Below are 131,857 nucleotides of genomic sequence, written 5' to 3'. Positions count from 1 at the left end.
GGGTTCGTGAAAGCTGACTTCTTCACTCCCCTCTCCCACTTTGGGGACTCCGTCGCACCTGCTGCCCGGCCCCCTCCTGGGCCTTGTCTTTGTGCGCCCCCTCCCCCCGACCGCTGGACCCTGCCCTGAGCTCTGGATTCTGTCCGCCTGCTTGGCATTGTTTCCATCAGGTGTCCTCCATCCTCCATGCTCTCAGGGGATGTGAAGGCCACCCCTGCGAGGGGACCCTGGGGTCAGCTGTGCCTGCAACTCCTGCTGACTCGCCCTGTCCGACCCTTTTCTCATCCCCGCAGGAAGATGGCCAGGGCAGGTGGCACAGCCCTCAGTTCCAGGCCAGACACTGTCCCTGGCAAAGCACCCTAGGAATGGGGAGGCAATGGTTCTTGCACCAAATCCCAGCTTCCCCGGCTCCCTCCCCCTCCCCCAGATGTGAACCTGGCCCAGCAGCCCACATCCAGCCTCAACTCTTGTTGGGCTGAACAGGAGCGTGGGGGTGGGGGAAGGAGTTGCCAGCTTTCTGAGAATAACTCGCCTTCCTCTGCTGATTTGGGCTCCCATCAGGTCTCCCCCCCCACCTCAACATCCTAGATTGGATCTTGGACAACCAAGCAGTCTTGGGGACAAGACAGACAGGTCTGGCAGGCAGGAAGCCAGCAACCAGGGAAGGAGCAAGTGGCAGGGGGTGGAGGGGAGCTTGGTGTGGACAAGGGCAGGAGGGACAGGCTGCAGCCCAGTCCCAATATAATCATTTATTGCTTACATTGTTGCAGATGTAGCTTCCTCCCATTCCTGCACAGGCAGCCCAGTCATCTGAGTAGATCTTGGCACATCCTCTCAATTTCTTTCTCTCTTTCTTTCTCTTTCTTTCTTTCTTTCTTTCTTTCTTTCTTTCTTTCTTTCTTTCTTTCTTTCTTTCTTTCTTTCTTTCTTTCTTTTTCTTTCTTTCTCTTTCTTTCCTTTCCTTTCTTTCCTTCCTTCCTTTCTCTCTTTCTCGTTCTTTTTTCCTCCCTCCCTTCCTTCCCTTTCTCCCTTCCTTCCTTTCTCTCTCTCTTTCTCCTTCTTTTTTCTCCCTCCCTCCCTTCCTTCCCTTTCTCCTTCTTTCCCTTCCTCTCCTTTCTTTCCTTCTTTCTTCTTGTCTGGTTGAGCAGGGCTCTGGCTCCATGCCTGGCAGAAGTGTCGGGAGTGGCCATCCGTGCCCTGCTTCGCAGCCTCCAGGGAAGAATTCACTGCTCTCCAGGGACGCCATTGGCTAGTACCCGTGTGTCACAGGTGTCCTCTGTGTTAGTTTCTGAGTTGGAGGGCATCTGTGACTGAGTACCCAGACCAAGGGACAAAGCATGGTGGCTGGTGCTTTGGTCTAGCAGGTAAAGCCTCTGTATCCCATGCGGGTGCTAGTCTGAGTCCCTGCTGCTCACTGTGATCCAGCTCCCTGCTACTGCGCCTGGGAAAGCAGCAGTAGATGGACCATGAATTTGGGTCCCTGTATCCATGTGGGAGACCTGGCAGAAGCATCTGCCCCCAGCTTCAGCCTAGTCGTTATGGCCATTTGAGGTATAAACTAGTGGGTGGAAGCTTGCTGTCTTTCTGACACTCTCCCTCTCGCCTTCGTTCTCTCTGTAACTCTGCCTTTAAAATAAATAAATGAAATCTTTAAAAATTAAGGAGAGGAGCGTAGAGCATGACCAGGTCCACACAGGCCCTCGCTCCTCTGTCTGACCTTCCAGCCTCCTTCGGCTCTCAGACAGGAGGTGCAGTGGCTATGTCCCATGCAGGAGCAGCCGCAGGTGACAGGGAAAGCACAGCCCCTCCTGCCAGCGCTTTCATTTTACCATCAAACTCTCAGGAGTGACCGCAGCACTGGAGCACTGATGCTCAACTATCTCAGCGAATGGTGCTGCTTGGGGGAGCGCCCGTGTGACCAGCAGCTCGGGGCTTTTGTTACTAGAGGGGAAATACCCAGGGAAGCCTGAGTTTATAAAGAAGAGGTCTGTGTGCCTTTCTGGCGGTTCCCAGTCCAAGATCAAGCAGCTATTATTGGTTCAGCTCCCAGCCGTGGTGCTGTTGTTGGCACAGTCCGGAAATGGTGCAGGGCATGACCTGGCAGGAGGCAGGGAGCTCTGAGACTCAGGCACCTCTGTAAGACTCCCACTCAATCCCACACTTGGATTAACCTCCCAACCTCTTAGCACCACCAACATGAGACTCTGGAATTGGGGGTGGGGGGTGGGCAATTCCTGAGCCTGTTACAGGATTGAATCTCTCTACCTGCCACCTTCTAACTCAGCACCTGCCTGCTGCTGCAAGCTCAATCTACTCGGCCTGGGACTGCAAGGAGAGGAGCGTGTCCCTGCCCTGCAGGGGCCAGTGCCACAACTCAGCAGGCTAATTCTCCACCTCAAGAGCTGTCCATGGGCGCCAGTTTGTGTCCCACCTGTTCCACGTCCCATCCAGCTCCCTGCGTGGAGCCTGGGGAAGCAGCGGAGGATGGCCCAAAGCCTTGGGACTCTGCACCCACATGGAAGACTTGGAAGAAACTCCTCCTTCCTGGATTCAGATTGGCTCAGCTCTGGCTACTGTGGCCATTTGGGGAGTGAACCAGTGGGTGGAAGAACTTTCTCTCTCTCTGTAAATCTGCCTTCCAAATAAAAACTTACAAATATTTTTAAAATAAGAAGCCAGCCTGCAAATACGTATCACTCCCACAGTGGTTTGGCCTCACATGGTCCACGAGATACCGACGTTGGGAGTGTGGCAGGTAAACACTGACCTCACTGTAGCAGCTAGCAATGGGATTTAGCACCCATGTGAAGAGAGGCACAGGGCCCACAGAATGGGGTCCGCACACACAAGAGAAGCTTGAAGCTGGAATTGTAACTGGTGAAGCCGCCAGCTGTTCTACTTCTGCTCCAGCTCCCTGCTGATGCTCCTGGGAAAGCAGCAGAAGGTAGCTCAGGTGGTTGAGCCCCTCACCCACAAAGGGGACCCACAAGAAACGCCGGCTTCGGCTCAGCCCAGTTCTAGCATTTGGAGGCGTGAACCAGAGGATGGAAGATCTCTCTCTCTCTCTCTCTCTCTCTCTCTCTCTCTCTCTCTCTCTCTCTCTGTAACTCTGCCTTTCAAAGAATATAAGCCTTAAAAATAAATGAAATTTGTTTGGTAAAGTTAACACCTTGAGTTGACAAGAACTTTGAAGGAAAATATTTTAGTAAAACAAAAACAAGAGGGCTAAAAGAAAATATTGGTGAACATGAAGTGGAGACTTTCAAAATATACAGGCAAGAAGTTATGATGGAAAAACTGATGTATTTGCCTATGTGAAGGTAGCATGGAAACGGATGGGCACGTGGCACACCAGCTAAGCTGCTGCCCCGGTACCTGCACCCCACGGGGGCGCGCTGGGGGCCCAGTCCTACCTTGGAAGCAGAGCAGTGAGGAGTGTAAGCAGGCGCTCTGATAGGGAATCCGGTGTCCCAGGCAGCAGCCGAACCCTCAAGATACAGCACCACCCCAACCAAATGTTCTGCAATGGGTGGTCCTACAGAAAAGCCTCAGTGGCCACAATGGACCCTACAGGAGAGAATCATCAGGCCCTGTGACCACAAAGAATTGAAAACACTCCTCAAGCAAAGAGCGCCTGTGGGCGATCGCCCCAGGTGAACTTCATTATCAGCTAATTACAGCCTGTGGTGTCCGCACAAGGCTTCCTCCTGCACTCCCCTTCCTCACCCTATCAACCAACAGGTGTGGCTTTTGTGTGTGTTCCTAACAGGGGTCAATTCCAGTCTCCCCCACATGGGACATTTGCCACCATCACAGCAGGTGGGTAGAGTCTAGAGTTGCCACTGAAATTCAACAATGTCCACGTGCCCACTGATCCGAGAACCTCGGGAGCTCCGAGGCGGAGGACTCTGAGTCTGCCCTTCGCTCTGGGAGGGCCGTTCTCTCTCCTGGGGTAGTCAGCCTGGCCCCTGACCTGGATGCCTGCGTCCTTCTCACTGACCCTATGAGCTTATCACTGTCTGCAGTGCAAACACCACAGGTGCGGTTAGGCTGAGAAATTGAAAAGCCCTTCTCTGGGTGGGTCCCGTCTCATCCAGGCACACTTAAGACAAGAGTAGCTTCTCTGGCCAGAGTGAGAGGTGGAGCTGTCGGAGGGGTCAGCTGTGAGCCAGGGGAGGACCCCTGGCAGTGAAGAGGTGAGGTGGGAGAGGGCCAGTGTGCCTTGCATCCGTGCTCCCAGCTGTCACTCCGCAAGAATCCCAGACCACTGGGAATCCCGACCACGGGAGGGAACACGGGGCAGACTCTCACCTTGGTCCTCCCAGCCAGAGCCTGAGTTGGCCCGAGTTGACACCCTGACTTTCACCTTGTGAGGCTAGGGTGGGAGAGCTCCAGTCTAAATTTAAAGTGCCGGCAGGGTTGGTTGGTGAGGTTCCTGCGGGTGAGGCTGCTCCCTGCCTGGCTGGGCTTGGGCAGGCTTGCAAGTGGCGCGTGGTGTCCCCGGTTATGCGGAGGCAAGCCCTGCCTTTTCAGCTTCCTTCCTCTGGGGTCCTCCCTGTGAGAGACTCTGCGGCCTCTTCTCATTAGCACAGCAGTAATACTGGAAAAATGCCCCCAGCTTGACAAGGGAAACCTGCTATGTCCCAGTTGGCAACAGCCCGGGGCACTGGGAATGAGGGTTTCAACAAAAGAACCCTGAAGTCTCCCATGACCTCAGGGTGCCACTGGCCTCACCCACCCCCCACCCCCATGTGTCTCTGCACACTTAGAAAATTAATTTTATAAAAAAAAAAGTGGGAATCGTCTCTTCCTGATTACGAATCCTCCTCCATCTCATCAGACACACCCTTTGATGTTTGGTGGGGGGTAGGTTTCCCATCTGCTGTTGCATAACATTTTATTTCCTTGGAAAAGATCATGCTGTCTCTGATGTTTGCTCTCCCAAGCAAAGCGGCCTTGCAGCCCTGTGGGTGCCCAGAGTGCCTGCCTGCTTCCTGCCTTGCTGTTTCTCACTGATTACTCCGAGCAGGTCAGCTGCATTTGTTTCAAACCTTTCAGGTGGAGAGGGTTCCTTCTATGACAGGGAGGGACACAGTGGAAATCAAGGTTTTGTAACTTACACATCCTGGAGGCCGCGCACAGGCAACCCAGGGAGGCACGGGGGCTGCTGGGCATGAAGTGTCCATGTCCATCATGGTGGTGACCTGGCATTTTAAATCAAGCAGGTGTGAGGTTTGAAACCAGTTGATGCAGATGTGGTGACACAGTAGGTTAAGCTACCACTTGAGACACCATGGAAGAGTGCTGGTTTGAGTCCTGGCTGCTCTGCAAGAGCACCTGGGAAGCAGAATAAGATGGCCTACACGCTTGGGCCCCTGCCACCCATTTGAAAGACCAAGTTGGGATTCAGCCCATCGTGGCCCCTTGTTGAGGTCATTTGGCGGAGTGAATCAGTGGATGGAAGATTTATCTGTTTCTTCCTCCTTCTGTGTTGCTCCTTCAAATAAATGAAACACATCTTCTTAAAACAAACAAACAAGCAAACAAAAAATTGCTTCAAATCCCTTCCTGCAAAGAGGTGTTATCTAGAAAGGCTGACGGCGCTTGGCAGGTGAATGGGGTTGTGCTGAGAGCTATCTTGCCTTCCACAGAGAACCACAGATGGGAATCCAGTGTTCCAGTTCCATGCCAAGGAACAGGGCCCCGAAAAGGTGGGGGCCACCATAGACCATGGCAGCCTGCACCTGCTGTGTTCCAACAGCCCGCCCTGCAGCAAAGCTCTGGCTCTTAACAATCCCCCAAAAGCCCTTCCTCTGTGCCTGCTCCTCCCTCAGCCTTTCCCATTTCAGTGAGGCCAGCTCTTGTGCCCATGTGCCTTCTGCAAGCTGTGTCCTGCCTCTCAAGTCTCCAGACCGGCGGCTGCTTCTCCTACCTGTGTCCCAGTCGCTCACCTGGACCATCACAGCTCGAATTCCAGTTCTGTGAGCGCTTGCATTCTTGTTTCTGCTTCAGGTCCTAATCGCAGCTGCTTACTAATGTGCTCCCTGGAGGGCCACAGGTGGATGCTCACGTGGCTGAGTTCCCTGCCAGCCCTAGGGGACGCCCGGATTCCGGGACTTTGCTTCAGCCACGGTGGGTACATGAAATGGTATGGGCGCACCGTATAAAAGACCACTGAAGCCAAATTAGAATTTGGGGCATCTTTATCAGCCAGCTGATGACTGTCCCCACGCAGAACAGGTCTGAAAAATATTTAAAACAAAACAAACAAATAACAACAACAACCCCCCCCCCCGCATCCTGGTGGTCTTCACCTAGCAAGCAAGCAAGCAGGGGCATAGAAACTGAAGAAGCAGCTTAGCGCCAAGTGAACAATTCTATAGGTACAGTTTAACTCCTTGGAAGTTGGTTCCAAGTTTCGTGGGGCCCCGTGCCAGGACCTGGCTCCTGCTTATGCTCACTGGAGCCTGACTGGTGACCGCTGGAGGCACTCACCGAGTAATTTTTTGCCTGTCACAGGAAGAGTGAACCAGTGGATGAAAGATATCTGTTTGTTTCTGTCTCCCTGCCTTTCAAATAATTTTGTAAATGAATAAAGTAGATATTTCTTTAATTTTTTTCTTTTTAGTACTGTTCACAAAGCTGAGAGCAGTGCACGCCCGTGTGGGCCGGAGATTAGGGTGGGGAGGGTCAGGTAAGGGGGAGGGCAGGTGGGACATGCGCTTCAGTGTTTTTTCTCCTGGGTCCACAGGGAGGAGAGGGAGAAAACCACTGCTTGCCATCACACCACACTAGCACCGGGGGCAGGGGATGGCCATTTGTTGACACCTCAGAGACCCCGATCGGAGGAAGGGTGTTCTGAGAGTGTTGCTTGAGTGGTTTCTATAGTTCTAAGACTTTATTGATTTTGTTGTTCTAGGTTAGAGAAAATCTTTCCAAGATCGAGTGGTTGACAAAGTCCAGCTTAATGCACGCACAGACCCAGGAACATGCTGCAAAGCTTGGCCAGGAGAATGGTGCATCTGCTTTCTGATGTCCTCTGATGTGGCAGTTAGCATCCTCTGTTGGCCTCCACGAGCTGGCCATCATGTCCCCCATTGTGCATCTGGGCATGCTGGCCACTGCACAGGCATCAGCCATTGAGGAGGCCCAGTTCTGATGCATGCACTCCGAGGTCGGACCCCACATCCTGTGATTTTTTTTCCGTGTGGCCAGGCTCTGGGTTCAGTGGTCGAGTTGGGGAGCCCCCAAGGAACCTCACCTGAAGTGATGTCAGCCTTGACTCTTGTGTGCATGAGCCAGTGCAGGGTCAGGTTCAGTCTGGCACCTGCACCAGCCAATACACATGTTGGTGGATGTAGCTGCCTGGCCAGTTGTACCCCAGCTCCACATCTCATGTGAGCCAACAGGGTTTGCAGCCCAGCCCAGCCAACCCACTACAAATTCAGTCGTCACACACACCAGTGGGTTCTGTAGCCTAGCTGGGGTTACCCCCATTGTCCCCACCAGGCCTGCTCTCAGCCTGGTTTTTGCGTGTGACAGCCTCTGATGTGGTCTGGTCTGGCCCAGCCCACATGCCATTGGCTCTCATGCACACGTATGGTGCAGCAGCCTAGCTCACACCCACAGTGCAGCAGCCTAGCTCACACGCATGGGTGCAGCAGCCTAGCTCACACCCATGGGTGCAGCAGCCTAGCTCAGCCTGGCCGACCTGCAGCCCTGTTCTCATGCTCACCAACAGTAGGAACAGTTTAGCAGAGAACTATAGATCTTATTTTAGAAAATAAAGTTTTAGGGCCCAGCGGCGTGATAGCCTAGCGGCTAAAGCCCTTGCCTTGAATGCGCCAGGATCCCACGTGGGTGCAGGGCCCCAAAGCCTTGGGCCGTCCTCGACTGCTTTCCCAGGCCACAAGCAGGGAGCTGGGTGGGAAGTGGAGCTGATGGGTTAGAACCAGTGCCCATATGGGATCCTGGCACGTTCAAGGTGAGGACTTTAACCACTACGCTATCACAGGCCCTATCACACCAGGCCCGGGAGAATTCTTGAGAAGGTCCATTATCCTTTTTCTGAAGGAGAAGGACAGGGCGTACTTTTCCCTGGGCCCTGGGTGAGGCCCCATCTGAACCCTTGAGGAATCTGCCCAGCTGCCACTTCCTGTCCCGGAAGATTGGGCATCCACAGGCCAAGCAGACTGGACCAGTGGGCTCCAGCCCTGGCTCTGGTGGAGAAGCTGAGCACTGTGGTGGCTTTTTGCCCACCAGAGGCGCCTGTCCCAGTGGTCTTCACTTTGAGGGGAGCCTCTGGGGGCTGCCCTCATGGCATAGCCTGATGCCTTTCTTCTTCCAGAGCATCTTGGGGGTCTAGAAGATTTCCTGTGGACGGGGCTGCCAGATGTCACACACACATACACCCCACACAACTCTCACATATTGCACATACCTACACCATATTCCACACAGTTCTCACACACATTCCACATACGCAAAACACAACTCTCACACATCTTGCGCGCACACACACATCTCTTTCTCACACACACCGCATACTACACAACTCTCACATTACTGCACATACAGAAGTCTCACACCACACAACTCATCCACACACACACCACATCACACACAGCTCTCACATACACCACACAGCACACCACTCTTTCACACACTACACACACAGCATACAACCTCAGCACACACACACACACCGTTCTGTGTTAAACTTGAAGCAGAGGGGCAGTGACCACAGTATTGCTCTGTGGGCACCACAGGCCCTGGCCACCCCCCACCCCGGGCTCCCCCTAGCCACCCTCTTCCCAGTACTCACTTGGAACCCCAGGGTGCAAGGACCTGCTTCGAGCACTCGTCCCCAGCTCCCCAGATCGCCCTCTGCTCCGTGGCTTGGCCTGTGCAGGCTTCCACGGTCCACAGCCTGGGGCCACGTGCTTGCCCTTAGATGCATCTCTTGGGAAGCAGCTGTTTCCCATTGCAGTGGCTGGAGCTCCCAAGCGGCCTCCCCCATCCAGGTTTCTCCCAGGATGGCCCCTTCTCCACCTTTACTCTCCCTGAAGCTTGTCCAGCTCCCTGCAGACTCCCACATCCTCCGTCCACACGGTCACTTCCTCTCCATGCCCTTCTCCTGCCTCCCCGGAGACCATCCTTCCATCCAGAGCACCCCCTCGGGACTATCTAAAGGTGGGATTTGAAGACTTTCAGCCGCGGGTGCTTGGCATTGATGCTGTCTGCTCCATCTTGGGTGCTTGGCACTGATGTGGTCTGCTCCATCTTTTCAAGACCGAATGGCCCTAGCTGTGCCAGCCGCCAGCTCAGCCTGAGCTTGGATTGAGATTTCTCTTCCTATCTTTTCTGAAAGCTTCTCATCGAAGCCCGGGTGAAGAGGTCGGCAAATTCCAGCTCTTTATTCATGCTCCAATTTTAGTACTTTCAGTAATTGACTCTCTGGTCGAGTCCTCATTAAAGTCGATTGCAGGCAGTGTCATCTTCCGGGATTGTTTCCAAAAGCTGGGCACCTTTCCCCCGGCAGGGCAGGAATCCCAGCGTCTGCTTTGCACAAGCAGGCGACCAACAGAACTGCAGCTACAGTCACGAATACTGCTGTGTTACCTAACGGATGGTGAGGAGCTGACCCCTGCCTCGCTGCCACCGCCTGGCTTTGTGTCCCCAGGGCCAGTGTGACAGAGCATCATGGCCCTGAGGCTGCTGTGGGCTGTTTGGGTGACCCAGGCTTCCTTGATATGACAGGCTGACCTTGCAGAGCACAGGGCTATCAGCCCAGGACACTTGGCACGTAATCTTTCTTCCCATGAAGAAACATTCCCTTGTAGCACTCTGGACAGTTCCTCCTGTCCATGTCAAGTTAACTGGCACTCAGTTCCTCCAAGGTCCAGGGTCCATGTCCAACTGACCTTGACTGTGTGTAGAAAGAGGTGTGGCAGGGCTGATGAGGGCCCTGCCAAGGATTTTTATTTTTAAAGATTTATTTATTTTTATTTGAAAGGCAGAGTTACAGAGAGAAAAGCAGGGAGTGCCCATCTGCTGGTTCACTCCCCAAATGGCTACAACAACTTGAGCTAGACTTGTCCAAAGCCAGGAACCTGAGGTTTCTTCTCTGCCTTCAACATATATGCAGGGGCCCAAGACCTTGACCCATCCTCTGCTGCCTCCGCAGGCCATTAGGAGGGAGCTGGATCAGAAGTTAGAACTTGAACTGATACCCTATGGGATGTTAGCACTACAGGCAGAGGATTAGCCTCCTACGCCATGGTGCTGGCTTCTCAAGCCAAAGCCTTGACATAATTCACTAACTTTATCTTTAAACCTCCAGGGAGAAGTTAAAGGAATGTTCGATGCTACTATTTTGAGAATGTGCAGGCCACGGTGAGCAAAGAAAAGTTGAAATGCAGCTCTTCATGCAGGGGTGAAATGCTTGAGCATGCGGAGCCCGCAGCAGGTGCAAGAGGGCGTGGGGGAGGTGCTACAGCAGGAGGCACGGGCCGCTCGAACTGCTCTGCTGAATCCTGGGCCTCAGGGGACCGTGTCCAGCTCTATGAGCGGCCTGATGTTGGGAACGAGCCAGCAGATCAGCTGGGGTCATGGGCCTGGGTTGGAGTTGGTTGTACTCCTGTGTCTTAGGTGAGCTGCCGGTTGGGTGGCCGCTAGAATGCTCTGTCAGTCTTGGTCATGTGCTTGGCCGGCTACCTGAGCTTGGCAGGGGCTGGCTGATCTTGGCTGGGCTCACTCATGGGGCTTGGGGTGGGCTGGGTGTGTGCCGGTGCTCAGCTCTACGCAGTCGCACGTGTTCTCATGCCCCTCTGAGATGTCAGCAAGCGTCTGGGGGTAGGGCTGTGGCCAAATGTTGGGTGCATTCAGAGGAAGCTTGGAACAAGGCATTACTCCCCAGGACGTTGTGGGCCCATGGGGTAGTTCTGCTGGCTGGTCGGTACAGCCACGTGAAAGCCAGTGTGGCAGCTTCACTCACACGTCTTGGGCCCTAGTGCGGGCCGTCGGCTGGCACGCACCATTGCTCTTCTGTGTAAACTCCGTGGTGCCTCCGTGTTCTGCAGTCCAGGCCAAGATACCTTCATGGTATCTTGCTTCCAAGAGGGTGCGCAGGAATCTCGCATCTCCTGAAGCCCAGACCTAGAACCAGCCCCGGGTACCACTTCCGCCACATTCTGCTAGTCAAAGGCAAGACAAGAGAACGCAGATTTTAGGAGTGGGCCGTGCTACAGCAGCGGCTCAGCGCCCAGCAGGACCCCTCCAGAGGTGTGTGTGGGCTCTGAGTTCTGTAGGGAACGAAGCCAGCTTCTTCATGTCCGCCATCAATTATTGCCTTGTGTCTCAATAGATTAGTCTATAGGAAAAGGTGCAAGTTTTTAAAATACTGATATGTTTAGAAACTCTTTTTAAAAGGTTGATTTATTTATTTGAAAGGCAGAGAAAGAGACAGAGAGAGAGAGAGAGAACATCTTGTATGTGCTGGGTTCTTTCCCAGATGCCTGCAGTGGCCGGGGCCAGGATGAAGCCAGAGGCAGGCACTCCACCCAGGTCTCCGTGTCGGTGATGGGAGCCCGACTCTGAGCCCCACCTGCTGTCTCCCAGGGAGACATTAGGAGAAAGCTGGCATGGCAAGTGGCACGCACTGTGACGTGGGGTGCGGCACACGTTAGTTCATGCTTCAGCCGTTTGCTTGGTTCATCTTTCCCCGCCCTTTTTGCAGAACCTCTTCGTTCCTTTGAATGGAGGGTTTTTCTCCCACAGACAGAATCCAGCTGGGTCTGGCTTTCTGCCTTTGGATTTGGCTGTCTTGACCATTGGCGTTGATGGATGTGTCTGGAACTTCACTTGCCTTCTTTTTTTTTTTTTTTTTTAAAGGTTTATTTACTTTTATTGGAAAGGCAGATAGACAGAGAGGAAGAGCTTCCATCTGATGGTTCACTCCCCAAGCGGCCGCAATGGCTGGAGCTGAGCCAATCCGACTCTTCCGGGTCTCCCATGTGGGTGCAGGGTCCCAAGGCTTTGGGCCGTCCTTGACTGCTTTCCCAGGTCACAAGCAAGGAGCTGGATGGGAAGCGGGGCTGCCAGGATTAGAATCGGCATCCCTATGGGATCCTGGCACGTGTAAGGCGAGGACTTCAGCCCCTAGGCTATCATGGTGGGCCCTCTCTTCCCTTCTTGCTATGTATTTTCTAGCTTTCTCCTCTCCCCCACCCCATTTCTCATTACCGCTTTCTTTTATGTTAAAGGACTGTTTATAATGCATCATTTAGATTCCCCTCAGTGCTTGCTTTAGGTATTACATGCCTGATTTTACCACGATTGATACTGACTCAATTCTAGCAAAATACAGACATTTCCATGAGCACAGCGCAATTCAATTATTCCCTATTTTCTACTATTACTGCTGCAGGTGAATGGCATATATAAATCTATATGTCACAAATATAACACTACGGTGTTACACAAGCTCAAGTCTGAAAGAGAAGAAATGAGAGGACCGCGCGGCTTCCTGCTGTTTAAACGGATCTATTTCATCTTCGCAGTAGCGCTTCCTTCCTCCCGTGGCTCCAGCTTCACCTCTCGCCCTCCAGGACTTCCTCTGCTACAGCCAGGTGTGGCTTAACAATCGATTGCAAACATAGGGTTCACCTTCTACAGACCAAGGTGACCGTGGGGTCGCGGCTGACATCACCTTGGGGGCCACTGCTGCAGCTCGGGGCTGGCGCTGAGTGGCGCTGCCATGCAGCACAGGAAGAATCTTCTTTTAGGGGTGGGCCTTTTCTTAGTCTTCGTTTGTGTGGGAATGTCCGTTTCACCTGCAGAAGGACAATTTTCCTGGTTTAGAATTCATAATGGGCAGTTTTCTTCTGGAGCACTCTCAACCATTTTGACTTCCAGCGCTGCAAATGAGAGAAATAAATGATACGGCATTGTTGTTGCCGTGCCTCGTCTTGCTGCTTTCAAAACTTCTTCAGAGGTGAGGACCTACCACGTGGGCGCCTTTACATTCATCTTAGAACCTCTGGCCTTCCTCAGTGTGTGGGGTGATGCTCCCACAGAACCCTGCACCTGTCCCCCCTCCTTCCCTCTGGTGCAGCGTCCCCTGCGGATTCCTCCCAGAGCAGGACGAGCCTGGGGCTACAGCAGTCACTCCCTGTGTTCTCCGCCAGAGGCCAAGCCACCTCCTGAGCCATTGCCTTTCTGTTTTGTCCTTTGGCCTGACAGCTGGTGGGCACCCACTTGGTTTCAGCTTTGGGCCCTGGGCTCCAGCCGCACACCAATGCATGAGGGACCCTGCAGTCTCCTTCATTCACCACGCACTGCCCTGTCGCTGCTGGCGGACACTTCTGGCCAGGTGAAGGGCCCTTGTGCTTGGCTTCCAGTTTTCCCCATGGACCCCCGGTCTCCAAGGTCTGGTGGATGTCCCCCTGTCCCAGCTGAGATGCCGCAGCCCCTGCATGAGGAAGCATGCTCCTTCAGAGCAAATGGCCTTTGCCATCTGTGCACCTGCGGAAGCCTTGCAACTCTCAGGGATTCAGTCCATCCGGGTTCCTTCTGCCCACAGCTTCGCTGGCTTCCCGCTTTATTATTATCTTCACTTTCTTCTAGCACAACAAGGAAGACCTGGCTGGGGGCAGAGGTCAATTCCAGAGCTTCCTCCTAGCAGACGACCCTGAGAAGGGTCGCTCTTCACCAACTTGCTTTATTGTCCTGTCAGCTCTGACACACAGGCGTGCCCGGCCCCTTGCCCAGCGGCCGGTCAGTGCCAGCGGTCGTGGCTCCAACAGCAGCTACAGTGCTCAGGTTGGGGGAGGTGGCAGGATGCTGCCAGCACAGCCGATGGCAGGAGGTGCTTGGCTCTGCCCCAGGGTTGGGGGTAGTGGGTCAGGGTCATGGAAGACAGGGAGGGCAGCACTGAGGGTGCAACCCTGATGGCTTCTTCAAATGAGCGCTGCTTCTCCCCTCTGCACTGCATCCCAAGGAGACAGTGCTCCAAGAAGCAGGCTTGCAGGGCACACACCCCCTCGTGCCCCAGCTCTGCTCACGTCTACCTGCATGTGGTTCAGCGGGTGGGGGGACTGCAGCCCGTATTAGGACTGCGTGTGTCAGTCAGACCTCCAGCCAGGCACCTCAGAGGCAGCCCTGGAATGTTCTCCCAGCAGACCAGGTCAGCCCAGGTGGAAGTCTGGAGACTAGGAAGGTCCCTGCAGCCCTCACCGCTTGCAGTAAGGACTGCCGGTGGGAGGCATCTGCTAACCCAGTGCCCATAACCCAGTGGCTATGATCCCAGGTCCTGCACCCCCCCACACACACACGTCCTGCTGAGCTCCAGCTCCCAGGAAATGGCTGGAAGTGAAGATGCGTCAGGGCCACTCTGGTGAGTAGGGGTGAGGGGCATGAGTGTGGTGGGGAGCGGACACCACAGGCATGTGGGACTGACACCCTGGGGGGCCCAGCGGGCCCCACACCTTTTCTGGTTGGCTGCACAGGTCAGGGTCCCAGGCCTGCCTCAGTTGTCAGCTGAGCTGTGTCGGCCAAGGTCACGCCAGTACCCGGGCATGCTGAGACCTGGCAGCTAAGCCCATGTCCACGACCAGCCCTGGTCCTGGATGCCTCCTGCCCCTCTCCTCAGACCTGGGCATAGCCCAAGAGCTGAGCTGAGCTCTGCCCTCCAGTAGCGGCCAGGAGCTTGTGCCCCTGCCCACAGGGGGCATGGGCTGCTCACCCAGCAGGTGTAAGGGGGCACTGCTGGCAGCTGCTGGAGAATGGGGGTCTTCCAGCTTGGGACGTGGCTTCCTAAGACACCTGCCAGCAGCTTGAAATGAAATCTATATTGACTGTGTTGCAGAAACTTGAACTCCTGAGCCCATTCCCTAAGCCGGGGAAGGACCAGTTGCAGTCTTTGGGCAGCTGGCTGCATTACTGTTACAGGCTGAGGGCAGGGGCGGCCGTTGTGGCTTAGAGGTGTAATCTGCTGCCCGCGACCATGAAATCCCATGTCAGAGCACCTGGCTGCTTTGCTTCACGACCAGGTCAAGCTCGTGTAGCCGGGAAGGCAGCCGAGGATGGCCCACGTCCTTGGACCCTGGGGCCCCTCGTGGGAGAGGCACAAGCAGCTCCTGGCTTCAGCCCGGCCCAGCAATGGCTGTTGAGGCCATGTAGGTTCAACCCTGAGGGTGGACTCCTCTAGGTTCTGTGCTCGCCACGGTCAGGTGTCGCCGCTGCTGGGCACCCACGGCTGGGTCCCGAGACGCTGCCTCTGGTGCGGGTGTCTTCCGTAGTTCATCCAGTGACACGGTGACGCATACTGGACACGCTCCTCCCTGTGCCCTTCTGGATCACTTCATTCCCACCACTCCACTAACCCTAATCACTTCACTGAAAAGCCAGTTCCAGCACAGGTGACGGCGAGTGTTCTAATTCATACGATGAAGATGCCAATCGCCAAAGAACTGGCCGCGGCAGACGGGGGCAGCATGCCTGCTCCCTAACACAGTGCCGCCACTCCCTTCCTGGGATGCAGAGCTACATCGGGGACGCAGCAAGGAAGCCTGAGCTGCGTGGCTTCCGCCAGGTGCCCAGGCCAAGGTCACGGCCCTGCAGAGAGGGGGTCTTGAGGTGAGGCATGAAGACAGGCCTGGAGAAGGCATCAGACAGGTGGAGCCCAGCACCTCTCCAGACTGCCACCCAAACGAGTGAAACCTGGGGAACCCCCAGGGTGCTTTGCTCGACATGACGTGGTCCCCTGGGATAGAAAGGGGCCGAAGGGGAAAACGAAGGCCATTTCACTAGGGCCTGGGTTTTCCTTAACAGTAATGATGCGCCCGCGTGGGGTTATGAAGGGCCCCAAGTGCACTGTGCTAACCTAAGATGCTCATACAAGTGGTAACCTTTGCAACTTTTCCCGAAATTTATTGAGACAGAGAAGCAGAGCGAGCAAGGGCACCCCGATTTGCTGATTCACCCCCTAGTGGCTGCAACTGCCAGGGCCGGGCCAGCTTCTGCCAGGAGCCAGGAACTGCATCCGGGTCTCCCACGTGAGTGGCAGGGACCCAAGCACTTGAGCCATAAACTGCTGCGTCTCCAGGGCGTGTTAGGGAGCTGGACTGAGGAGGGGAGCTGGGATTCAAGCCCAGACAGGCAGACGCTGTGGCATGCAGCTATCCTAACAGGCACACTAGCCATTATGACAAACACCTACACCTGTCTATGAAAATGTAACTCTTCCAAATACTAGTTTATTGACAAACAAAACAACCAATACCCTCCTCTCCCTACCTCAATTCCATCGTTCACATTTTACTCTCACATCTGTCCCTCCCTCTGTAAGTCCCCTTGATGGTCTCCATGGTGCCTGGCCCCAGACTGGCGGTGACTCCTGTCAGGGATTCACCCTAGAGAACCCCCCCCCCCCCACCCCGTTTGCTCCCTTCTCTTACAGGCACAGCAGCTGCTCCAAACAGGGAGCACTGCCGCCACCCAGTGGACATTCTGGAAATAAGCACGTGCTGTGGGCAGGGACGGCGTCGGGGGTCATTGTTGTCGGCCTAGGGTTACCGTTCAGATTCACATCTCTACTTCGCCAGCTCATTTTAAAATGTTGGAACAGAGGGACAGAACACTTCCAGAGAGGGGTGGGCTGCACTGTGTTGCTTCCGTTGGCTTCTGCTTCTAAAACCCACAAACCCAGCTGGTCTTAGCTGCGTTTCTCCCTTGCCCCGGGCAGGGTGTCTGGGGATTTGATCCAAGAAGTCCTGCCATGCTGGGGGTAAGGAAGGACCACCAAGGACAGGTGTGTGTCAAGCTGGCTGACGCGGTGGGTGTGTGGGACACTGTGGGTGAAAGCCGTGGCCATGCCATCCACAGCAGGAATGCGTGTGTCAAGGGGGTAGTGGGATGCCCACAGGGTCCCCTAGTGCTTGGGGGCTCTGTCCTTCCCACCCCACCTCCAGGAGCAGGAGCCTTGCACCTGCAGGGCTAAGTACTCCACATGGGTTAGTGGTGGTGACTCAGGGTCTCCACACAGGTGAGGGGACGAATGGGGGCTGGGCGGCTCCCCTCACATCCCTCTCTCTACTGCAGCGCCTTCCCCAAGCCCTGCTTAACTCCACCTCCCAATACAGTGGAAACCCAGCCTCCTTGAAGTTGGAGTTTGGTGTGCCATGGCACACCCCGGACGTCCACAACCGAAGTGCTGCCTGGGGAGACGCACCCTCCTGCCAAGACACAGGATGGCCTCAAGGTGCGTTCCTGATTTAGGGGAGCGTGCCCCGCCTTCCAGCCAGGTGGGGGAGGGCACCTGCTGGCCACAGAGAACATCAGCAGTCCGTCACACAAAGGTTATTAAACTGTCTGTTCCGTGCCACCGCGTGGGCTTAACGAACCCTGCATTGCATACACAGGGCCTGGAGGAGCCATGCAGGTGGACGGATGTCCTGGTAGGTGGCAGCGGAAGGCCGTTCTTAGGGAGGTGCCCTCCACATGGCTCCTGGGCTGGTTTTCCAGTGGCCACAGGGCTGAACCTGACCTTGTCTGTCACACGTCTGGCCAGAAAGTGCCCAGACACAGCCAGAAGGGCACACTTGCCAAGCCAGGAGCTTTGGCCACGCCTGGAGGAATCGGGCTACAGCTATCCAGGTCAGGGTGATACTGTCACCGCAGCTTTGGGGGGTTTGTGACCTGCGGGGGCACCAAGGGGGTGAGCTGCCAGGAGAACTAGGGCTGCGGCAGGAGCATGGCCTTTGGGTGGCCATCCTCTCAAATGGCAACAGGACTCGCAAGGATCTGTCGCCTCTGGAGAAGCCCAACATACTAGCTGATGGGTCAGCTAGCAGAGGTGATGGGGTGCGCTGGCCAGGACTGCTCTTGGCTATCCCTGCAAAGGGCTGGGAGAAGCGGAAGTCTGAACACGCCCAGAGGACAAGGCGTATCTTGCCCCGGCTCTCATGTTTGCAGTAGTTTCATGATGGTAACAGGTGAACACTCCTCCCAGCAGGTCCCGCTCAACTCAGTCCTGGACTAAGGAGAAAGGAACCACTCTCCAAACGTTCTGGCTGGAACAGGGTCCTGGGCAGTGGGTTAAGCCCCCACATGCAAAGCTGGCCTCCCATTACTGGGGTGCGAATTCAAGGCCCATCACCCCACTGATGCACCCTGGCAAGCAGAAGACAGCCGAGATGCTGGGGCCCCACCACCTACATGGGAGGCCTGGATGCCATCTGTCTCTCCCTTTCAGGTGAACAACAGTGCTGACTGCAGGCAGAGCTAGGCTGCGCGCGCAGGCAGTGGGGAGGGAGATCTGTGATGCCCAGGGCGGCAGGCGGGCAGTGGGTGCTGGCCATCTCCACCTGGGAGGTGACAGCAGGTGTGGCTTTGTCTCCCCGGGGGGTCGGTGACGCAGCTACAACTGAGAGCAAACATGAAGACAGACGATTCTGTTTCTCCAAAACTTTATTTTAATTTAAATTACAGGGCCAGCCAGATATTCTCAAGAAATTGACTTTTCCTCAGGAGAAAGGAAATGTGTTCATGGCATTGCTCACAACTGCACACACCTCCACGTGTTCTCAGAGGGTTAAAATCACCTTAGGTAACTGCCATATGGAAAAGGAAATCTTTATAACGCAAAGAAACCACTTCTAGTTTCATAGTTTTGGTATATGAGTATCTTAAATGATCCTACCATCAAATGCAGCTGTTCAACTTGGATATTTCCACACTGTTTCGATAGAGCGTGGCCGCCCCGCTGCCTCCGCAGGAAAGGCCTGGTGCCGACACAGCCACTAGCACAGCAGCTGCTGTGCCACCTGATGTTCTAAGAGCCGGTTTGGTAAGGACCCTTCTGCCATCAGCCAGGGGGCACAGCACATGCCCATGCCAGCCTCGGCACCCCGGCAGAGCCACGTTGTCTTCCTAATAAACATTCCGGGGTCTCCTGACCAAGAAGATGATTTTGGGAAAACCAATGCTAGTAAGAACGCTGTGTGAGTGAGTTAAATATGCTGATATTTCGGGAGCTGTTTTCCTACCTGGTGTTTTTAGAGACTTAAAACCTGCTCAAACTTTGATTGGGAGGCCCCTTTGACTGGCTGATCAATCGTCCAATTAGTAAGAGAGGCGAGCAAAGAGTAATTATATAAATTTCTTAATCAGCTACAGCCATGCTGAGTTCCACCTGGTGAACTCGGACTGGTACGTTGTTAGATGTGCTCTCTGTAGCACTAAGATGAACAGACTCCACCGGGACAACTTCATAGATCAGAGTCTAGGAGACATTGTTCTGCCATGGTCACAGTAACAAAAGTGGTGCAAAATCAGTTACTTTATAAATACTGATCATTTGCAGCATTAAGGAACAGGACTTAAAAAAAATAACGTTCCCCGTAGGACACCTATAACTAGAACTCTTCTTTTCCTAAGAGAGGCCAAAGCTACGTTTAGTAAGTTTTCCAACCACTGCCCTGGGCCACTCGCTTGAGGAGAGCAGGTGCCCGGAGGCCTGGCCACGTGAGGCGTCAGCACCGGCAGAGGCCCCGACTCAGACCCGGCCAAGTCATGGCTCCTGTGGACGAATGAGGCCGGCAGGACGCAGGACGGGAACTGACCCAGTGCCCGGCCCAGAGCTCGGCCTCTTGATGGCACCCCATTACGGAACTAGATACAAAGGATTGGTTCATTAATTTTTTCCTTTTAATGCTGTGATATTTAAATGTTAAATCAGCATTTTCATGTGATCTGAAATATTTCAATTACATATGCGCATTCATTTTTTTTTTGCAAAAACTCAGTATTAGGTAATAGTTACATACTACAATAACATTCCTCTGCTGTACAAATTAAACCATTTAAAAGAAATGACCATTCTAAGAAGTATATACAAAAGAAACCTGTGAGCGGTGAGGAACTGAAATGCAAGGTGTCGTTGCTAGCTCTACTGTTTTAAAATCCCTTCAAAAAGTAAAATCAACAGGTACCCTTCAGCACAGTCAGGTTCACAAGTCTCAAGGAATCAAGCGCCGGGACCCCTAGAAAGCCGGATGAAGCTTATGTACACCCCCCCGGGCCTGGTGGGCTGTCCGCCCGCCCGCGCCCCTCCCCAACGCCCCCCGACGGGAAGGGAGGCCGCGCTGCCTGTGCTCCGGGGACATGGCGACAGGCAGGTCCAGGAGCCAGCGTGGTGCCCGCTCCCCTGCCCACACTGTGTCTGTGCTCGCCGTCAGGGCCCCGGCCGTGCTCATGCGCACTCCGACAGCGCGGGAGTCTGAATTCTGAAAGGACACGAAGATGAAGGCAAAGCCCCGAGTGCTTGAGCGTGCAAGCAGCAGCCTCGCTCTCCAACCTGGACTAAAAACAAAAGGCCAAATGAAAACCGTTCACTGAACAGCAGATTAGCAGTGGTGTTGCCTCAGGGGTCGGGAAGAGTGCCTGATGCGGAAGAGCTAACTGCACACGCTGACCTCGCATTCACTGCGGGGGACCGGAAGTTAGGCTTCTTGCTGGGCCGGTCTCTTCAAATCCCTGATCTGCTTGACTAAGTAGGTCTTCTCGTCGTTGAACTGCTCGTCCTCGGTCCTGTCGTTCTGGAACTTGCTGAGGAACTCGATGAGTTTGGTCTGGTTCTTGAGGAGGATGTCCAGGATGGGCTGCGTCTTGTTAGGATTGGCGACAAACACCTGCAGGGGAGAAGGCGGTGGACTCTGGGTAACTGGCCTTTGCGGTATGACCAGTCCCTGTCGCACAACTTGAATGCTAACTGTTTCAGCACGAAAAGGCCCGACAAGCCTGGCACAGTGGCTCAGCTAGCCAGTCCTCCCCCTTCAAGTGCCAGCATCCTATATAGGCACCGGCTGTGTCCTGGGTGCTCCACTTTCTAGCCAGCTCTCAGATTGTGGCTGGAGAAGGTAGAGGATGGCTCAAAGCCTTGGGTCCCTGCACCTGCACGGGAGGCTGGAAGAAGCTCCTGGCTTTGGATCGACTCAGCTCTGGCTGTTGTGACCAGCTGGGGAGTGAGCCAGTGGATGAAAGATCTTTCTGTCTCTCCTCGTCTCTGTAAATCCTCACAAAGGTCTGCCACATGCACCCTGCTAGGTGCCAACTACAGACCTGCCTGCAGGAGACACTGAGGAACAAGCTCTGGGCACAGGGGGCAGACTATAGCCTTCTTGCTCATTTCATTTGGAGCACAGAGGGAGGGAGAGAGACTGATCTTCCACCTATGGGTTCATTCCCCAAATGGCCACTCCAGCCAGGAGCCCACGACCCGGGCAGGGTCTCCCATGCAGGCGCAGGGCCCCAAGGACACAGGTCTCCCCAGGTACAGTAGCAGACACTCGATCCCTGGGCTAGCATCCCACTACAGGATGCTGGCCGTGTCGGCAGTGATGTCACCCACTGTGAAGACACTAACCCCAAGAGGCACATGTGTGTGTGTGTGTGTGGGGGGGGGGCAGGGGTTAAGATGCTCACCGGGGAGTGCTGACGGGGCTCCCTGGCATGTCAGTGGCCTTCGTATCTGCCTGGCTGAGGGGCAATGCTGAAATCAATCAGGAGACTCCTCCGCTGCATTGTGGAGTACCAGAACAAGGGCTGAGCCCACGAGTGCGTCCAGTACCAGCATGTGTTACATAGAAATCTCATATCTAGCCACCACTGAAGATGCCAGCCTAGCCAGTACTTCAAAAGCCGAATAATCTTCTAGTTGGCTATTGTGAAAAGAAACTGGATATAATTCATCTCCCACAAAATGGATACAGGGTCTCTGCTAATTCAACTATTCAGAGTGTGAATGAAACCCTATTGTAAAAATGGGAAGAAGGCTATTACATAACTGTTCTCAATGTAAATATTTACTTTCATAATTAAGCAGAACCCTAAAGAGATTGGCTCAGATGTTATCTTTCCTGAAACGGAAGAATGTTTGGATAACAGACACCGTGGGCATCTTCAAGGCCACATTTTTGTTTCACCTTAAGAAGTTTCAGCTGGGTGGTAGGGGGTCTGACTCTGCCCTTGCCAAATGGACATGCCACTGTGCCCTCCCCCTGCCAGTTTGTAAATGTCCTCCTCAGACTGTTCTTTTCAGGTTGCTTGTTCCAGGAAAAACAAAAAAAGATGCCAGTCAGGGTGTTGGTGTGTGGGCAGATGTGTTGCTGGAGCCCGGCTTTCTATTGGTGGGCACCACGGGAGGCAGCTGCGACAGCTCAGCCTCCTGCGGCCTGTCGGTCTGCCGAGCCCGTCCCTGGCTACCATGGGCATCTAGGGGAGTGGAACAGTGGACTGCACAGCTGTATGTTCCTCTACACGTCAACTAAATGCAAAGTTTCAATGAAAAGGAGTAGGGTCTAAACCTGTACCTCAGGACACGGGCATCGGGCTAACAGTGAAGGATCTGGATCCCGCAGCGTGCCTGCACGGGTAACTCCTGGCTCAGGGTCCAGCTTTTCCTTATCATGCAGAACAAGGAGGGAGCAATGATTGCCAGAGTAGCTGGGGCTCCCGCACCCATGGAAGACCTGGTCTGAGTCCTTGAGGCCCAGCCCCGGCTGCTGCAGGCCTCTAGGGAGTGAGCCAGGCACAGAAGGGAAAACACGAAGAAATGGCTTCACACGGGGCCAGTGTTGCGATACAGCAGTTAAAGCTGCTGCCAGAATGCAGGCATCCCATGTGACTGCTGGTTCAAGTCCTGGCTTCCAGTTACTGTCCCTGGGAAGGTAGCAGCAAGACCCTTGGCACCGACGCAGGAGACCTGGATGGAGCTCCTGGCTCCTGGCTTCGGCCTGGCCTAGCTGCAGCTGTTGCAGCCATTTGAGCAGGAACCAGTAGATGGAATTTCTTTCTTTCACTCCTCTCCATTGTTAAAAAAAGATACATTTATTTTTATTGGAAAGGCAGGTTTTATAGTTAAAAGGAAATACCAAAGGGAAAAGATCTTCCACCTTCTAGTTCACTCTCCAAATGGCTGGAGCCGAGTTGATCCTGAGCCAGGGGGCCTCTTCCGGGTCTCCCATATGGGTGCAGGGTCCCAAGTTTTTGGGCCATCCTTCATTGCTTTCCCAGGTCATAAGCAGAGATGGAAAGTGGAGCAGCCAGGACACAAACTGGCTCATAAATGGGATGCACATTGGCAGGCAGATTAGCAATGGCACCCCACTCCTCTGTGTAAATAAACATGTGAGGCAAATGAAACAATTCTTGAGAAAAAAAAAAGGTTTTACTTTGTGACAAACAATTCTCTAATGTGGAAGATGGACACTATAGTTTCTTGCTCCAAAATTCACACAGTATGCCCTATTTCCAGATTTTTCTGTCTAAATGCTGAATGCACCATATCAACAGCCTACACTGGACTCTAACCTGGCTGAGAGCGCCAGTCTGTGAGCTAGTGCCCCAAGCTGATGGGGGCACGCCGCACCGTCTTCGTACTCTACCTTAAACACGTGGAAGGCCTCAAACTGGATGTTGCGGCTCTTGTCTCGTAGGAGGTTCATCATTAGCTTGAGGTTCTCAGGTTTACTGATGTATTTTGTCATAATTGTAAAGTTGTGTCTATCTAACAGTAGTTCACCGAGAAGCTGAGAAGACATTTAAACATTTTTAGGATTCAGAGAAAGACATTTACAATCAGCTGATTTCATCACCGCCTCAGCAAGCATCAACAGGATCCGATGAACTGAACTGTGGGGCCTGCAACAGGCGCAGGTGCTGGACTGCGGGCTGTGGGGACAAAGGCCCAGGGGAACAGCCACGGGGAACCGGGCTCTGGCGCCCCCAGGCCTGGGTCCCAACTGGCTCCCTGCTGCCCATGAGTGCTGCCATCTGTACGGGGGCGGGGACAAAGGTTCCGGTATGTCACGACAGTGCAGTGAGGGACCCAAGTGTATGTGGGTGTGAGGTGCCCAGCTGGGATGAGGTGCAGAAGTGTGTGGGAGGCTGGGGGAAGGCTGCACACGGGGCTACTGTGCCCTGCTTTTGCTGCCCTGGCATGGCCTTTCCGCGACATGGGCTGGGGTTCAGATACATGAAATATATAGTGAAGTAAGCCAACAGCACACAGGGCTTCCAAAGGACTGAGAGGACAGCTGAGGGCTCAGGCTGTACCTTCTGCTGTTTCAGCTGAGTGGCAGCCACTAGGCCTGTCGTCATGTAGCTTCCAGGTAGGATGGGTTTGCAGCTTGGGGCATCTGCTGCTATCCCAGAGAGGCTGGCAGAGTGTTTACTCATGGAGCAACATGTACTGGAAGGACTGGCTGTCTCCATGCTCAGAGCCCTGATTCCAGCCACTGTGTCCACGTGGTGACCTGTCCCTGGGCCTGCCCGACTCCAGAGACTGCTCCCTTCATGGTGAGTACACCGAAAGGCTAAGTTTGAAGGACCGGGTGGGCCCGGGCCCCACCTGCTGCCATCATTGCGTGGTGGATGGGATTGGGGAGGGGGCGACCTTGGGTCTGGGGGTTAAAACTTCCAGCAGCCTGCTGGTGGGTGCCAGGCCGGGACTGTCTCCATGCTTGGAACCCCAATTCCAGCCACCATGTACAGGTGGTGAGCTGTCTCCAGCGGCCAGCTCTGGGGTTTTGGTTCTTTGAATTGCTGCTTAGGTAGCTCCATGTCAAGAAGTACAGCTCCACTGTACTTCTGGGATGTGAATCAATCTTAAAGACTCCCAACAACAGAGTAACTTTCCCTTTGAAGGTAAGTGAGGGTAATGAGACCTCATTGGTTGGTTGGAGGAGAGGGACCAGATGATCTTTATGGATAAGACTGATATACCAAACTCCTTTAAATCCTGTGTGTAGAACTTGTAATTACTGAACAATGCCGACCACCGAACACCAGTCCATGCAAAAGCTAAGGCTTGGGGCTTGTCCAGCAGGATCATTTCCTATTATTTGACATAATGTTGGATCAGGAGACAGGTCACATTAGGCAGGGCCATGACATTAACTAGCACATGAGAGAACCATATCCAGGGGTAGATTCTGTGGGCAATGTGTGGCCAAAACCCTGTGGAACTATTATCCCCACTGGTTAGCTCAAGAGTTGGGGTGGTTCTGGATTAAGCTAGGTGTGATCAAGGAGTCTGCCATCACTCATGGGTAAAGGAACCCACAACAGTCTGCACTGGTCAAGGCAGCAGCTCCCAAATGTGCATCCTGAATAGGGTGTGTGGTGGGCCGGGCTGCAGCATTCACCAGCTCATACAAGGCCAAATGGAAGGCCAGACTAGGCCAGACACTGGCCTGAAACCCACTGGCATGTATGAGAACTGGTGAGGAATGGGTCAAGTGGAAGAACTTGAGAAACTCCCCGGGTGGGTCATAGCTCCCGCTGGTGAACACATGGTTCCAGACCTGGGGGTCAGACAAGCTGGGCAAAATAGCTCCAATGGCTGGCTAATGTGTGGATTGGTAATGCAACAGGGTTGACTGGGCAGGACTGAGCAAACCTTAGCCCACAAGCAAAATTAGAAATCAGGATGGAGCACAGGTCATGCCGAGCTAGCCTCTTGCACCTACTGGTCTGCCAGGAACGCTAAGCCATAGCATCTAAAGCAGGGGCCGGGACAGGTGAGGGGCTCTGCCAAGCTGAGTCAGAGCAACTACTGGCATGAGTGCAATCTATGGCTGGGAACAGGCCCGGTTGGGGAGCTAAGGGGACACCCTAGCTGGGTTGAGGTTAACCACTAAGGAGCACGGAGGCTGGAATGGGGGCTGCGTTCTGATCAGGATATGGTTATAGTCTCTCTTGGCACAAGTGTGGACTGGGACTGGATGCACCAAGCTGGGCTAGACTCCAACACCATCTGGTGCTCTGGAGTTCAAGGGTAGATGTGGGATGGACCAGGCTAGGTCTCAACCCCTACTGAGCCACGTGTGAGCCATAAGTGGGTATGGATGAGCCGTGGCTGGGCTGAAACATCCAACAGCAAGAACCAGATTGGGTTGAAGGCCGGTCAGGAAAGGCCACTGTTCCTACTAGGACAGGAGGTGAACTGAGTAGGGCTGGCTCATGGACCCACTGGTATGTGGGAATTCTGGCACTGGGAGAGGTTCTGATGGAGGAGCCTGGGCAACTCTTCTGGCAGGACACAGTCCCTGTAGAGATAAGCACAAGAAGCATGACAGGAAACAGCCCAGAACATGCCATGGAAAGTTTCCCACTGGCATACATTTGGCATGCGTCAGGGGCAGACAAGGCTCAATCAGTTCCCATCATCTACTGGCGAATCTGAGCACCAGAATAGTGTGGGTTGAGCCGGGTTCGGTTGTGACTAAAAACCAGTGCACATTATGGAATGCCAAGGTGAGTTTGCCTGTACCGGATGTGACCGCAGCACCCAACAGCACACGTGAGAACCAGAATGGAAGGGGCAGAGCCGGCAGGGGAAATATTGGGGGGTGGGCTCCCCTGCTGGACAACTATTCCCACTGGAGAGCGTGAGCTGGGATGAGGGCAGACCAGACTAGGCAGGGTTACAACACCTGTGTGGCTCCTGTGGACTAGATCAGGTAAAAGCCAGGCTGTGCAAGCATAAAAGAGTGGGTGAGGATTGGTTGGGCTTTGCCGCAGCATCAGCTGGCAGAAGCTGGCACTGAGGGCTAATTCTGTCAAGTTAAACCTCAGAACCACCTGGAGTGTATAATCCAGGAGTGGGAGTGGCTTAGAAGGAAATAGTGGGCTCCTCCCTCTTGGGTTACCATTCCCACTGGAGGGCAAAAAAACCAGGACAGTGGCAGGGGTGGCTAGACAGAAAGGCACCCAACAACGGCAAGTGTGCGGGTTGGATAGTGGAGCTGGTTAGGTTGAATTAGGCTTCAATGCCCATTGACATGTATGAGAGCTGAATGGGATGTGCGACAGACTGGACTAGTCTGCTGCACATAATGGCAAGCATGGGGACCAGGGTAGGGGGTGGGGCCTGGTGGGTGTTATTGTGGTTTGCTCTGATTAGGCTGCAGCTCCCACTGATTTATGTGAGGGCTGAGTGTGCTGGGAAGAACCAGGCTGGACTGCAACACCCATTGGTTCCAGTGGAAGACAGGGCTGGAAACAGAACTGACCTAGCAATGGCAACCACCAGCTGATCAGGGCGATGGACTGTGCCGGGCCCTGTACTTGCTGGTACATACAAGAATCTGGTCTGGGTTCACCTCAAACAAAACTTCTTTAGGGATCCCCTCAATCCAACTGCTGGACTCAGATCCCTAACCATGAAAAGACAGAGGACAGAACAAATCAATCAACTACCCCAGCCATATGGTGGCAGTGAAAAACAGGGCAAACGGAGACTCTAAGATGGACTATGTCAATCAGTGTATTCTGCAGCGATTTCTTCATGCTTGGAGTGGTGAGACTGGTAGCAATTCATAACTGTTGATCTATCAAAACCATTTGAGAAGTACCCTTGGAGCATGCCCCACATTGGGGACCTGGATGGGTGGGAGGCTGGGCGGGGCTTCTCCCTTTGCCTCCCCCTTTACCCCGGATATAGAAAAAAAAAAAATCTGTGTGGAAATAATAGTTTTACCCACTTTCCTGTAGCCCTTGAACCATTTTACCCTAATTAACTATGTAAAGATTGTCAAAATACTAAAAAAAATTAAACAAACAAAAAAAACAATTTCTTTGAGCATTAAAATAAAGAACTTAGTCTCATGTGGGAAATATTACTCAGGAAAATCCACCGGTAACTAGCACTCGTCCTCATACGGTCATGCGCGTTCCCGAGGAACTCAGAGTGTCTTTGGCTCTGACACGGCAGGACAGAAGGATCAGCTTAGTGCCTAACCTAAGCCAAGGGTGAGTAGAAGAGGTCACCATCCTCCTTTTCATGTTGGTAATTCTGAAACTCTCCTGACCTAAAGAGTTGAACATCTGGTTAGTTTATTGATTTGCAGGACATAGCCACCCTTGCCACTAGGAGGTGCTGTGGCTCTCCCGGCAATCCCGACAGACTGCATTGCTGGACCCACTGGGGAGGGCTCTGTGTCCTGGTCCCTGAAGGTTGGCTCAGAAGAACAAGACATTGCAATGCCACTCCCTGGCACAAGTGTGCAGTGAGGGAGGCACCTCCAGCAGCTCCACAGGACACTGTGCATGTGTGTGGTGCTCTCTTCCACCTTCAGTATCACAGCTGACCTTTAGGACAAGAACCCAGAGGCTGGGTTCATGATCCCTCTCAGACCGTGAGGCAGTATGGGGCTGGCAGGGTGACTGCAGTGATGACAGCCAGATGGTATGTGCATGCCAAACAGCTCCCCTGCCAAAGGGCTCTGTGCAGAAAGATGCTCCTTGGTGCAGGATGGATGGGGCCTGCATCAACAGGAGCTCGACACTTTGGAGGGGAAGGTCTTACGGCAGAGTGGGAGACACAGTGAGGCTGGCAGACGGTCTCCACACAAGCACGAACCCCAGGAGCTCTGAGTGGCCCCTGGCAGCTCCTGGCGGCCCACGTGCTGACAGGACAGCGCAAAGCCCTTGTGAACTGTCCTGAGGGTTTTCTAGAGACTGACCAGCCAGTAAGCACCTGCTCACACACACTGTGGTCCCTGAAGCAGCCAGGGTCAACGGGGCAGTCTTGGCCTGATCGCTGGCAATCCCCGGTCTGGAGTTTCACTCTCCAGGCTGGCATTCCAAGCTCCTGATGGCCCTGGCACACAGCAGCCAGGGCTGTGCCCAGTCGGCAGTTTCATCACTAGACCTCAGTCTAGTTCATCAAGTTGAAGCTTCAGCCCCTTGGGGACCTGGCTTTCTGCAGGGCTGGGCCGCTGCCTTCTGCAGACCCTTGTCTCAGACAGGCGCACTTCAGGCCCCGCCTGCCGTCTCCCTTTTCCCAAGCCCAAACGCAAACTGTGCCAGGAGAAATCAACTACACGAAAATCTCTCATACCTTGAGTGACTGTCTCTTTGTCACATAATTTTCTGAATGAAGTAACTTCTCATATTCACTGAAAAACTAAGAGACGAGAAAAAATTATCAGGTTGTTAATAGACTGACAGATAACATGTTCAAATTCAGATATAAATGTTAAAACCATAAAGGCAATGGCTGCCCCAGCTCTTCCTTGCCATCTGATGCTCAGAGACCCCGGGATGATACTAACGACCACCTCTGTGGACAGGGTTATAAGACCATCCCCTGCCGGTGCCAGCTGAGCCTGAGACAGCACCCCACGACAGGACCTACTTCCCTCTCCTCTCCTGGTTTGAACCTCATTGCGTCAGCTCTCCTCCCTCCCTCCCTCCCTCCCTGCCTCCCTCCCTATTAACATATTTGAAAGGCAGACACAGACACAGACATGCACATTTTCCAGCTGCTGGTTCACCCCCAGACGCCCACACCAGCAGGGGTCAGGCCAGCCCCAGGCAGGAGCTCAGAAATGCTCCTGAGTAGGAGGGAATCGGCATATGGGCGCCTTCTTCCAGCCTCCACAACAACACAACCACAGGCTATGCGCACTCCCCTGAGGTTGGCAGGCCAAAGCTAGCCCTGCTGCCTGTTTTTAGGAATGATACAGCCTGACCCCAGCACAGCTTGTTGGTGTCTTTGGTACCACTGATGGTGATGCTTACAGAACCCCTGACTGATGGAAGATCCCTGTCTCCCCACAACCTCTGTAATTCTGTCTCTAAAATAAATGAATGAATGAATGAATGAATAGTTTTTTTAAAAAGGCGTGTGACTAAGTAGCCTGAGGAATGAATGCTGGTATGGCTTCAGGGTCACCTAGCCCGGCGAGGCCTCTCTGAAAACCCTCACCCTGCCCGTGGGCCGTATACTGACTGAGATCAAGGGTGGACCTTGCTGACGCTGACTCCAAGTTCTCAGCTACAGGTGCCTGGAGCCAGAGCAGTAAGGCGGTCAAGGCCTCAACCAGGTCCCTGCATGTCAGCAGCAGGGATGGGTCCTGCCCGCCACTTGGCGATGCCTCACCCTAGCACGGCTGCCCCCCACCCCACCTCTACGTGGCAACTGACAAGAAAGAAAGGAAAATAAGAAAAACCAGAGAACACATTCATGCTTTAGCCTAACTGTAGGATCATTCAACAGCAAGATGCTCTCTTTTCTTCTAAGGTAAGAAAAGATACAAAGTGGTGATGGCAAGGACAAAGCTTGGCTCCTCGGAAGCAGCACTGAGCCGCAGCATGCCGACACAGCCCAGAGCGAGAGGCGTTCTGGCAGGTGTCCGACTCGACTCACTCATTCCAGGTACGCAAAGTCTGAACTTGTTATTTCAACGTATCCACATACTTACTCTATCATAATGCTGTTCCAAAAATTCTGCACTGAGCAATTTATGTCTTGTTAGTAAATCCTAGAAAAAGAAAAGACAATACAATGTTAATAACAATAAAAAAAAAGAAAAAGAAAAGACTTTTTTTTACAGTAGTTCTCCATGTAAATTCTTTCAGAAAAGAGAATAATAAAACAACAATCCACACAATTTTAACCGATAAAAACATTAGAAATGACTATACTTAACACTGTAGCATGAACTGCACTGCAAACATTCTATACAAGAATTACTCAAATCATTAATAATTTGAAGTTACAATTTGACTGAGCACTATTTATGGACTACAGCTCTTAAAAGAAAACACAAACATGTAATACAACAGGAAAATGAAGAACAGTGCAACGGAAGTGAACACTCAGGTAAGACAGACTGTTTCTGGTGGACAAGGAAAGCCCCACAATGTACCCTGCACACACGCAGCCGCGCCCATGGCTCACTCCACGCCTTCATGGGGGCAAGAAGCATCTACCATGTGCCCGACCAAGCTGCAGATGCTGGGCCTCAGAGGCAAGGCCAGATCCTGGCTCCAAGGGCCGGGGAGGGAAGGGGGCTGGTCAAGCCCTGAGGAACAGGTGGGAGAACGGCAACACAGACTTGGTTCCTGTTTCTGTTCAAAAGTTGCCTAGGCTGCAATGAAAAGTGGGTCCTGAAACCTGCAGAGGCTGATGGCAGTGTTTCCCAAAGGCCTGCTCCCTGGTTACCTTGGTTCACCCTGCACATCTCCCCTTAGCCACCGCTCCTGCAGCGAAGCCTCCTGCTGCTCACCATCATGACAGAACTGGCCACAGCTGTGACTTCATCTGCGTGATTACTCCAGTGCCTCTGGTGTATAATCATTCAGTTCCACAGTATTAATAGTCACTGAATCCGTAGCACCTACATGCAGTCTCCCACACAGAGCAAGATCTGAGTAGAGATACCATCCACAAATAAACCATAAAACCAGGGCACACAGCTGCAAACATCACATTCTGTGATCTGCAAAGCTCCCACCCTGAGCTTTGTGGCTGTATACACTGTGGCTGAGGGCCTGGGCTGTATTTCCTCATTAGAACAGTGATGCCTGGGAAGGCCTTAGCCAATTTTATTCTAAATCCTCCTTGATTAGAAAGCTGGAAGTCTGAATGTACTCAAGATTCTAGCAAGGAGTGCTAGGTCCAGCCCCTCCCTGCCAGTGGGAAGCAGCAGCTGAAAGTAAGAAGGCAGTTTCTATTACTTGAGTGGCTGGTCCATGGGTCAGACACCTGGGAGAGAACACGTGGACCCTATGCACCAGGCATACGTGGCATCACTCACTCACTCACTCACACACCCACTCACTCACACACCCCACCCACCCACCTGGCAGCCCTTAACACGTAGCGCTGGCCTGCTTGTGGCTGCTGTCCCCCCATGTATGTGGCAAGGGCAGGGCTCAGCTGTACAGGTCACTGCTGGATCCCTAACCTTAAAGAATGGGCCTGGCACAAGACCAGCCCTGAGAGCTGGGTGCACCGATCATGCGGTTAAGTGCATTCAGGAATTCTTGTGTCGGGATCTGTGCCACACTGTCACTCCTGCTTTGGGGCTAACCTGTTTGGAGGCCAGTATGAAGAAGCATAGCCAGGGGAAGCCGCTGCTCACTGGGTTGACAGCATTTGGTGACACAGAACAACAGGGCAAGGAGAACTTAGAGACTGATTCTTAGCTGGGCTTGGATCACTCCAGGTGTAAACACGCTGTGCAATAGGTTTTCATGAACTCCAAACACTGCGCTATGGGACATGGGTATTGCACCTGTTGGGCTACTCACCCTCCCCTGAAAAGCACACTTTAAGCAGAAGCAAGAGCCTCACAGCTAGAGCACTCCAGCATTCAGTTATCATCTGGCACTCAGGAAGTGGTTACCAATCTTGGAGTCAAGGTCAATGGCTTTGAGGCAGACATGATTGCAAAGGGACACTCTAGGGTGGGGACTGCTTTGGACACTGGAATCCCACAACTTTCAGTCCAAGCAGGCAGCGGCTGAAGTCCTCGGGTCCCCACCATTCACACGGGAGACTCAGACGAGTTCCCGACTCTTGGCTACAGCCTGGCCCAGCCCTGACCACTGGAGGCACCTGAAGAGTGACTAGGAAATGCGAGATCTGTTTCTTTCCATCTATAAGAAAGGGGGGAGGGGCACCTTCCAATGCTGAAGTAGGTGGGTGTTAAGCCCAGCGCCATTTGTTCAGGGTACTTCAGGGCCTGGGGCTGAGTCATGTGTGGGGAAGGCACAACTGCTAAGAGCCAGCATGGAGAAGGCAGATCCTAAGCTGGGACAGGAGGTGGCAGGCACTTGCCCAGTGCCCCTATCTGTGTGAGAAGCACCTCAGCTTACAAGAATGCATTAAAAGCTTCAGAGAACAAAAGCAGGGAATGACCCAATGGAATAACAAATGAAGACAAAGGGGCCTGAAGTCAGCATCTGGTCAGTGGCCTGACCAGTCCACAGGCAACAGCCCAGGAGCAGACTTCCCACCTCCCTCCTCTCTGGACAACAGCCCTGGCACGGTACAAAGAAAGCAGCAGTCATCCTCCCGGGCTGGGCCCTAAATATCACATGACACAGTCCTGGCCTCCCTGAAGAAACACTGCCACCTTCAGTAAGTCATCTTCACAGCGCCCAGGAAGGGAGTGGGCAGTGTGTCCTACTCCCACACTGACCACGGCTGAGGACAAGGCAGTCAGTTCTAGACATGTGGTTCATCACCGGAGCTCTGACAGTTAGTCATTTCCAGAAACCGTAAGGACAGAAATGTGCCCAACTGTTGTCCATTTGGCGATGAACGAGCAGATGGAAGATTCTCCAACTCTGCCTTTCCAATACAGCTGCCTGCAATGCGCCCAGGAAAGCAACAGAGAATGGCCTAAATCTCTGGGCCCCTGCTGCTCGCAGAGACCTACAAGAAGCTCCTGGTTTTCGGCTTTAGCTTGGTCCAGCCCAATGCAGCCATTTTGGGGGTGAACTTGGAATGTGTTGAATCCATTTTGTAGGCCTCATTTCACATACAAACAGTGCTCGCACACCAAGTCCCTAGCAAGTGCTCTCCAGGCTGAAGACATGCAGTTCCTTCTACCACTCCTTCAAACGACAGGGTTCTGAGCACCTTCTCAAAGTCACCACTTGCCTCTGTACTGCTGCCTGCGAGGGCAGGGCCAAGTGAGACCATCAGGCAGCTCATGGCACCACCACCTCAGGGGCATGAGGCCCGAGTGGGGGCAGCACATCCTGTTTTACTGGGTGTGTTGGGAGCTTTCTTTGCTCCATAGTTAGGCTGCCTGGGGTCCAATTCTGGCTTTGCCATCTACTGCTGGACTGCGCTTGACACTCCAGGGCTTCAGCATCTCCACATAAAGGAGGGAATGACTGCCTCCTTCACAAGGCGGCCTCATGCGATACGAAGGGACCCTTCAAGCACTTACCACACTTAGTAATTACTTTGCTGAGAATTCATTAGCATTATGCTTTATTCTCATTTCATCATTTGTATAGTTGGATTCTCAAGTCAAGACCTTAGTCATTCAAGCTGTAGGCAATTGCCCAAGTTGCTTTGTGCCAAGGCAAGTGTTACACAGCTGGAAGAAAAGCAGCCAATTTTGGGCCAGACATTTTGGGCTTGGTTAATGCCAAATTTGTGTTAACTACATCGGTGTGCCAGCACAGTTTCCTATTCTTTTTCTTCTTCTTAATATGTGGGGAAGGCAGCACACTCTGGGTTGGTACCTGCCATCCCAACCCTCGGGTGGGGGTAGGCCAGTGCAGAGGGGCTGCAGATTGCCCAGGGAAGGGGATTCTAGGAACATATTATAGTGGGAGCAGCTGAGGGCATGTTTGACAAGTGAGGAAAGACTTTCTAGGGGCTTTCATGGACCAGGTCACTGCACCCACAGGGAGCTAAGATGGAGCCCATGCAAGAGCTGGGGTTGGGAGGCAAGGCTGGCTGGGCTAGGCCACAGTATCTGACTGTTGGAGCAGGAGGTGGGTCACATCAGGCTGGGCTGCGCCATTCACCAGAATATGAGATTGGGGGCAGACTTTGTAGACTTGTGGGCTTGTCTCTGTGAGATTGCAGCATATAGCTGGAGGTGGTAACAGGCTGGGCCAAACTGGACAGAGGAACTTATCTGACACTTGTGAGAGCAGGGCCTGGGAGGAAGCCAGGTTGGGCCAAGCTGCAGCACTTGCCAGCACACATAAAGGCCATGTCTGAGGGTAGATCATGCCAAGCAGAGCTGTGAAATCTGCTGTCATGTGTGAGACCCAGGGCTGGGTGTGAGCCTGGAAGGGGAACTTCATGAGTGTGAGAGCTGGGGCTGGGAGCAGGCCATGCCAGACTGGGCTGCAGCACCCATCAGCATGTGTGGGTTGGATCTGGACCATGGCCAGTCCACAACACACACTGGCAAGAGTAAGAGCCAGGCCAGGTTGGATTGCAACGCCCATCAGTTCACATGAGGACTGAGAGTGGGCCACAGCACCCCTTGCCATATACAAGACCTGAGGTTGGGAGAAGGCATGGTAGGGAAACTTTCTGGATTCCCTTGCACTCACTAGCACACATGAGTCAGAATGGGTGTGGGCCAACTGGGCTGGGCTGTAGCATCCACAGGGAAGTGCCAGGACTGGATATGAGTCATGTCAGGCTGGACCACAGAAGCCCCTGGCAGATGCAAGAGCTGGGGATGGGAGTGGGCCTGATAGGGGAACAATGGGCACTCTCCCACTGGTGAGCATGAGAGCAAGGACTGGAGGTGGGCCAGGCTGGTCAAGCACCCACTGGCATACATGTGGGCTGTGTTTGGCTGAGCAAAGCTGCAGTATCCATGGGTATGGGGCAGACTGGACTGGGCCACAAAACGTGTTGGCATATGCAAAAACTGAGGCTGTGGGTAAGCTGATGGGGGTTACTGTTTTGGGTGAGGCTATAGTACCCACCAGTTCAAGTGAGATGGGGCTAAGGGTAGAAATGCCCATGCAGCTGTATTAACCACAGTATGTACATTGGCTGGTGCAGCCAACACACTGACCTTGACTCTGCACTGGCTGGTGCAGACAGGAGTCAAGTCTGAGGTCACCTCGGTGAGGTTTCTTGGGGGATTCCCCAACTAGTTGGTTGAACTCAAAACCTGACCACAGGGAAAAGCACAACATATGTCGTCTCACCTTGGAATGCAAGGATTGGGGCTGGCCCTCCTCAGTCGCTGATGCCTGTGCAGTGGACAGCCTGTCCAGATGTGCCCAGGGGAACATGACAGCCAGCTCATCTAGGCCAGCAGAGGATGTTAAACGCCTTGTCAGAGGATGCAAAGTAGAACAGGTTGGACAACTGTCCTGGCCAAGTTTTGCAATATGTTCCTGGTCCTATGGATACACTAAAGTGGACTCTGTCAGCCAACCGACCTTGGAAAGATTTCTCAACTCTGGTGCAACACAGCTGATGACGTTTTTAAGCTATCAAAACCACTCGAGTATCACCCTTGGAACACTCTCCCTATTGAGCTTTGTAAGGTATCATTGAGTGACTGTTCCCCACCCCAGGTGCTAATGTAGTCTGAAAGCAAGGAGTGACTCTCTCTCCTTCCCTCGCTACAGATATAAAGCAAAACAAAAAAACCCAAACCCTGAGACATTTGTCTCACCCACCTTCTTCCATGCCTGGACCCTCCCCACCCTAATCAGAGACCCACATGAGTGTGCACCCTTTTCAACTATGTAAAAATGATTGATTGATTTTTTAAAAGGGTATCAGTCACATAGCTTAACTCCCTTCTGTTACATTCTGGCCTCTCTGTGTCTTGTCAGGCATGATTAACACAACAGTTCAGCCAGGCTGGGTGGGACAAAGCCCAGGTGGTGGCAATGCATATGTCAACAGCAGCTGACACCCGATGAACCGTGAACCACTATACTGAAACTCCATCTAGCTCACTTTAAAAACCCACGAACAAACAAACAAACAAATATAAGACTGTTTCTGTGAGAATAACTGTAGTCATTAGGTATCTAGCAAATGCTCCTTGTCCTGAAGGAGTCATGCCAGCAGCTCCCCACTGCTGCCCACCGACGGCGTGAAGGCACAGAGCTCGGACTTACAGAGGGACAGGTGGGGGGAGTCCCTTCAGCAGGAGATCAGGTCTGCAGCCAGCTGGCCACACCCTAAGCCATCTTGGCCTGCTTGTACCTGTTCGATTAGGATGACTTAACTCTTAGGGAATCCATGCTAGCTGTGGTACATGGTTCCCTTTCAAAATGCTCAGAAGCTACCTCTACAGAAGCACTTTCTAGAACCTTACACAGGTGTAACATTATCAAGCTTCAAGCTCCATTGGTCTCTAGGGAATCCAACATCTAACTTCTATTATTCTAGAAATTGGAAATACATTTGTTGGCCTTCTAAAGACCCACTCCATACTCAAGCTCTCCGAAATAATAAATAAATAATACATAAAGAAAAAGAAAACAAATTCTTGGCCATCTGGTTTACTATCTCAGTGTCCGTTCATTGAAGCTGTGACCTCCTCAGGCCCCAGCAGGCACTTTGCATCCACGGCTATGGACAAGTTGCGTTTGCATGAGGCTTTTCTTGTGCGGAGCTCACCCCACATTCAGCAGATGGCAGGAGGCACGGGGCAGCAGCTGGCATCTATCTGCTGAGGTGACAAGGGCAGGCTTTTGCCTCTCCATAGAACTGTCAAGGCTGCAGGCCTACACTTGTTTCCCAGAGGGCTCTCTCTTCAGGGGCCTCTTTAAGGAGTGCTCCCTTTCTGTGTGTGATGGGCACATGTGAGACACCGCATCTGAGCCGGCTCAATGTCTCTTCTGGCACTCATGCTTGGGACCCTACGTGGACTTTCAAAATGCGTCCAGGCCTTCCCTCTGATGACCACAAACAGGTTGCATCACCACACTTTTCCTCTTGGTGTGGATCAGTGGAAAGAAGCAATGAGCAAACCAATTGAGACTGTCAGATATTGCAAATCACGTGATGGGTGTGAGGTCAACACGCCTCCCCGAGGAGTCAGTCTGGCCACGTGTGCCAGGAGTATGCCGACATCCTCCACAGGGCAGGGAGCTTGCTCCTGCTACTGCTTCTCCAACCTCTTCTCTCAGCCTCCCGTACCTAGTGTTGTCACTTGTGGGTCCCGGCTGTCCTTCCATGCAGGCAATCTGTCCTTGACACATGGTGCCACTCCCTCCCCAGGGCATACTTCCATTCAGGGATTCTAATCATGAGCCCCAGAACACTAACTGCAGGAACATCTAAGACATTAGTGACCACTCTGCAGTGTAATCCCAAATTCAAGAAATTCTGTTTTGTGCATGGACATGAACGTCCGAGGGCCTCTGAAACCCTGCTGACCGGATCTGGACATCTCACACAGTAGGTGACTTGACTCTCATTCAGGTGAGGCCCAAGCGACCCAGCCCCAGCCCTCCTTCATCCTCCCCGGTCACGGGCGTTGCACTCCCGGACCACACGCCCGTTATCTCCTGTAAGACACTGCTCACTGCCCACGCCTCCTGAGCAGGCAGACTACTACACACACTTCGTTAAAATGGTTCTGAATATTCACTTACACATTTTATGGAAGGAAATGCAATATACAAAGGCTTGTCCTGTCAGAAAATAAAGATTATTGCTTATTTATATACCTTGAGCTACATGACACTCACGTAAGTCTTTGTGTTGTACAGTGGCATCAAATGACACATGAGGTGAGGCATAAGAGGGGGGGAAGTACATAATAATTTGAGCTGTATTTACTTTTATTCTTGCCCTTGCTCTGTACTGTTGTATTAACTTGTATTCCATCCTTGCACTGCATTTAACAGGCAGGTGCTGGTATGAGCAGGGATGGCAGGCAGGGATAGCAGAGCGGAGTCAAATCCACTGCTCCCACAGGTCTGTCCAGTATGGGTGGGTCTGTCTTTAGTGTGGTTCTAAGATTTGCTAATATGGGGCCCAGAGTGATAGTGTAGTGGTTAAGGTCCTCGCCTTGCACGCGCTGGGATCCCATATGATTGCCAGTTCTGATCCTGGAGGCCCACTTCCCATCCAACTCCCTGCTTGTTGCCTGGGAAAGCAGTCGAGGACGGCCTGCACCCACGTGGGAGACCTGGAAGAGCACCTGGCTCATGGCTTCAGACTGGCTCAGCTCCAGCTGTTGAGGTTACTTGGGGAGTAAACCACTGGACGGAAGATCTTCCTCTCTGTCTCTCCTCCTCTCTGTATATCCGCCATTTGAATAAAAATAAATCAATCTTTAAAAAAAAAAAAAGATTTGCTAACATGTACATCCCAAATTAATAAGGCCCCTGAAGAGAAGGCAGTTCTGGCTTCTGGTGTTTAACCAGAAAAGGTGATACAAAATGTTCCAACAGAGAACAAAGCCCAGGGTTTGGTGTTCTGTATGGCATACACCGTATCTTATATGCAGTGTAATAGAAAAATGTAATGTTGGCCATGTGAGACCATTGTCTTTTAGAAATACGTTAGAATCCAACTTTCCCGTTCTTTTTAAACTATGACCCTACTGCACAGACCTAAATAAATCACAATGAAAATACAGTATCTTCGGCCAGGTGCGATGGCCTAGCGGTTAAAGTCCTCGCCTTGAACGCACCAGGATCCCATATAGGTGCCGGTTCTAATTCCGGCAGCCCTGCTTCCCGTCCAGCTCCCTGCTTGTGGCCTGGGAAAGCAGTCGAGGACGGCCCAAAGCCTTGGGACCCTGCACCCGCATGGGAGACCTGGAAAGAAGTTCTTGGCTCCTGGCTTTCAATCGGCTCACCAACCATTGTGGTTACCTGGGGAGTGAATCACTGGATGGAAAATCTTCCTCTCTATCTCTCCTCCTCTCAGTATATCTGACTTTGTAATAAAAATAAATCTTACAAAAAAGAGAAAGAAAATACAGTATCTTCTCTTTCCCCACTAGAGGGCAGTGGTGCACAGACAAGGAGGTGGAAAAAGAAAAACTTGCACATCTGTTCATGTGACACAGCACATCTAGAGCTCTGCAGTTTTTGTTACCTTGAATGTGGCAAATGCATCCGAAGCTATGTCAAATGTTGACATTTCGACATATCTGAAGAAATCGTAAAACTGTTCAGACCACAAAATGATTTTTGCAAGCGGTTCGTGTCTGATGCATTCTCTTAGCATTATCCCACAGTTCAGAGCTATTTCTGGAGATTCATACCTGCAAAAACAAAAGAGAAAAACCCAAACATAATTTCTCCTTTAAAACCTCAACACGAGCAGCTCAAACTTTCCAAGTTGGAGGTATCAGACCACAGCAAGCTACAGGGCAGCTCCCCAGACTCTCAGTAGGCTTCCCCCGAGTGCACGCGTGGTGCGTGGAGCCACAGCTTCCAGCCCTGGGAAAGTCACAGGGCTGTCATGTGACTACAGGACTGTTACCAAAGCCAAAACTGGGGTGGAAAGCAGTACTTCAGGTCCCTTCACTTCACATAGGGGTTAGCTGCACATGGTGCCTTCAACACTGAGACAAATCGAAAGCTGAATCAAACAACAGAAAGCAATACTCAGAAATCCACGGTATTTAACTTAATTAGGTCTACCAAATATTCAGCACATATACTGCCACTTTAGGTACTTTAAGGTTTGAGGTATGACAAACTCCGGATTCGGTCCTCAGGCTGCACTAAGTGCCGCTGGCCAGCAGAGTCACCAAGCCCACAGCGAGTGGACCGGGGCTCTGCCACTTGCCTCGACCTGCTCCCTGCACTCAGCCTTCCCTGCCCAAGCTCAGCATTTCTCACCTCTTTCCTCCCCAGGCTTGGACAGCAAACCTCAGACCCCAGCAGGCAGGCTGCTCCTTTCAGAAATGCACCAAGTCCAGGCGACCCTGCTCAAAGCCCTGGCTGTCTTTACGCCCACTTCCTTTCAAGCCGCATACATTTTTCATGCAGTATTTTCCTTAAGTCTAAGGAAATACAGCAAACAGGCCTCTTGGCTAAAACAAGCACTCTTCTGCTAATATAAATTCTCTCCCGTGTCTGGACAGTGCCTATCTGCAGCTGTCTCTTAAAAAAAAAAAAAAAGAAAAAGAAAGGAAAACCTCAGCCCGTTCTCCTCCCTGTCTGACGGTCTGTGTCTCTGGCCTAGCTTAGTCTTTACTGTCACCTCCACCAGGCGGTGAGCACCCGTGAGGCGGTGAGCACCCGTGCAGTCCCTACACTCCCCTGTGCCACTGCCCCTCCACCCACAAACCTGCTCAGAGTCAGGCATTTGCTCTTTACAGGGCACAGAGCAAATCCCACTCTTCTCAACAAAATAACCTTCCAACTGCCCAGCTTCCTTGCTTATAGAATTTAGCACCATTTTTTTTTTTTTTGACACTCAGATCTTACCTGAGCAGAAATCTGTGGTGGTGGAAACAGCCTACACCTGCACTTCCCATTCCAGTAAGCACTAGCCAGCCATGTGAACTTAACTACTGAGACCTTGAAATGTGACCCTTGCTATTAAGAGACTGAATTTAAATATTATTTAACGTAAATTAATTTAAAACTAATTGCACATGATTAGTAGTTGTTTTATGAGCATGGTTTTAAACTCTTCCTTCTCATTGTCACGGCTTAATACCAGACCTTTGTAATGTTTCTTTGAAACATCTTGGTTTCACTTCCATGTATCCACTCCCAATGCCACAGTACCTTACTCCTGGAAATTTGCGAATGCATCCCAACCAACACCTTTGTTTGTTCAAGTTCTCTTTTAACAAACATACCAACTCCTAAGTATACCAACAGTATGCCCAGTTGAGAAGCTTAAAATTATTTCTTGCTAACCAAATAAGGACAAATATCTGGGCTTACTACCCGGTCCACCCCTTTGTGCTTCTGCCAGGACCACCAGGCTATGAAGCTCTCAGATAATCTCCTTGTGGTCACCTCCTGCCACGGCCACTGCCGCTCCTCTGCCTCTGCTCCTGAGGGCACGCTGGCAGGAAGCCTCTTCTCTTTCTTCTGTCTATACACACTCCCACCTTAGGGCCCGCTCCCTGGACCTGCCTGGGCTTTATTCACTCATCTACATTTAGCCTCTGACATCTTCGAGCAGTCATTTCGTATCTGGTTAGTTTTATCCTTCTGTTGCACTAAACTTCCATAGCTTTTTACCAGGATCACACAACACTCTTCTGTACGATGGTGGCATGGCAGCTGGCATGCTAACTTGCTCTGGCCAATCAGAACGCCTGTCCCCAAGCTGGCTGACTGCACACTTCATCCTTCTGATCTTCAAGAGGCAGGAGGGGAAGGACAAGGGTACAAGAGTTTGGTCTAACAAGTTGGGCAGGTATTGACGGAGGTTTGTCAGGCTTGTTGAAATGATTAAACCATAAACCAGTGAGTACAAAGCAAACAGTTCTGCTGTACAACCTGTTAGCACTACAGCGGAGAGTGTATTAACATGTAAACTGCCAGCAACAAGACCTGGTTGCAGAACAACACTGGCAGCCAGAGTCCAGACTGTGACGAGTGGTGTACTGCCCCAAAGTCCTGAGCATTAAGGTACCTTTGTTGGTCTCAGAAGATGATCACACTTGTATGGAGGTGGTCTAAAGTCATGAATCTACAAAAGTACAAACATCTTAAACAGGGCAAGGGTGCCTTGAAGAAATGGCTGTTTCCAGGTCTGGCAGGAGCTGTGCACATGCTTCCAGACTTGTGGGGCCTGCTGAAAAGCACACAGAGCAAACGGCAAGAGGCGCCAAGGGCCCGAGCCGGGGTAATCTGGACATAGGAAGTAAAGACTGCAAGGCACCGAGACTTGCCAGATACCTTAGTCCTCGGACAACAAAACCTGCATGTGCACCAACGCTTAAAAGACTTCAGTGTATATCTAAGGAAGTGGTCAGGATACCAAACGATGATACTAAAAACATAATACCTGTCTTGCAGATAGTATTTTGGGATAACTAGGCCATCAATAAGGAAATGCTTTTCCCTAGAAGAACACATTTAACTATATGGACAAGGAACAGATCAGGAAAATGCCACTTGAATCTAGGCAACAACCTTTAGAAGCCACGAAAGCCATGAGGCAAAAGGCTGATGGAGAACTTTAGGCTGGGCAGATTACAGATACCACCACCAGTATCTGCTGGGCAATCCCAATGGCACTAGCAGGACAAACAGTGCCACTCAACAGGAAGTACATGCATCACCCATAGAGAAGAACTCGTGTCACCAAAGGGATTGTGACTCTTACCAAACCATCAACTTACAGTGGGGCAAGTTAGCTAAAGCCACAGAAATATAAATCTAAACTATGTGATTTTTGTACAAAAGAAACGACTCGGTTAAGCAAATTAATGGCATCTTTTTAAAAAGGAATCATTATAAATTAAAAGAGAGCTAAAAGTTATGTCAACTAAATTCAGTTTATGGACCGTGTTTGGAACCTGATTTAAAACAAACTAACTGTAAAATGACATTTTTGTGAAAACCAGGGAATCAGGCATTAGGTGTGAGGTTTGTAAACAGTGCCGTGGCTATGTCGTGTGGCTATGTGATGTCGTGTTGGCACGCTACACCATGGCATGCGTGCAGTGCCACGCTATATGTGCTATGCTGTGCTGTGTGTTATGTGCTGGGTTGTTTACTAAGTGATACCGCATGTGAGCAGGAGGCAAGGAAGAGGAAGCCCGAATGGGGGCGCACTAGTACTATCTGGTTGCAGAGTGTGGGGGGCTAGCCTGTTAAGGTATTATTTCATCCAGCGGCACACGCAGTTCCCTCAGCAAAGGGTGGGATGGATTCTGGTGGATCCCAACACGAGTCCCTTTCTCTTGCTTCTCCTTTCCCTTGGCTAAGGTTTCCACTTTAACCAGTTTAGAGGAGAGCTTTAAATTTGAAATTGCACCTCTAAATCCCTTTTAAGTTACTCAATGTTTAACAACATTCATGACATACCCTTGGCTATTCTGAAATGAAAACACAGGGAGAGTTAACCAGTTATTTATGGATTTTAACAATCACTAGTTTCTATGGAAAAGGAAATAAAAAATACACAAAGGCATCTGGAAGCAGCTCTAACATCAAAATTTCAGGCTACTCACTACATGTTTACACTCTCAGCTCTAGATTGATAAAAACACAAAATCAGAAGCCAAAAGTTCTGTATGGCGACATCTGAAGAAGCAACAGGGATGGTCAGAAATAGAAAGAAGGAAACAGAATGCTGGCATGCAATACACACACTGACTCATGCTTTGTCTAAACAAGTTTGAACTTGGGGGAAGTGTTAAACCAGAGATATGAATCAGTGAGGCAAGCTAGAAAGCTGGGCTAGGATAGCAAGCTGCTTCACGCCACCAGTCATGTCAGTAACACGCCTGCCCGCCCAGTGAACAGACAGCACCAGACCCGGACAAACACATGTACTTCATCGGGGGGCTGGCAAGCATGCCCAGGGCCAAACAACGGGAGGGACCTTGCTAGGCAGAGCTGGAACCTCGGTACTCAAGGAGAAGGGAATTTGTGCTTTTTGCTTTTTAAAAAAGTTTCAGTTTTTAGGAATTTGGGGGTGTGTTTGCTTTCTGAAGCTGAGAGTCTAACTAAACACAAATGCCTGCTTAGTGCTGCAGTAATTCCCAGGAGATGCACTGTTACTCCCTAAAGCACACGGGTTAGTGAGAGGACACAGGCAAGAACTAAAGACACTACATCACAAACACGCCCTGTGGGAAGAGTGAAGCCCCACAGCACCCACGTCCCCCTGACAAGGCAGCTTCCCAGCCATGCCAGGTGCCCAGCACACCCAAGGGGAGGAGTGCTCAATGCCAACCTGTGTTTCAATGGAATCCAACTTTCTTCATCTCAGAAAGCAAAAAGACAACCACAGAAAGCTCATCTTTTACTTTGGACATGTCGGATTTATGAACTTGAAGTCTCACTAGTCACTGAATTTTATACTCCCATGTTTAGGGGGGGTATTGTCAAACTAGGTGTAGCACGCAGATTGACTTGTACAGAGGGAAATATGTCCAAGACCCGTGGAGAACGAGCTGACTAAACTGCAGAGAACATGCTTCCCACAGTCACCATCCTGCTTTCTCCCGAGGTGAAGCTTCCTTTTTTATTTTCAACTAAGAATATAAATTTTATTATGTTGTACATACCCTTTCAATAACATGAACAAAATATTCTGTTGGGTGCAGATGTATTCAACAGTAGGAGTTCTTGTGCCAATTTGTCTTCTGAGAATATTGTTGAAAATTTGAGCCACGTCTTTTTTGCCCTATTAGGAATACAATCATTAAAATATTTACCTGACTAAACATTAAAATGCCCATCCACCCTCCCAAATAAACTCAAATAGACACTATGTATTCATATGACTGAATATCTGAATTAAAATATATTAATATATCTTCTTATTTTATTGTTTCATTTTGAATCCCAGATTCCAAGTTTTCACGGTATACTGTTTTTAACATGAGCAATGTGTTGGCACTGAAACCTCACTACATTCCACATACCATTTCGATCATTTCTAACCCCCGGAATCAGGATGACTTAGAGATGAAGAGCCAAACTGCTTCCAACCTGCAGGGACCTAATCCCACCCAACTGGGCAGCAGCTGCAGAAGGAATGCCTGCGTTGTGCGCAGCTTACACATTTTCCTTTCACGGGGATGGAGGAGGGACACTTCTCTGTCAGTATACTCAAAATGAAATAATCGTGTAAGAAACATAACATCAAATAGACATATCCCCTGTTAAATAAGATCCACTTAGAAAAGACAGTACAGATTTAAAAAGCGTAGTAGTGCAGAGATCAAAACCTATAATTATGACACCATTGTACAAAACAAATAGATATTTATCATCATCTTGTGAACTTTACAATCAGAAAGCTACACCAGAAATTCACAAAAGGAGAACTGCAGCCCAAAAAGGGTTTCAGGACAGCCACTTGTTCCAAGGCCGACAAACCCATGGGTGAGTGTGTGAAACACTAGCTTTCCCAGGCCCTATCAAGTACACACAGGGAATATCCTGGGGTCTGTGCGAGCTAAGGGGCAGCAACAGCGATCTCTAGGAATCAACTGATGTCCCTAAAGTCCTAAATGAATATCCAATTCTGTGTCCAGGTTGAGGAGTGGGATAAGTGGAGACAAAGAAGGAACTAGATGTTCCAGTGCATCTCCAACAATAAAAATGATTGTTGCTGGAATTTGGTACATCATTAAAAATACACGAGATCAGCTAAACAAATGGAAATGCCTTAGCTCTTTGCTCTACTGTGAGAAAGACATTTTTATAGTTTTATTATCCATATTACATTCACATAATCTTAACACCAATACCTCTCATCCTCCTCCAGCATTTAATTTGACTTTGTCCCTGCAGATTCTCCCTTGGAACAAACCCATCTGCCTTGTAGGTGCCTGCACAGAAATCTCATCTCTTGGGACCAACCACACTTCGAAGAAAAAGTCAAAGTGGAGACTGCTCATGATCATGCCATGGTATTTCACTGCCATATATACTTCTCAGACTAGTTTGCTCAGGCTGGTATTAAGGACCATTGATTTGACTGTTCACAATCCAGCTGTACCAGCTTGGGCCACAACCTCAAATGCTAACCAGGGTCTGGTGGGAGATACAAACGGGTAAAACATGCTCCAAGACAGAAATGCCAGCCATATTATCCACAGCCAACCTGGAGGGGAACCCCATGTAGCTGTTCATTCTAGGGGAGGGACCTACTAAGACTATAGGTCCAACACTGCTAAACTTCCCACAAGTCAGAATTGCATATTAAATCCTCTGCTACTTCAGTTACGTGAATTAAGAGATTTAAAACCAGTACTGAACAAACACTTATGATCTCTGCTGTAATGAGTGTCTCAAAGAGAGACAAACGTAGTCTTTTCTAAAACCTTATCAATCTCTGGAATTCTAATATTCTATAGTCTTCTGGTTGCTCATTCTTTGAAAGGCAAGGATCACTGAGTTATATAATCCACTATGGTACTCTGAATAACAACTGTTTATTAGACACAACCTAAATGAAAGGGCACCATGATGAACACATAAGAATCTTGGCCCACAATGAGGCCAAGCAGAGAGAAGCTGGCCTGGGCCTTGGGTTCCTACTGTAATCTGCTAATGAGGTGGGTGCTTTGGCACACTTAGAGAGTCAGGAACCCTGGAGCCAAGAGCCCAGCAGGAGTCTTAAGATGCTCCAAAGGAGAGAACATACAGAAAAAGACTTTGAACAGGGTGCTGTTTCTGAAAAATAAGAACCGATTTCTTACCTCAAAGTCAATGAGCTGTAAATCAGCTACCAGGGTGCTAAGGAGTCCACTATTATATAGCTCTTGTGCCAGCTGTGCCACTGCTTCTGTCTGCGGTTCTTTTTCATTTGTGCCATACAGAATTTCTTTCATGGCAACCAGATTTTTGGAAACTTCTTCTGTAGCCTGATTTTGGGGGCAGGGATTGGAGAAGAGGAAAAAAAAAACATATCATTTAAACAAACATCTAATATACACTTGTTAAGTAACTTCTCTGAGCATGGGGGTGGGGGGTGGAGGGGACTTTTTCCCTGCCCTCTGGAGTGAACACTGTGCAAGTGCAGATCGACCCGCACGCTCCATGGGAACACCAGCGAAGCATGACATGTGCTCTGGGACACAGAAAACCCCATTCACATGGGGGGCTGAGAAAGGGGAGGAGAGGGCCAGGCCTTCTCAAGTGGCAAACAGGGAGGAGGTGCCTGAGTGGAGCATCAGAGAGAAGGACCAGCAAAAACCAAGGATAAAAGGATGAAGGAGTAGGGCAAGGTCAGGAGGGAGTGAGGAGGCCGCAGCTGAAAATGAAACTGACAAAGGCATTAGCAACAAGCAAAACGCCAGCAAAGAACCTCCACCTCAGGCCAAGATGGAGGAACAGGGACCAACTTTACTGACCTCCTTGACAAAGACTAGAAAGTTCTGCAAAACACTAGACTCCAGGGAGCACAGGCCAGCAATCCCCAAGAGAAGGCAAACAAATGAGGGAAACCTCAGCAAGGCCCCAAGTGACTGCGAGCCTCAGCAATGCAGGGGAGGTCAGCAGACAGGGCCGGCAAGCAGGAGGGCACCTCTGAGTGTCCGCTCAGCAGAGCCTCGCACAGAGAGCTGCTCAGGCTCGAGCCAGCCCCAGAGCACCCACACAGGCTGTGGGTGATGCTCATCTCATCACTGGAGTGGATGGAAAGCCTCCTAGTCAAGAAGCATCAGGCAGACAGGATCCAAAATGGAAAATACCACCAATAATGGGGAGAACTAATCAAAAGAAACAACCTTGGAAATGACAAGTGGAAGATTTACTAAAGAAGGACAGTTACAACAACCATCAATATGTTCAAGACACTCCGAGCACACTACAGAAGACGGCCAAATCCAACACTCAGGAATAATAACGCCAACGCCTGAGGTGAAAAGCAGCCTGAACAGGATTCATAGGAGCTCAGACGAGGCAGAAAGCAGGAAGTTAAGACAGAACAGTGAAAGCTACCCACAAAGCAACACAGAGGGAAACAGAGAGCACATGGCTGGGCGGCAGGGCGGCCTTGAGCAGCGTCAGCAGTGGAAGCGCAGGCCCTGCAGGCGAAGTGCACACTACACATCTGGAGGCACACTAGCCAGTGCTTCCAAGCTTGATACAACTAAAACTCCACAGAGTCAGAAAAAGAAGGTCAAATTATTTAAAATTCAATAAAAAAGAAAAAATTTAAGTAGCCATTACAGATTAAAACCACAAACTTCTCGGCAGAAAAGGTCAAAGTCAAAAGCACTTTGCCGGGGGGGGGGGGGGGGTTGACTAGCAGTCATTCTAGAATTTCATATGCAGCAAAAACATCTTTCAAAAATGATGAAATATAGAGACACAGAAACATTTTTATCCTCAATAGACTTTCAATATGATAAATGTTTGTCAAAGTTCTACTGGCCGGGCTCTGCACATGCCGGGATCCCATTTGGCCACCGGTTTTAATCCCGACAAGCCCCGTTTCCCATCCAGCTCCCTGCTTGTGGCCTGGGAAAGAGTGGAGGACAGCCCAAATCCTTGGGACCCTGGACCTATGTGGCAGATCCAGAAGAAGCTCCTGGCTTCAGATCAGCTCAGCTTCAGCTGTTGTAGCCACTTGAGCAGAGAATCATCAGATGGAAGATCTTTCTTTCTATCTCTCTTTCTCTCTGTAAATCTGATCTGCCTTTCCAATAAAAAAAGAACAAAGTTCTTCTGGCAGAAGGAAAAGAAAATGACTCAAGATGAAAATCTGCATGAAGTGCTCTGGAGTTAGTCATAAGTAGCATAACAAATTTATTTACTTATTTGAAAAGCATTTGATAGAGAGAGACAAAGACTGTTCATCTTCTGGTCTACTCCCCAGGTTGCAACATTGCAGTAGGGCTGGTTCGAAGCCACGGTCAGAACTTCCTCCAAGTCTCCCATGGAGGTGGCAAGTACCCAAGCACTTGGGCCATCTTCTGCTATTTTCCTAGACACATCAGCAGGGAGCTTGATAGGAAGTGGAGCAGCAGAGACCTAAACAGGTGCTCTTACGGGATGCCAGGGTTGCAGACTTACTTTATTTATGCCACAATGTCAACTCCATTAGGTTCTTTAAGAGAGAAATGGCTAAAATTAAAATAACAACATGTTCTAGGGCTATATAGCATGTGAATGGCAACAACAGCTCAAACGTCATTAAAGGGAGGTTCCGGAAAGTGAAGATGTACATTCTTGAAGTTAAGGGGCTATAAGCCCTAAAGCAATAATTGAAAAACCAACTAACTCAACAAACAAACAAAACCCTTCAACACCCATAAAATTATGAGTTTGTTATAACAAAGGAGACACATGATATGTTAGAGACATTTAAAAAATAAATGCTGGGCCCGGCGCGGTGGCGCAAGTGGTTAAAGGTCCTCGCCTTGCACGCCCGGGATCCCATATGGGCGCCGGTTCTAATCCCGGCAGCCCCGCTTCCCTTCCAGCTCCCTGCCTGTGGCCTGGGAAAGCAGTCGAGGACGGCCCAAAGCCTTGGGAACCTGCACCCGCGTGGGAGACCCGGAAGAGGCTCCTGGCTTCAGATCGGCATAGTATCGGCCCGTTGCGTTCACTTGGGGAGTGAATCATCGGACGGAAGATCTTCCTCTCTGTCTCTCCTCTCTGTATCTCTGCCTTTCCAATCAAAAAATAATATAATATTATATTATATATTATATTATATAATATAAATATATTTATTTATAATAATATAATAATATTATATTATATATTATATTATATTATATAAATATAATATATTTATTTATAATAATATAATATTATCTATAATATTTATAATATTATAAATATTTATTTATAATATAATATCTAATATAATATAATATTATTTTTTGATTGGAAAGGCAGATATACAGAGAGGAGAGACAGAAAAAAAAAAAAAATGCTGTGAAAAACTCACATACACATCTTTGGCCAGAAACGTATTTCTGTAAGATCATTTCGCACAGATTCCCAGAACATCAGCATTCCAACGGTAAACAATCCCCTTAACAGCCTTCTTCAAGGACCGCATTGCTCACCTTAAGTATGTCCACTGGCCAGTGAGGCAGAATTAGTGGATTTCAGAATCTGATGGCTGTCAGACAATTTTATAAGGAAGCCAATGTTGCCTCCCACAGTCTGCCAGTCCTAGACAGGCTCCGCAGATCGCAGTATTTCAACATCTCTTCCAGGTACAGGCTCCAGTAGAAGCAGTATGCCTGTCTCTTTGTCTTTTTTAAAAACCCTGTTTACTTCTAGAATTCTCCAAGTATGGCGGAGCTATGTTCTAACCCTACCCTGAACAGCTGTCAGCCCAAGTCCCAGTCTCACGGCACTTTCCCAAACTTCGGCAGTGGTGTCATAACTGACTCACAGAGCGCTTAGCATCAACTAAACCCCTCTGACTTTCAGAAGTATAGCTTGCTAAAGTCAGAGTTCTCCTAAATTGCTCCTAAACTGGAATGAAGGATACTAAAATGAAGACTTCAACTCTTCTCACTAGTTAAGCTTCCATCATTCAAGATTTGGAAGTATTTGTGAATTCTGAAGGGCATCCAGTGTAGCAACTACTGTACTTGGATTTGTGTTATCTGAAAATTTCATGTATATGCTTCCCAGAGCTTGCCTACCTACTTCCTGCAAGGATGGAAACACTGCCACAGAAGGAAATCGCCTGGTTTTGCACCCCCATGCCTCGCTTTTGGTGGATATCTACCAGCAATCTCAGCACATGGCTGCCTCATCAGACACATGCACCTTTCAAATCATATTCCAAAGGTTTCTTGTCAAATATCTTAATAAAAATAAAAACATACTAGTCTTCCACATTTCCCAGTTACAAGAAAATCAAATGAGCTGAGCCTGCCATAACCTTTTTACTGTGCTCATTTCCCCTACCCACCGTTCTTGCTGAAATGCTCACATCAGCTTGCAGTGACATCATCCAACCTTACTTGGGATCTACACGAGGCAGCCCTTTACACTCCCAACTGGCCAGTGTGGACTATTCTCTGTAGTTCCTTAAAGCTTTCTCATGGCCATTCATCATCTCACAGGCACATTTTAAGTAGTTCACATGGTCCTATTTTTCTGGCCCAGGAGAAAGTCATTTATTTATGAAGAATAAGTTGTTCTCTTATAATCTATTCTGTTGCATTTGCAGCCCTATTTCATTAATTTTTATCTCTCAGACAACTCCCTGTGACAGAGAAAATGTGACAACAGGTCTTTGAATGCGTTCTCTTTTGATTTTATACCATGAATTTCTATGTGCAAAGTCTCGGCCTCCTTTGCCTCTCGAGCCTGCAGTGACCTACCATACACGTCAGGTCATGCCCTTCTTTGGAATCATTATACAATTCTAAATTTAGATTCACATCTCTTCTGATAGAAAAATCAATGAAAAGAAGGGAGGTGAAAATTTAAAGGGAACAGATTTCTTCTTGAGATGATAAAATGTTCTAAAGGTGTAGCACTGATTGCATATACCTGCCAGCAAACTGAAACTCAGTGAATTTTACTCTTGAAACAGGTGAACTGTACACTCTGTGAGCTCCAGCTCAATAGACAGTAGCAGGATCACACCGATTCTTACTGTCCCGCACTGAATGGCCCCTGCACGCACTCAGGATGACCGTGAGTGAGCTCAGGGCAGCACCAACAGCCCAATATTCTCATCCACCTGCATACAGGAAGCCACCTGGCCACATCCTCTCCTCATAGCCAATTCCTTACCTGATTTTCCCTATCAGTTTTTTTTTTTTAAGATTTTATTTTGGGCCCGGCGCGGTGGCGCAAGTGGTTAAAGGTCCTCGCCTTGCACGCCCGGGATCCCATATGGGCGCCGGTTCTAATCCCGGCAGCCCCGCTTCCCTTCCAGCTCCCTGCCTGTGGCCTGGGAAAGCAGTCGAGGACGGCCCAAAGCTTTGGGAACCTGCACCCGCGTGGGAGACCCGGAAGAGGCTCCTGGCTTCAGATCGGCATAGTATCGGCCCGTTGCGTTCACTTGGGGAGTGAATCATCGGACGGAAGATCTTCCTCTCTGTCTCTCCTCTCTGTATATCTGCCTTTCCAATCAAAAAATAATAAAAATAAATCTTTAAAAAAAAAGATTTTATTTTTATTGGAAAGTCAGATACACAGAGAGGAGGAGAGACAGAGAAGATCTTCCGTCCGATGATTCACTCCCCAAATGACTGCAATGGCTGGAGCTGAGCCAATCCAAAGCCAGGAGCTTCTTCTGAGTCTCCCACATGGGTGCAGGGTCCCAAGGCTTTGGCCCATCTTCCATTGATTTCTCAAGCCACAAGCAGAGAGCTGGATGGGAAGTGGAGCTGCCAGGATTAGAACCGGCACCCATATGGAATCCCAGCACATTCAAGGTGAGGACTTTAACCGCTATGCTATCACGCCAGGACCTCCCTATCAGTTTTAAAATATGATCAAGACATCCCTTTACATCTGTTGACTCCACAGCTCCCTCCCACCTACCACCCAGGCCATAATTAAACCTCTCAAAGCATATGCCTAGGTGTACTATGGCCCACATCTCTTTTCTCACTTCCTACTGAGCCCAATTCCCCATGGCTTCTATGCCCAGTACTTACAGGTCTTTGGCTAATCATCAACTAATTCCGTGCCACCAAATGCAATGTTCTGTCTTCATTACACCCGAGCTCTTGGCTGCCTTTGGAATTATGAAATCACACCTTCCTTTCAGAACTGCTCCTTCTCCATCCTTGGTGACTCAACACCACCACAGTCGCCCCTCCTAGTTCGCCAGCTGCTCCTTCTGTGTCCTTCTTGGTCCACCTTCCTTGCCTAGGCCACTATAAATTTGGAGCATTACTCAGGGCAGTACTAGCCCTTTCCTTTGTTCTTCCATAGTTGGTGTGATCTCATCCAAACCCAATGCTTTAATTAAATGCAGATACCTCACAGATTCCTATCTCAAATCCAGTTCTCTCCCAGCTCTTGCCAGCACATTCAGCAGCCTGCTCAAGATGTCTCTACTCGGGATGTGCCAAAGCACTTCAAATCTAAATCACCTAAAACAAAACTCAAAATCTGGTCCAGGGCATGTATCTTTGCTTTGTTCTTCACTGCAGATAATGCTAACCCTGTCACTGCTATCACACAATTCAGAAACTTAGGTGGCATTTTCAACCTCTCCCTTTCCTCTTCCAGGCCTAGTAACTAACTTATCACTAACTCTCCCAACTCCAGTCATTTATCTCCATTACCATTACTACCCAAGCCCAAGTTCCCATAATTCTTGGCCAGACTATTAAATTGCCTCCAACTGATTTCCTTGCCATCTCTTGTTAAGTTCTCCATATCCCATTCTCCACATCATAATTAGAATGACCTTTCCTTAACATAAATATAATTAAGACATTACCTCTGTTTAAAATGTTCCAGTGATTACCTACTGTTTCTTAAGATAAAGAAAATTCCTTCTGACTTTGGCCTGTAAAACTCTGCCAGGTCTGGTCCTGCCTCTGTAACTGTACTCTATATACACAATCCTTCCCCCTCTGGTCGCCGATGCTCTTGCTACACTGGCCTTCTTCCACGGTTCATGCACATACGGCTTCCTGTACTCTTACTAGTCAATGGACTAGACTGCCCAGCTCAGAGACCACTTCCTCAGTGTTTTTTAAAGATTTTTTTAAAAAGATTTATTTATTTTTATTGGAAAGTCAGATATATACAGAGAGGAGGAGAGACAGAGAGGAAGATCTTCCAGCCGATGATTCACTCCCCAAGTGACCTCAATGGCTGGTACTGCGCCAATCCAAAGCCAGGAGCCAGGAATTTCCTCCAAGTCTGCCACGTGGGTGCAGGGTCCCAATGCTCTCGGTTGTCCTCAACTGCTTTCCCAGGCCACAAGCAGGGAGCTGGATGGGAAGTGGAGCTGCCGGGATTAGAACCTGGCGCCCATATGGGATCCTGGCACATTCAAGGCGAGGACTTTAGCTGCTAGGCTATTGTAACAGGCCAAGTAAAGTCTTTCTGGATAAATTCTAGCACTGCACTTTCTCACCACTGTCTATTTCTTCACAGTATTCCTCATAACTGTATATGATTCTGCTTTTCCTTGAGAATTAAAAATTACTGTTTCCTTGTGTTCCAGCAGGATCCTAGTATATGTAAGTGTTCCATTCACACATGGTGAACAGCTGAACATTAACTCAATTCACAATTCTGATGCAGAAATGAGGACCCGAAGGAACCACAGCTTTGCAACATCCTACCAAGAAAACTAAGGGACAAGACTTCGGGAAATCCAGAGACATTGCTATAGCAATGAAAAACTGTACAAATCATTAGTTCTAGCCAGAGGAAAAAACAGGAGGACAGGCCATTTGGTTTACTCCTTGGAATAAACAAATCAGCTTGAACTCCTACCTCTTAACTAGCCCCAGGTTGCTGGATCACCAGCAATGAAGGAAAAGGGGGAAACATTAGCATCAGAAATCAAAACCTCATGCAACACTGGATGGAACAGGCTTTCCTTCAAGAACATACAAAGGGTAAAGTGAAAAAAGTAACCTCATTTAAAGGGAAGAGGCGACTAATCAACTATAGCCAGGCCCATCTGAAAAAGACCCACAGCGGCGAGCAGAGGAATGGCTGAGGGACTCAGTAATGCTGCCTGAACAGTCAGCACATGCTTGAGCACTAGTGTGGACCTCAGCATAGCAGCTCCTGCACCTGTTCTCCCCTCCCCAACAGGCAGACTGTCCAGGTCGGAGGAAACACGACTGTCTGGGACAACTGAAGAGTTTTCAAGGCAAGCTGGGTTGTGATCTCACAGAGAAACCCGGAAACACACATGTCACAGAGTACTGCCTACTCTGGGGGAAGAAGGGCACTTGCATTTTTGACTCACTCTATTTCAGACTTGTTTGAATATTTATAAATCACATTTTACTTTTTAAAAAAATATACAGATGAAATAAAGATCAAAATGTTAACTACATTGTGCTAAGTGGTTTATTATTTTATTTCTTTTATTTGAAAGTTACAGAGAAGGAGAGAACCATCCTCTGGTTCACTCCCCAAATAGCTGCCACAGCGGGGGCTGGGCCAGGCTGAAGCCAGGAGCAAAGGTGTTTGGGCCACCTTCTGCTGCCCTCCCAGGTGCATTAACAGGGAGCTGGATGGAAGCAGAGCCAGCAGGGACACGAACTGGCACCCATGTGGGATGCTGGCATTGTAGGTGATGACTTAACATGCTGTGCTATAATGCCAGCCCATATTTCTTTTTCTTCTTCTTTTTTATTTCTTCTTATATTTCTCCTTCTCTCCCCACAAGACATTTCCTGCCCCAATTTTAGAAATTTACATCTAGGGCCCAGCGGCGTGGTCTAGTGGCTGAAGTCCTCGCCTTGAACGTGCTGGGATCCCATATGGGCGCCGGTTCTAATCCCGGCAGCTCCACTTCCCATCCAGCTCCCTGCTTGTGGCCTGGGAAAGCAGTTGAGGACAACCGAGAGCATTGGGACCCTGCACCCACGTGGGAGACCTGGAAAGAAGTTCCTGGCTCCTGGCTTCGGATTGGTGCAGCATCAGTCATTGCGGTCACTTGGGGAGTGAATCATCAGATGGAAGATCTTCCTCTCTGTATATCTGACTTTGTAATAAGAATAAATAAATCTTTAAAAAAAAAAATTTACATCTAACAAATAGGCCTGAAAATGTAAGTAAGCAGTATCAATCATACTAAAAAACAGTCCCACAACCAATGTCAATATAAACTTACACTGGAAAGGGATTTAACAGTTAGAGCTTAACTATTCACAGGTAGGTAATGTGCATAGAGAAGCAGTGATTGCCAAAGCTGGGCTCTTCCATCGTTGGTCACCATCCACACAGTTCATCAGTGGCACGATGACACACATGCACACAAAAAAATAACACAGAAACAAACCTAGTCACTCAAGTTGATAAAACAAAAAGCTTTGAAAATGGGGTGGAGGGAGGGAAGGGAGGAAATGGAAAAGAAAGGTGGAAGAGCCCCAGGGTGGGGGATCCGGCAGGACTCAGGTCCCCTGCCTGGGTCCTGCCTGTGAGGTGGGTGCTGGGTTCGTGAGCCCAAGTGGCAGGGCATCCGGTGAGGCTCTGGCCCAAGTCCTTGGACGCACCTGCAAGAACATGTTCTACTTAGTGAAAAAGGTGGAACAGTGGACACAGGCCCTGATGTAAAAGGAGCACATGGCAGCTCATTTGACATCAAAGCAGAAAGAGAACAGAACAAACTAGACTACTACCCCAGGCAAAAGATGACAGCAAAAAATCTTGGTGAATGGAGACTTGTGGCTTACTATATCAGCCACTGGGAGGGTGGCGTCATCCTTGGCTCGGTGAGATCGACAGCATTCCAGAACTTTCTAAACCCCCTGGGCAGAACCCTCGGAATATGTACACATTGAGACTCATGGTTGATATGAGGTGGCAGTTCCTTATCCCTGGGTACTGGGATGTTTGGAAAGTTTTGAATAGCTTTCCTCTTTGTCTCTCCCCTTCCCCCAGAAACAACAAGAAGAAAGAGCAAATTTGGAAACAACGAATTCACCCAATTTTCCCTAAACCTCAATCCTTCCCACCCTGATTAACCATGTAATATTTATAAAAAATTAATAAAAAGACAACCAGAAGTATTTCACAAGAAAAGGCAATTCAGCAAGTATTTATGCACTAAAGATGCCACATACAGAACAAACAAACTTGGTCATTCTCGTTCAGATTGGATCTGTTCCCTTCATTGATGTTCATGTGGCCCTGCCTGGTCCATCCTTTCTGAATTGTTTGGATGCTCTATTCCTCTCTGACCACATCCTGCTCATCAGCCACAACCCTTCTGCACCCTCACACCTACGGAGTGAGCCAGTCACACACACACACACACACACACACACACACACACACACACAGAGGATCTCTGAGCATTACCCTTTCTAAGCTGCTAAAACAGCATTGGTCACCTATGCCACTGTTTCTTTAATAGCCACATTCCCTGTCCTGGCTAAGACTGCATGTTTCAGTCCTGTTCATGCTGGAAGCTCAGTTTCTGGCTTCCCTACCAATCTTGGGTGTGCTTTACTGAAAATGTTCTACAGAAAGGTGATGTTTTGGGACAATGGTGTGGCACAGCAAGTTAAGCAACACTAGCATCCCATACAGGCACCATTTCCTGGCTGCTCTGTGCTATGATCTAGCTCTTGGCTAATGTACTTAGGAAAGCAGTAGAGCTTAGCTCAAGTGCTTGGACCCTTGTCCCTGTGTGCAAGATCTAATGAGGCTAGGCTCCAGTTTTAGACTGGCCCAACCGCAGCTATTGCATTTGGGGGTGGTGCTGGTGGGTGTGACTGTAAGGTAGAAGATCTTTCCTTCTAACAATGTCATTCAAATAATTATTTTTTGGGGGGGTGATGTTTTATTGTTCAACTGCCTTCAATCCAGCTGACAAACATTTCTTCAACTTGTATTGATTTCAACCAGGAATCCTAGTTCAACTTAAGAGATTCTAGTCTCAAATCCACATTGAACATTCAGCTTTACTGTTCTGATTGTTCTGATTAAACAAAACATTCTCAGCCTCCTCACTCCACCTTTATGTATTTCTGCTTCAAGTCTGGCAACACTAGAGGCTTTTGGAAAAGGCAACCAGCCCCCAGCTCACTACTGACAAAAGGAGGAAGAATGCTTTTATAGCGCAGACACCCGCTCCACCACACAACCCATGCAATAGCCTACTGGTGCCATGCGCCTTCTGACATGATGCCCTCAAAAGGACACGTCACTGCTGTGCTGTGGCATTATTTGTCCAAATTGCATAAACTACACTGAATCAGGACTCATCAGTCAATTGCAAATCTGACAACATTCTACAATTAATCAGCTACAAATTTTCCAAAGTGTAGTCATTAAAGAATCAAACTTTTCTAGGTTCAAGAAGATATTAACACTGTAGGCTCTGAACACACTGAGACCCCCTGATGACCCCTGAAACAGGCCAGGGTGAGTGCACAGCCTCTTATCAGTGTCTGTTCCTGATGTTATCGTTATTTCCTAACTATGTGCAATGTGACTATCTGAGGAAGCTGGATGAAGCATCCTCCACACCCATCCTGTCCATCAGTCCTCCAGGCTGCCTTTTCTCCCAGTTGTGGGCCAGTTTACGTTAGCTCCAAGGGTGATGGCTCCATGTCTGGTTGCTGCAGAAAGGGCTCTGGACCAAGAGAGAAAGCAGCCATGACTCAAGCTTCCCCAGTGCTTCCGCCAGCTATGAGGCCCAATGAAAATTCCCTGGATCTTACTGAATCATCTTGAAATCAAGAAGGCTGAGCCAGATCATGCATGAGATCAATTTTATTTATTAAGACCTCAAGTCCCAAGTAAGTTCTTCAATTCTCTCGTGTCCTGTCTTCTACTTTGACCATCTGACTCCAGCGGTGTTAGCCACTGCTCAAGCACACAAGGCTGGCGGCCGCACTTGTCTCTGCTCTCAGAGCCTCTGGCCTCAGGCCCTTGCCTCGCTGCTTCACTGGTGGGAGGGCTGCAGCTTCTCATTCGTAGCTCTCATTTCCCTAGGATGTTCAAGGGCTTGGGAAAGATCTTACATTTCTTTACTATACTCTATCTCCACATCAATGCCAAAGATGACAATTTACCCTGGGATGACTTTGTGGTTCGGCTGAGTGACTGTTTGGGCAGCGTCTGTCAGTTGAACATGGTGTTCTGAGACAGAAGCACTTGTAAGGGCCAGTTAGGCTCATATTATATTTCACGGGCACAGAGTGCTTTCTTACCAGTGGCCAACTGTTATATAAATACACGAGCAAGGAGGCCCACGTGGCTGGACTAGGGGGACTGTCCTTCACTGTGGACCCGTCAAGGTGAGAGGTAGAGAATTCTGTCGAGTTTTCCAGAGCAGAGGTGACTCACTCTGCATGGCTCTACAAAGTGGCCACATGCTGTGGGAGCCAGGAGATACCACGAGCAGAGCACCATGGGACAGAGTCTGACCGAAGTATTAAATCCCTTCCTTCAAGGGAACATTCCCACAGTGTCTGTACTATTTTACCATCACTAGAGGCAATCGTTCAAGCACCAAGTAGTGAAGCAAAACCACTTTCAGAAGACAGCTTCCCCACCCCCCCAGTACCTCCAGAGCACGTCCCTCGGGACTGGCAGCCTGCACCAGCCTTGCCTCCCTTTGGACCCCACAGCTCAGCAGGCCCAAAGCTAGGAGGCAAAGGTAACAGGGCAGCAACTCACACACCAAAGGACAGGCTCGTGTGTGATGGGATGCAAGACTGGGGCTCCCCTTGCTCTCATCCCCAGATTCTAGTATTTACCAGTTAAGACTAAGCTCAATATACAAAACACCCTTTAAGACAAATGTAGCAAGAACATGCCTGACATATAGAAATAGCTTTTTAGACAGTAAAGATCTGATAAAATATCGTAGTGTGGCATAGCAAGTAAAGCTGCCTGTGTACCCAAATGAGTGATAGCTTGATTCTGGCCACCCCATTTCTGAACCAGCTTGCTGTTAATGTGCTCGGGAAGCAGCAGAAATCTCCAGTGTTTGGACCCCTCCACCAACTTGGCAGACCTGGAAGAAGCTCCTGGCTTCAGTCTGACCCAGCCCTGACTGTGTGGCCATTTGGGGAGTGAACTCAGATGAAAGATCTCTCTCCCTCACAATGTAATTCTGCATTTCAAATAATAAATCTTAATGAAGTATCCCATTGAAGTGGTTAAATAATCATGTGAACTTCAAATGCAAGACCATGAAAAGCTTGAAAAATAATTAAATCAGTAATATATGTAAGTAACACCCAAGCCAAAAAAAAAAAAAATCAAGCAGGTCTCAGAACAGCACGATCTTACACTCACTCACTCATCTGTCCCAGAGTCAGGAAGAGTGGAGACAGACGCTCTAAGGACAGCGACACTTAATCCCAGACATTTCATGCAGCAGTGAATTAAGAATGAATTATAGTTTTTCTTTATACTCTTTATCCTTTCAGAATTCTTTTGAATGATTATGTGAGTATGTATGTTAAGAACATATTACCTTCTATAGAAAGATTTAGGGTTGGGTTTTTAATTTTCTTTCCTTCTACTTTTTAAAAAATATTCATTTATTTGAAAGGCAGAGTTACAGAGAAAAGAGAGGGAAAGATAAAGATCTTCCATCTTCTGGTTAACTCCCAAAATCCCAGCAACTGAAGCCAGGAGCTTCTACAGGCCTCCCACATGGTTTAGTCTGTTTCACTAATTACTGCTACTTTCGCAGGTAATTAGTAGAAAGCTGGAGGAGAAGTGGAGCAGCTGTAGCCAGGACTCGAACTGGCGCACATATGGAATGCTGGCACCTGCCAAAAGATGGTGCTGGCTCTTAGAGCTGCATTAAAACCACTAGGCTTGGGCCTGGCGCAATAGTCTAGTGTCTAAAGTCCTTGCCTTACATGCGCCGGGATCCCATATGGGTGCAGGTTCTAATCCTGGCAGCCCCACTTCCTATCCAGCTCCCTGCTTGTGGCCTTGGAGGTCAGTTGAGGACAGCCTAAGGCTTTGGGAACCTGACCCAACGTGGAAGACTCAGATGAAGCTCCAGGCTCCTAGCTTTGGATTGGCTCAGATCCAGCCATTGAGGCCACTTGGGGAATGAACCAGCAAAAGGAAGATCTTCCTTTTTGTCTCTCCTCTTCTCTGTGTATCTGACTTTGCAATAAAAATAAATAAATCTTGAAACAAACAAAAACCCCACTAGGCTTATTGAAAGAAACACAGGTTCTTTCACACACATGTACATTGCACACATTCATGTTATCTGTGAAGCCTTTGTAAACAGGGAAAGAATGCAATACTGAAGTAAGAAGAAAGAATGTGGTGACCACAAGGTTTTAGATACATGCAGCTTCACTCATTATGTCCAAACGCTTCCTTCTGCTCCCCCTCCGGAACCATTTTTAAAGTTTTAAATTCTGTTTTAAAGATTTATTTTATTTTTATTGGAAGTCAGATTTAACAAAGAGAAGGAGAGACAGAGAAAGATCTTCTGTCTGCTGGTTCATTCCCCAAGTAGCTGCAATGGCTGGAGCTGAGCTGATCTGAAGCAAGAAGCCAGGAATTTTTTCCAGGTCTCCCATGTGGGTATGGAGCCCCAAGGCTTTGGGCCGTCCTTAACTACTTTCCCAGGCCACAGGCAGGGAGCTGGAAGGGAAGTGGAGCAGCTTGGACATGAACTGGCAACCATATGGGATCCCAGAGAATGCAAGACAAGGATTTAGCTTAACATTTTTACATAAGATGTTATTTGTTCTAAATATTTATTTATTTATTTGAGGTTTAGTTATAGAGAGTTCAACATGTTCAGTTGAAATGATGCTGCAGTGCAGAATCACAGCATCCTAAGCCAAATGTCACTTGATCAGTGACTTCCCAACTAACTCCGAATGTGCAAATTAGGATAAAGCAAGGTGAAAAAGAGGACCCAGAAGGAGAAAGGACACCCACGGCCATGACCAATTTGCATCTTCTGAGCACCTTCATAGACATGAACCATAAAGTTTACAAACCACACACACACACACACACACACACACACACACACACACACACACACTTTCACTCATTCCAAATTTCTGTTTCTACTCCAATTTCTCTGCTTCTCTCTCTTTTTAAGATTTATTTAATTTATTTATTTATTGGGAAAGGCAGATTTCTGGAGAGAAACGGAGACAGGGACAAAGATCTCCTGTCTGCTGGTTTACTATTTAAATGGCTCCAACAGCAGGAGCTGAGCTGAGCTGATTTGAAGCCAGGATCCAGGAGCCTCTTCCAGGTCTCCCACGCCAATGCAGGGTCCCAGGAATTTGGGCCGTCCTTGACTGCTTTCTCAGGTAACAAGCAGGGAGCTGGATGGGAAGTGGAGCAGCCAGAGCCATGCAAGGCAAGCATTTAGTCTCTAGGCTATCATGCCAAGGCCCTCCAATTTCTATTTTTTTGAAAATTTATATTAAAAAAATGACTTATTTTTATTGGACAGATATATAGAGAAGATCTTTCGCCTGCTGATTAACTCCCCAAGTGGCCGCCATGGCCAATGCTGAGCTGATCCAAAGCCAGGAATCAGTCTCCCACATGGGTGCAGGTCCCAAGGCTTTGGGCCGTCTTCTACTGCTTTCCCAGGCCACAAGAAGGGAAGTGGAATAGCTGAGACATGAACTGGCATCTGTATGGGATCATGACAATGTTCAAGGCGAGGACTTTAGTCACTAGGCTACTGCGCTGGGCCCTCCAATTTCTAATAATAATGCTATCTGCTATAACCTAGCAGAACAAATGTCTCTAAATAAATAGGTGACAAAATTTTGGGGGTGATTCGACCTGTTACAATCAACCAACTCCACATAGGCGGAAAAACAGCCACAGATCACATATACATGAATAGCCAGCTGTGATCAAGTCCAACCACACTTCAGAAACCAGGCAGTGGCCCACCTGGAGGGTGGTTTGCCCACTTGGGCCCAAAAATGTGTGTAACAACCATTTACATCTTTTCAATTCTCCCTCAGAAATTTATTTCATATCTTCTCCTTACCAAGTTTGCCTTCTTTTGCTTTCTTTATCAGAAAGTCAGAATTACAGAGAGAAGGGGTTTCCACCCACTGATTACTCCCCGGATGGCCACAGTGAACAAGTCTGAGCAAGACTGAAGCCAGGAACCACAAGCTTCTTCCGGGTCTCTTACAAAGCCATTTTCTGCTGCTTTCCCCAGGCCATCAGCTCTGAGGTGGGATAGCCTGAACACGAACTGACACCCATACGGGATGCTGGCATCGCAGGTGATAGCTTTACCTATTAGGTCTCGGTGCCAGCCCTACCAAGTTCATATTCTGCCACTATCTAAGTCTATCTTTCCAAACACACTTTCTTTCTTACCCCATCTTTGACTTTAAATTTTGGTTGTAGGAAAGTGAAGTTGTACATAACTCTGGAAGTATGTCTGGCAGTTTCTTATAGCAACAATTGATAACTCATAATTATCTGCATGGATCTCATGGGACTTCCGCTGTATGAGAGAAAGCTAATCTCAAAAGATTTGGTACTGGGGCTGGTACAATGGCTCAACTGGCTAGTCCTTAGCCTGACAAGTGCCACTATCCCACATGGGCACCGGTTCATATCCCAACTACGCCACTTCCAATCCAGCTTACTGTTTAAGGCCTGGGAAAGAGTAGAGGATGGCCCAAAGCCTTGGGATCCTACACTGCCTGGGAGACTTGGAGGACGCTCTTGGTATCTGGCCTCAGATCAGTTCAGCTCTGGCCTTTGTGGCCATTTGGGGAAGGAACCAATGGAAAGATCCTTCTTTCTGTTTCTCCTTTCTGTAAAATATGCCTTTCCAATAAAAAAAAAAGATCTTAAAGAAAAAGATTAGATATTATATGATTATATTTATATGACATTCTTGAAAAATCAAAATTCATAATTTCAGAGGCCAGATAAGCAACCACCAGCAGGGGTTTGGGAGAGGAGATTCGGGTGTGACTACACAGTGCCAGCAGAAGACACTGGGGACAGAACAGTTACGTAGCCAAGTGTGCTGTAATACAAACTCACACCATTGGCCCTCCGTAGCTGAATCCTATGTTAATGAAGTCAACCACGCCAGATGAGAAATATTCACCACAAGGCACTGCATATGAAATTGCCATTATTCCCTAAGTAACAGATCATAATAACTACTGACACAGCATTTATACTGCATTAGATACTATAGGTAACTTAGAAATAATTTAAAGTATATAGGAGGATGTGTGTAGGTAATATGCAAACACACCATTCTTAATTAATCAATTAATTAGCTTTAAAATATGTATTTACTTATTTATATTCGGAAGGCAGAGTTAGAGAGAAGGAAAGACAGACAGAAATCTTCTTCCATGTGCAGGTTCTCTTTCCAAAATGCTACAACAGCTGAAGCTGAGCTTTTCCAAAGCAGAAGTCAGGAGCTTCTTGCAGGTCTCCTATATGGGTGCAGGGCCCAAGCACCAGGGCCATCCGTCCCTTTCTCAGGCTATTAGTACGAAGCTGGTTCAAAAATGGAGTAGTTGGGACTCAAACTGGCATCCATATGGGGTGCTGGTGTTCCAGATTAAAACTTAGCCTGTTAATGCCATATTGCTGACCCTTATTTATCTAAGAAGCAGGTAAAGAGAGTGAGAGCAAGAGCGAGAGAGCGAGAGAGAGAGAGAGAGAGAGAGAGAGTGAGAGCGAGAGAAAGGTGCCCATCCACACAGCCAGGGCCAAACCTCTGAACTGGAACCTCACTCCAGGTCTCCTAGGTGGATGGTAAGAACCAATTCATTCGAATCACCACAAACGCTTTCAAAATAAATATAGTTCCCCCACTATATCCTTAGTTTGAACAAAAGGTCTTTTTCTTCCTTTCCGACTCCTCCGACACACATTAGCCCCCTTCCCTCTGAACCTACGAACCACGCTGCCCTGCTCAGTGTGCATCTCTGTGCATGGCCCCGAGGCAGCAGCAAGAGCTTTCCATTCTTGGTCCTCACAGAACTCCATCCTAGGTTCCTCTATACTGCTGCCGTGTCCCTTCTCTCTGTTAGAGTAAGCATGACTCCCATGTCTTTCTGCTCGCCGAGCTGAGGCTCCCTGTGTGAGACAGGACAAGAGGCGGGGACGGCAGGTAAGAGTGGAGGCAGGGGACTGGCCCAGCCAGGCAGGTACTTTACTCCTTATGTATTCCTGGGGCATACAGATACAGTTTCTAAGCTCCATCTAACTCACATCCACTTCTCCAATCCATGAACAACATTTACTTCCCTTAGCAATCTGTTGTGGTTCTCAGTGTATAGACATTTCATTTCCTTTGTTAGATGTAACTCTATTTCATAATTTTGATGTTATCTTAAATGGGATTTTAATTTCAATTTTATTTCCAGGCACATAAGGCATGGCTTAGTCTTTGGTGCCACAAAGCAAGCCTCTAAGTGGGATTTTTAAAGATTTATTTTTATTGGACAGTCAGATATACTGAGAGGAGGAGAGATAACAGGAAGATCTTCTGTCCGCTGATTCAGTCCCCAAGCAGCTGCAACGGCCACAGCTGAGCTGATCCGAAGCCAGGAGCCAGGAGCCTCTTCCGGGTCTCCCACGTCGGTGCAGGATCCCAAGGCTTTGGGCTGTCCTCAACTACTTTCCCAGGCCACAAGCAGGGAGCTAGATGGAAAGCAGGGCTGTTCGGATTAGAATCAGCGCCCATATGGGATCCTGGCACATGCAAGGCGAGGATTTCAGCTGCCTGGCTATTGAGCCAGGCCCTAAGTGGGATTTTTAAATAATTTTGAATTGTCTATTACTATTACATAATTAATTTTTAAGAAGATTGATTTTATTTTTATTGGAGGAGGAGAGGAGGAGAGACAGAAAGATCTTCCATTTGTTGATTCATTCCCCAAGCCAGAGCCTGGAGCCTCTTCCAGGTCTGTTACGCAGGTGCAGTCTCAAGGCTTTGGGCCGTCCTTGACTGCTTTCCCAGGCCACAAGCAGGAAGCTGGATGGGAAGTGCAACCACCGGAATTAGAACTGATGCCCATATGGCATTCCGAAGCTTGCAAGGCAAGGACTTTAGCCACTAGGCTACTGTGCCAGGCCCCATAATTAATATTTGTGTGGTGATTTTGTAGCCTGTGACCTTGCTAAGTTCAATTATTAGCTCTATTTTTTTTTTTGGTAGATTCCTTTAACATTTCTTTGTATACAATCACTATTATCCACAAGTAAGTTCTGTTTCTTTACAATCTGAATTTCTCTTGTCTTACTGTGTAGGGTAGAAACACCAAATGCAAAGATGAACAGAAGTGGTGAAAGTAGGTATGTCTTTTACAAATAACATGATTCAGGCTTTCACACACAGTGTTAGCTCGTTGGCTTGTAAATGCCTTCATCAGACTGAGAAAGTTCTCTTCCTGGTTTGTTGAGTTTCCTTGTTTAAAAAATCAGAAATGACTGCTCCCCCCTGTCCCATTCATCTACTGATAGCTTGATGCGTGAATTATCTTGATGGAGTTTTGAACTTTAGACCAACACTGCGTTCTAGGAATAAAACCCAGGGGGCCATTTTCATATTTTCCTACATTTAGATTCCATCTGAAATATCTTATCTGTTTGGAATTTTTGTACCTATCTTCACAAGGTGTTATTAGTCTGAAGTTTTATTTTTCTTGGTAATGTCATCTGATTTTGGGATCAGTAACCATGTTCTGACAGAACAAGTTAAACTATTGCTTTCTCTTAAATCTTCGGATTTTTGTCTTTTCAAAGAATTTATCATTTCCACCTACACTGTCAAATTTATTTCCATAATGTTTTTCATCACATTTCCTATTACCTCGCAGTATCTGTAGTAGTCTGTATTGTCAACTTGTCATTCCAAGTACTGGTACTTTGTGTCATAGCTAGAATTTGTTTTACTGAGCTTTTCTTCTTTGGCTGCTATTGTTTTTCAATTAATGTTTTCTACTTTGGTAATTACTTCCTCTCTCCTGCTTACTTTGTGCTTAATTTGTTCTTGTTTCAGTTTACCAGGGTGGAAGTTCAGACTTGCCTGACTTTCTAATAAAGAAATCTGGTGCTATTAATTTGCCGAAGCCATGCATTAGCAGCATCCCACTAATACTGCGACGTTGCTGTTTCCATTTTGGTTTCAGCTTATTTTCTACTTTTTTTTCTTGAATTCATGAGTTATTCAGAAATAGGGTATTTAACTTCTAAAATTTTTTTTAATTTTCCAAGGCTTTTTCTGTTACTGATTTTGAATTTAATTCCTGTGCAGTCATGGGATATATATCACAGAACTTTAGCCTTGAAAATATACTGTGACTTATTTTTATAGCCCAGAACATGATCTATCTTGATAAATGTTCCAAGAACACTTCAAAAGAATGTGTAGGTGTGTTCTGCTGTTGTTAAGTGAGCTATAAACGCTAATCAGGTCAAGCTGGCTGATGGTATCATTCTGGTCTAACTAGAACGTTGTTTTTGCCTACTTATTCTATCAATTATTGGGAGTAGGATATTGATAATTTCTTCCTGCAATTCTATCACTTGTTTATTTTAAGCTCTGTTATTGGGTACCAACACATTTAGGATTGCTATATACATTGAATTAACTAATCCCTATTTTATTATGAATGGATTTTTCTGGGCCTTCTTTTAGATTAATCTCACATTTCTAGACATACTTTCTTTTCACGGTGCTATACATTCCTTTTTTTTTTTTACACTGATCACTTAGCCCTAACTTTAACCACACTGAATATGCATATTGGTAGGATTCCATCCAACTCCTCTCTCCCCAGAGAACTGACCCTTCTCTGATGTCTGATTCAGTCAGACACAGATTTTGCGATCTTTACTCAACTTTTACTCACAGACTTTGCTAACGAAGCTGTTTAATCCTCAGATAAGTTAATAAATGTTAGTTCAGAGAAGCATACTGTGTCTGGAAGCAGACCACTGGGACTGTGCCATCAAGCTTGTGGTGATTCAATCAAATCTATTCCGCATGGAGGCTTGAATACTCATATAAAACATGATCTGATCACCCTCAGGTAATGAGCACAAAACCATACAGACTGTACCAGGGGCCCCAAGATATACCTCTTGAGAAAAACCAGGACAATACCTACAGCAGCATCTGCATGACTGAACTCACCAGATACTGGTGTTCAGAAGAGAACCAGGAGACAATGTTTCAAGCTCATGCTGCTTTCCATGCCACGATCAATACACGCAAACACTGGGACAGGCGTTTGTCACAGTGGTTCAAAGGCTATCTGCAGCCCATATCTCAGCTCCTCCCTTGTGGATATGTACCACGGCAGGTAGCAGATGCTGGCTCAACCTGAGTCCCTGCTACCTACTTGAGAATCCCAGACTGAGTTCCTGGCTCCTTATTTGGCCTGGCCCTCTATAGCTACTGGAAACATTTGGGAGCAGGTAGATCAATCGACAGATGAGGATCTCTCTGTATCCTTCAAATAAGATAAAAATAGATAAGTAAAAATTAAAAAACACAAATACTTAGGGGCTGATGTGGTAGTATGGTGTGGTGTCCCTGGTATCCCACAGAGGTGCTGGTTCAAGTCTTGGCTGCTCTGTTTTTGAAGCAGCTCAAGTCCTTGGGCCCCTGCACACACGGGAGACCCAGAGGAAGCTCCTCGCTACTGGCTTTTAATCATCACCTTAGCTCCAGACATCATGGCCATCTGAGGAGTGAATGAGAGACAGAGGTCTTCCCTCTCAGCGCTTCCCATGGATGGATTTGGGGAGTGAGAAAGGAGTCACGGAAGACTCTCAAGATGCTCGGTCAAAACAACTAGCAGGGCCCGGCGCAGTGGCGCAAGTGGTTAAAGGTCCTTGCCTTGCACGCCCGGGATCCCATATGGGCGCCAGTTCTAATCCTGGCGGCCCCTCTTCCTATCCAGCTCCCTGCTTGTGGCCTGGGAAAGCAGTTGAGGACGGCCCAAGGCTTTGGGACCCTGCACCCGCATGGGAGACCCAGAAGAGGCTCCGGGCTTCGGATCGGCATGGCATCAGCCGTTGCGCTCACTTGGGGAGTGAATCATCGGACGGAAGATCTTCCTCTCTGTCTCTCCTCTATGTATATCTGCCTTTCCAATAAAAATAAAGTAAATCTTAAAAAAAAAAACCAACTAGCAGGACGGAGTTCTCTAACCGTGACTGTGGAGGCTAGGGACAGGTTTTATGCTGCATTCTGCTTCAAAACAGTAAAATTTGTACATGTCAAGTACCCAAAAGATCTTGCTGGGAACTGAATGGTAATGCTTTAGCAAACTTAAAAATTAATTTGGGAAGAAATGACACCCAATCTGTATTTCATTGAGATGGGAAGAGTAAGGCCCAAATATTCTTTTCAGCTTCTGAGGAGAGCGCCATAGTTTTTTTCATTTAGTTCAACATCTTTCCTGATGGAAGTATTCTTACACTTTTTCGTTGCTATAGTAAATGAGACCGTTTAAAGAAATTACATTCTTTAGATGATTTCATTTAGCATTTAGGGAAGTTACAGGCATTTTATTCATTTAATTAGAAACTGTAATAAACTATTATCTTCCCATTGATTCTCTTAAATCTTGTAGACACATATATATCAAACCTATAATTTCTTTCTACTTATGAGAATTGTATATGTCATTTCTAATCCACCTTTTTATATATTAGCTGGAATTTCCAAACAAAGTTAGATAATAGGTCAGAACAAGCACTCTGGTTTACCAGGTTGTCAGTTTCTCAGGATGATGCTGACATCAGTGTCATTTTCCAGTTTTAAATCCAGTGACTAACTAGATTTCTATCTTCCCAGATCTTGGTCTCCTCTTTCACTGTTGCATTAGTTGCTACTTCCTTTTGAGTCCTGATCAGAGAGTGATCAGAAATTCCAGAGATTTCCTTATCAGCCTACTTCAGAAACAGCAATTTGATCTATATTTCCTACTGTAGGCATGCAAAAAACTAGAATTTCCACAGAAAATCCAAAATAAGGTCAAGTTACAAAAAATTTTACAAGTTGCATATTGCTTCCAATGCAAGAAAAAAATATTAACTGAACAGCCTGTAACCATATCTTAATCCCATGAGTATGAACTTTCCTTTCTTCTCAGAACACAAACCACAGTCTCAGACTTAGAAAGATAGTAGTTAAACAATCTAAGCTTTATATTAACACAGAAAACAACCTGCTACACAAAAAGGTGGGAGATGTTTTCTAATCAAGAATCCACTGCATAATCCATAGGCTACCTAGCCCATGGAAGCAGGTGCTAAGGACGGCACAGGTAGGACAGAAATGACACACTAATCATAGAGGTCACAGTCTACAGTAAGACAAAAATACAGCAGCAACATAGAGCAAGAGAAACCTTCTAGATAGCTTCTCAAATGTTAGAGATCTGTTCCAATGGGCTGTGCCAGAAGATGGGCACCCTACAAAGCCATCTGAAAAAAAGCAGAAGGGGCACTAGGAATGAAGACTGTGGTGGAAAGGGGCTGAAGGGAACAAGACTGCAAGCAAAAGCAACAAGCTAAAGAACATAGCACCAGAAACGAATACCTGACCTGGTACTGACTGCCTGAGCCTACCGAATGCCGGACGCAGGGGCTATGACCCACCAGATCCCAAAGGTCTGCTGTGCCCAGACAGGAGTCCACCTTGAAGACACATAGCAGGAAGACAGTACTGGAAATTCAAGGGGGTGATGCTCAGCCCACAGGAGGACTATGAAGATCTTTTCCAAGATGGAGTCAAAGTCAGAATAAGTTTACAGCCCTCAAGAAGAAGAAAGCACAGTATTGGGGGGAAAGCACCATTTGAGGGACAAGGGGAAAGGCATGACTGGAATGAAGGTCAGGTTCAGGGCTATGGTGACTGACAGATGAGATCACTGGCATGGAAATGGAAGACTTGAGAGAAAATCTAAGTGGGAAGCATCCCAGGAAGGTGGCTGGCAGAAAATCCGATTTCAAAAACTCTTCACAAATAAACTAAACACAACTGAATGAGACTTGCAGAGCTCAAGAGAAAAATGGAAAAACCGTGGGACTGTTTGTGAGATGGACACACAGGAAGAAATGTGTGCCCTGGCAGCAGCGAATACAGCTTCAGAACTAGAGCTTAGAAACCCAAAGGGCTGAAACTGGGAGTTAATGACCCTCACCAAGCACCCTCAAGCACTGCTCCATCGCGCCCAATGGGAAGTCTCCAGGTAAGAAGGGAGCCAGACACATACCTTCTCTGCCTTCTTGTCAGAGATGTCCTGCTTCTCGAGCACGGCCATGCTCTCCTTCAGGTTCTTCACAATGTCTGCTGGTGACTTGTGAGACTTCCCAAATGGGAACGGCATGGCGGCAGCGACAGAGGCCTACACGGCGCTCTGCCTACGTGACCTGCAACACAACACATGGCTCCCATGAGACAAGAGGGCAATCAGCAGAAGACATACTTATGCTAAGGCCTAGTCTAGGAAGACAGTATTTAAGAAAGTCATTTTTATAAGACTTGCAAAATTAATAGGAGCTAGGAAGCTCAGTAACCTAAGTTACAAGAATAGGGCACCCAAGGCTTTTGACAGCACCCAACCACCACCCGAGGTAGATTCTGCTACTGCTGCAAGCAGCCACCACTCACAGGGCAGCCACTGTGCCAGGCCCGAGGCTGAGCGTGCTACTTCACATTCTCATGGATGCCTTTCAACAACGCCCAAGGGACACGACTGCTGCCATGTATAGGTGAAGTTGAGAAAGACAGAGCTGGCTCACTGTGCTAGACACTGAAACAAGCTCACATCTTTCCTGATCCTGAGCTTCCGAATCCCCGCACTACACCGCCCCATGAACAAGCATCTCTGGTTTACAGCTCAAGAAAACTGTGGTCAAAAGCTCCCCAAGGGGCTTAGCTGAACTCAGCAACAACAGGCTTGTTTCACAGGTCCTTCCTCCTGCTCCTTTCTGAGCTCACAGTGCTCCCCCCAAATACGCCAGTGGAGCACCGCACATCTGGTACACACTTCCCCAGAACACCCTCCTAGTCAGCCAGTCAGGGAACCCTAGACGGGGTCCTGGACTAATCTAACAGATCCTCTGATTCCCAATGTAACAGCTTCAATGCACAGTTTTTCAGCTTGGACCTATTCATCTCTTAGGAAAGAACTCCCTAAACACAACATAAGAACAATGAAGTTCTGGAAGCTCTTAGTTTTTAGTAGAAAACCGCATTTCAGCCACATAAACCACAATATTGTATTATCCAAAAGGAGGAGCTACAGCTACACCAAGAAGATACCAGGAAAAAATAAACAAGACAAATAATGGAAGGGACTTGAGAACATGTGACAAGTCTTCATTTCTTTTACTAAGTAAAGAAGTTAAACTTGGGGCTGATGTGATGGCTCAACTGGTTGAATGCAAGTGCCAGCATCCCATATAGATGCCAGTTTGTATCCTACTTTCTCATTTTCCCATGCAGTTCCCTGCATATGACCCAGAAAAGCAGCAGAGGATGGCGTAAAGCCTTGGGACCCTGCATCGGTGTGGAGACCCAGATGAGGCTCCTGACTTTGGATTGACTTAGCTCTGGCCATTGAAGCCATTTAGGGAGTGAACCAGCAAACTGAAGATCATTCACTTTCTCTCCTTCTCTCTGTAAATCTCCATTCTAATGAAAATAAATCTTTTTTTTTTTTTAAGTTAAACTCATAGGCGTTAAAAACCCTCCTATCAAATACTGAAAGCTAACATTTTTTCAGGATGTTTAGTTCTCCCTTATCAATGGCCTTCAGGTAGGAAGAACATCTACCCATATTTAATCATCTAGGATGTACTCTTCTGAAGCCCCCACTCTTAGTAGAACAGGTGGGTCTCAGATAGCCAAACCTTCAAAGCACCTCAAGACTTCCTTTGACCCAGTGCCTATAAAACTGTATCACATAATACAATGTTAATAACAATAAAAAAAAAAGACTTCCTTTGAGCTTTCCTGAATATGACACTTGAACAAAGAACTTGAATTTTTTTCCCCTTATAATTTCAAATACAGTGACCTATACATCTGTCTACAAAGCCTGGATATTTTTGGAAAAATACACGCAAGTGAATGCCTCTGTGAAACCTATGTTAAATTATGATAAACAAGCATATTATGTTCAACATGATTTGATATGATCTGTTCTGATCAATCTCCATCCCCAAATATCACCCATATCACCTCTTACATCCTTTCTTGGTCAATTAAGACTACAATTCATTCCTCATTGGTTCTCAAAACTTAAGGATGCTCGCACACACTTTTAAATATCTTTCTGAAGAAGAGTTTGGATTGAATAAAGGAGAAACACTCCAAACTAGCTGTTGCATTATCTCTGGTTCACGTCCTCTGAAGACATCGCCCTTCCTATCTGTAACCGCACAGCCCAGCAGTGATGCTGTCCACGTCCCTGCTGCCAGGGGGTGGGACCGTTATTTTGTAGGAAGTGTTTTGGTGCTATGCAACAGAGATATTTTCAGTTCTGACTCAATGGTAGAAGAGGGAAGTGTCCAGGGTAAAGGCTGTTCCCAGCAGAAAGAGGACAGCTGCTGTAGAGAAACCCAGATAAAACATGTGTGCAGCTGGAGAGGAGCAGAACACGATCCTTCCGCTTAGTCCACCAGGGAGCTGACTTGACAGACTGCACAGGTAAAGGAAGAAAGCCACACAGCTAGCAACAAGTGCCCAGAACAACAAGTGGACATTCCTCAGGAGGACATATGTGTGAAATGATTCATGACTGCCCTCCCTTCCAGTTTATACATTCAATGATTTAGTTTTTAAAACAGCCAAATAATTACATAGGGGCAAGCATTCATGCAGCAGTTAAGATGCCCCTTGGGGTGCCCACATCCCATACTGGAGTGTTAACTTTTTTTAAAGGACTTATTTATTGTTATTGGGAAAGCAGATTTATGGAGAGAAGAGACAGATCTTCTACCCACTGGTTCACTCCCCCAAATGGCCACAATGGCCAGAGCTGAGCCATTCTTCCTCCCCAGCTGCCCGAGGCAGCCAGAGCTGAGCCAATCCAAAGCCAGGAGCGTCTTCCAGTCTCCCACGCAGAGGCCCAAGGCTTTGAGCCATTCTCCACCGCTTTCCCAGGCCACAGGCAGGGAGTTGGATGGGAAATGCAGCAGCCAGGGACATGAACTGCACCCATATGGGATAATGGGATCAAGCCACTGTGCCATTTGGGTGATAGGTTTTGAGCCCTGGTCCTCATGATTTCAGCTTCCTGCTAATGTGTACCCTGGAAGGCAACAGGCAACGGCTCAAGCACTCGACTCCTCACCCCCAACGCAGGAGACTGTAGTGAGCTCCAGGCTCCTGGTGTTGGTCTGGCTCAGCACTGGCTGCTGTGGGCAGCTGGGAGGGAAGATCGCTGTCTCTTTGTTTTTCAAATAAAATCAAAATTTTTAAAAATACATGCTTTCTAAAAAAGCATGAAAGGTCAAATTTCAAAACATAATAATTTAGAGGTAAACAGATCATACTTTTCAAGGATGAGCACAGTAATTCTCAAGAGATCTTTTTATTTCCTTTATGTTTGCCCTCAGAGTCACTTCTGAATGTAGCTAAAGAAATAACACTCTCCCAAACTTTTGCGTTAGAGAATTCCTGGTTTTTATATCTAGGTTTACTATATGTTAAGCTTAAATATATTATATTAATGTATATTTGTGATCCAACTTTGCTAAAAGTTTATCTATTTACATAAAGGGAACAAACTTCTTTCGTGACACAACTTTTACAATAATGAAAAATTTCAAAATATATGTCCCAAAGTACCGTGTCTCACAAGCACTACACTGAAGTCATGGCTATGTCACCTAAATACGTTCACTGAAAATATATACAAAGAAACTAACAGTCAGTCAAAGAGGCTGAATCAGAAAAAGAGAGGATTTAATTTTGCTATGGTGATGGTTAAGAACTTTTATAGCACCCATTTTATTCCTTCAATTACCCAATGCATAACTTTGAGAAACACGAAAACTAAATTTAAAGAAGTCAATGGAAAAAATCAAGCAATCTGTTCTTCATAACAAAAAAGCACTAGTCCTAAAACATCTCAATGTAAGGCAGAATGACAAAAAGAGCTGCCAACTTCCTCATCTTAAAAGGCAGGGAAGGCAAGACACACATTCAGTAAATTATACACATACACATACGGACACACAAGACGAAAACTTTAGTGTGTTCTATTTCATTCAATTCTATTTTTAAAAATGCAGGTGATTAAACAGACTCCCTGAGTCACCAAGTGATTTCAGTAGTCATGAAGAGGGACAGGAAGATTTGGAACTAAACACAAACTAGTTTTAAAGAGTTTCAACTCTACCTGTGCCACTGCGCCAGGCCCTCAATTTAGACTTTCTAAAGAAGAGTTTTGAGTATACTGAAAAGGTGATCATTGAAAGCCCTTATGCCCACCATCTAGATTTATAGTTTTATCGTAGCCACAAGGCTTAGTAGTCAGCATCTTTCCAGGAGCCAAAAGAACAGTGGTGTGGCTAGACCCCTGAGACCAGGTGAGTGGAGTCCAGGGGGTCTGGTAAGGAATTGAATTTAATTCCAAGGGCAGTGAAAAGTGATTGGAGGGTCTTGATAGATTGATTCTCCCTGTGGCCCACTAAAATTCCTCCAATTCTTCCACAAGAAAATGCTGCTTTTCCCTGTGCTAGCCATTCCTGTCTCCAGCTTGGACATCTCCATTCTCTTGAAATTGACCTGTCCTAAATTCTGCCCAATCTACCTTTGTGGCTCCTGGCTCCAGCTGCAGCCATTGCAGGCACTTGAGCAGTAAACCAGAGGATAGAAGATCGTTCTCTCTCTTCTTTTCTCTGTTTATCTGACTTTCCAATAAAAATGCATAAAATAAGCCTTTAAAAAAGAAAAACTGCCTGGGCCCAGCACGATGGCGCAGTGGTTAAGGTCTTCGCCTTGCACGCCCGGGATCCCATATGGGCACCGGTTCTAATCCCGGCAGCCCCGCTTCCCTTCCAGCTCCCTGCTTGTGGCCTGGGAAAGCAGTGGAGGACGGCCCAAAGCTTTGGGACCCTGCACCCGCGTGGGAGACCCCGAAGAGGCTCCTGGCTTCGATCGGCATAGCATCGGCTGTTGCGCTCACTTGGGGAGTGAATCATTGGACGGAACATCTTCCTCTCTGCCTCTCCTCTCTGTATATCTGCCTTTCTAATAAAAATAAAATAAATCTTTAAAAAAAGTATTAAAAAAAAAAAAGAAAAAAAGAAACTCTAAATTGAGGCCAGCATTGTGGCATTATGAGGTAAGCCACTGCCTGTATGTAATACTGGTGCCGTTTTGAGCCTCCACCTCCAATCCAGCTCTCTGCTAATGGCCTGGAAAGCAGCAGAGGATGGCCCAAGAGTTTGGGCCCCCAAACCCACATGGTAAACCCAGATGAAGCTTCTGGTTCCTGAGTCTGGCTTAGTATCACTATAGCCATTAAGACCGATTAAGGAATAAACCAGCTGTAAGACTCTCTCAAATCCTACCTACCCTCTTCCAAACTCTGCCTTTCAAATAAGTAAAATAAGCCTTTTGAGAAGCCCTAGATATTGCTACAGTTCTGATGTTCTCCCAAATCCACGGGCTAGAAATTTAATCTCCAACAGTAAGAACCAGGAAGTAGGGCCTAGTGAAAAGTGTTAGGCCTCCTGAATGGATTAATGTAACTTTGAAAAGGCTGGTCAAGGCGGTCCTCGCCAGCCTTCCGAGAACCAGCGTGCCTCCTAACCCTCCACCTCCACCCTGGGAGGATGCAGTCCTCACCATAATGTTACACACAGCACACCTGGATTTTGGACTGAGCCTCTACAAACATGAGGAACAAAAAATTTTTTAAATTAATTACACACTCCCACGTATTTTGTTATAACAGTGCAAGTAAACTAATATAGAGATGTCTTTAAAATTTAGTTTCCACAATGATCACTGAAAAATAAAATCACCATCATAAAAAAAAGTACTAGTTTACGTATCTGGGAGAAGTTGCGGGGTAGGAGTCAGAATAACAAAGTCTGCTGTCTTGCACTAAGTCCTCCACTGGGAACTAATGTAACTTGTAAAAAAAACAAAAACAAAAAAAACCCAAAAATGGCTTTGATGTTCATTCTACAAAGCTCAAAACATTAAAGAAAGAAAGCATTCCTTTTTTTTTTTTTTAAGATTTATTTATTTATTGGAAAGTCAGATATACAGAGAGGAGGAGAGACAGAGAGTAAGGTCTTCCATCTGATGATTCACTCCCCAAGTAAGCGCAATGGCCAATGCTATGCCCGTCTGAAGCCAGGAGTCAGGATCCTCCTCCAGGTCTCCCACGCAGGTGCAGGGTCCCAAGGCTTTGGGCTGTCCTCGACTGCTTTCCCAGGCCACAGGCAGGGAGCTGGATGGGAAGTGGAGCTGCTGGGATTAGTACTGGCACCCATATGGGATCCTGGCATGTTCAAGGTGAGGATTTTAGCTGTGAGGCCACTGCGCCGGGCCCAACTTTCAAAGCCTGGAGATAGTCATTATTACCAGTTTGGTAAGTTCTTGTTATTATATTTGTTGTGGAACAGAGATGGGATAATACTAGAAATGGTCACCTCTGCCTTAAAGTCTTCAAGTCATTGCCCTGTAAGGTTAGTATTCCTAAGAGTACAAAGCTCTGCTCCAACAAAGCGCTGAAGAACACACAACACCCACTGGGAGACCACAGGCACACATCCCCACCAGGACCATTAGGGACCGCCTGCCAAGGACAACCTGCTGCTGCCGCAGGCAACACACCCGCACTTGCCTATGTACTGACAGATACCAAAAGCAGCCCCATGGCCCGTGAGCCATTAGATATGAACTGTGTATTCTCTAGATGCAGCAAACAGACACCAGCCAGACAGATACTTGGGCCTACCTGGTGGGAATGCAGAGCTTAAGATAACAGGGTACAGACCTTGATGCCCACCACTGGTCATGAGAACAAGAAAACAAGGCACAAGCTGTCCTGGTCCACAACGTCGGGGGCTGACGTCCAATGATGCTGCTGACAGGCTGACATGCAACAAATGCTCCTGTATTGAGAACTGCAAAGCCAACCTGGAAACGCAGCCCACCTGGCGTCAGTCACCAATCCCAATCCCAGGCTGAGCCATACAGACAATAGCAGACCACCAGGTAAACACTGTACTTGTGCTTAAGTAAAACCTTGAACTGAGGGGAAGGAAGCTCTGCAGAATCCCATCTGTTCTCCAGTGTCTCTGGAGTCTGGAAAGGCAGGGTGGACTATAGGGAGGCCAGAGTAGGTACTGAAATATAGGTAGACATGAAAAATAGTGTTTACAGAACAGCAGTCACCAGAGCTTACGATTTATTACGTAGCTAATAAAGAACAAGTGTAGAGTTTGAAAATTCCCAACCCAAAGAAACAAGAAATGTTTCAAGGAAGTGGAGACATTCATTATATGCACATGCCAAATTATCACACAGTGTTCCATAAGTTGAATTAAACTCCTATTAACTGTGATATATTAAAAATAAAGAGGGCTGTGCATTTAGCGTGGTGGTGCAGACGGCCAGAACCAACATCAGGTGCCGGAGCCTGACTCCTAGACCTGGCTCCCAACTCCAGCTTCCCACAGTGCAGGCCCGGTAGTTTTTAAAATTTAATTCCCACTACTCATTTGGGAGACCAGGATTGCAAATCTGGCTTCCAGCTCTGGAACTAGGCCAACCCAACTTTGTAGGCATTTGGGGAGTAAATTTGTAGATGACAGTCTATCTTTTCGTCATCAAATAAAGAAAAAATAAAAAAATTTAAAAATGCTCTAAAGACAACATTGTGGTGCGCACAAATGTGGGCGTTACGTGTTTAGTGACAATAGTGAGAAGCTGCTGGCTCACAGCACATTCCTAGACTGCTGTGTTCAAACACCCTCACAGGATAACAACCCTCTAGCAGATAAGGCCAAATGCAAAGGGCAATTACACAAACACAGCAGTTAAGTACTGGCCTTCCAAGAGCCTGGTTTCAAATACCAATGCTACCCTGCTTTACCAGACTCTTCTAAGCCCCCTCGCCTCCTATCTGCAGCATCTTACACCTCACAACATGTGTATGAATTCTATTACATATGTTTGAAATGTTTCATAAAGCATCTATATGTAGTAAACGTTGGATAGTAAGGGGCAGTTCTCTCCCCACCTGCCTCTAAAATCCGATTTTCAGAATGAAGTGGGTAGATAAGGTACTTGTCCATGCAGACTACATAAAACACAAAATGAAATTAGATGAGCGACCATATCCTTCCCCTTAAAGTCTGCATCTAGTCTGAATTCAGCTTTAGGATACACGAGAAGCCAAGTCCTTCTTAGTTGCAATTAAGATGTGATGACTTTGTTCCATTAGGAAAATCAGAGATAGCTTTAAAAAGCAGCTGAGGGGGCCCATCGCAGTAAGCAGCTAAAGTAATTGCCTGGCACGTGCCTGGATCCGATATAGGTTCTAATCCTGGTGGCCCCACTTCCCATCCAGCTCCCTCCTTGTAGCCGGACAGCAGTCACCGAGAGCCCAAAGCCTTGGGACCCTGCACCCATGTGAAGAGGTTCCAGGCTCCCGGCTTTGGATCAGCATAACTCCAGTCACTGTGGCCACTAGGGAAGTGAATCAAGTGCCACGGCTCAATGAGCTAATTTTCCCACTGCAAACACCAGTACAGGTGCCAGTTTGTTTCCAGACTGCCCCACTTCCGATCCAGCTCCCTGTCTATGGCCTGAGAAAGCAGAGCAGGGATTTGCCTTGGGGCTTACAATCATGTGAGGGACCTGGAAGAAGCTCCTGGCTCCTGGCTCTGGATTAGCTCAGCTGTAGCAGCTGTTTGGGGAGTGAATCAGCAGATGGAGGATTTTTCTCTGTCTTTCCTTCTCCATAAATCTGCCTTTCCAATAAAAATGAACAAATAAATCTTTTTAAAAGACCCATTAAAAAAAGCAGCAGCAGCTGAACCTCTGACAATAAATACACATCTCCACATTAACTGTGTTAAAACCAAAACTGAGTGATCAAAAGCTACAAGGTGCGAGAATGTTTTACAATTAACACATCTTGAGCAGATTTTCAGAGGCCAAAGACATTCAGCATGGATGCTTTGCAGCATTCATACTGAAATCCTTCATAGCCTGCAGTAAATCAGGTGGTGGAGATAGTGGCGGCAGCAATATTCAAAATAGTGCGGCCCCTCCCATGCCCAGTTTAGGAAGTGCTGTCTCTTCTCTGTTCAGCACCTCTCCCCACTCAGACTCCCCACTTCACTCATGCTGTGCTTTTGGAGATGGTCTGGGTTTGTCCCCATGGTTCACATGTTAGCAGGTTGGTCCTCCAGGGGACAATGTTGGGAGGTGGCACCTTTACAAGTGGGGCCCAGTGGGGGTTCAAGTCCACTGGAAAAGGGGCTGAGACCCCTAGTGTCTCCTGGTCTTGTGTTTTGCAATGTGGCTTGCTGCTTCTCCCCTGTGCTCCCATCGCTGCTATCTGCCCCGAGATAATGCAGCCTTTGGGCCATGGCAAAAGTATGTACAGTCTCTTTTATAATGTGAACCTGCCTTGGTTATCTTGTTAGCGAAATCCAAATCAGACCAACACACTTGAATAAAATCTGAACACCTGACCAAAGACTCCTGCGACCTGCTCCCCTGTCTTCGTCTCCTGGCTTGCCATTTCTGCATCAGGCCTAAGCACGTCCCCCACACTGCAGAGAGCTCTCAGCTCAAGTGACTATCAACAGTACTCTCCAAAACAGCATCCCTCCTCCACATTATTGGGCCCCCAGACTTCTCATCACAACTGACACATGTGTCTCCTTACCTATTAATTAAGTCCTGTGAAAACGAAGACAGTTCATTTCTTTCCTTTACTGTTGTACCCCAGAAATTAAATAGTGTGTGACACATACTTGTAGAAAGAATAGTGTTAGACTGAACTACTTGTTTTGCTCAAAGAAACAGTGCAATTCTCCTGATGTTTTAGGTTTCTGTCCTACAAATGAATAAGGGTCAAAAATACCGTGTGACTTGTTCGAATATTATGAACCTAGCTTCAGAGCAGAGTGACATGCTAAGAGCTGGAACTTCAAACTAGGCTTTGCCTGTTACACAGTGTCCCCAAGGGCTATCCGGCAACTTTTACATTACAACAAATACAGATATAAGTATCATTTTGGCATGTTTTTGCTTAAATCTGCAATCCAACTTCTAAATAAATTCATTATTTATACTCCTTTATTTATTACATACTCCTAATTCATTATTTCTCTGCAAAGTTTACGTATTGATAGATATGGCTGTCTAAAAAAGGAGTCTAAAAAAGGAAAAAGAACCAGAATGCTTAGAAAATCTAACCCAACACTGCAAATTCACTTAAGATTAGTATTTCTAGGCTAGCCTTGCAGTTCACAGGGTAAAGCCACTGCTTGTGCCAGCATTCCATTGCAGAGTGCCAGTTAAAATCCCAGCTACTCCACTTCTGATCCAGCTCCCTGCTAATGTGTCTGCATCCCTGCTGCTCGTGTGGGAGATCTGCGTTTCCAGCTTCAGCATGGACCTGTGTCAACCAGACAGTTTGGGAAGTAAACTAGAGGTTGCAAGATCTCTTTGTCACTCTGTCTTTCAAATAAACAAATCAGTATTAAAAAAAGAAAATGTTTCTGAACGGTTCTAGTGACATCACAAAACAGCCATAATTTCCTTTACGTGAAAACATTTTGCAACTGCATATATATTGTCCCTACTGTGACCTACATTTGCAGAGGCACATATTGATTAGCAGAAAAAAAAATGTCAAATGTTGATAATTATTAGTGAAGATGCAATACACACATTTCCTTTTAAAAGTAGCATTTAAACAAAAACACAAGATGTAGGCACTGAAGGGGACCAAAGGTTCATGAAAGTGCAGGAAGTATCTAAGGTGAGCATGGGACACATGACTCCAGGAAAGCAAGTACGAGGTCATGCCACAAGTGAAGACAGTGTCTATCCTAAAGGCCTCACAGACCCCACAGGTGCAATCTGGGCAAAAATGGTAGACGACTGTAATGCCTTGGCACGAAAATCAAGTATCTGCATATCTGATTATATTTAATGGGAATATATGCATATAATAGTGAAAACACTCAAAATTACAGTAATTTTTAAAACTTCTTAGTCTCCTTGGAGGTTGTAAAGACAACAGATTATTCTCAAAATTACTCAAAGAACTGGCAAATAGAAAGAAAGGAATGGCACCATTTATCCAGCCAATTTTGTACAACTTGTGATTCAGGCATAGCATCGGCCGTTGCACTCACTTGGGGAGTGAATCATCGGACGGAAGATCTTCCTCTCTGTCTCTCCTCTCTGTATATCTGCCTTTCCAATAAAAACATAATAAAAATAAATCTTAAACAAAAAAAGGAAAGAAATAAAAAATAAAACCAAGTGAGGGGCCAGCACTGAGGCACATGCATAAAGCCACCACCAGCAGTGTGGGTGCCCCGCTGCCCCATTTCGGGTCCAGCGGAAAGCAGTGGGAGATGCACCAAGTGCTTGGGCTCCCACCACCCACCTGGGTGGCCTGGATCAAGTTCCTGGCTCGTGGCTTTGGAATCGCTCAGCCAGGGATTTTGTAGCAACCAGCAGACAGAAGGTCTCTGTCTCTTCCTGTCTGGAACTCTGCCTTTTACATAAATCAATCAATCTTTAAAGAAAAAAAAAATCTGAATCTAAACATGCCTCTAAATTTATCTGTCTACAGAAAATACAAGCAACACTAGATCAGGCTAAACACCATCACAGAGAAGAAGTCAGTCAAAACTAGAACACACAACAAAGGTTAAGCTTCTCCAACAAATCAAGTAGCACAGAAGAAAGAGGCAGTGGATGCTATTACATAAGGAAGAGACTCCCAAAAGAGTTGAATATAATGTGTGATCTTCTCTGAACATTGATCCAAATGGCCAAAAGCTAATCAAGTAATCAAGTAGATATGTTTAAAATAAGTCTTTATCAGGCTCACATACTCAAGCATGAATGACTTGGATTTGCTTTAAAATACCTTAACACTTCCTCTTCAGCAAGGAAGGGGTATAAATGAAAAAAGTATGCAAAGTATTAATAACTGTTGGAAGGTTATGTGCCATGGCACAGTGGGTATCTCATATAGGGCAATGGTCTGTGTCGCAGTCGCTCTGCTTCCCATGCTGCTCCTTGCTAGTGAGCCCGGGAGGCATGAGAAAAAGGCCAGGTACTTCAAACGCTGGTGGAGTTTGGCCACCATGGCCATCTGAGGAGCAACCCAGCAAACGGAAGCTCATTCTCCTTTCTCCTGCTGTCACTATGTCTTTCAAATTGATAAACATTTTGCTTTAAAAAAAACTGTCAAAACTGGACATTAGAAGACTATTTGTACTTGATTATATCCATTAATTTTAAAAAATTGGCAAATTGGAAAGGTTTCTATTTGAAAAAGTGTTATACTTCTATAATAAACAATAGCAAGATAGACTATATAATCTATTGTGCATTGCTTTGCTTAATTTACCCTCCTGTCTGTCAAGAAGTCCAAACTTAAGTTTATATACAACTGCAAAATAATCTGAATTTCTGACATAAAAACAATTCTTTCCCCACTGTGGGGTCTCAGAGCTTTCTTACTTCACGGTTTAAATCTCCATGTGTTTTCATTTTGTCCACTACAATTCAATTATACAAATTTGGTGTGCTGAGGGCAAATGACAAGACAGAGGTCTCCATACAGGAGACAGGTTCAAGGGCAACGCCTCCAATTGCTGATTTACAGAGCCCCCTCACATTGCCCTCCACCCTACCCTCAAGTCAACCTTGGCAATACCAACGCTAACACAGGAAACTCCTCTTAGGAATAACCCCCAACCACCCCACCTTCCAAATGTAAGGTTTTTAAGCTTAAACCATTTCTCTGCTCCAGATACTCCCAGAGAGTATTTGCTAATCACCATTAACAGCCCATGTTCCTTTTGCTAAACCTCAGCCACACACTGCTTGCAGCCTGGGCCAGGAATGCTCTATTGCAGTACTCCCAAGCCAAGTCTGGAGCACAGGCCCGGGTCTGTGCAGGCGTGGACTCTCCCTACCTGTCCCTCCCCGAGCAAGGTGCTGCTTTAATTAAGACAAAGTGCACTCAGGCCCAGGCCACACGTTTTTAGAACATTTAAAATAAAAGAAAGAGAGAGATTGTCAAAGACATCAAATCTTTTCACCTTTTCAAAATTTAGAAGTGAGGGTAGCCCATTCGAACAATCTCCAAAAGCTTTATGTGCCTACTGCACACATCACGGGGACCACTAACTGCAACGCTGAAATGGAAAGTTTCAAACAAATCTCATGATAACCCATCCTTAATAGCATTTCCAAAAGTTCAAATATTTAGAAAAAACAACCTAAATGAATACCTTTTGTTCTGAATTACACAGCAAATACTTACTGAACTGGGCTTAGTAAACATTAAAAAAAAAATGTGTTTTTCTAAAAAGAGGTTTCTGTTATTCCCTGAAGGTTTATACTACATGTGAAGGATGTCAAACTAGGAGTGTTTATAAAATACCCTGCAATGGTACAGGTCACTCCGAGTGACAGGACAGGATATACCTGCTTACCAGAAGGAACGCTTCGCTTTAGCAGCTGACTGATTTTAACAGCTCTTGTGAAAAACTTTTTGTCAGTTTTATGAAAACAAACGCATGCATGTTAGACATCAAATACTGAGACAGTCACAGAACTGTTGTCCAGCTTTATTTGTCATAACTTTAATCTACCATGCAGTCATTATGGATTTCACAAACTAAAGTTATGCTAATTAAGTACAATAGAACATTCCAAGTTGCCTTAAATCCTTCTGGAACAAAGTAGGACATGTATAGAAATCCACTTAAACAGGTTTAACATTTACTCAAAGATATGGTTGGGAGTGTTCTAACCAAACTGAACATACAATACCTTTTAACCTATGAAAGTGAATGCACCCACCCTTTCTTTATATCTCAAACAGTTGGACCTACATAGCTCATTTCTGAGTCAGCATTTCTCCAAAAGACATATTGTTATGTAACTGTTTCAACAAAAAAAACTCAAGTCTGGGATTGGAGTGGCAGAGAACGTTAAGCTTCTGCTGGAGACACCAGCATCCCATCCCAGAACCCCAGGCCTGGCTACCCCACATCCATCCAGCTCCCTGCTACTGCTGCCGGGAAAGCAGGGGGAGATGACCAAGTACATGGGCATTGGAGGTGACCCAGGTGGAGTTTCTGGGCTCTGGTTACATTCTAGCACTGGCTGTTGTCACCATCTGAGGAATGAACCAGCAGATGGAAGATCTGGCTCTCCCTGTCACTCTGCCTTTCAAATCAATCAATGCTTTAAAAAAGAGAGAGAGAAAGAAAAAACTCATCATAGGATTTGGGGATATTTCTAATGAGTTCCTATACAAAGGATCCTGTATGGTTCATGGAAAATGTGTATAATAAAATCATTGCTATACATATTTGATTTTTTCCCACACCAACCCCCCCCCTCTATTTTGTAACCCGTCTTCCTTCCAACTTTCTGCCCATGCTAACTATATCTGAAGATACCTGCCCAGCCATGCCTGGAAGTGAAATTGAGCAAGTAAAGGTAAAGAAACTGGTTTCTTGTCTTCCCGTCCATGACCAGAGCTGTGTGACGCAGGGCAGTTACTGAGCTTAGATGGCAATTTTCTCATCTTGATCAAAACTAGGGAAACGATCTTTGACCTGCGCACCAGAGAAAGCCATTTATTCCTAAGGAATGACTAAACAAAGGCTGTCCTAGCCTCAAAGACCACAAACTGGTTCTGTGCAGTTCTGAAGAGCAGACACCAGAGAGCAGGAAGCCAGGGAAGATTCTGAGAATGACTCAGAGAACACAGCAGTATCGGAAATATCCAATCATTGCGACGGCTTTAACTCCCGCCAGGAGGGAGGTCGGTAGGCCTGGCCATCAGCAGCCCATCAGGCAGCCATGTGCTCATCTCACTAACATAGGGCCCATCAGTCCCTCTGCTTTCTGCCAAGAGGCAGATGAACCATACCACCTTCTTGAACACTTCCTCTTTCTATCCCTCAATGCAACTCATCTGAACTGCTGATCATGTCACAGACAACAAAAATATTTTCAGGCCTAATTCCCTTTGTACTTGCCTAGTAAAATTATAGCAACTGGAGTCTGCCTTTTTTACAGATTTGGAGGGCAGTATATGACTATGAATATGTTTTCCTTTGGCTGTTTCTTTTTAGTAAATATGTTCTCCTGGCTTTCCATTTGCATTTCAACTTTGTTACTTTAAATGCAAATTTTTCATTTTTATCATAGCTCTATAAATCTTTTTTTAATGAATTTTATTAGGCTCACAACTGCACAGAATGAATCAAGATTTAATATTTATAAAGACCAAACACTACTTAAAATGATGGTACCTTTTCTGAAATAAGCCATTCTAGTAGAATCTCATTTAGCAAATCCCAATACCCTATTCCGTTTAAAGAGAAGCAGTTTGCATCACTGCACATTGCTTAGTTTTGCTTTCCCAGGCACACAAGCTGGATTGGAAGTAGAACAGCTGGGACTCGAACCGGCAACCATACGAGCTGCTGGCACTGCAGTCAGTGACTTCACCTGCTGTACCATAGCACTGACTGCAGGATATTCATTGCATATCAGTATATTATGTAAAATTATAGGCCTATGCCTCAAAGCTACTTCAAAAGTTGAGTACTATGTCTTTTAGAAATGGATGTCCAACCAGGCCACATCATTCAGCTTGGACACCATTTCCGTGTGTATAAAAAGCAGAAATGTTTTCCTAAAGATTTATTTATTTTCTATTTGACAAGCAGAGTTGGAGAGATAAGCAGAGACAGAGATATCCCATTCACCGGTTCACTCCTCAGTGGCAACAGCAGCCAGAGCTTAGTTGGTCCAGAGCTGGGAGCCAGACGCCCTCATGTGGGTACAGGGGTCCAAGCTCTAGGGCTTCTTCACTGCTTTTCCAGGCCACCAGCAAGGCCTGGATGGAAAGTGGAGCAGCCAGGACTTGAACTGGCACCCACATGAGATGCTTTACCACCCGCCAGGTGACTCAGCCTTTTATGCCTTGGCACTTGCCCTAAAAGAGCAGAAACATTTTGATGCAGACTGTAACTTCATGTCTTTAAGCACAGAGACATCCACACTGTGGTAAAGAAGAATCTAGACATTTTGAACAGGCTTATGAGAGTACTTCTAAACATTTGTGGGGAAAATGGAATGAAGATAAGTTTATTTCGGTGTAAAAAAAAGAATCTTGAAATTCATTGGGCTGGCATTGTGACATAGGTCAGTTATAGCCTACAACACCAGCACCCCTGTGGGTTCCTGTTCTAGTTGCTCCACTTCCAACCAGTTCTCTGTCAGCGGCTGGAAAAAGCAGCAGAGGACATCCCAGGTGCTTGGGCACCTGCAACCTATGCGAGATCAGAAGCAGTTCCCGGCTCCCAGTGCTCAGCTTTGGATCAATCCAGTCCTGGCCTCCGGGATCACCCAGAGTGAGCCAGCGGATGGAGGATCTGTTTCTCCCTTACTCTCTAACTCTGCCTTTTAAACAAACAAATCTTTAAAAAAAAAAAAAAAACTTGCAACTCATGTGTAGTTTTCCATAGCTTTTTGAAGGTGCCTCATATAAAAATTACCAACTAGACAAAAGCCTGGAGCTCCCTGGAGATAGCAGGCACATATTCCACACTTAATCTGTTCTATGTCTGACATGTACATGGCTGACCATTAAAGCTGCGGTTATGCTGCACTGGGAAGTAGTCTGAGCCTCAGGATACGGCACCCTTGATTACTCTCATCACATCATTTGCTATTGATGTTCTGAATGCAGGTCTTCCAAATCAGATCCCGGAGCCCAACTATGACTTGATTGGTCAATACGACCTATGCATATATTTCATAAATGTAGTTTTAAACTTCATTAATGGCTTTTAACAGTTTTATTACACACTTTAAAAAAAAGCTCTCTATTGGGACTAGCATTTTGGCACAGCGAGTTAAGCTGCTGCCTGCAACATCAACATTCCACACTGGAGGGTCAGTTCCCACCGGGCTGCACTACCTCCTCTCCAGCCCCTATTAAAGCATCCATTGGGTTCCTGCAACACATGTCAGAGACTTAGAGTTCCAGGCTCTGGCTAAAGCCAGGCCCTGCTCCAGCTGCTGGGGCTCTTCAGGAATTGACCATTTCTCTCCCTGTCACTCTGCCTTTCAGATCATTATTATTAGCTTTGTTATCAGATTCCTGCTAACTATAAATTTGATCAAGTCACACAGGTCTTCCTTTCTGTTGAAAGTACCTGAACTTTCCAATTAAAGCCAATCAAATTGTATCCCAGGTGCAGTCATCAAATAGGCATAATGCCACCTACCTGCACTACCGCCACGAAGAGTGGCTCACAGATTTCTCCGGCCTCTTGAACCATAGACATTCACACACAGAATCGCACTGAGTGTCTTCCATTTTGTTCTATTCTGCTTCCCCATACTCCCCCCACCCCTTTATATTGATCATAATCCATCCAGCTAAATTGATTTCACAACACACCAACAGCATGGGACCCGCAGCGAATAAAACAGATTCAAAACCAACTTCAGTATATATTTTTTTAACTTATAGTCACCTCATTCACAATACTGAACGCAAATCATTACAAAGGTTTTATTATCTGATTTAAGACTTGAAATTAGAGGTATATCACTTAATCATCAGTGCTATATTACTTACTGATTCCAGGAATATGTTAAAGATCTTTTATCAATATGGATCAGTGACCTTTAATTTTCTCTACAATGATTTACTCACATATAGCCCAAGGAATTCAGAGTTACAGTATCCTATTTTAGAATGGTTTCAGAATATGTGACCTTCAACTATTTGGATAAACACTGTACCCTAACTATGTGAAGTTAATCAACGTCCACATTTAAAAACGTGAAACTTTCCATCTTCAAAGGAGAATCATAATTTTTTTTCCCCGGTTAAACTTATTACTCACTTTGGTCCAAGGTTGTGCAAGCACAGCCATATGATCATGGGCAAACTTCACCACCTCACCAATGTTTTGGTAAATAAGAAAAGCAAACAGCCAATCCTGCTTTTTAAAAAACAGTTCTTTAAAAGAATGCCTCATACAAACCTTGAACTATAAATAAATGAAACAAAGTCCTCTGGAAAATTATTTTTGTCTTAAAGAGCAAAGACAAAAAAAAGGTAAAGGCAAATGTCAAATGTTATGGTTCTAAAGCTACACCAAGCTTTTATTTTTTTCCTTTAGTTATTCTGATGAAGATCTGTGTTTTAAAAATGTCTTTTTTTCTTAAAATGTACAAGCTTTAAACATTTTCTACAGGATCAGATACAAACCTGGAAAAATCACTCTGATAAGGTCCATGCTGCTATTTCTTCTTTTTTAAAAGAAAACTTATTTATTTTTATTGGAAAGTCAGATTTACAGAAAGGAGAGACAGAAAGATCTTCCATCCACTGGTCTCCCCAAGTGGCTGCAATGGCCAAAACTGAGCCAATCCAAATCCAGGAGCCAGGAGTCTCTTCCAGGTCTCCCACGCGGGTGCAGGGTCCCAAGGCTTTGGGTCATCCTCTACTGTTTTCCCAGGCCACAAGCAGGGAGCTGGATGGAAGCGGGGCTGCCAGGATACGGGATCCTGGTACATGCAAGGTAAGGCTTTAGCCACTAGGCTACCAGCACCAGGCCCAATGCATTGCTATTTCTGTTCTGGCCAAACGCCCACAAAAGCAAAACCATGCCACAAAACCAGCCTTCACCGAACTACCTTAGTTGGAGATTTGAAGGTCTGTTTTCTTTGTAAACCATTCAAAGGTTGACATTTAGTCTATTTTGTAAACAGACTTTTTTTCCAGCAGAAATATTTAGTCTCAGAATGCGTGATCACATGGCCCTTCAGGATCACACAAGGATGATTTCTGTGAGAATCCTCAGTCAACCCACCCTTTCCACACTCCACATCCACACACTAAGGGCATAAGAAGGTTTGACTTGAGGTTGAGAGAAAAATTACAGATGAAAAAATGAGAGTAAAAACTGTTTAATTCCAAGAAAGTTACTGAATCTCATTTATTATCTGACTAGTACGACCAAATACAAAAGTTTTTGCCTGGATTTTTGCAGGAACAAGGCTCATAACCAGACAGCTAAATGGACCGTAAGACAACTCGGTGCATAAGTGTACTAAATAACACACACTCATGAAGTACAGTTCCAGGACGCAGAATGCAGCTGGGGAGTCACATGTGACACATGTCACGCTACCAGACCTGGGATGAAAAAATCCCGCATAAGTGAGGCCTGGGTATCCAGGTGAGAGGATAGTCAGGACACCATACTGACTTCAATGGGGGAGACGCTTTTTCAACTGCGTCATGTAGATTGAAAAATGCAGGTAACGCCAGAAAGTGTATTACACAACTGACTGGAAGCTTCATGCAATAGTCTGAAACACACACACACACACACACACACACACAAAAATTCTTGTAATTTCATCAAGCTCTTATGGGTAAGTAAGCTTCCAGTGAACGGAAGGCATAAAATGAAAAATTTCACTGTAAACTCAAGTGCTGTTTACAGAACAATCATAGGCCTTGTTTTATTGCTCAAAGAACTTTCCACACTTACGGAATGGTGTTTTCCAGGTAGTGCTGACATCACATTACAGCCAAGCTGGAAAACCTGCTTTTTAATCTGTAAACTGCATCTATAAGGAACAAGGAAAGCAGCTAAGATCCAATGATAGCTTTGGTAGCAGGCCTCAGGAAGAGCTACAACACATACAGTAAGTGAAGTTAAAAACTTAGTTTCCTCTGTAGAACTTCATGTTACTAACTCAAGTGATTAGGATGACTAAGCATTTGTAAAAGTGCTCAGTAATCTGCAAAAGGAAAATACAGAGATTAAACCATCATTTCTGCATACACCGCAAAATAGATCTTGTTGATTTTTAACTACAAGATCACCGTGAAAAAGCTGTAGAAATTGGATTTAAAAATAGCTTAAAAAAGAAAAAGCTGAAGTTCAGGTTTTTCACAATACACACTTCTCACAGACCTCTTAAAGGACCCTCATGGAGGCTGGACCTTGCTAAGCATATCACTAGCCTGTCAGAATCACTGTGGTCTGAACAGGAAGTTGCACTGGTTACTGTTTCCTGCAGAGCTCCTGGGACAAAGAGCAGCTTAGGGCAACCTGTTCTCTCAGGGAACTCTGGTTTTGAAGCACCTGCAACTAAATGACATCAACAACCATCCAGGCAGCGGCAACCGTGGTCTGGCTAAATTAAGGTGTGGGGAGGGGGACCCACCCATTTACCTCGCTCCTAACAGGTTTGTAACCATTAAAACGTTACTTTGCAATAGGAAGCAACACCTATTCAATCTGTCCATAAGCAGGGCACAGAACTTTTTTCTGAGGAAAACACCAACCTGGCCTCCAAGGCAATTTGACTGACTTGAGTTCAAGTCTGGTTGAGCGCCTCAGTTTTCAAAAGCAGACAGACATACCAGTGCTGCCCACCAGCTCAGCCATCTACTAAAGCCACAGCAGTGGTCATATAGCCTTGAACCTCTCTGGTAACCAACTGTTACCACGAAATTATCAGGCACTGCTTCCACAGCTGCAGAGCTTCAGAAAATTAATGATTTAACTCAGCGGCACTTGTGCCTATCACATCTTCCGCGTCCTGCGTATTATCCTGCATGCAAACTCGGGTACTTCACTTTCACAGACACTGTGCAGACTTGAGGAAAGCGCATAAAGCATGTCTTGATAAGCGGGGTCTCTATTCTGGACAACTACGCGTGCGAAGTGCGTTTGAGAAACAGTCTTGGTAGTTGCTCTTGCTTCTCTCTTCATTCTGGATCATCAAATTCAAAGCCAAACGTGGGCCTCGCCCGGCTAGTGTAATAGCCGTGCATTTGCTTGTGTACTGCGTCCCAGCAAACATCTCATGTGTCCTTTGTATTTCTCTGGTTCCTATCTTGTTCTTGCAAGGTGAGACAGAGAATGGGAAAGGAAGGGGTAGAAGGAAGAAAAGGAAGTGTATTTTCTCCATTTCCCTATGGGAACATGACAGACCCTAATCACGGTATAAGGGTGGCATATCTTCACCTCACCACAGTGACGGATTTCGGATCTGTTACTTGCTGTAAAATCACATGGGCCAATTTTCCTGCAGGTGTGTCAACAGATGACAATGCTGAAGGGGACATCCTGTCTAGAGATGACTCAAGTCAACCAAGTACGGAAAGTGCACCAAGACAATCCACAGCGTAGCCTACGGCAAAATAAAGGCCTTCTACTTTTTATCTGTACCCGCTGTCCCCGCAGCCCCACCTGCCTCCCTTGTACCATGATGTGGTCTTCCCCCTCCAGGAGGTTCTGTGTGTAACCTCAGTTTCCTTGCTGTCATTCTTCTCTGGCAGTTAAGGAGAGATAGAACTATTTCCAATTTTATTCATCAAATGTTTCAAGCACCTAATGCATGAAGTACTACAGTTATTGTAGTCTAAAATGGCTGCCTTTTACAGAAAATTATTTTTTAACTAGGAATACAAAATAGATTCAAGGAGGGAAAAATACCACTCTTAACTTAAATGACAAACATACTCTACTCCAGTCTCTACAGAAATTAAAGACAACAGCAATACAAGTGGGGATGGAGGTGATAAGGAAGAGGGCAAAACAGAAGGGAGGGCCTGGTGCAATGGCTTGATTGGCTAATCCTCCCACTGCAAGTGCTGGGATCCCATAAGGGTGCCAGTTCGTGTCCCAGCTGCCCCACTTCCCATCCAGCTCCCTGTCTGTGGCCTGGGAAAGCAGTGGAGCATCGCCCAAAGCCTTGGGACCCTGCAATCATGTGGGCGACCTAGAGGAGGATTCTAGTATATCTGGCTTCACATCAGCTCATCACTGGCTACTGCAGCCACTTGAGGAGTGAACCAGTGGATGAAAGATTTTTCTTTCCGTCTTTCCTTCTCTGTAAATCTGCCTTTCCAATAAAAATAGATAAAGCTAAAAAAAAAAAAAAAAAAGCAGAAGGGAAATGGAAAACAAGGTAAGTGTGATGAGATAACCCACAATGCTACCCAAACACTGGTGGCTTAGGACAGAGATAAATACTTTAACAATGCAGAACCCACCCTCCACTGCAAGGTAAGATATTTCAGTCTCTCCAGTTTGGAAAGGTGGCATAAAGGCAAGTGGATGGAATACCTTTGGGATGCTATGGTCCAATCTTTTTCAGATTCCTCCAGGCCCTCAAGGTATCTCTAGCCAAGAGGGTCTACTTCTAAGCCTAAAATGAGCAAGGACTAGACAGAGAACTGATGCAGTTTAGGGTACACACAGAACCAAGAGGTCTAGCAAACCTGCTCGGACACATTAGTCAGTCGGACACGTCAGTCAGATAAGAAAAGAAAACAATTCTGGGCTAGACCAGCCACAGGACCACTTTCTGTCACCCTCAGTACCATACTCTGGGAAGTCTCCCTACCTTTGCATGTGCCATTCACCTCTCTCCAGTGGGAGACGTTGTGCTGGCTCAAGCAGAATAAGGCAGAGTGAACAGTTCCACAGCTAGGTGGCACATGAGGATGGGGTGAGTAAGCAGAGAACCACAGTAGGAAACAGACCATCTTAATGGTGTTAATACAGACCATCTTCTCGGCCATTTCGCATATCGTGAGTATTTGACTCTTAAATTAGACAAAATGTTATTAAACCCCAACTGTACTGGAAGGAACAAGCGCATTCTCGGGACTACAAGGATAGCCTCCTGGCTTCCCTGCGCTAATCCCCAGAGAGGCAGCTCTCTGGGCAGGGCTCCTTTTTCCTACCAAGCCAGCCTAGTGAAGATGAGAGCGGAAACACCTATGATGCTTTCCCACACTCCAGAGACTCACGTTCAGGGGTGGGACTTGGCCATGGCTGAAGAAGCATGAAGACAATGAAAGTAAAAATGGATATGCCTATTCATGCTCACAAGTTGGAAATCAAGCAAATGCAAACTAAATGCAACTCTCCCTTTCATTCTCAGAAAATGGACTTCCCAGGGTGACCTTGGAAAATTCCAGTCTTCCCTTGGACACATTTGCTCTAAAGCTTGGATGGGATACAAAAAAACAAAAAAAATCATGCAACTAGATACAGGCATGAGGCCTTGTGGTCCAGGGCTGCAGCTTCATCTGAGTGTCTGTGCCAATTCCCTGTCCCGGCCTGGGAGGCAGCAGTGCTGACCTCGGTGAGTGGGCTCCTGGTCCCCAGCCAGAGGTCAGCTGTGGGTCCTGGGGAGTAGACCAGCACCTGGGAGGAAGCTCTCTCCTCTCCAAAAACAAAATTTACACAAACAAGTATATGAAGACTCTTGCAGTATCTCTTTCTACATTCCTATGACTTATATAGAACCTAATAATCTAACAATCAATATAGAATCTAACTGTAAAAAATCTAACTCCCAACTTCTCTTGCTTCCTGAGAAGCTGTACATATGAGAGTGAAGAAGGAATCTGGGCAAAACAAACTGTGTGTTAACCTTTCAAATCTCTGACTGGAGACCAAGCAGAACACTTTAGTTAGCAGTGCTATGACACCAGAGCCCTCACTGGACAGAAGTGATCCACAGAATGGCCTTCCAGTTGCAAAGGAGGCTCAGGAGCCACAGCCTCCCCAAGTCCAGCTCAAAGGCAGGAAGATTCCACCAGGACCTGGCAGCCTCATGGCAGCCTCACGCCCTTGGCTAACACACTCAGGCGGGATGGGGTTGGTGTGTGCAAGAATGACTCTTAAACATTTACTTTTATTTAAAATGCTGATTTATAGAGAGGAGAAACAGATCTTCCATCTGCTGGATCACTCTCCAAATGGCCAGAGGCCAGCGCTGGACTAGTCTGAAGCCATCTTTGTGGCTTTCCCAGGTACATTAACAGAGAGCTGAATAGGAAGTACATCAGCTGGGATCCAAACTGGTGCCCATATGTGATGCCAGCACAGGAGGTGTAGACTTGACTTGCTACCCCATGATGTTGACCCTATAGAGATTTGCAACTGTGAAATGGTAAGACGACCATTTCTCACCAAAATCAAGGTCATTTGGGGACTAAGGACAGATTCTCTTGATGGATTAGCCCATGTGTCTGGTCATGCTCACTTCCAATGGGAAGGCAAATGAGCCTCTGACAGTATTATCTACACATAATCACTTGTTAGTGGTAATGAAAAGAAGTTTCAGCAGTAGTTCTTTTTTCAAATTAGCGAACACTCAAGAGTTCTTGGAATAACCATAACTCCTCATCCACCCCCAACGGGAGTGGGGGTGGGGTGGATCCAGGAGAGCAGCCACCCAACTGCCACTTCCCCTCCAGGTACACACTTTATTACCAGCCCATCCAGCTCACATTGCCAAGGCTACCAGGCTGCACCATTTCTCCAACAGCCCAGTCTCTCAACAGAAGCTTAAAAAAAAAAAAAGGATGTATTTACTTATTTATTTATTTAGGAAGGCGAAGTTACAGAAAAAGGGACAGGAGAAAAGGACTTCTATCCACATGCTCACTCCCCGGGTGGCTATGGAGCTAGATCAGGCCAAAACCAGGAGCCTGGAACTTCACCTGGGCCTCCTACTTGGGAGCAGGGTCCCAAGCCCTTGGGTCATCTTCTGTTGCTTTCCCAGGCACGTTAGCAGGCAGCTGGATCTGGCGAACAAAAATGAACTGATACTGGCACTCATATTTAAAATATTATTTGTTTTAAAGATTTATTTACTTATTTAAAAAGCAGAAATACAGAGATCTCCATTTGCTGGTACATTCCCCAAATGGCCACAACAACCAGAGGTGGGGTGATAGCCCATGCAGGAGTTTTTCTGGATCTCTCACACGGGTGAAGGGAACCAAGCACTTGGGCCATCATCCACTGATCCAGCAGGCAGTTGGATCAGAAGGGGAACAGCCAGGACTGGAACCAGCACTAGTACTGGGTACCCAATGCATCATGGCAACAGCCACCTACTTTTTTTTTAACAAGCCTTTTATTTGTGTCAATGGCAGAGTTATGGAGTGAGAGAGATGTTTCATTCACTGGTTCACTCCCCAAATGCTTGCAAAGTCATGAGCCTGGAACACGACTAAAGAGTCTTCCCATTGGATGGTAAGGGGTCCCAGGCACTTGGACTGTCTCCCATGGCTTTTCCACGTGGACCAACAGGGAACAAGACTGTTGGAGCAGTCAGGATGTGTGGCACACCCATGGGTTCCTTTGTCACAGCAGCTTAACTTTCCACACCACAATGGCGGCCTTCAACTTGCCATTCCTGAGTAAGATGACTACATACTTTTTGGGTTTTTGGTTGGTTGGTTGGTTATTTTTATTTTTTTGAAGTTTTACTTATTTGAGAAGCAGAGTTAGACAGAAAGAGGAAGAATGAGAAAGAGATCCTCCATCTGCTGATTCACTTCCAAAATGGCCACAAAGGCAAAACAGGAGGCTTAAACTCCATTCAGGTCTATGTGGCTGGCAGGAGCCGAAGCACTCAGGCCTTCTTCTGCTGTTTACCCAAATGCACTGGATTGGAAATGGAGCAGCTGGGACTTGAACTGGTGCACTTATGGGATGCTGATGCCACAAGTGGCAGCTTAATCTGCAGTGCCGTAACACCAGGCTTTTAACATCCTTACTTCCCCTCAATTAAGTCCATATGTTCTTTACAGCGATTCAAATATTTCACACAGAACCCCTCACCTTAGGCACTCGTCGTTTTAATGTTAGAATGTGATTTTTGTCTCCCAATATTTTTGTAACTTAGCAGCTCCAGCAAAAAAGTTAACAATGATCAAATATATTCTTTTAGATCTACTTTTTTTTTTTTTAATTGGAAAGGTAGATTTACAGAGAGAAGGAGACAGAGAAAATGATCTTCTCATCCACTGGTTTGCGTCCAAATGTCACAAAGACACAGTTGAACCAATTTAAAGCCAGGCACTTCTTCTGAGTCTCCCATGCGGGTACAGGGTCCCAAGACTTTAGGCTATCCTCCACTGCTTTCCCAGGCACATTAGCAGGGAGCAGGATGGGAAGTGGAGCAGCCAGGACAGGAACCAACACCCATATGGGAGGTTGATGCCCACAGGCACAATTAGGCAGTTGAGTCATGGTGCCAGCCCCTATCAGATATCTTTATGTGGTATGTAGCCATCTTACTCGGTTCTTACCCTTACCTAGTGAGTTGAGTCTCTTGATTTTCCTAGATTTAAGGTTATAATTGTCTCCAAATTCTGCTTTTCCTTAAACTGGCCATTGTAACAGCAAACATCAATAGTTTCAGTGGGCATCCTTGTTTTGCTGTATGATTTAAAAAGTTCATAAAGCAGGAGGAACTGCTAATTAACATTGTTATCTTGGCACATATTGGGATGAGCTAGCCTGAGTTTACACACACTGACGCCAGACTTCAAGGAAACCCAAGTAGGCTCTGGGGCTTACTCACAATCAGTCTTGGGGCAGACTATTTGCCTCTCCTGGAGTTGTGAGGCTGACCAAGGTTACAGAGGTAAAGCGCTCAGAACAGCAGATACCAAAAGGCACCTTCTTTGACAATATCCAATCTGATTGAAATAGCTAGCGTTTTACATGAACTTGATTTCTTTTAGGCATTTTCTCAAGATCTAGAGGAATCCAGAAAGTTTTATTGTTTTTTCAAAGTTTTGAAAAGAACATGAGAGGCTGGAGCTTCCCCTCCCCGTTTTTCATTGGGAGCCATGACCTGCTACATATATTTAATGATTAGCAATCTACTCAACAAGTTCTTTCTTTGGGCAATTGTGAAAAGTAACCTTCTTCCAGACATTTCTGTGTGGCCTGTTCTTAGGATTGGTTTCCTTTCTCCCTCCTTCTCTTTCAGACTGATGGACTTATTTGAAAGGCAAAGTTAGAGAAAGAAGAGAGGCAGAGACATATATTTTACATCCATTGGTTCACTCCCTAAATGGCCACAAAGGCAACATCTAGGCCAAACTGAAGCCAGGAGCTTCTTCCAGGTCTTCCACAGGGGTGCACAGGGTCCCAAGGCCTTGGGCCATCCTCCACTGCTTTCCCAGGAACATTACAGGGGGCTGGATCAGAAGTGGAGCAGTTAGATCTTGAACCAGTGACTTTACTAACTACACTACAGTGCTGGTCCTTATTCTCCAAGAAGATAACAAAAGCCCTTGTAAGACATAAGCCTGATCTTCTGAAACACCCATGTGTGTCTGCATGTAACATCCTAAGCCAAACACAGATTCTTTTTGCTCTGGTTTTCCTTTCTCTGCATTTAATTTACATAGTGGGGGAACTTCCAAAAGTTTAAAAAAAAAAAAAAAGAAAGAAAGAAAAGCTAGCATTCTCCAACCTTCTCTTCCCATCAATCAACCTGCACTCACTCTGCATAAATAAGACCAAGATTAGGTCTTAGGCAAACAGATGAGTGATGGGAACCTTAAAAAACAAGGCTGCATGATTTTTAATACCACAACAGCAAGAGTACTTGCTTTGCTCTATACACATGGAGGAAGAAGGTACCAGCTCCTAATTCACTCTGCCTAATGGAGAAGGCAGGCATGGGGATGCCAGCTATTCCATCTGCAATTAATTTGCAAAGAACAGCTTGGGAAAGCATAGTAAATAGCTATGTACAAATAGAACCATCTTGTAAAAGGCTAAAAGTGACTTTCAAGTTCTAGAAGATTTTCTGACTTAAATTATATAACATTTTCAGGACAATCTCAAATATGGAAAAAATAAGAATTTTCTCATATCTATATCCTGCCTAGAATCTTACCTAAGACAATTCACAGAATCATAAAGGCGTGGCAAGCTTCTAGAAATCAACAGTCAGTTAAAGACCCAGTCCAGCAATCAGTATCAAGTTCAGGCTCTGTGACTGGGAGATCTCACCTTCCTATTTTTGGGGGAAGAGCACCTTAGTCTCCTTTCTTCACACATGGCTTCGTTGCTTTACAGCCTCTCAAAAATCACAGCAAGACAAAAACCTGGAAGTTCTCTCACTGTCTAGGACTCTCACACACGCTAGTCTGTTTTTGCATTAGGGGCTTCCTGTGCCCCAGGGTGATTCCTTATTCTAGTATCTTGTGGCAGAGTTCAAGTTCAAGCTTCACAATCAGGGCTTCGAATCTAGGGGCCCTTTCTGGCATGTAACTTCACAGCAGTTAACTTAGCTTCTTTCTGTCCATTCCCCATCAGAAAATATGTGGGCAAAAATTGAACTGGTATGGAATTAAAAGAATTAAAAGAATGTTTATTTACAAGGATCTTAAGGTAGTATATCAGCAAACAAATGGATGTGCTTTGTGAGCAATCACTTAGCCTTCATGCTGCTTTCATACTGAACTGAATCGGCATGTGTCAGAGACGGTGACTGGCACCTCTTACAATAGCAGCTTCAAACCAGACTGAAGACAAAAGCAGAAAAAGAAACCGAGGGTTGGAGAAGCAAATGCTCCGGGAGGTAAGACGGGAAGGAGCCAGTTACGTCTGAGCCACCAGGGAATCGGACCTTCACCGCTGCTCATCTCTTCTCAATGGCACTTTCATTAGGTCAGGACACAACATTTAACCACCAACAGCATTACAAAATACTGAGCCAGAAGAACTTAAAACCCTACAGAAACCAGGATAAAACAAGGAGCAACTTTTATTTTAAGCAGATTAAGACTCTTTTATTTTAAGCAGATTAAGAATGCAAAAACTGACACAGGTATGCACAAACAATATTGGTACTTAATTACCTGCTAATAATGAAAGATTACCTGACATTTCACATATGTTACCAAGTCTCACAACCATACAGTGATATAACATCTGTAACTACGAGGCAAAGCAACTTTAAGGGCTCCTGTTGGCTATCTTAGAGGACTGACGTCACAACAACATCTCCAAAGATTCTGTTCACACATAGCTGCTTAAGCACATTGAGCATATGATACTTTGGAAACTACAAATGCTACAGTAGAAAAAGTCTGAAAGCTTCCGTAATAAAAGTTACAATGTATTGGGAAGCTGGGGAATGTGAGAACTTAGGTGCACAGCCTTTCTTTCTGAAGCCTCACAGCGGCTGGATGCACAGGTCTATTCCTGCTGTCTCAGGGAGAACGGGATGAGAAACAGACATGAGACACTGCCCAGCCGCACTGATTGGGACTTAACCGAGACTTCTCGTGAGCCCCACTCCCTGAGCTTTAGTGCTCTCACCCAACAGCAGCATATACAACGCGGTCTCCACCGTAACACTGCACAAGTTTACCAAAGTATGCAACCTCACAGTGCTTCTCAAATTCACGTAACAACTAATATCGTGTTTCTTCCTTTTGTTGAATTTGTGTTATGGCTTTTCATTTGAGGTGATGATGCTCTGCCAGCTTACTTTCAGATCAAGGATGGTCTCCCAATAAAACTGCTGAATTTATCTGGACAATAAGATGCTGGACTCTGCATGGTCCATGCCTGCAATGATGAAATTGTGACTGGTTATGAGCTATACTACTGTAATAATATGGAGGAAATCAATATGGGGGGAGGGCTTGGGGGAAATCCCAGAGCCTATGGAACTGTGCCATAAAATAAAATTAGAAAACAAAACAAAAAAATAAATACTACAGAAAATGTTGGGTCCAGCATGATAACCTAGTGACTAAATCCTCCCCTTGCATATGTTGCTGGGATCCCACAGGGGTGCTCCACTTCCCATCCAGCTCCATGCCTGTGGCCTGGGAAAGCAGTAGAGGACGGCCCAAAGCTTTGGCACTCTGCACCCTAGAGGGAGACCCAGAAGAGGCTCCTGGCTTCAGATCAGCTCAGCTCTGGCTGTTGTAGCTACTTGGGGAGTGAATCAGTGGATGGAGGGCTTTTCTCTCCATCTTTCCTTCTGTCTCTGTAAATCTGCCTTTCCATTAAAAATAAATCTTCGAAATAAAAGTGTTAGAATGCATCACGCATGGTAAGACTTACATACTATCTCATGAAATTCCTTTTCCAGCAAATAAATGTGTTTTCAGTCACTGATGCAAAGATCTAAGACTTTTAAGTCAAACAGGCCATTTCTCACTGTAGGCTGAAATTCAAGATGGGGAGGGGGGATGTCCTGGAAAAGTCACCAATCTAAAGCATTCACTCTTTGCCTCAACAAGGCTGAAAAGAAGTTATTCCAACTTTAACTGAATTTGAACTCTGACAAAAAATTACCACCTTAATCAGAAGTAAGTACGTTAGAAGTCACACTAACAAAGCAAATCAAAGGGTTTTCTAAGCCATGTTCTGGGAGAGTTCTCCTTAAGGATGCCTATGGACACTAAGGAATTGTTCTGAAGACAACTGAAGTTGACCAACTAGAAACTGCCCACTGTCTTCCCTCTCTGGGCAGTCAGAATTCACACTATTAAAAATTGTTACAGGGTCCAGAGCAATAGCCTAGCGGCTAAATCCTTGCCTTGCAAGCGCCAGGATCCCATATGGGCGTCCATTTGTATTCTGACTGCTCCACTTCCCATCCAGCCCCCTGCCTGTGGCCTGGGAAAGCAGCAGAGGATGGCCCAAAGCCTTGGGACCCTGCACCCGCATGGGAGACACAAAAGCTCCTGGCTTCAGATCAGCTCAGCTCAGCTCAGCTTCAGCTGTTGTGACTGCTTGGGGAACAAATCAGTGGATGAAAGATCTTTGTCTCTCCTTCTTTCTGTAAATCTGACTTTATAATAAATATAATTTAAAAAAAAAACTGCTACAAATGCAAAGAAAAATCATACTATAAGCACCATCAAAAACAGAAAATCTAAGGTGGGTATTAGGTGGAGCTACTGTAACACTGCCTGGCACCCCCACTTCCTTGAGCCTCTTGCAGACAGTAAGAAGCTGTCTGGAAGGCAGCAGGTGTTGGCTCAAGAGGCTGGGTCCTGCCAACGCAGATGGGAAACCCACTTGGAATCCAGGTCTCTTGGCTTCTGCCTGGCCCAGTCTCAGCTGCTACAGGCATTTGGGCAGCAGCCAATGGATAGAAGACCTCTCCTTCTTCGTCACTCAATAATAAAAAATTTAAATAAGGGGCCTGGCACGGTGGCCTAGTGGCTAAAGTCCTTGCCTTGAACATGCCGGTTCAAGGCCCATATGGGGGCCAGTTCTAATCCCGGCAGCTCCACTTCCCACCCAGCTCCCTGCCTGTGGCCTGGGAAAGCAGCAGAGGATGGCCCAAAGCCTTGGGACCCTGCACCCGTGTGGGAGACCCAGAAGAGGATCTGGGCTCCTGGCTTCAGATCAGCGTAGCACCAGCCATTGCAGTCACTTGAGGAGTGAATCACCAGATGGAAGATATTTCTGTCTCTCCTCCTCTCTGTATATATCTGACTTTGCAATAAAAATAAATAAATCTTTTAAAAAATATTTTAAAAATTTAAATAAAATGCTAACATTAAAAAAATAAATATGCTTCACTGTGTTTAACCCAGTTTTTTCCTAAGCTAACACTCACTCTCTGATCTCTCCTAGCAATGACTGCTTTCTCATGAGACTAGTATGCTGCAAGACACAATGCAGGAAACACTGTTTTACCGGGAACTTCTCTAGGAAAGGGGCCCTGCGAGCCTTGAAAACGGAAATCACTGCCACACAAACACAAATGTCGTAGAAATAAACAGAAAACAGTGTTGAGTTAATCAATTCATCAGCTAAGCTGAAGCTTTATCATTAAACAGATAGCTGTGCCATTTGATATTTATAGAAACAGCATATTATACTCTAAAAGCACAAGCTGAGGGAAGACAGAATGAGATTTAAAACATTTTTAAGACCTCTTAATTCAAGTAAATCGCAATCCAAAGGCAAAACCTGCAAACAGGAAAAACATATATAAAACCCCTCAAAGGCCAAACAGGTTCCAAATCATCCTGTGTGTAGACAGACTGAGATGAGCTGCATGGGACAGCTCCTGTCACCGGCTGGAGGAGCCAGAAGAAGGCCTAGCTAATGTCAGCTAGCAGGGCAGGGAAAGGCCGTCCTCAACTAGCAACTCCATGCGGCTGGCCATTCCTGACAGCCATAAAAACCACTGTGGACCAAACTACTCAGGTGGAAGCAGAGAGGGAGGCCCAGACAGAGTTGGGGCTGCCAAGGCCCCTGACCTCTCAGACAGGAAGGCAGCCTGCGGGAGAGGGCTGACACCAAGCACAACCAAGCACTCTCTCAGGCCCGGTCTTCACACCTTGACTGTATCTTTTCCATCTTTTCTTTTTCTCCTCTCATTCTCTTTAGTTAATGTTTTTACTTTTCCTTACACAAATAGCTGAAGGCACCTCACAGCCCAACTCTCACAATGAAACTGACAGAGGCTTGAGAACTTGTTAATGATTAGCCTGATTTACTAAGCCTGTACTTTACAGCAATGTAACATTGAGTTCTGGACTATTTACTCACCAGCACACAGGTGGAACTCTGAAAATACGCATGCTGGTGTGATTCGCACTACCCTGAGCAGAGAACTTCGCACTAACTCCAAGAGTTTGATCAAGTTGGGGGACAAAATAGCTGAAGGCTGGTCACCGGCCACCAAGATCTAAAGCAGACCCCACAGCAGAGAGGTGCTGCCCCCACACCAGCTCAGGGAACAGGAGCGCACTCTCCACCCTCCCCGTGAGAGCTTTTCAACCCAGACTCCTCCCCGCCCCCCAGGGGTTCACCTGGGAGATGACTGGAGCCCAGGGAGGTGAGGCTGCTTGTCAGTGACTGCAGCGTGAGTCACCGAGTCAGGAGTCAGCCCAGCTCTTCTGATTGCCCACTGTATCATGGGCCTCCTATCCTTGCCACAAGATTAATAAGAAAAAGAATACAACCTACTGGTCTAACTAAACTGTAAACCACTAATCAAATTATGACTCTGTACAACTAATGCATTTAAAATAAACCATTTTGGATTATAGCATGTGGTTACTGTTTGACAACCTATTAAAATCTTCATTAGACTCTTTATAGCCAAACATTCTCAAGAGAAATAAGGACCCTGTGGTGGGGTGAGGGGAAGGGGGAAATCGATTATTCCCATTCCAGGGAGCCACATGTTTTGAAGTAAAATAGACCTGGGTTCAAATCCCACACCAACGGCACAATGTCTGTGTGACCCTGCTAACTTTGATGTCCTATCTGCAGCCATGCTAGGAATACACTACCTATCTCAGAAATGTCTGACACTTAATAACTAGTCAGTGATAATATGCACTCCCCACCCCGTCTGCCTAGTGATTTTTTGTGCATTTCCTTTGACTGTGTATTTCAACTTTTGACTCCAAACAACCCCTGTATTACAAATATTAGAATATACATCAGATATAATCTTTGTACACGTTCACGAAAAGGTCCACCGAAGGCACTGAAATCACAATTCCATTCTAGAAAATTGAACAAAAGACAAAGAAAATCGGCTTCTAGAACCAGTCCTGTGGCTGCTCAACTCTAAGTCCTACCCAGGTAACTTCCTATCACAGAAAGCTCTGGAAGAGCTCAGGCTCAAAGCTAACCACACAACTGCTCTAGCTACAGTGTTCCTCAGAGTTCCTACTTGCCAAAGGAAGTGTCCTAACAGGATTGGTCCTGAAGTTCCAGTTCCCCTCACCCTTAGCCACAGACTTACTGTGTCCACTGCTACCCTAGGCACGCGAGGACACAGCAGCTCACTGAATCGCAGAACTCTCTGATGTGGTCTTCATCATTCCCAACCAAGGAACCTAAGCCAGAGTGCCCTAAGGCTAAGGGGCCCACAGAAGGATGGGCAAGGGGTCAAATCCAGATGACCCAGCCACCCCATCTGCTTTTAACCACCAGACAGCACTGCCTCTCCAAATTTCATAACCCCAAGAATGGGCCTTAACTACAGACCTGTCAACAGAAACCTCTTCCTCCTACTTCTTCCTCATGCCTAAATACAACTGACATTTAATCCGGGTGGGAGAGAACAGTGATTAACATGTGAATAGTACTCTATAAGAGATCAAGCTACAATTCATTAGACAAGGTTACAAAGCAGCACCTTAATTAAGATCAAGCTACAAAATGTCTACTGTTTCTCATACAACACTTAATTCAAATAATCCAAGTGCTCTGATTTCTTAACGTTGGCATACTTTCTTGGTCCTCAACAACTTACCTGCTGGATGTTCCCAAGGACTAATTACCACATAAAAACAGACTGCCACTAAGTATTGGTCTCTGTAACCATGCACACACACAAACCCACAGTTTACAAACACTGTATTCTGCATCCACTGTATTCTGTACCAAGATCGCAAGTCAGGCACAATGTATTAAGGATGTTACAGCCAACACCATGGCCAGGACAGACTTCACTCCCTGCTTTACACCTGTGGACCTCTTACAAATTCTCTGCATGCCATCCCTCCCCGCCCCCCCCCCCCCACCCCGCAACATCACAGCTGCCACTTCAAGAGAAAATGTTAAAGGCACAGTAGAACTGGGACGCTCAGAGAGCCTGAATCGGTAGGATGCAGAGTCACGCGCGCCCCAAACAAGGTGCTGCGGGCAACAGAGTTCACCTGACCTCATCCCCACCAGTCCAGGACTGTCTTGAGTCCCACAGAACTTCTCATAATACCTGAAGGGTCTGAGAAACAGTGCAACTTGCAACACTGCCTTCTGAGGGCCATCTACTCCCTGAATGACGGAAACGTTGCCCGCACGTTGCCTTCCCTCACACTGCCATCCTCCTGTTCCAGAAGGAACAATGATCAGGGTCCCTACTTTCCCATATAGTAGCCATTTGCACCCAGCTCAATTCCACCTTTCATCAAAGAAGGACTCAAGAAAAGCCTTCCCTCCCTCCAATAAAAGTCAAAAGGGTTGTGCATTAGGCTCGTTGGCTTGATTTGAACTGATACATACTCAAGATCTTCCTGCCCCAAATAACAGGCTACAAGAAATCCAACCCAGAGGCTCACCAAGATTTGATCTTTCGCACAACTTTGTCACGCAAAGTTCAGTTTGTAAAAAGCCAGTGTTACTCACAAAAGTTTCCTCCTTATCCCTGACTCCACCTGTCCCCATTTCAAAAGCACCTAAGGGCACCCATGAACTCAGACTTCGAATTAAATGACCCACAGAAAAGAGAAAAATGATTTCTAGAAAGTGGACTGAAATAATGTCAGAAAGGTGACCAGAACAGCACCTGGAACCAAGGCTCGTCCCACTGCTGGATTCAAATCGGGGGAGAACTGGAGTGTGTACTTTTATGGAAGATGGGGAAATTGAGTTTTCAGCCACCAAACTGCAGGAAAAAAGATTCTTAGTAAAGTGTGGCGGCAACAACAGACATCTACAACTCCACAAAAAATCATATGTCCCTACACACACACACACGTTAGATTTGCCGCTGGCCAAAATATTAGATTTGCTATTCGCCAGGGAAAGAATAACTCAGCCAAATATATGAAAAGCATTTAGACGGCCTTTATTTCAGGGAACCGCAGTTACGGGCTTCCCTTCCCGTGCGGCAGGAAGGACAGCCGTGAAGGAGTGGGCTGCAGAGGAAGAACACGGAAGAGATGGGGAAGGGGCCTTTTAAACTCTCCTTGACATGGAAGCCGAAACGGGGGTCGCCTCGGCCCTTACTGGGGGGGACATGGGTCTGTGCCCCTCATTGGTGCAATGGTGGTCTCACCGCCTGAGGGGCCAGCCAGAATTACACCATCCTGTTCCAGGTTTGGTTGGAGGCAAACTCTGCCCTTATCAAGTTACCGTGGTAGTCATCAACAAATATTTAGTAAATATTCCAGTCATAAAAATGTAATGTATTTCTAGTTTAAAAAAAGGGAAAAAAAAAACTTTATTTGTGTAAGTTTCAAAATAAAAGCAACTCTCACATTTAAATTGGACCTTCCTAGGTCTTCTTTTAAATTAACTTTATGAAAACCTGCACACTGTACTTTCCAAGATTAGAAGGAAAACAGGGAGTCTCTTAATACCTCCTAGGGTGTAAAGAACCGGAAAGAATCCTGCCATCTCAGCAGCTAAGGACCTGGAGGGACCGCCTGCACATGGACAGCAAAAGCCCCTTTGTTGCAGCAGCCGATCGGATCCTTCAGGACCAACTCCACCTTCTGCTAAAGAAACGCCAACAGAAAAGCTCAACACTCAGCCTGGATCTGTGCGATTCACCGTGGCCTCCATGGACAGGAGGGGTGAGAGATTTCTGGGGAGTGGGAGGAGGCAGGACCCCCACCCAGGACCTCCACAGCAGAGTCCCCTGCATTCTCCTCCATCCCAGCCTCCACCCCATCACTCACATCCGGCCAAGTACAAGCTCGACCCCAAAGCAACAGGACCCAAGCCGCACAGACAAGTTCATAAACACACTTCCAACAAGACACCTCTTGGGCCCCGCAGCAGTTAGGATTTCACCTGAGGCAAAAATAATACAGCTTGGTCAGACGCAGACAGCATGTTTAAGGGACTTGTCTTCCTTGGGTAGAAACATTTCTATATAAAGCTGTAGAACCAAGAAATAAAAAGTTAATAAGAGAGACGCAGGAGTCTCCAAAAAGTTCTTGGGAGAAAAAAAATCAAATAAAAGGTAAGTTTATTTTGAAGCAAAATTTTGAATAGCATGCATGCGTTTTTCATAATACACATTTTAGCCAAGATGATTTTGATGATCCCAGGATGTATGCATGTAGCATAACTCATTATGTTAAGAAAAAAAAAAGGAAAAGATTGGAGAAGAAATATGCAAAAATATTAACAGTACCCAAATTGAAATGGTAAAACTACAGGAGAGAAGGTACATTTTCCCCCAGAACTTCCTGAATTTTATAAGCTTCTTATAAAGCTCGTACTATTACTCTGACAAGCAAACACTTTTTCAACTGGAAAACACTAGCATTCATTTGTCATACCCACAAACAGCAAAGTGCTTATAAAACTCACCTCTACAAGCTGCTTTCAGAGCCCAAACCCTACACAGCGAATAACTACCTGTTACTAATTCAGGGAGGGAAAACCTAGAAAACAAACTGAAAACTCCCAGTCCTGACTGTCCTGAGGATAAACAAGCAGTTTTCTATGTTTCCATACAAAGGTCTATGTGCTACTTTCCATCCCAGATGGTAACAATTTGTTTTCCTCGATTATGATGATTTTACCCACATGCAATCTCAAAGAATTCACTTGGGTTTTCGTTCCGTGGGCCCCACGTGAGGAACCCCTGACACCCAGGGCGCACGAAGGCGTGCACACGGCTCGCCTCTCCCCCATCTTTCCAGCACCTCCCAGACGCTGACATGCAAGGATGCACTTCGCAAAAGGGGCAAGCTGGGCTTCGCCGGTGCGCGGTTCCACCTGCACATCCGAGAGGCTGTCACTTTCTAAGGGACACGGCCCCCTCCTATCCGATTTCTTTCACCAGGGAGCCTAGAGCACACCCTGAAGCCTACATTTCCGGGCTCCTGGGTCCCGCAACAAGAGCGCTCTCTTAAATTGCCCCGAGAATGCGGCACACCGACTCCCCTGATCCACCCATGCCACCTTCACCCCCGTCCTCCAGCTCGGCTGCCCCCTGGTGCACCGGCCCCCTCCCCCAACGCCATCCCGGCACTCCCCAACCCCCCAAAAGCCACTAGGGCCTCAGGATATCTCTGCGCGGCGGAAGCGATCGGCGGCGGCCAAGTCTTCCCCGCGGTAACCTGCTAGCACTCCGCAGTTCTTACATAGGACTTCATCGTCCGCTGGCCTGACCGGTATCACGGTTATTTGTGCAGCTCGTCTTATCGTCCACACCAGAGCCCTGAGCTGCTCGGGGGGAAGGGAGGGGGAAGCGCGGGGCCGGCTTCACCTCCCCGAGGTCGGCACCTCCACCACCACCCCCCACTCCCCGCCAGCACCAGGCGGCCCGGCTCTCGGGGACGCAGCTCGGGGACGCTCGGGCCACCGCGCGTTTCTCCATCACAAACCGGGGAGGCGTCTGCTGGCCAAGGGCGATCGCCAAGATGCGACCTCGCCTCCCGGCGCGGGCGTCTCCCCGGCGGTCGGGAGTGACAGTTGGCCCGGCCCGCACCTCCCGAGCCCTCCCGAGGCCCGCAGGCCCAGGCCAGGGGGCAGAGCACAGGCCCAGCCCCGGCCGCTCCCACCCACCACAGGGCCGGGCCGGGGCCGCCGCCCGAGAAAATGGAGGCAGCCCGGGGGGCTGGTGTGCGGCCGGCCGGCCGGCGGAAGCCGGGTCACTCACGGGGCTGGGCCGGGCCGGGCGGCTCCCTCTCGGCCTCCGCGTCGTCGCCGTCCCCGTCGTCGGCGGCCACCGCCGCCTCGGGCTGCTCGCTCTGTGCCCGCGGTGCGGTTCGGGCGCTCGGCCCCTCCGTTGTCTTCCGCCCGCTCCGGCTCCCGACGGCGGTGGCGGCGCGGGCGGACGGTGGCCCGGAGGCTCCCGCGCTCGCTCGCGCTGTGGCGGCTGCGGCTGCTGCAGGGCCCGGCACCGCCTCGGCGTCCGCCTTCAGCCCGGCTCCGCAAGGGTCAGTATCGCCCAGGCCGCGATGCTGCCCGCGCCCCGCGCCCGGCCCCAGCCTGGCTTTGACGTGCGCACTGCGCAGCCGCCCAGGGCACGACGTCAGGCGGCGCCGCAACGCCTCCAGGGGCCTCGGGCGCCCCCGGGCGACTGGGAGGACTCGGCGCTGGAGGAGAAAAGCAGAAGCGGGGGCGGGGGGGGAGGGGGAGGGGAGGGGGAGGGGGAGGAAAAAAGTTCCTCTTCCTGCAAGCAGCCGCTTCCAGATCGCGGCTGAGCTCCTTGCTGAAGCAACCACAGGCCGGCTTTCAACCACGACTTTCTGAAGTAAAGGCTCTTTTCTGCGAAGCGCTCGGAGCCGGCTTTGTGCGGAATGATTCTTTTCTGCTTGAATAGAATGGCACCCCAGGAAGGGATGTGCCTAAAGTAACAGGGTGTGCGCTAGTTTGGGTTTAAGATCCAGCTGCAGCATGTGTCTGTTTCGGGTCCCCGTCGCAGGATTAGCACACTCCTGAAAAGTCAGACGTGCAATTGAGCAGGAGACCCACTCCAGGCTGTTACAGAAAGATACCGCCCCTGATTATCTTGGCCACGAGAGCCTTTCTGAGCCCTTGCTGTATGCACTGCAGGTGAGGGAAAACAGGGCTGGGTGAGCAGGGCAGAGGGCCCAGGAGGCTGTTATTCGCTCTCCTCTGGGAGCAGCTGCCTGAACAAAATGAGGGCTTTGGCTCTTTGTGTATGCCACTGGCACAGGGAAAGCGAGCAGGAAGAAGTCCCCTAGCCCCACCTCATCCCCCCAAAGTGTGGATGTGCTGGGGCCTGGAGGCCAGCAAGCCCCAAGAGCGGCAGGATAGGTGGGATCGCGCTCTAAGGGCGATTAAGAGGGTTTGGAGCAGAGCTGACACTGGACTGTGAGGACTGAACTGCCTTCGACGGGGTGGCGCGGGCTGGGGGTGGGGGCTGCCGGGATGGGGTTCTAGAGAAAGGGGGTGGGGGTATGGGCCCTGAGTGGGAGCAGGGGAGGCAGGAGAAGAGGTGGGTTCTGATCCCATTAGAAAGGCAGGTCTGACAGTTCTGCTTGTTTCTTTGTTTCTTTCCCAAGCACCTGTAAAATGCAATTGGGTGACACCCCCCCCCCCCCGCGACTCTGCAACACTTCCACAGAAACAGCTAGGAACGGAGGGGCGTGGGGCTTCCCTGGGAAGGGGGCGGGGGTCTGGGCTGCCTTCTTGGGAGCTTGTCACTGGAGCCTGGAGTTGAGGGAGTGCCCAGGGCCGGCAAAAGCTCGGGAGTTCCTCCTCCCAGAGGACAGGTGACCTCGGACGTGGCCCAGGACAAGCAGCAGCGCCCAGAGACCAGGGAGCCAAGCAGAGCATGGGGAGAGGACCGCCACAGGAGGGCTGGTGTCCCGGCCATGGCTTTAGCTTCAGGCCGCGGAGTTACCCCCTGCGGGGCAACAGCTGCTTCCGCCAGAGAGTGGGAAGACCGGAGGAGCATCCCCAGCCAAGAATCCTACGGAGAATCTATAGGGACCAGAGTGAGCCGCAGGAAGACTTCTAGAAAGACTCTAGGCCGACCGCGAGGGCAGACAACTTTTTTTAATTTCGCTTCTGAAAAGGAGTGAAGGGATGGGTAGAGGCAGGAGAGAGTATGAGGTCTTAGGGCTTTGCTCTACTCTTTTTTTTAAGATTTGTTTATTTTTATTGGAAAGGCAAATTACACAGAAGAGACAGTGAGAAAGAACTTCCATCCACTGGGTCACTCTCCACATGGCTGCAATGATCTGAAGCCAGGAGCCAGGAGCACCTTCTGGTCTCCCACATGGGTGCAGGTCCCAAGGACTTGCACCATCCTGTGTTGCTTTCCATACACAGTAGCTGGGGGCTGGATTGGAAGTAAAACAGTAGGAACTAGAACCAGTGCCCATATGGATGCTGGCGCTGCAGAGAGAGGCTTAGCCTGCTATGCCACGGTGCTGGCCACTGGGCTTTGCGTTTTAGGTGGACAGCTATGGCCACATGCTTCAGCCCCAGCGGGAAGTACTCGTACTATTTTCGGCAGTACTATTTTGACATGGTTGAAGGCAGCACAGGTGGAAATTAAGTCTCCACTGCGAAGTACTAGAGGGGAGAAACTTAATTCAACACTGGAGTTTAGGGGTAGGGCCTTGGGAAAGGTGATTAGGGTTAGATAAGGTTGTCAGGGTAGAATCCTGGTGGCATGTAAGTGGACACACACACACACACACACACACACACACACACTCCCTGTCTCTCGCCATAGTCTGTTCTTTGCTGCACCTGGACCCGGCCAGCATCGAACCTCTAGCATTGTGAGCTAAGAAAACCTCTTTTCTTTACAGAATGGCCAAGACTTGGGTCATTATAGTAAGCAGAATGACCTAAAGGGTGAGGGGCCATGTGAGGAGACACGGACAGGGGCGTTTTCTGCAGCTGCGTCCCAAGTGGGTCAGGAGGGAGGGTGCAGAATACAGCAGAGGGTCCAGCCTCAGGCGCACAGCTGCCTGGTGGTCTCCATGGCACTAGGATGGCAGGGAAATACGCACGCAGGAGCAGGGAGCCGAAGACAAGTTGCAGGCCACACCCGGCCAGGACTGTCTGAGAGCTTCAGCCTCCCAGTGAACCAACGTCAAAGTCATCCACCCACAGTGCCCTGAGAGGGAGGTGCTAGAAGTTTCCAGGCAGAGGAGAAGGGGCTAATGACAAGCTGTAGGACTGGCCCTGTGTCTCTCAGCAGCCTCGTTTTGCTGGGAAGGGGCAGGCGTGTGAAGGTGGGAGGCTGGCGGGGTTTCAGCATGATTCTGTGTCGGGAGAGAAGGTGACAGTGGTGGCTGCTGCATGCAAGCCTACAGTAGCATGGGGGGCAGGGGCAGTAGAAGGCAGCGGTGGGTCAAAGGTATCGGGAATTGGCCACCACATGTGGAGAGTGAGCAGGAGAGAGGGGGTGCAGGGCAGACAGCCAGGTGGACAGGGCAGCCTTTCACATGGGGAAATCGAAATACAGAGGCTAGTTCTGACATTTGGGGCGCGGCTCCAGATTCCACATTTCCAATAGGCTTGGATGGGGGTAGGGAAATGCAACTATACTGATCTTTCTTGAGAAGAGACAGCTAGGGATTTTAAGTAAAAACCATGAAATGTAAGTAAAATTCCAACACGTTAAAATGAAAGTCCAACCTCTGGTTCCTGGTTGGACTGATGGTACTAACCAAGTAGTTTGTCAAGCTGAACAGGAATGCAGAGAAAAACCACCTTGTCTTGTACAGAGGCGACCTGCTGGCCGCTGCACACAGTCTGGGTTCAGAGAGATCTCAGGTGGTGAACGGTCCCTGGCAGGCCTGGCCTTGGAGGGCTCCTAGCTCGTCGCTTTCCCATGTTCCTCTCTGTTGACCCTGAGAGCTACAGGGTGGTGACTACCCCCTCAGCCCCAATTCCAGCCACCAAATCCATGCGCAGACCTGTCCCTGGGCCTGCCTGACTCCAGAGACTGCTCCCTTCATGGTGAGCACACTGAAGGCGGACGTTTGGAGGACTGGGCGGGCCTGGGCCCCACCTGCCACCATCATGGCAGAGTGGATGGGATTAGAGAGGGGGTGAACTTGGGACCCAGGGATTTAAACTTCCAGCAGCCTAGTGGCTGCTGATGGGTGCCAGGCCAGGATCATCCCCATGCTCAGAGCCCTGATTCCAGCCACTGTGTCCACGTGGTGACCTGTCCCTGGGCCTGCCCGACTCCAGAGACTGCTCCCTTCATGGTGAGTACACCGAAAGGCTAAGTTTGAAGGACTGGGTGGGCCTGGGCCCCACCTGCTGCCATCATTGCGTGGTGGATGGGATTGGGGAGGGGGCGACCTTGGGGTCTGGGGGTTAAAACTTCCAGCAGCCTGCTGGTGGGTGCCAGGCCGGGACTGTCTCCATGCTTGGAACCCCAATTCCAGCCACCAAGTACAGGTGGTGAGCTGTCTCCAGCGGCCAGCTCTGGGGTTTTGGTTCTTTGAATTGCTGCTTAGGTAGCTCCATGTCAAGAAGTACAGCTCCACTGTACTTCTGGGATGTGAATCAATCTTAAAGACTCCCAACAACAGAGTAACTTTCCCTTTGAAGGTAAGTGAGACCTCATTGGTTGGTTGGAGGAGAGGGACCAGATGATCTTTAAGGATAAGACTAATATACCAAACTCCTTTAAATCCTGTGTGTAGAACTTGTAATTACTGAACAATGCCGACCACCGAACACCAGTTCATGCAAAAACTAAGGCTCAGGGCCTGTCCAGCAGGATAATATCCTATTATCTGACATGATGTTGAATCAGGAAACAGGTCATATTATGCAGGGCCATGACATTAACTAGCACATGAGAGAACCATATCCGGGGGTAGATTCTGTGGGGGATATGTGGGCCAAAACCCTGTGGAACTATTAGCCCCACTGGTTAGCTCAAGAGTTGAAGGGGTGATGGACTAAAGCTAGTTGGACCAAGAAGCCTGCCATTGCTCAAATGGAAGGCCAGACTAGGCCAGACACTGGCCTGAAACCCACTGGCATGTATGAGAACTGGGTCCAGGAGTGGGTCAAGTGGAGGAACTTGAGAAACTCCCCGGGTGGGTCAAAGCTCCCGCTGGTGAACACATGGTTCCAGACCTGGGGGTCAGACAAGCTGGGCAAAATAGCTCCAATGGCTGGCTAATGTGTGGATTGGTAATGCAACAGGGTTGACTGGGCAGGACTGAGCAAACCTTAGCCCACAAGCAAAATTAGAAATCAGGATGGAGCACAGGTCATGCCAAGCTAGCCTCTTGCACCTACTGGTCTGCCAGGAACGCTAAGCCATAGCATCTAAAGCAGGGGCCGGGAAAGGTGAGGGGCTCTGCCAAGCTGAGTCAGAGCAACTACTGGCATGCATGCAATCTATGGCTGGGAACAGGCCTGGTTAGGGAGCTAAGGGGACACCCTAGCTGGGTTGAGGTTCCCACTAAGGAGCACGGAGGCTGGAATGGGGCTGCATTCCGAACAGGAAACGGTTGTAGTTTTCCTTGGCACAAGTGTGGACTGGGACTGGATGCACCAAGCTGGGCTAGACTCCAACACCATCTGGTGCACTGGAGTTCAAGGGTAGATATGAGACAGACTAGGCTATGACTCTGCCCCTACTTAGCCATATGTGAGCTGTATGTGGGTATGGATGAGCCATGGCTGGGCTGAAACATCCAACAGCAAGAACCAGATTGGGTTGAAGGCCAGCCAGGAAAGGCCACTGTTCCTACTAGGACAGGAGGTGAACTGAGTAGGGCTGGCTCATGGACCCACTGGTATGTGTGAATTCTGGTACTGAGAGATTCTGATGGAGGAGCCTGGGCAACTCCTCTGGCAGGACACAGTCCCTGTAGAGATAAGCACAAGAAGCATGACAGGAAACAGCCCAGAACAGGCCAAGGAAAGTTTCCCACTGGCATACATTTGGCATGCGTCAGGGGCAGACCAGGCTCAATCAGTTCCCATCATCTACTGGCGAATCTGAGCACCAGAATAGTGTGGGTTGAGCCTGGTTCGGTTGTGACTAAAAACCAGTGCACATTAAGGAATGCCAAGGTGAGTTTGCCTGTACCGGATGTGACCGCAGCACCAACAGCACACGTGAAAACCAGAATGGAAGGGGCAGAGCCGGCAGGGGAAATATTGGGGGGTGGGCTCCCCTGCTGGACAACTATTCCCACTGGAGAGCGTGAGCTGGGATGGGGGCAGACCAGACTAGGCAGGGTTATAACACCTGTGTGGCTCCTGTGGACTAGATCAGGTAAAAGCCAGGCTGGGCTGATTGTTCCCACTGGTGCAAGCATAAATTAGAGTGGTGAGGATTGGTTGGGCTTTGCCGCAGCATCAGCTGGCAGAAGCTGGCACTGAGGGCTAATTCTGTCAAGTTAAACCTCAGAACCACCTGGAGAGTGCATAATCCGGGAGTGGGAGTGGCCTAGAAGGGAAATAGTGGGCTCCTCCCTCTTGGGTTACCATTCCCACTGGAGGGCATGAAAACCAGGACAGGGCAGGGGTGGCTAGACAGAAAGGCACCCAACAACATCAGTGTGGGTTGGATAGTGGAGCTGGTTACTTGGAACTAGGCTTCAATGCCCGTTGACATGTATGAGAGCTGAATGGGATGTGGGACAGACTGGACTAGTCTGCTGCACATAGTGGCAAGCATGGGGACCAGGGTAGGGGGTGGGACCTGGTGGGGGTTATTGTGGTTCGCTCCGATTAGGCTGCATCTCCCACTGATTTATGTGAGGGCTGAGTGTGCTGGGCAGAACCAGGCTGGACTGCAACACCCATTGGTTCCAGTGGAAGACAGGGCTGGAAAAGGAACCAACCCAGTGATCGCAACCACCAGCTGATCAGGGCGATGGACTGTGCCAGGCCCTGTGCCTACTGGTACACTGGGGATCTCCCCATTCGAACTGCTGGACTCAGATCCCTAATCATGAAAAGACAGAGGACAGAACAAATCAATCAACCACCTCAGCTATATGTTGGCAGCGAGATACTGGGCAAATGGAGACTCTAAGATGGACTATGTCAGTCAGTGAATTCTTCAACGACCTCATCGTTCTTGGAGTAGCGAGATTGGCAGTGATTCATAACTGGTGAACTACCAAAACCACTTGAGCAAGTATCTTGGAGCATGCCCCACATCGGGGACCTGGGGTGGGTGCGAGACTGGGTGGGGCTTCTCGCTCAATACCCCCCTTTACCTCAGATACATGAAGGAAACAATGTGGAAATAATAATTTTACCCACTTTCCTGTAGCCCTTGAACCTTTTTATGCTAATTAACTATGTAAAGATTGTCAAAAATATAAGAAAAAAAGAATTCTTATTTGAGAGGAAGAGTGAGTGAGGCAATCAGAGAGAACTGTTATGAGCTGGGTCACTCCCCAAAGGCCCACAAGAGCCTGGAGCCAGACCCAGGAGCTTGAAACTCCCGCAGGTCCCCCCTTGGGTGGCAGGGACCCAAAGCCCTGCTTCACTAGGGTGTGCATTAGCCAGCGGTTGCATCAGGCACAAAGCAGCCAGGGCTCCAACTGGCATCCTCATGTCCGGTGCAGATGTCCCAAGTAGCAGCTTAACCACAAAACCAGGCCATATTATTATTATTATTAAAAATTATTTTAGGGCCTGGCGCTATAGCATAGTGGTTAAAGTCCTCACCTTGCACGCGCCAGGATCCCATATGGGTGTCGGTTCTAAACCCAGCGGCCCCCCTTCCCATCCAGCTCCCTGCTTGTGGCTTGAGAAAGCAGTCAAGGACAGCCCAAAGCCTTGGTACCCTGCACCCATGTGGGAGACCCAGAAGAAACTCCTGGCACCTGGCTTCAGATTGGCTCAGTTCCAGCCATTGTGGCCGTTTGGGGAGTGAACCGTGGGATGGAAGATCTGCCTCTCTGTCTCTCCTCCTCTCTATATATCCGCCTTTCCAATAAAAATAAATCTGAAAAAAAAAAAGGAATTTTTTTAAACTTTAGCCCCAAGGAACACTTTTGATTGTGTATCTTTCCACCAGAATAAGCCAGAACTATTTCTCACAAAATCAAAGAATGCTCAGACCCAGCCTTCTGATCCCTTTGCCTTAAGGGTCAGAGTAGATTAATCCCTTAGTGGGGTAAACTCAACAGAGCTGAGAATTGCAGCAACAAAATGGTAGAAAATTCTGGAGCAGGGGCTTGCTACAAATTCTGAAACCATGTGATTTGACAGCTTGAATCTGCACTGGGGAGTTACCTTCTGAACACTTTTCCTGGGCTCTCTGCGAAGCCCTTTCCACTAGTATCATTCCTTGTAGGCACAACCATTTTCTAGAACATTCCTCCACAGTTTCCTCTTGAAAACCTCCCGGGTGCCCTTCCTTCTGTGCTGTGTCCTCAAGACATCAAGGTCAAAGACACGGTCCTCTTCTCTACACATCTTTGTTGGTTCTGTGTCAATTTCCACCCTTCTCATTTTCCTTTCTCCCCTGCTTTGAGGCAGGGAAGGCACCTCCCTGCTTGATTCAGACTGTCCTTGAAAGGACTTTGGGACCTGACTCAGAGCTGTCCATTGGCCACACCCAGGGCCCGAGCTCTCCCAGGCAACACAGTTGGCACCCATCTGGTCTGTTGGATCATCCTTCCCTTGTTTGCTGTGCCCCAGGGACCTTCACTTCCTCCACATTTCAACAGCCAGTTGATCAGCCCCACCCTGGACATGACTGGCACCAGAACGATTCCCCTTTTGAAGTTGGAACTGGGGAAGCTCTCCTGTTTATTCACACACCCCACTTCTCCCTCCCACACTCCCACATGCACCCACCTTGTATGGAAAAATCCTCAAGCCTTTTAAAATTTTTGTTTTTGTTTCTTTGAAAGGCAGAATGACGTGGGAAGAAGGGAAGGAGGGACAGAGAATCCACTGGTTCACTTCCCAGCTGGTCACAGTCAGGGTTGGACCAGCTGAAGCCAGGAACCAGGAACTCCATCCAGGTCTCCCAAGTGGGTGGCAGGGGCCCCAAAACTTGGGTCATCTTATACTGCTTTTCCAGGCCATTAGCAGGAAGTCATGTTGGAAGCAGAACAGCCTGGACTGGAACCAGCTCTCCAATATGGGCTGCTGGCATTGCAGATGGCAGCTGAATCCAAGTGCTGAAGTACCTGCCCCTATTCATCAAATTCTTCTTGAGCAAGCAATCCCTGAGCCCGATCAGTGTGAACAAGACATTGAGGAATCCCTGGCACCCACTGTCAGTGGGCCTACCTGCCAACAAAGACTCATAATTCAACAGGCCACTGCAGAGGAAGAAGATGTCCAGCATGAGTAAGAGCTCATGGGTTGGAGGTGGGAGTAGGTTCAGGGCAAGTCTGTGCAAAGAGCCCCCAAAGCATGGTGGATCTAGGGAACTGCACCGGAGTGGTTGTTCCGTGAAATGTAGTGTGAGAAGGCAATTAGCACTGACCCACACTGGGGAAGAAAGAAAGGCTCCACACACGTGAAGGAGGCTGTGAGAAGGCAGTGGGGTCCCTGGGAAGTGGCAGTGAAACCCGCAGCCACTGGGGCTCAGGTGTCCTGTTTGTATTGCAAAACACCACTGTAATCCTGGCCGGGCCAAGTAGAAGCAGCGGGGCCGGTAGGAGGCTGTTCTCTTTCTGGCAAGGAGAGTAGGGCTCTGGCCATGGCATGCATACAGTGAATCAGCTAGGAAAACTTCTACAAGGCAGTCCTTGATGACTCGGTGGGTGTAGATAGTAAAGGAGAATGAAGACTGTCAGATGAAAACCAGGCTTTTGGCGGGGCGGCTGCCTGGGGAGGAGGATTATCCACCTGGGTGAACATCATCTAGGGGCAGTCAGACAACAGAGGACAGGGTGGAAAGCCACATTGAGGGCAAGCGCCACAAGGTGTGTGTCTGCTGGGTGTGGCAGGAGGAGACTTAGGGGCCCTGGGGAATGGTTGTATCCCTGGAGAGATGAGTGAAGGTGCAGGTGGATGGGAGTTGAGGAGGTGCAGAGAGCAATGACAGCACTTTCACAACAGGAAACCAAGGGGGTGTACAGTCTGGCAGGCAGCAGAGACAAGTGCTGATGGGGAGAGAGGAGAGATCACAGACATCAAGACATCCTGAGGGGGCAGGGCTCCCGAGGGACGCAGAAAGAGGAGGGTCCACTCTTTCCTTTCCTAACAAAGGGAGAAGACAGCAGAGGTCCAAAGAGAAGCTTCTGAAGAAAACAGGGGGAGCCCCTACGTGGAGGCTTCAGGATGTATTCTTTCTGATAGTTTAGTTTTGCTTGAGCATGAAATGACTGGTTGTTCCAGAAAGAGGAGAAGAAAGTATAGGACACAAAGCAAATGGATACAGGAAGTTAAAGAAGGTTCTAGAAAAAAAAAAAAAATTAACCGAGCAAGAAACTTCTCATTATGGTAGAAACTGGCCAAGGTTTGATGGATTGCTCGATAAGATTTTTTAATTTGAGGGATAGACAGAGAACTCCTATGCCTGCTAGTCTATTCCCCAAATGCTTGCAGTAGCAAGTGCTGGAGCCAGGAGCTGGGAACGCACTCCAAGTTTCCCACATGATTGGCAAGAACTCAATCAGTTGACTTCCCAAGATCTGCGTTAGCAGGAAGCTGGTCCTGAACTAAAGTTGGAAATTGAACCAAAGTACTAGGACGTGGGGTGTGGGAGTCAATAGGTAGGGCTAAATGCCCACTCCCCATAAGAAATTTTTTTAAAAAGAATTTAGTCTCAAATACTCTGATACAAAACTAGAATTTTGTTTTCTCCAAGTTAAAATGAGAACATTACTGGTTGGTCCTTGATAAGAGGTTTGTGATAAACTGAACCAACCCATTCCCCCATCCTCTATCCCTCACCACCCATTGCCGAGATACATACATTCTAGTCCCTGGAACCTGGGACCACGTTGTAGGAGGACATTGTGACCCTCGAAGGTCAGTGAGTACAGGATTACAGTTGATTGGATAATATTTGCATGAGAACAACCAAATGGCTACCTTCTATATACCTGATTGGATATCGTTTGTATGGGAACAGTTGAGTGGACAGCATGTGAATGAGAACACTTGGTCAACTATACAAAACAAAAGGAGTTCCAAACAAAAGCATAGAAACTGTTGATGGGTTTTGTTGATAAGCTTAATACCTCCTCCCTTATCCCATATGACCCTCAGTGCATAAAGCCTGATGCCACTAATAAACTTCAGCTTTGACCATCAGAGTCCACGCGTGTTATTATCGGCTCAGTGCACCAAGTCCATCACTGTGGGACAGCGACACCATGTTACCCCATGTGGTGAAAGTAACTGTGAGTTATTAAGTTGTTATTGCAACGGCCCATCGACTAATCCTCTGCCTTCAAACATGGGCATCCCATATGGGTGCCAGTTTGTGTCCCAGATGCTCCACTTCCCATCAGCTTCCTGCTTGTGGCCTGGGAAAGCAGTGGAGGACGGCCCAAAGCCATGGAACCCTGCACCTACACGGAAGACCTGGAAGAGGTGGCTCCTGCCTTCAGATTGGCTCAGCTCTGACCACTGAGGCCACTTGGGGAGTGAATCAGCAGATAGCAGATCTTTCTGTTCTCTTTCTCTCTGTAAATCTGCCTTTCCAGTAAAAAATAAACTTAAAAATAAAAAGGCAAGGAGTTCGGGATGAACTCTCTGGTGGGTCCGGTGCTGTCTGAAGAGTGCTCATGAGAGGCAATTGGGGAATTGGGGGTCAGCTATGAGTATCCCCCCAGTGAGCAGAAGAGACTGGAAGACCCTTGGCAACCGGTCATGAGGTGAAGGAATGAGGATTGAGCCAGGGACAAACGGGCCCGGGACACTGGGGAAGGCAAGGAACTAGATTCTTAAGCCTCAGGGAGAACTAGCTGTGTTGATCCTACCCAGTGCGACTGGTGCTGGACTCCTGAGCCCCAGAGCTGTCACCTTCTCCAGCCACGTGTTCAAGTCCACGAGAGTCCCATGATTTATGGGTGCAGCCTCAGGAAATGCATGCTAGGTTGCAAAAGGTTATTCTTTTACCCTCTGTAGTTTGCCTAGGGAACAAAGGTTCTGTGTTTTACCATAACAACCTTCTCCGGTTGACGCTGACTTTATGATATCCTTGATTATTTAGAGAACAAAGTTTTCTCGCCGATGAAAAAGATTCTTCGTAAGCATATTGCCGCCCATGTTGCTTTATAAAATAGATTGTCTCTTTAAGTAGTCCAGGATTGCCTCCTGAAATATTCCAATATTTCATCTCCCTCAATTTTAAAAATGTATTCACTTTCATTTTTTAAAAAGAGATGGACTGATTTTTTTTCACCTGTTGGTCACTCTCCACAGCAAGGGAGGCTCCAACACCATCCAGCTCTTCCACGTGGCTGCCACGGATCCAAGTACTTGAGCCACCCCCTTCTGCCTCCCAGGTACATTAGCTGGAAGTTAAGTGAGAAACAAAGCAACTGGGACTCAAATCAGGCACTTCCTTTTTTTAATATAATCTTTACATGGTTTATTAGGGCACAAAGGGTCAAAGGCTACAGGAAAGTGGTTAAGATCATTGCTTCCACATTAATATTAATATTATTATTTTTTTCTGTATCTGGAGTAGGGGGAGAGATAAAGGGAGAAGTCCCACCCAGCCTCCCACCCATCCCAGGTCCCCAAAGTGAGACATGCTCTGAGGGTCCTGCTCAAGCAGTTTTGATAGTTCAGCAGTTCTGAATTGCTGCCAATCTCACCATCCCAAGCACGACGAAATCTCTCCAGAATCCACTGGCTGACATAGTCTCTTCCTGGTTGGGGTTCCGAGATCAGCAGTTCAGTTGGAGGGATCCTCAAAGAAACTTCAGCTGAGGTGATCCCAAGTTTGAGTCCTGTGTGTGCATGCCAGTACAGGGTCCAAAACAGTCCGTCACCCCAATCAGCTTATGCATATACTGGTGGCTGTAATTTCAAATCAGGCGCTTCCATATAGAATGTGGGTGCTCCAAATGTCTGCACTTCCAAGTCGGTGGGAAATGATATGTCTTATGCTTTAAGCTGACTTCATTATTTCCTGGAAAAAAAGTACAGAGAATTTGTTCTTTCACGTTGTGAAAAGGGCACTGTTGGTAATAACGAATGTGAGAAGTTACTGCTGATGAGTTCTATCAAAAGCGCTGTCAGAACAGAAGTGACACTTCGCCTTCCCCAGGTTAAATATGTATGGCAAAGTGCTGTGAAATTGACGTGTTTCAGGAATCTGAGATATGGAGCATTCCTAGTGACTCGTCTTCCTGTCCATTTCCGCTTTCTTGGTGCTGCTTTCCTGGATCTTAGGCCACCACAAGTAGAATGTCATCAGCCATGATTTCATAATTTCAGATAATTTTTGTGGCAACTCAGCTTTTTCTTTCTTTTCTTTCTTTCTTTCTTTCTTTCTTTCTTTCTTTCTTTCTTTCTTTCTTTCTTTCTTTCTTTCTTTCTTCCTTCCTTCCTTCCTTTCTTTTCTTTCTTTCTTTCTTTCTTTCTTTCTTTCTTTCTTTCTTTCTTTCTTTCTTTCTTCCTTTCTTTCTTTCTCTCTTATTAGAAAGGCATATATACAGAGAGGAGGAGAGATAGAGAGGAAGATCTTCCATCTGATGATTCACTCCCCAAGTGACTGCAATGGCTGGTACTGTACCGATCTGGAGCCAGCAGCCTCTTTAAGGTCTCCCACACGGGTGCAGGGTCCCAAGGCTTTGGGCTGTCCTCGACTGCTTCCCCGGGCCACAGGCAGGGAGCTGGATAGGAAGTGGGGCTGCTGGGATTAGAACTGGCACCCATATGGGATCCTGGTGCGTGTAAGGTGAGGACTTTATCCACTATGCTATCGCACTGGGCCCTCAGCTTTTTCTTTTTTACTTTGACTTGAAAGTCAGAATTGCAGAAACGCAGACAGACAGAGTTTCCATTCACTGGTTCACTCCCTGAATGAAAAGCCATGGCCAGTGCTAGGCTAGTCCAAAACTTGGAGTCAGGAGTTCCCTCCAGATTTCCTGTGTTAATGCAGGGTGCAAGTCATTGGCTTATTCTCTGCTGTGTTCCAGGCCATTCGCAGGAGCTGGATCAGAAGTGCAGCAGCTAGGCACAAACTGGCACCCATCCGGGATCCAGCGTCACAGGCTGGCGCATCTACCTGTTGAGCCACCTCGGCAGCTCCCCTGCTTCTTCTTTAAATATTTATTTTAATTGGAAATTCAGATTTACAGAGAGAAGGAGAGACAGAGACAAAGATTTTTCATCTGCTGGCTCACTTCCCAAGCAGTTGCAATGGCCGGAGCTGAGCCATGCAGGTGCAGGGCCCCAAGGCTTTGACTGCTTTCCCAGGCCACAGGCAGGGAGCTGGAAGGGAAGTGGAGCAGCCAGGATACGAACCAGCTCCCATATGGGATCCTAGCACATGTAAGACAAGGACTTCAGCTACTAGGCTGTCGTGCTGGGCCCACCCCCACATCTTCTTTAATTTGACCTAGTGAAGCTAGCACCGTGGTATATCAGGTTAAGCTCCCATCTGCACACTGGAGAAGCTCCTGGCTCCCAGCCTGGTCCAGGCTAACGCGGCCATCTTGGTGCGAAAGTTCTCTGCCTTTCTTTTAAAATTCTGCTTCAAATAAATAAATAAATCTTAAAAGAAGAAGGAGGATCTCTCTGAAAAGAGAAGTGACTAAAAAGAGAAAATGTGCATTTCTCCACTCCTTGTTCACAGACTGCGGCCTTCTCTTGCCCCCTGTCTTCTCTTACACTGCTCTCTACACTGCAGGTGGCTGATGGCTGAACAGACTGATGAGACTAACCCGCTTCCTTCTTCCACCCCTTGTGGAAAAACCAGTTTAGGAGCCAACGTATAAACTGGCCCTGATCCTGGATCCAAGTGCCACATGGTCAGTCCTTACAGTTTTCTGCAATAGCTGACCAAAGGGCACACCAAGGGATCCTCGGGAAAATAGAATTAAAGGTAAGCTTATTTGGATGCAGAATTTTTGAGTTCCATGAATGTTTTTCCTTAATTAATTTTTCCATGAGCTTTGTGAAAATCCCTTGCCACATGCTTCCCAATCAATATTCCACCTTTTTCTCTCTGCCCAACTCAGCCTGAATGGGCATCACCAGGAAGGAAATCCAGATACCTACCAGGACTCCAGATGGCCTTGCCGCTGGCCTTGCCGTTGGCCTTGCCTCCCAGGATCTGAAACCTAAACCTCCAGAGACTAAGCAGCGTTCTAGTAAACCATGGACGGGTCCCTGGCTGGACCATGGAGGAAGGCCAGCCTCAGATGATTGGGGTCACCGTGCCCCGTGCGAGAGGTAGCCAGAACCCTGGTCAGCTTCCTAGAGTGTCAACATTTCAGCTTTAGGAGCCACAGACAGCACTGCCGAGAGACTTTCCTTTGTTGGCCCCTTGGGATTCCTTGCACTGGTGTCCTTTCTGCTCCTGGCCTTCATGCATGGTACAACTTGTCTATTTTAGGATTCCCTCCTTTAAGTCTCACCTGTCAGCAGGTAGCTCCCCAGCTTTTGCCGGAACCACAGCAACAAGAATCCTAGAGGGACCTTTTCCGTTAGTTTTGTTCCCATCAGGAAGTGTTCCCTTGCTCTGAGTTGTTAGTGGTGAATGATGCTCTTTCCAGAGCTGCCCCTGAGCCTGCTGACCGGAACTCCCCCAGGGCTCCAGGCTCAGCAGTGCTGTCTGAGAAACGCCCCCTTCCTTCTGTGTGTCAGACAGCTGACCACACAGTTTCAGGCCACCTCCATCCACCCCATGATGCTTTGGTCTAACTACCTGTATGAGACCGGAGCCCCTGCCTCTTCCTGGAGACATTCCTTGTGAATGTTAAGCTCTCCTTGTCTTGCTGGCCTAGGATAAGACACCTCCTTGTGAGCTGGTGGTTTTGTCTGTCACAGCCACAGTAAGTGCTTGCTTGGGTGGCAGCAGGTGGCACCTCACCCATGACTGCCTGGAGGGACGAGCACTGGTGCCTCAAGGTTGTTTTCAATCCTGCTGCACACACTCCCCCTTTCAGCGTCTCTGGATAGGAGCAGAGCTGGAGCAGGAAGCTGCAGGCAATGGAACACGGGAAGGAAACGCACCAAGGAGTCTGTCTGAGGTGCTTCTGTGCTCAGACGGTGGTAAAAGTACACCCAGTTATGCCTTTACTGAACATACTAGCCAGGTGGCAGAGGTCCCAGCCTGGACAGGTATTGGGTAGAAAGCAGGCCAAGTCAGAGCTAGACCGAAGGAGAGAAAGCAGGGTGGGCTTCCCTGGGGAGGACCTGGGCATAGTCAGGGGTGTTGGAAGGCAGGAAGCAATGGGATCCCTTGTCTCTGTGACTTTTAGTCAGGGCACATGTTGCAAGGAAAGGGGGACTCAGCTGACATCTTTGTTCTGTAATCCTCGCTTGTTGCCCGAGGGCTCAGGTATTCCAAGCAGGCTTTTCTCTGTGATGTGTTTCTCCTTGGTGAAGTAAGCCTGTGTTTGGGACAAGGGCCCAGGGAACAGTGATCGCCGGGACGCTGCACAGAGCCCCGAGGGTCCTTGGATGTCCCCTGTGGTGTCCCCAGGCCTAGCGCAGTGCTTGGGACCCAAAAGGCATTCTGTGGTGCTCAGGACTCTGACTTACTGCAACACATGTGGTTAAGGTCATAGAAAGAACGAGAAAGCATGAAAAGTTGCTGGAGTTAAGGAGGGGAAAGGGGTGACTCTTTTTATTTGGCCTTATACAAGCAATATGTGAGCCAACTGGTTGCCTAGGGCCCAGTTCTTTGAAAACTCCCATCACTCCAAGTCAAACACCCACTCTAGCTGGCCAAGGCTAGGCTTTTCCAGCTGAAGTTTTAGTGTTCAGTGTCAAGGCCCCTCTGAAGCAAGTCCCATCTCCCCCATGCTTCAAACTCCTGTTAAAGTCATCTGTGTGCTGGCAGCTGGCTCTGGACAGAACCCGATTCTTTGAAAAACAGGCGGCAGAACCAAGCTCCTGTAGCAGTATGGTGGCCCCAGAGCCATGGGTTGGAGGCTCACAAAGCTGGCAGACCCAGCAGGACTGAGTGTAGGCTTGGGCAAAAGCAGAAGAGAGCCGCTCCTTGGTTTCCTGGGCAGGCTCACACTTAGGGGACAAGGAGACGATGGAAAAGTAGTGAGGTGTGGGATGCTTAAGGCAACCAGAGGACTGAGTTGTTATCCGGATCCATTCTTTGGCTACAGATACTTGGTCAAGTCAACCTCAAGTGCCTTGAATATACATTTGGGGGAAGGGATGTTAACCCCAATGTGGTACAAAGGAGCCTAGGAAATAACCGTGGGTCAGGACACCAGTCAAACAGCTCAACCATGCCAGAAGGCCTTGGAGGATCCCAGCTATGAGCCCTTGGGACGTGTTGCATCGTGGCTTCCCCCCTCCAACATTGGCCCACCCAGGCCTGTCCAGGAGGCCCTCTCTGTTTACTCACACCTGAATCATTGGCCCCATCCAGCTTCACAAATGGACTTAAGTTAAAATTGTCCAGAAAAGCAAGGGTCTCTTACTGAGATGTCTTCCAAAACAGTGTTGAGGCCTGGTGAGGAAAAAAAAAAAAAAAAATCAACAGCTAACTGGGTTCCCTGGAGGCTTGCACGAGTGTCTGGCATAGCCAGAACCCAGCTTTTCCCCCCTGGGCTGGCCTTTAGGGGTGGTCCTTGCCTGGTCCTGGGCAACCTGTTCCAGGCACAGCAGTCAGCATTCTCTCTGTTTAGGATCACCAAACCCTGTTGGGAATGCTCAGATCCCACCTAACTCCCCTTAGTGAGCTACTCCAAGACATGGGAGACCTGAGTTCTAGAAGGTGGATGGAACTCATTAGCTGTGCTTCCTGTGTAAGTGGGGCGGGAGATGCCTATCTAGGATAGTGTTGGTTTCAAGAACGTGAATGAGCTCCATGTCCAAGTATCTAAGTGAGAATGAGGTCTAGGGCTTCCAGTTGGGTGGGGGCCAGCACAAAGGTGCATGGGTGCAGTCAGGACCCTGTGGGTTCTCAGCTGTGATAGGATGCACAAGCAGGGACTTGCCCGTATCATGCCATCTGTCTATATTGGTGTGGCCCAGTATAGAGAAGATTCTGTGCCATCCTGAAGTCTGTTGTGACAAACACCAGATTCACCTGTGGTTCCCTGGACAGCAAGCCTGTCTGGGTCTTAGAGCAGAGAACTGGGTTTGGGTTGTTGGCAAATGATCTCACTCTTGGGAGACTGGAAAGGAACAGGTAGAAAGAGGAGAATGTCATGATTGCCCATCTGGCTGGTGCCAGTGTGTGTTGTGGGTGTGTGTACAGGTGCAAGAGTGTATGTGGACAGTCATGTGCAATGTGCAGCAACAGGTGGTCCCTGGCACTCCTGCTAAGGCCCACTACCCAAGCAGTGCTTGGAAGGCAAGAAGGGGTGGGACTCCATGAACCTGCTTTCTTCTGTCCCACCAATCCCCTACCAGAAAAAAATGAGCTGAGGCTGTCAGGTAGAGCCAGCTCCAACTTGGGCATACCTGACTTCCCACTGAGGGGCAGCCAATGACCTTTGCCACTTTTTGGAAAAAGAAAAAGGACCCAGGGGTCAGGGCCAGGCAGCGAATGGCACACAGCCGTCAACCCACTGCTTGCGCCAGACTCTCCTGGAATGGCGCAGAAGATGGGCTTGGTCTAGTCCAGGCACGGGCTGGGCGATAGCGTTATCATGACTCATGCCCCGACCGGTGCAGCAGGAATGCAGCTGACGGCCTTGGCAGCCAGCCCTCCCTTGCCAGCCAGCCCTCCCTTGCCAGCAGGGCCCCAAGAAGGAGCTGCACTATCTCCAGCTATTTTCGGACTGACACAGAAGAGGGTCTTTGTAGTGCCTGCACTCAAAGGACGGCAATTAACACTATGTAAGGTAAGTACAGTGTGCTGGAGACAGCGTAGATCAAATCCATCACACGAAAAGCTGATTTCTTCCAGGTCGAGGACCCATGAGGACAGTCACCAGGCCATGGTGACCTCTGCAAATCTGGCTGCAACCTGCCATGACAGTGCCATCTCCATGGCAAATGCTAGAAGCCACTCCCAGGTATATCCCAGGCAGTTCTGGAACCAGCCCAGGATACGGCCTAGGTAGTAGGTTTTAGACTAAAGGAAATGAAAATTAGTTTCACAATATATTAAGTACCAACAACATAACTTCTTCACTCTAGTTCTGTTTGCATATCTGAACTTGTTTCCTATGTTTTGGAGCCACACACACCTCAAGCCACGCCAGAGCCCAAGCTAGGTTATGGGTATATGAAATATCCCTGAAAAAATAGAATCTCAATTAAGGCCCCACTACTAGTGCCACCACCATCACCATCACAGCCAATTGCATGCTCCTGGTTAAAACTGACAGCCAATGAACTCTAACACCATGGGATGTTTCTAATTAAAATTACACGAAGACAGCCTGATTTCTAACCCAGTGTCTCAAATTCAGTTGCACCACTGACTGCTTTACCCCAAATCAGCTCCAAAAACATCTTGATTTGATTAAAGGACGGATTATGTCATGGAAAATGTTTGTAAACAGGTGGCTCTTTGCCAAGCTCTCCTATGATTAAAAATAAATCAGCTCTGCATTTTTGCATTATCTGTATTTTCTGAATGTAAACCTGACCTGCCACGTTGAGCAGAATTGGCCACACTTACACAAAACTGAACATTTTCACATTAGATTGACTGTTATGAAGGTCACAGAGCAGCTGGAAATATCACCTCTAAAGTCACTCGCGAATAACTCCTTTGCCTTGAAACAGTGAAGGCCCAAGCCACCCTTACAGGATTTCTGCATAAGCTGTTTAACTGGAGGCTCCCAATGTCCTTCCTAATTCTTCTGCTTGAAGCTATGAAACCACAAGCACCTGATATCCTTCAGGACCTTGCCAGATCAATACAGAAAAATTACCCCATTCCATTAGCTAATGAGATGCTCTTAAATGAAAAAAAAAACACAAAAAGCCTCTTTCAAAACTAAACTTAACATCCAACTTATAAACTCCATCCAGCATACATATATATACCGATAGTCATGTACCGGCCATATTTCCAATGATGGGTAGAGTTCAAATTGAAGACAGCAGCATTTGACTCTGGTTTAGACACCTGCAGGCACTTAGAGGAGTGTTTTGGTTTCTCTGCCACCCCTGCGGGAGGCCTGGATGGAGCTCTGAGCTCCTTTGGTGTGAACTTTGGGGAGTGAAGCAGCAGGTAGAAGTTCCCTGTCCTTGTCTTTTTGTCTATATCTCTTTCTTTCTCTGTTGTCCGGCTTTTAGATAGATAGATAGATAGAAGACAAAAGGTCAAATAGAATATATCCCTGTGGCGACGGTGGAGGGAGAGGCAGAAGCCAGGCCAGGGCTGAGTTCTAGGCTCCTGAGTTCACCTGGGCCTGGCTTTGCAGCTCAGCTGTGCACCTGACACTCTTCCCTTCCTTTAGCAACTGACAGGGAGCTTTGCACTAAAGTGCAGTCTCCATTTTCCAATGAAAGAAGAAAAAGTCATAGTTACAACTTCTGACCTGACACTTGGCAAGGTCTGTGGTTTATGGTTTCCTGGGGTCTCTGGCTCTCTGGGGCCCAGGGATCCTCTTCCCCCTCCTTCTCCTCTTGCTCCTGCTCCTGGATGTGCTGCTGTGCCCTTGGCTGAGTCACCGGCGAGGCTGGGGCACCGCCTTCCCACCCCTGCCCTCTCCTCGGGCCTGGAACGAAGCCTCCCCAACATTTCCATCATCACTGGGCAGGGCCTGCAAGCACACAGATTAAGATTTCACCTTGAGGTTTGCTTCTGCCCATTTCCCTCTGTCTTGTCTCGCCATCTCCTGCTCCATGTCTTTGTGTGTCTGTCTCCATCATTCTGTCTCTCTGTGTCTGCCTCTGTGACTTTCTCTGCCTCTGCTCTCTTTGTGTTGGCATCTGTCTTATCTTGGCTTCGTTCTATATCTCTTTCCGACTCTGTCTCCCCTTGGCTCTGTCTTCTGGCCTTTATTCCAACCCCACCTGCCAAGTCAGCGTACTTTCCCCTCATCTTGCAAGGGCTCCTCCGAGGTCTGTAATGACAGCCGCTCAGAGTCTGAGTAGCAGCCAAGCCTCTCACAGATTCTGACAATTCAATTTTGTATCTTTCAAATCATGGAAGTTAAAACAGTGATTTGTTTTTTAGAAAGAAACCTATGCGTGGGTCCTGTGCCAAGTGCATGTCCTGTGTGATTTCTGTCCCTGAAACAGAAAGTGAGATGTTTTATTTAATTTCACCCAAGACCCTTTGCATATAAGTGTCACCATTACACTCCGAAGAGTTCCCCGCACTCACCTGCCCTTGACAGTTGCCTGGGTTTTGGTGTCAGTGATATTGTGTAAGTTGTGCAGGGAGAGAAAGGGCATGGTGAAGCTGGGGACCAGAACCAGGAGCAATTCACAGGAGGCAGCAGATGCCTAGAGCAGCTGGGTGATGAGGCCAGGACTAAGGATAGAGGCAGCAGCCACCCCAGCTTGGGGGTGGGGACTTTTTCCTCTAGTCACTTCTTCCCCATCTACCAGCCCTGAAGCCCCCCGTCCTGGGAGCTCTCTGTTGCCGACCCTGCACCAGCTCTGGGGAGAAGTATCAGTGCTTGGGCTGAGAGCCCTGGAGGTCACCCCGGCACCCACCACGGAACCTAATGCTAGCTCTCCGTCCATTCTTTGGTCACTTGGGCGTTGTGGGGCTGGCAGGAGCACGCAGGTGCTGGTGGTGGCCATGGAAGCTCCCCCTTCACCCCTGTTTTCCCTACTTCTTGTCCATGGCAGGGATGAGGGAGAACCAGAGCTCAGGCGGGGGATTCTTTGTTGTGGGGGCTGATGGCAGGAACTGGCTATTCTGGGGGCCATATCCAGTGCCTCTGCCCTCCTACACCTGCTCTTCTGCGCCCAAAGTGGCCACCCTACTAAACCGTAGGATTCATCTGCATCTGTTTCCCTAGAAGTGATGAAAGTTCCTGTAGCTAAAGTGAGCTACTGCTGGATTCCCCAGCAGCAGCAGCTTTCAGCCGGAGCTCACCGATACCTGCACACAAACGTGGGGTGGTCCCAGGGTGCATGTGTGTGTGTGGGCATGGGGTGGATCTGGGAGGGCAAGGGGCCACCCTGCTGGAGGTCACAGCCCAGCACAGGAGATGGAAGCGCACAAAGCAGCTTGATGGAGATGTCAGTTTCCACCAAAAGAAACTGCAAGCCAGGGCTGGTGCCACTCTCACGCCAATATTCTTGCTCCCTGGTGTTCCCTCACTAATGGCTTTAGTTGGGGCCATGTGCTGGACGCAGGACCCTGAGTGGGTGAATGTCCCTTTCAACCCTCTGCCCTCTGTGATGACTGTGGGCACCTGCATCATCCTGCAGAGAGAGAAGTGGCCACTCATGTGGACGTGGAACGCTTTCCTGGTGCTTATCCTGACCTGTCTACCAGCCACTACCTGGGCCATCGCCGACAGCCCCTGGCCTTCTGTACACTTCCATCCATTCTCCTGACAGCCTTTCAAGGAGCCTGGGGGCTCCAGGCCTGTGTCCCAGCCCTGGTCCATGGTGCTGGGCGTGGTCCTGTGGCTCTCCAGCTCTGCCTGCTGTGTCCTCATGTGCTACCAGGACTGCAGCAGCTACCTTCTGCCGGAGCCAGCTGCTGAGGTTGAGCACAGCTCTCTTGGTCCCTGAGTGCCGGGCCGAAGCCCTGCCTTCTTTTCTCCTTCCCTATCTGATGCCTTGTGCCCCTGAATTTTGATGCCCAGGATAAAAGGCCCCTTCCCTTCCTTTCTTCTTGGCCTCCTTCTCCATTTTGTCCTATCCTCAGTGCCTCCCTTCTGTGGCACCCCTGCCAGAAGGCCTCCCTGTCCCAAAGCCTCAGGCCAAGTCATATGCCTCCATGGGCTCACCTCTGTCACATTGAGTGTATCACTCATAGCACTGTCACACACAGAGCACATGTCAAACACAGCAATGTCACAATAGAACATTCCACACATATAACATGTGT

General features: G+C 48.1%; 1 protein-coding gene and 1 pseudogene across 1 annotated transcript; one reads left to right on the top strand and one right to left on the bottom strand.

Moving 5' to 3' along the window:
* Positions 1-18,450: 18,450 nt before the first annotated feature.
* On the bottom strand, positions 18,451-109,306 carry CAB39 (calcium binding protein 39). Its single transcript, XM_040972281.1, has 9 exons — positions 108,989-109,306; positions 70,776-70,932; positions 46,632-46,796; positions 44,487-44,605; positions 39,368-39,536; positions 30,270-30,329; positions 28,904-28,969; positions 23,445-23,588; positions 18,451-20,690 (listed from the first exon to the last, which is right to left on the bottom strand). Exons 2-9 carry the CDS (start codon positions 70,887-70,889, stop codon positions 20,502-20,504), a joined length of 1,026 nt encoding a protein of 341 aa, XP_040828215.1. The 5' UTR covers positions 70,890-70,932; positions 108,989-109,306; the 3' UTR covers positions 18,451-20,501.
* LOC121151087 lies at positions 21,511-21,707 on the top strand (annotated as a pseudogene).
* Positions 109,307-131,857: the final 22,551 nt, after the last annotated feature.

This window comes from Ochotona curzoniae, unplaced genomic scaffold (assembly GCF_017591425.1).
Source record: "Ochotona curzoniae isolate NIBS_2020 unplaced genomic scaffold, NIBS_Ocur_1.0 contig_2294, whole genome shotgun sequence".
Classification (NCBI taxonomy): Eukaryota; Metazoa; Chordata; class Mammalia; order Lagomorpha; family Ochotonidae; genus Ochotona; species Ochotona curzoniae.
This window is presented reverse-complemented; position numbering and strand designations above follow the sequence as displayed.

Coding starts and splice junctions, on each gene's coding strand:
- CAB39 (XM_040972281.1), bottom strand. CDS start 70,889: ATGCCGTTCCCATTTGGGAAGTCTCACAAGTCACCAGCAGACATTGTG. Junction 39,537..44,486: donor TTGTTCATGTTATTGAAAGG/GTATGTACAACA, acceptor TTGTTTTTGCAG/GTATGAATCTCCAGAAATAG. Junction 30,330..39,367: donor ATGCATTTGCCACATTCAAG/GTAACAAAAACT, acceptor TTCTTTTTCTAG/GATTTACTAACAAGACATAA.